The 144,179-nt window shown below is 46.6% G+C and overlaps 6 protein-coding genes and 1 pseudogene across 6 annotated transcripts; 4 read left to right on the forward strand and 3 right to left on the reverse strand.

The window, feature by feature from the left end:
* Positions 1-21,092: 21,092 nt before the first annotated feature.
* Positions 21,093-38,387, reverse strand: LOC146196459 (neuferricin-like). The gene is made up of 4 exons (XM_084598198.1): positions 37,960-38,387; positions 37,712-37,852; positions 36,197-36,383; positions 21,093-24,446 (listed from the first exon to the last, which is right to left on the reverse strand). Exons 1-4 carry the CDS (start codon positions 38,285-38,287, stop codon positions 24,227-24,229), a joined length of 876 nt encoding a protein of 291 aa, XP_084454324.1. The 5' UTR covers positions 38,288-38,387; the 3' UTR covers positions 21,093-24,226.
* A 9,908-nt stretch (positions 38,388-48,295) lies between these two features.
* On the forward strand, positions 48,296-50,548 carry LOC146196460 (neprilysin-1-like). Its single transcript, XM_084597019.1, has one exon. It carries the CDS (start codon positions 48,296-48,298, stop codon positions 50,546-50,548), a length of 2,253 nt encoding a protein of 750 aa, XP_084453145.1.
* Positions 50,549-58,371: 7,823 nt separating this feature from the next.
* LOC146196461 (uncharacterized) lies at positions 58,372-69,808 on the forward strand. The gene is made up of 6 exons (XM_084597020.1): positions 58,372-58,470; positions 59,427-59,536; positions 61,050-61,126; positions 62,160-62,231; positions 69,476-69,655; positions 69,768-69,808. Exons 1-6 carry the CDS (start codon positions 58,372-58,374, stop codon positions 69,806-69,808), a joined length of 579 nt encoding a protein of 192 aa, XP_084453146.1.
* A 3,395-nt stretch (positions 69,809-73,203) lies between these two features.
* Positions 73,204-97,244, reverse strand: LOC146196462 (switch-associated protein 70-like). The gene is made up of 10 exons (XM_084598199.1): positions 96,898-97,244; positions 94,671-94,837; positions 93,974-94,160; positions 89,660-89,863; positions 88,393-88,539; positions 86,476-86,587; positions 78,954-79,111; positions 75,562-75,707; positions 75,209-75,407; positions 73,204-74,843 (listed from the first exon to the last, which is right to left on the reverse strand). Exons 1-10 carry the CDS (start codon positions 97,030-97,032, stop codon positions 74,694-74,696), a joined length of 1,605 nt encoding a protein of 534 aa, XP_084454325.1. The 5' UTR covers positions 97,033-97,244; the 3' UTR covers positions 73,204-74,693.
* A 20,116-nt stretch (positions 97,245-117,360) lies between these two features.
* LOC146196463 (solute carrier family 22 member 7-like) lies at positions 117,361-123,925 on the reverse strand. Its single transcript, XM_084597021.1, has 2 exons — positions 123,602-123,925; positions 117,361-118,752 (listed from the first exon to the last, which is right to left on the reverse strand). The coding sequence occupies exons 1-2, from the start codon at positions 123,923-123,925 to the stop codon at positions 117,361-117,363; spliced, it is 1,716 nt and encodes a 571-aa protein (XP_084453147.1).
* Positions 123,926-135,579: 11,654 nt separating this feature from the next.
* On the forward strand, positions 135,580-136,518 carry LOC146196464 (protein D3-like). Its single transcript, XM_084596363.1, has one exon. The coding sequence runs from the start codon at positions 135,745-135,747 to the stop codon at positions 136,384-136,386; it is 642 nt and encodes a 213-aa protein (XP_084452489.1). The 5' UTR covers positions 135,580-135,744; the 3' UTR covers positions 136,387-136,518.
* Positions 136,519-139,448: 2,930 nt separating this feature from the next.
* Positions 139,449-140,274, forward strand: LOC146196465 (protein D2 pseudogene; annotated as a pseudogene).
* The last annotated feature ends 3,905 nt before the right edge of the window (positions 140,275-144,179 follow it).

Here is a 144,179-nt window from a genome sequence, read left to right on the forward strand (position 1 = left end):
GAAGAGAGGAGTCGCTGGAGAAAGATTTGATGTTGGGAAAGGTTGAGGGTCGCCGGAGAAGGGGTAGGCAACGAACGCGATGGTTAAATGGCATCCTCGAGGCACTGCAGATGAAGTTATGTGATGTTAGGAAGATAGTGAGAGACCGGAAAGCGTGGCGTGACACGGTCCATAGGGTCACGAGGAGTCGGACACGACTGAACGACTGAACTGAACTGATCTTGAAATGCAGAGACGTCGGAAGTATATTTTCAGTGGAGTAGAGTGTGGGGAGGGACTTTCTTCTTTATGTGTTTATATACTTGAAAAGCACTCCATTCGTGTCCTTTTTCGCATTTCTGCACAAAACGATACCAGTGAGCAAGTCGCGCTGAGCATGGTAGCCACGTCAGCCTGTTCCTATTGTTGAAATTGCTGTTCTGTGAAAGGCACATCGAGGTCCAGCACCTCTAATCTTTGCCTATTTTCATGTTTTGTAGGTGTCATAAAGGTAAAATTGCCTACTACGGCGTCGTGGTAGTGGCCGGTTTTATGGAAATGAGGTTAACAGGAAAAAGAAAGGATGATTAGGGAATGGTAGATGGCCATCGTGGTCCCTTTGATGCTTTTTTTTTCAGTTCGCTAGCACTACTGTGAACCTCCTTTGTCCCTGTTCTGTTGCACAAACTCTCTGCCCTGATTACACTGATGCTGACAAGTCGGTTCCGGCACGTCGGAAATCGCGCTATTCGCACGCTCACTTGTACACCAAGAATGAGCAGAACTGGCCGCCACCATACAACGGTGAAGAATTTCCGCATCACTGAATGAAGTAAAGTATTATATACCGCTGCAACTGAGACCCCGCCCACGCACATATGAGGGAACTGCCACTCGAAAGTGAACTGCCCAGCCTGTTAATTAGTGCATGCCAGAAGTTAATGTGAGGATTACCTTCCGTTGAATCCCGCTGTTCCGAAAACAGGAAAAAATGTTTTAGTACGTAGAGCCACTAGCCACAATCACGGATTTCGCCGATGTCTGTCCGAAGTCGCTGTCTCTCCTTATGCATGAACTTAAAGCGCGAAAGAGAAGGTGGCGACGCGCACGTCACATAGATTATCCAGAGGAAGTAGAGTGGCCTGAAAGTCGAATCAGCCATCGCCCCTCCGCGCTGTCACACTGGCAAGCCATCATGCCTAGTACACCTAAGCGTTCTTTTTCTTCCGTCATCCTATGGCAGTGGAACTGTCCAAGCCTTGAGAGTAAAAGAGCAGGCCAGCGGGAAATTCTTGCCACCCAACCTGTCCCACCTTCAGCCATTGCAGTACAGCTAGGCATTGGGTTCTGTAGCTTCTCACCCATCTCACCAATCCTCGTTTCCCTGCAATAGGCACTTCTTAGCTAAACATCTTAGAGACTTTCAACACGTTACCTCTGAGCAAAAAATCGCTCACAGAAATTATTCCGGGTGCCCACAACAGATCGACTCTCTTCGGCCTCAACATCAACAGTCCTACACGCCAAGCACGGGTAGATTTTGGGCCTCTCCTAGTGGAGGCTCTCCGTATCTCTCAACAATGTATTGTACTGGGAGACTTTAATGCCCATTGCCCCGCATTGGGTTACGACCGTATAAACCTAGGATCGCCGCCTATGGAAGGCGCTCCAGCGTTTCGAGCTTACCTTCCTCAAAGACATATCTGCCCCAACTCGCCTCAACAGTAGCGTTACTCGTGACATTCTTCTCGACCTTGCACTAGTCACACATATATCCGCGTGGCATGTGGACCAATTTGACTGAGACCCTGGATAGTAATCACTGTATTCTCAAAACGATAGTGCACCATGTCATCCCCCCAAATAGACTTTACAAGCAGTGACTCACGGAATGGACTGCCTTCCACAAGCACCGAAACTAACCTTCGGCGGAAGATGATGCCATAACGGACTACCCGGCCTGGCTTTAGCAAGTCCAAAAAGACTTATGAAAACGCACGCTGGATCTCAGGCTTACACCAGCTGATTCTCAAGTTGACGCCCACCTTATCCGCCTATGGAAAGCACGCCATGGCCTCATCAAGCACTGCAAACTGCAAAAGCATAACCGAAATCTCAGGTGCAGCATAGCCAAGGTCACTATTGAAACCGAGGCATATGCCGCACAATTGGTTTCCTCAAATTGGCGCACCTTCTGTAACCGCCTTCAGGGAACTCTGAGCACCTGCTGCACATGGAATAATCGTGCTCTCCTGAACCCCACTACTACTAAAGCACTCACCTCACGTGCACTCACGCGCCTGCAGGCCGCGTACCCGGGTTCCGATGTGGACCCTCTATGCGACATCCAAAAGCGTTATATTAGACCGACACATACTGAGAGCTACTCTTGCTATCACAGCTGCCCCAACTCGCACCTGGATGCCCCGTTTACAGTGGAGGAGGTGACTCAAGCCGTCTTTCGACTAACGGGGAACACTGCACCTGGCCATGATCAAGTGACCAAGAAAGCATAGCGAAACCTAGACTCCGGCACTCTGCTGGCACTCACCGACTACATGAATCAAGTGTGGCACACGGGAGAGCTTCCTTAAGAATGGAAGCATGCCGATATCCGTTTGATCCTAAAGACAGGCACTTGGAATATAGCCCTTCTGTTGACAAACTTCGACTGATTACACTAACGTAATGCATCGGCGAGTTGTTCGAGAGGGTGATCCTAAGTCGCCTCCGCCTTACCTGGAAGATGTGGCCGTCTTTCCTGACACCATGTTCGGGTTGCGCCCCCCCCCCCCCCCCCCCCCCCCATCGGCACAGGATCTCCTTCTACAACTTAAAGAACTTCTGCACACCCCTTTACACCACACTCCACAAGCGGTTCTTGGCCTCGACGTTAGGGGAGCCTTTTACAACGTCGGACACACATTCATCCTTAACAACTTGGCATCCACCAACTGTTGTCACAGAGTGTACGCCTACATTTCATTTTCGCTTTATTACCTTACGTTCGCAGCTTCTTACAAGACGAACGGCCACCATGGGTTTGGACACCTTGCGCTCCCCCAAATTTTATCTTGCAAATGCAGGTGCCCCTCGGTTTTATCTCCGACACTCTTCAATCTGGCCCTCTGCTTTCATCCATCCCAACCATCCTGCGCTTCCTGTATGGACAATATGGACAGTCTCGGGTGCCCTTCGCGACAAAGAGGGCGCCCTGCAAGCAACAATAGATGTCACCCAGCGTTACCAAATTGCCCAGGGAAATCTCCGGTGCTCAGCCAGCAAGTCTCATCTCTCGTTCTGTTACCTACTGCCACGGCCAAAGTGCTATCTTCTAGTATCTTTCTCTCTTTATTTTCAACGAGTAGCCTTGCTCTGCGTGCTGGGCCTCACCCTTCAGGAAAACGGCCGTGCCTCCAACACTGTGAAGCAGCTCCTGGAAACCTCCAATCAGGTCTTACGCATGGCTATACGAGTCACCTCCAGGAGATACGGGCTTACTGAACATGAGAACATCCGTTTGATAGAGGCCCTCATTCATAACCGCCTTACATATGCCCCTTATTATCTTTTATCTTAGACACAACGTGACCAACTGGACTGCATTCTCCGAAAAGCATATGAGCAAGCCCTCGGTCTACCACAGCACACACTCGCAACGATTTCTGGCTATGGGGATCCAAACATATTGCAAGAGCTGGCGGATGTGCACTTCACAAAGCAACGAAAACGCCTTGCCCTCACTCGAGCCGGATGCGCCCTCCTCACAAGCCTCCGCCTTCCCTTTCCGGAGGGTTCCCGAATGCTGGAGAGCCTCCCCCGAATATACCGCACCTAAATTCAGGTTTCTCCCCATTCCCCGAAACATACACCCTTCTCTCTAGGACAGCTCGTGCTCGCTACATCCAGAAAAAGCATGGATATTAAGATTCGGTCCGTTACTGTGACGCTGCTCCCTACCTGAATCGCACTGCAACTTCAGTGGCCGTTACTGACTAAACAGGCTAGGCTCTCTTGTATTTACTGCCTCTCCATCTACCTCCAACATCACTGATGCGCCCGACACTGAGGATGCCATCATTACGGGCCCTCAAGCGGCCATTCGCTGTTACCAACAGGTCGCGTCACTCATCGAACCCTCCGCATCCTCCACCGCCACATAAGCCCCAATACGCAAGTGAAACTGCTGTGGGCACTTGGACACAATTTGGTGACCGGCAATCAGCAGGCTTGTCAGCTGGCCTGCGAGTGCATCAACCGGGCAGCCTGCAGGTCGACGTCTCAATCGGTCCAGATCACATACCTCGACCCCTGCCATCACTCCCGACTTCCTTCTCCGTTATTGTGCCTGCTTTACGACTCGCCTCCCCCTAACCTCTTCGCGCTGCGGCTGTGGCGTGGCCCCAGCTACAAGCGGGCGTATATCCCTACCTGGCGAGCTTGCACCGCTTCTACCAATCTCAGTTCTACCCCATAAGTCCCCGCTGTGACGCCTACTGTCCCTGTACCACGTCACGCGGGCTTTTCTCGCCATCCCTTCCACCCATAACCGATCTTGACCCAGCTGCATGAGACGCAGCCCTCCTCTGGACACACCTTAGCTACGAGTAGTCGCTGGCGGTGTAGGGCCCGGCCGGCGGCGGCGCCGGCTGGAGCTCTGGGCAGAGAGCTCTCCCTTTGTACAAGAGCTGTAAATAAATGTTTTCTTATCCTGCAGCCAATAACAGAGAGGCCAAAGTTGAGGGCGTGTATTACTTCGGACTGCGCAGTAGGATGTCGCTCACGTGCCCTCAACTTTGTCCTCTCCCCTCGCGACATTCGCCACTCAGCCTTCACGAATAGCAGACGTGTACGAGCGGTGCTCCCTCAACGGTGCTCCCTCAATCTCCCGCCTACGTACGCAAGATGCCTGGGGCGATTACTGCGACGCACTTAAGCTTCGTGCTTTGGACTTTCCGCTCAGTGATCAAGGCTTCCGTATGGAAGCCGAAACGTCTTCGTATTATTAACAACAACCTTTGGTCAACGTTCCTTTCCTTGAGACATGAATCTGCTGCCCGACCCGAAGAGTTTTCATTAAACGTTACATTTCAAAAGTCTTCGTATTATTGACAACCTTTGGTCGGTGTTCCTTTTCCTAATATAAACTATAGGCTCCGTGCCACTTACCGCATCGTGATGCAGCTTGTGTTCACCTCCGCGCCATAAAGGGCGCTAGCCTTCAAGAGCACTTCTTTGCTCTTCGACAAAGTATAAATATACATACAAAAGTACAGCAGGAGTAAGCATGTGCTAGCGCACCTGCAACGCACTTGAATCACTGAAAATCAGCCGTAATTTTTTTGTTCTGGGCAGTACAGAATGAAGAACAAAAGTGGCATGCTCCTTTTCTATGCATGTGTTACTTAAGACAGGAATCCTATTTTCCTCGGGAGTGCAAAGACTTGGCTTGACTTGTTTGCATGAAACGATAACTTAACCGTGCGTGGTAATATTCCCGTAATAGATAGCGATCGGCAGCTAAAAAAAACTTCCAGCTCGATCCGTGACGTCTAATCAGATGAGTAATGCAAATTGCGCAAGAACTCGCTTAAGCCGCAATGAAAATCATAGAGTGGAAATGAGAATGAGGCAGAATATCCAACATGTCCCGCAACATGAAGCATTGTCATAACTACACGCTTACAACGCAGGCACTGACAGCGCGCACATATACTCTGCTAGTTCTTGTAATGATATCAAGAAGTTCTTCCTTTTCTTCTAAACGAGCCTTCCTGTAGTCCTTGAGCCAATGTTTTCAACCCAGCTAGCACAACCTTTCTTTTCCTCCTTCTCCGCGGTCCGTATTCCGAGTTTAAGTCGTTTTCTTCTGACCTCAAATCAAACACCAGAACCGGATGTCAGTTTTGTCTCCCGGTTACGACGTTTCCACCAATCAGGTGAAGTGAGGTAAGGGAGAAAACGACACTCCTGAAAACGACGCAAACACGGAATACGGACCTTGTTGTTTTATGCTGGAATAAGTGCTACAAAACTTAGCGATGCTTTTAACTCTTGTCGCCATCAACATCGCCTCTTCCTGGGTTCTTCCTCCACACAATTCTTATTGGGGCTGTTTTTCAAGATCATCGTCGTAAGCATGGTGATCGTCATTGTCAACATGGTGGAGAGGGTGGCCTTCTGAACGTCGACAACCCTCCATGACTGACCACCTCGCTCCCGCAGCGAACCATGAAGCGGCAGTACAGCATTCCTAATACTCTTCTTTCCTTTTTTTACTTTTCCATCACTTACTATAGTTGCGTCTGCTTTTTGTCCAATATGCGCTTCCTTTTTTGCGCTGCCAATGTTTCAATGAAACTGCATCTCTGAATGATATTTATTCCCTTGCCTCGAAGCAGTGCTGGGAAAGTGCGTAATATATTCGGAATAAAAATATGACCAAATTAGTGTATTTTTTGCGCGTTCATCCTTCCAGGTTCGACATGATGCATCACGAATGCAAAACGTATGATAGTAGTGAGGTGAAACACTTTCACTCGTGATTTCGTCTCACGGATGTCTGGTTCACTCCAACAACCAATGACGTGGCAACGCAGCCGCTGCATTATCAAGTCATGCTACGTATTGGGCGCCTCTTTAGATAGGATGTAGTGCACCGCGCAGTTCGATGACAACTGAAGTGCAGCTGCATGATGTGCAGTCAGTGGAACCATAAAGGGCCGACTTTTCTGATCTAAAGCGCTGCAGTTAGCTCTGAACTCACTCCATGGCGTATGCAACATCTTCCATTTCAATGTGCGATTTCTTACGCTACCTACTGTATATCAAGTACCATTTAAAGAAAACTTATATCATGTTTTGCTGTAGTCTACACTGCTGCAGCAAAGATAAAAATCTGAACAGGGCAAGCACGGAATCAAATCAGGCCGTATTCCATAAGCTTCCATTTGCCACTTCATTTGGTCGGACGTCAGCATGACGGCAGCGTCATACGAAAGCAGCAAGCAACCTCTCACAAAAAATATGGAGGACACTTAAGCCCTACCCTTAAGAGAGTGGTTCGATAGGCTTAAAGACTCCCGCCTGCGGCATCCCCAACGGTTTCTTGTTCGCCAGCAGTACCCAAAAAATGGCTATAAACATTTACTATAGCTATCAGGTACTAGTTACTAGACTATAACCACAACACTTCTTAAGAATTTAACACTAATTATATAACACTAATTGGGTACTAATAATATTAACTAGAAATCACCAAGTAGTCAGCACTAATTTGGTACTAATTAACACTTATTAGGTAGCACTAACTGGGTACTAATTAACACTAACTAGAAATCACTAAGTCAGCACTAATTTTGTACTAGTAACATTAATTAGTTACCACTGATTGGCTGGTAATTAATATAAATTAGCACTGACATGGCCTCATTAGCGCTAATTTGCACTCGTTGTGTACTAATTAACACTAATTAGTTAGCTCTAATTGTGTTGTAATAAACACTAATTACTTTGTTAGTACTAATTAGCATTAAAATTGTACAATCTCAATGTATAGTACATGTGTGGTTATTCTAGAGCTTCATAGACAAGCAGTGGAACGGCACCAGACCACCACCAGAGTCACCAGAGTAGACGCCTCCAGCGCCTCACCAAAACATGCGTTTCAAGAAAGCATTAGCACACTCAGAAACAGTTGCGGTCTACTTTAATCGCAATCCAGCACTCGCAAACAGTAAGCAATCACTCGCAATGCATAGCAGCGTGCCAAGCAAGGGCTTTCGCCTCTCAACACTTTAGCAGCCAAAGTGTCTCGTAATTTTTAAGCATCTCGCAATGCTCATTAGCATACAGTCTTCAGTTACCACATTGCCCAGCTACCGGTCGTAGACGACCACCGACAGAGATAATTATAAACATATATTGAACAAGGTTGGCCCTTTGGCCTAACCAAACCGTTGTACGTCTGTCGCGATTATTATTGAACGCGTCCCCAAATGAAAAGGGGGAGAGCTATCTCGAGTAGGTTAGAACAAGATCAGAACCAAATGAAACAAAACAAAACAAAACCGTTTTTACAACTTTACCGGTTTCTATGGAGGCGAAAGCAGGGCGCCCGTGCGCTGCGCCATGTCAGTGCTCGTTAGAGATCCCCAGGTGGGCGACATTTCCGGAACCCTCCACTACCGCGTCTCTCATAGACTGAGTCACTTTGGGAGGTTAAACCCTTTAAACTTCAACCTATATTAATTTTCAATCTAATCTAGATCAAAATTTATTGTTCTGCTCCTCCAGGGAAAAAGACCAATGGACCAAGGGAACTAGATAAAAGGGCTGCTAACTCTCGAACGCAAAAATCTGACTTGAAATGCGCTTGGACTTGACTGGAGGAAGTCGGCATGAATCGCCAAGCTGACTCGCCTGTGACAAGAAGAGAGCTTCGGGAGAATGAAGTGTGTTTGTTCCAGTCAATTGGTGCGGGATTTTTTTTTTTAAATGAAGCGGTACGCCAAAGATTACTTCAACATATAGGCAGCTTGGACCAAAGGCTATTTGCCGTCCAATAGTCGGATTATTAAGAGTGTCACAATCGAGTGGTGTCCTAGCTTTTCGCAATTAATGTTTGCGCTCCCATTCACAAAAACATGGCTTCCACCCTTTTTTAATGCGAAACCTTAACATGGTCAAACCCGACAGCAAAGCTTTCTTGAAGCCTCTTTTTTTTTTTTTCCAAGAAAAAAATATTGCTGATGGTTCAGCTTGATTAAACGTAGTCTGAAAGCGAACGCTTCATCACTAACGGTTACACTTTATTTAGAGAAGAAAAAGCCGGTCAAATGGAACAAGAAGGTTCGGAAGACGCCAAGAAGAAAAGGACGACGACGACGGTGAAAGCAGGAAAGAAGACTTTGCGCATGCGCAGTCATGATCTGCGCCCGGCACAGTGACCTTGGCTCTACATGGTGTAGTGAAGCTTTCGCTTAAAAAAAAAATAAAGCTGGAGCGGAGTAGATTCTAATTTAGGAACTTCTTGTAGGGGGTAAGAGCTATACCTCGTAGTTACCGACGCAGCCGATCACCCTGCGTGTATTACCGCCCTGCTTCACGCTGGGCAGGATAGGGGGTGGCTGCTCCCGGACCAACGGGGCTGGGACTGGTATAGGTCACCACCGCTTGCGGCGGGGCTAGCCTAAACCACCGGCTTTCTATCTGTTGTAAGCCGGCATTGCACCCGCTGCCGTTTCGGTGGGGGACGATGGCTGTTGCGAAGCGCGTCTTTCTGTTCCTATTCTTTTTCTTTCTTTGTTATATATTCTGTCCGCACGAGGCAGCGGAGGTGGCTCAGCTACAAAGCCAGTAGCAGGCCCGTGCATTTTCTTTTCCTTCAGTCGCAACAACTGCTTCACTTTGTGCATTGCATGTGCGTGGTCATCTTCCTCAACTTCCACCCGTACGTAATGATTCCAAGCACACAACGCTATCACATTGCCCTTCCATAGCGCACTAAGGGTGCGAGACAATCGCCATCATCATACTGTGCTGGGACAGACTTCGCCAATTTGGATTGGAAAACATTTATTGTCAGCAATGAGCGATTTATGGGCGCTACACTTAGATGGCCTCGAGTCCGTTGCTCTCGGTGACCTTTTGAGCCCACTCTGTAGCCCAAACTTGCGTTAACGGGTCTGAGCTGGCCAGTATAGCCTCCCACCGCTCTAAAGAAGGGACACCGCCAAAGTAGGGAATTGACTTGGCTAGGAGATTTTATGGTCCACCTGGTAAAAAAGGGAAGCCTCAGTACCAATCCAATCCAATCCAATCTTAATGGTCCAATCAGGGAGACTACATAAGGGGAGGAGGGGGGGGGGGGGGAGAAAATCGTGCGAATATATAATCCTACATAAGCAAGTAAATACAGAAACAAAAATTGAAAAAGCATAAATTGAGTACAAAACAGCTTGTGATAAAAACAATGCAAGAGAAAATAGGAAAAAGCAAACAGCCCTAAAGAAAAAAAAAACGATATATGTCGAAAAGAACTGCACCGAACATAAGCGGCGAAAAATTGAGGAAATACAGAAAAATAGATGGTGATGCAATACTTCGAACAAATCGGATCGCTGGGAGAGGAGCGCCAGGAAAAGTGGCTATTGCAGGTTCAAATGGGCAGTTAGTAGCTACCGATTTGACTAACAGACTTGGCCTACCTTCAAAACTAACTTTGCACAATTCGAAAATTGAGTTCACCCAGGCACAAAACCGACTTTGTCAACCCCTGATATTTGCGTGGCCCACCGCAATAATTAGGTCGGAAAATTCTTAAATGTGAATGGGCTGTCAAAACTTGGACGCTCAGTTCTCAAATACTACTTTGGTTGCCTGAGTCTCTTATCCTCTCACTTTTCCCAAATCCTTCCTGTCAAGACCATTCACGAGCCATACTTTCAAGAGTTATAAGGAGAAGAAGAAGAGAGTACTCTCCACACGAACGTCGTAGCAATGTTCGGCGCCCCCACGATATTGCATTGCCTTCAACGCCGTAGAAACCCGTATGACCGCCGCTTTGCAGCGGTTGTTTCAGCGTTGCTCTTCGTGGTCTGTCTGAGCACATACATCGCGTTCCAGCGTTCCAGAATGCGGGCAGCGGCACTGCAGAGTCTGGGTAAGCGCTATCGCGAACCATTCCACGGGCCTCCCACTCAACCGGCAGCGCCTAGGGAGCAACAGCGTCGGCCCCTAATATCAGCCAAAGTAACTACCATTCCGAATAGTGATCTCGCAAAGCGGTACCGCTGCGTCGAAAGCCAGACCGCTAAAAACCGCAGCACAGCCTATGGTCATCCGCGACGGCAACGTCGGCAATGCAACTACACAGCTGACAGCGGCATTCACTTCGTCGTGCTCGAGAACTTCGCAGAGTGCGACGGATGCCCGGAGTACGATGACAACAATGTGACGCTGGTGACCCACGCGTCCTCCAGGTTCCTGAAACACATTCCCGAACTCTGCGATCGCTGGCAGGGACCGCTGTCGGTCGCTGTGTTCACGCCTGGCATCGACTTCGACGACGCGCTGTCCACCATTGCCGCTTTGCGACAGTGCAGTCGCAACTCGTGCGTCCGAGAAGCAGTAACGTGGCACATCGTCCTCTACCAAGGTCTGTTATTCGTTTTGTAATTTTCACATTCTATCTAGGTTGTGGGTATGTTCTGCGGGAAACTTGATAGCGAACGGAATGTGTCGCTACACTGTATCCGAAACACAACATGCGAAAAGGACGCTGTTTCTCTCGAGAAGAAACTGCGTGATCTGGTAAGTCCCACATTTGCCTAATCCGTTATATTAAAAAAAAATAATTTATTCAGTTATTATATCTCCGCTCTGCATGTCTCATCAAGCTTATTCTTTACCTAACCCTCCCCCCCCCCTTTTTTCTGGCTTTCGCTTACATTTTGCCTTTGCCCCACTTCTCCTCTTTGTTGCTTCTAGGCTTCCCTCGTGATTTAATGCTTGCTCTATATGCATTCCGTACGAGTACTCATACGATCGTCGGGGCCGAGCAAAAAAAATGGTCGTCCGCCTCTGGTTGCGATAGCAAATGGGACACCTATGCTAAGCCTAACCTGCCATAGGTGATACGATGTTAAGCATCTACGTCTCGCCGTGTAAAAATATGCACTAAGTGTTATGGAGCTTGCACGAAGCGATGCATGCTGGGTAGTCCGCCATGTTGTCGTCGTCGACAACAGACTAGCACGTGTGAAGAAACAGATAAGTGTTTTTGTAGATTAATGTCAAACAAAAATGTAACCGTGGAGATAATACCTTAGTGATATGCGACTTGATGCCATTGTGTTGCTTAGTAACTGACGAGAATAATTGCAAAGCGCTACCAATAACCTATACCGGCGAAACAGAACGATGGCAATTACCATGCAGGAGACTAAATCACAACAACCTCGTAAGAGAAGAACTATTTACGATAGTTTGCGAGGCGCTGGGAGTCGTAAAGGAATACCTCTCTCTCTATATATATATATATATATATATACATATATGAATAAGAATGGGATGGAGCCAACGAGGTTATACCAATATTAATACGGTTTTAGTATGACCTCCTTGAGTGGAGCGTATCGGGGTCGTACTCTCATATCATGAATGGTAGTTTTCCGGTCTCCGCCAGGAGAGTTTCAATAGCTATGTTCTAGCGGTGCTCACCTAGAGGGCGCAAACGTGCAGGATAGAAAAAAGCAGGTTTGACTTGAGGACAACGTAGCGAGCTAAAGAACAGAAAATGGCACGTGTGCGTTAACAGACAGGAAGAGAGTAAATCTAAATCAGAGAACAATTAAACGCAAGTTAAGATCTTAGCCACAATCAAGAAGAAATAATCAGCAACTAGCTCTAGTTCTTCATACTTGTTGCGCCAATTTCGCGATGCAGACCACATGCCTTCGTCACTTGCGGTGGGCAGCCCGCACCCGTGGGACACGCTGGACCGCCAAAGTGACCACTTGTGCTCTTTAAAACCAGAGTTGCAATACCAACGTGGCACGAGCGTCAAGAGCGTGCAGTCCCTTCCGTATCCAGCAAACGTCCTCCGCAACGTGGCTCGAAGATTGGCGCCCACCCGGTACGTCTTGGTCCAGGACGCGCGGCTCTACCCGAGCGCCAACATCGTTCCACGATTTCTGAGCTACGTAGTCGAGCAGCGACGCCTGCTTTCTCTTGAGGATGGCCACGAGGTGTTCGTGCTGCCCGTCTTCGAAACAGCGCTGATGAAAGAACGATCCCCTGCCCAACAATGGGTTCCTCCGCGCACGATGAGGCAGCTGGAGGAGTCGCTCAGGTCGAAAACGGTGGTCCCCCCTCCGAACGACCCGTCGCATGGCGGCGCACTATGGTCCCTCTTCTTCTCAGTCGGAGATACCACCGGGCCGCGCAAAGAAGTATCTGACCATGAAGACACGCACGAGCGCATCGGCGTCTTCGAGACGCACGCGCGGAATCAGACACTGCAGTTCTGGGAGCCCGTGTTCCTGGGAACCAAGGACGACCCAGCGTACGACGAGCGGTTTTCCTGGGAAGCAGGAGGCGACAGAGTGTCCCAGGTAGGCACACAGAGGAAACGTACAACAATGGGTGAATACGACAGACGACTGATTCGGTTTCGCCAAGGCAGGCAAATTCCGTGCAATCTTTTCAGATGCTGTGCAACGGGCATTGCAGCGGTCGTCTTTTTTTCAGTGCAACAGGTTTCTCCATCTGCTAGTGCAAGGTGCCGACTTTTGCTTTCCTTTTGTCGCTAGCAGTGTACCGCGTTCCCTTGCACGTGGTCGTGCACAACAGGTCACAAATCCACATGCCGAGGGTCCACAGACCTCAGATAACACGAAGGTTTAGGTATAAACTCGACACTCTCAGCCGAGGTGTCTTGCGCAATAGAATCAATTCTTTTTTACCCAGATTTTATTTGCAAGACCGTTAAAGTTTCAACTCCATAAACGTAGGGAACGTCTCGTATACATGTGAGACACGTCCGTAGTTCGATATTCACGAGTTCTGAAGAGCGCTAAAGTTTCAATCCTCCTGATGTGTGTGCTCCGGGAGTGCTTGGCACAAAAATCTCGTCCTGCAGTGGTTGTCATAGCAACTGTTACGACAGCCGTTGTCCAGTGGGACGACGGCATACACAACAGATACCTTTGTGGCATATGTCTCCTTCACCATTTCCCCTTGTCGCTTGCTCGTACAGCATAATTGGCAACAAGGGTAGCATTATTGTATCTTAGTGCAAAGCACTCTCGAAACTTCGGAAACCTAAGTGCTATAAGCAGGCGTTTTGAAAATCGTTAAAGTTCCAGCTCCTGAAACGTAAGAAGCATCTCGTATACATACGAGAAGATTGCTAGGTTCGATTTTTAGCAGCCTGCCAGAACCATATGCTCGTAATTTTTGGAAGCCTGCAAGGCTTAAAACGGTCGACACTGCAATGCCGGTGAACAGTTCCCAATTGCGAAAGCAATACTACGACAGCTAAAGCGACATCTCGGGTGGCCGCAGCTACGCCGTGAATAGGCATAGCTACGGTCTTCTCATAAAAAAAAATCAGCCTGCCATGACATTTGAATTCACGTTACCCCTATGCCACGGACAGGAGCTGCCAACTCGGGTCGCTTCTTTCATATGGGAGGGGGATATCGAAACCAGCCTGCCAGAACCGCTTGCATTCTCGTTACCCCTACGACACACAGTCCCGTCCATACGGCTTGGTTGAAGCGTGACTTTATATGTGGGCTGGTAGCTTATGCTCTCGCGTTGTCCCCAATAATGTAGCACCTTACACTGATAGGGCGTGATAGGGGAATAATGTAGCAGGCAAAAGAAGCTTCCGCCGTTGCTTTCGCAATTCAGCAAGGGTTAACCAGAGCTAAACCACTGATTTTTTTTTTATTGCGAAATCAATACTACTCTAGGTTTCAAGCCTTCAGCGTAGTTGTGACGCTGTGACGTCCCATCCCACGTGGGCTGGCAGGAGCTGCTAACTTGGGTCTCTCGTTTCACATGGGACGGTTATGTCAATCAGCCTGCTAGGACCCTGGCAGTCACGTTACCCCTACAGGCCAATAAGGCAAGTTCATACAGCTCGGTTAAAGCGGGGCTTATATGTGGGCTGAGGAAGAAGAAAAAGAGAAGAACGTTCGGTTCCCCGCACCTAATGCTTTCGCTCAATATTTGGTTCAGCAGCGTCGAATCCTTGTAATTTTTTTCGACATGAGTGTGCTAACGCTCTCGCTTTAGAAAAACACCGGTCTCCAGCGGGATTCAAACAATCACCAGCGTAACCAGGACATCTACAATCGTCTATGGATACAGTAATGACAGCAAGGAGGAGGAGGAAAACTTTTATTGCGTGTATACCTTTCTTGCTAAGTGGAGCTCTCTGTCCACGGCTCCATGTGCCGCCGCTACCCTGCAGGCCCGACAAAGCAGCTGTCGCATTAGAGAGTTATAACTGAGAGGGTTTTCGCGTCCGCTTCGCTCAGCGAGCTAGCGGGAGCGCTACTGCGCATGCACGAAACGCTCAGACGGGAGCGCGCAAGCGGAACGTCTCGTTACCGCTCTCGTGCGAGCCAAACGGTGCCCGGAGCGGCGCGGCAAGCGGGCCTCGCTAAGCCTTGTGGTCTCTTGTCAACCTCACTCTAAGGTTACAGCCCCAATGCTATAGAATGTAGTGAAACTACAAAATATGACTTTATTTAGCAGCTCTACTATAAAAAATGAAGCCTTGATTGATACCTTTTTTTTTTTTTTTGCTATAACTTCACCTCTGACCGATAGGTGGCGCAAACAATACCTTAGTGTCCAATGTTACTAGTAACATTGTTAGTGTCCACCCGTTACAAAGGGTGCAGCCTCAAATCATCACCATCATCATCAGCTTAAGTAGGCGAACAACCGCTGGGCTAAAACCCTGTTTATGCGCTATGCTCCGCTGGGGTTCCGCGCGAAACTTTGAGCGGAGCGGAATGCAAGATTATAAGGGCTCTCAGTCTAGAGTCCCGTTTCCCACGCTATTTTCTCGGCCTGCTATTTTCTCAGTCGGGTTTGTCAGCTCTGTGCTGGCCAAGGCATATTTGTCAAGAGGACAGAGTGCAGCGATTTATAGATGGAACACCGCCAGGTGGTGTTGTGCAGGCCCAAACTCAATGATATAATGTAGCTCGGTGTTGCTGGCAGCTGGGGCATTTCTCCGTGTTTCCGGTGGGAAAGAGCAGGTGTTTGTGGTACAAGTTAGGACATGTGGGAGTCTGTAGCTGACGCCAAACCACAGCTTCGTCCTTCGCGATGTTGAGTGAGGTGGTGGCAGTGTTCTTTGTGTAAGGTAATAAAGCGTGATGCCGGTGTAAGAGTAGAGCCACGCAGATACTCCCTGTTTCTACTTCTTCCTCCGCTTCTTTCGATAACATCAGGAAGACTGCTGCTCGGGCGAGCATGTGCGCACTCTTGCTTTCAGGAATGGAGGCGTGATCAGGGGTCAATGCGATGCTGATGTTGGGGATTGTGTCGGGACATAATGGCGACTGCACGCGCGCAGCCTGCAAAGATAGTGCATTCTTCGCGAAGGCGCAGCACGCAGCTTTGGAATTTGGGATTATTGTGTGTCAGATGGCGTGTGGCGTTCGTCAAGTGTCATGTGGTGCATAAAAGCGAGTGCTCCGATATTCGCCGCGAGATCGACCTAGAGGTGGCGCCACCGTCACTCCGGTAGTGTGGATCGGCAGCCGGCGGCGCTCGCAGAAACGTACGCTGCGTAGGTCTGCTTCCGAGTTTACGGCGGGTTTGTTGGCGATGAAAACGTGTCTTCTGCAGTATTCCTGCAATGTTGCAGAAAAAGATCCAAGGATTTCGCCAATGCAGCAGAAGGAGAGCGGATTTTAGGAAAACAAAGCACGCAACCAGCAGACTTCCAGATTTACTTTGCACGTTTCTTGCGCTGTACCGCGCTCACGCGCCTAATGCTTGGGCCTGCCTAATGACAGCTTTGTTTTTCTTATCGACATCTATACAGTTTGCGCGTGTCTCATGCGAGTGAGACCGGCGAATTTAGTGTCAAGCCCACGCAGATACCTGCAATATACTTTAGATTGAATCAAGAAAGCCTGGTTCATTATATCGTACTTGACTCGAGGATTAAGCAGGTTAAATGTAGCACTGGCAGCGCACTGCATGGCGAGTTGCTTTATACTAAGTGCACATCAACTCTGGCCCAGACAACCACGCACAAGTATTCCCCAAAAATGAGATCACGCCGACACTATACAGGAAACCTCGCCGCACAGGAAAGCTGATTGTTCACGTGTACAGCGCTGAGTGGATTGAATTTGCCGAGATGCTTTTTGCGGCCACTGTCAAAGAACGTGATAGTGCATTACTGCATGCGCCACTAACTGTAAATGATTTCCTGAAACCGAGGAAAGTATAAGGGATTTCTGATGTCTGTGATGTTAATATATAACAATAAATTAGTAGTGCAATTATTTTATTTTGCAATGCGAATAAATTTCACCGTGTGAGAGAACTTTACACACTTGACAGAATTTACAATAATCAGCGATTAATTTTCAGTAACGTTAAAGTGCAAGCTACGAATTACTCGCTGGGAAGACATCGTTATACACTGCGCGTGGGCACTGTCATGTTCTGGGAAGAAATTTTACAGGCTGAAAATTTCTTTATCACTAATTATTTAGCAGTGACTAAATCTTATGCGAAGTAAAATATTAGGGTTGCTTCCAAAACAGATGCCGGATATAAAACTATTCCGAAAGAAATGGAGGTCATCTTATCATGCGACTATAAAGATGTATTTATTCCGGAACTAAACACTGATATTTAAGCCCGCATGAAGCTGTTTTACTCCCCTTGTCAGTAACGACGAGTTTGCTCGGAAGACAGCACTTGGATGAAAAGGGATTATAATGATTATAATAGGCTACCAGTAAAGTACATTAATCTAGGTGTATTATGTAATATTTAGGGTAACAATTAGGTGCAGGGAATATGTTTCTCAAACATTCGAGCATTTCTATAAAGCAAAATGTGCTCACTAAAACTTTTACGGATGCAAGCCTTCATCAACAAAAAAATAAAAAATAAAGAAAAATGCATATTGGCCCGGGTTTAACGCATGAAAGCGGCATCGGCTTATGACGGATGATTGCAGAGGCTGGTTTTGGTGTCGTTTTTTTTTTTTTCATTATTAACACCACATTTACCACGTGGGATTGTTTATTGTGCAGTCAAATCCCACAGCAAAGGAGCGCCTTTCGAAACGGTTGATTGAATCCCCTGTTCTCGAAACCAGCAGTCGAGCGCCCTTACCATTCAGAGACCGCGACAGAGGTTTAAAAGAAAAAAAAAGAAAAAAAAAAACTCACACAACTCTATCGTGAATACAGACTACAGACGGCATAGTAGGCATAGAGTGGTCTGTTCAAACTGCATTCTGCTATATGAAGCAGTCCGCGGTGACATATGTTTCAGTAGCTGCGGTATTCCAGACAGAAACAGGAATATGCGATTTCTGAGCGTTTGCATTAACTTTTATCGACGGCCGCGACCTGTTTTGCTTTGACACGGCGGTAACGACAGTACCACTTCGTTTGAGACATTGCATGTCAAAGGATCTCAAGCGCCGAAGACCGCGATGGATGATGTCCTTATCTAAGCATGACATGCTCGATACGGACAAGTATTTTTTTTTAATGAAGCGTGGGGTTATAGACTGCACATATTTATTTTGCAAGAGGCATATAGGTAAGCAAAAGCTCACAGGAACCGCGAAACAAACAAAAACACTCCTGTACACGCCGCACGCGCGCGTAAATCACTGCGGGCTGGCACGCGACGCGAAAACGCATCCACACTGAGTAGGTTTCGCCGCTGAGCCGCAAGGTGGCGACTCTGCTCGATCTCGAGGCCAATATGGCAGTCTCCTCTGCCGTCGTGCTCGAGCTCGTTACCCGAACGGAAGCGTCGACATACAGGACGTTTTTGTCACGGCTGTATTGGCGCAGAAGTGCCCAGACTTTGTCTATCCTACGGCTAGCGTGGAGCTCGGGGTGCACGTTTTTTCAGGCTGCATGGCGAAACTGTGATCTTAGCCGCCAGTTTGGGCGGAATGGCATTGCACTTCCAGCAAAAACAGTGTGGTTAGCTCAGAGTAGCCGGGGCAGAACGGCGCGGCCCACTCTCGTCTCGAAGGCGCGTAAGCTGGCTGGTCCTTTGGTCTTCCTTCTGCCGTGTTGTGTAGGGCGACCTGGAGCAGGCGGTCTGTAAAGGTGTACGGGGGCTCCCCCGACCGCGAAAGGATGTTCAGGCGATTGGGCTCCCTTAAATTACGCATTTGATAAAGTACGGGAAATGTTACACGGCTGATTAGCAGCGCTTGCACAATTCGTATGCTGTCACTTTCCTAGATCCCGTGCGTCTGTTGCAAATGCGGCAGATCAAGTGTACCACCTTCGCGAATAACTTCTGGAGCAGCTGTATATTCTCACAGAAGCCGGTAGAACTAAGTAGGCAGGTTTATTTACGTCAACGCACAAGCATCTGCAAAAGAAGGCACGGCTGGCTAACCGACTAGCGAGCGAGATCCACTAGCTCCACGAGCGGAGAAGACGAGCGCGTGCCAGTCCCCCGAGCTCGATCACATGGCGGCACCAGTAATAACATTTCGTCCCGATGCCGAGTGGCGAGGTCGAGCAGAACCGTAGGCGGTGTGAATGTCGCGTTCACATGAAGAAGGACAGTCACAGGAAGAAAAAAAAAAAAAAAACACGTGGCTTGACCAAGCGGGAGTGGAAGGGCTTCATCCTGGCTACGTGTACGACTTCTGATTGCGCTAGCCGTCGGGAGAAGCCAACAGTTCTTTGCGGAATCACTTCGTAGGTGACGTCGCTGAGTTTCCGCAGTACTTCGTACGAGCCGAAGTAGTGGCGCAGAAGCTTCTCGGAGCGACCCCGCTGGAGAACAGGAGTCCACACCCAAACTTGATCGTTGTAAATTACCTCCCTGTGACCAAGGTTATAACATTGAGCATCTTTAGCTTTGCTGTGTCCGGACTCTCAGTCTAGCCAGACGGCGAGCGGCCTTAGCATGCTGCACGAATTGGTCAGCGCCGGCAACCGATGGGTGGGCAACATCTGACAGTAGCATTGCGTCCAGCATGGCGGCGGCTTCTCGACCGTACACCAAACGAAACGGTGAGCAGGGTCGTTTCCTGGACTGCACTGTTGTATACGATAGAATCTGATCCGTTTTTATGGTATTCGTCGACGTACATAGAAAGCATATCGGTGATGATCTTATTGAGTCGCTCATTAAGGCCATTCGTCTGAGGATGGTAAGCTGTTCTGTGATGACAAGTGCCACTCAGCCGCATCACTTCCTGGGTTAGAGCTGAAGTAAATACCGTGCCCCTGCCAGTTAAAACGATCACAGGTGCACTGTGACGAAGGACTTTCGTACAAGAGCTTTCGTACAATAGCGGGTGAGATAATCAGTGGCGACTATAATGTACCGATTGCCCAATGACGCCGTAGGAAATCACCCGAGCAAGTCTATACCGACTTGGTGAAAAGGTACTCACGGAGGATCAATAGGCGGCAGCAGGCCGGCCGGCTTGACAGGCGGTGTCTTCCCACGTTGACAGTCCCGGCACGTCTTAACATTGCGCTGAACAATAGCAGCAAGCTTGGGCCAGTAGTACTTTTGCCATACCCGTTCCAAGGTCCGAGGAAAACCGAGATTCCCGACAGAAAGCTCATCGTGAGTGTGTCAGGGTGCAGTTTGGAACGGCATTGTGCGTGAGTGACCGTGCAAACGTACAAAAAAGCGCACAAGTAGTGCGCTGTCACTATAATAAATAGCATGTACAGCATGCTGTTTAGACAGCCTAGGAGGGGTGCCTGGAATGCGCTATTTCCTAATGCTGATTTTATGCTTATGTACTCTTGACGAGATCCTTTGCATATCGTCATCCACTGTCAGCTTCAAATAAGTCACGAGTAAGCCTTTCTCTATAAACAGGCATTCACATCTTACATGGAGGCTTATGAGAGGTTCTATACACTGGACCTGCTATTAACACCTTCACAGCCAGATTAATTTCTACGGGCTCTTCCTCAACACGAGCACACTGCTCCCATGGATTATGTGTCTTGCCCGCCATTCTGTCACAGCAGCAATGTACAAGCGTGCCTCTTAGAGTTAATTGTTTTATTCCTTCTCTCGCAGGGGTACCTTATGTGCCTCGAGGGCTACAAGTTCCACCTCGTGGACGGCGCCTTCCTCGTACGCATGCCCCAAGGAACGGGCGAGACTGTAGACGCCTCAGCAACAACCAATAGCGGCCCCCCAATGCAGAATGCAATGAACTTTGAGCGATTCAAGGTCTCGGTGGCATCCAAATACCACTTAAAAGTCAGACAGCGTTGCTGAAGGCTGCATTGCACAAGTCAAGACCGTGTGCAAGTTCAACCACAGACTTGCATAAAAAATCATCCATTTACACCAGAGTCCAGCAAAGAAATGAAATCAAGACATTTTATGCAAAGTAAGAACACAGATTAATTTTAATAAAAACATTACCAAAACATTACAGGTAGAGATCAAGAAACAAGTGCAGTGTTACTTTAGCCACAGGACCAGGTCAGACACAGCGTGGATGAGATTACTAAACTGCGAAATAAAATATTTTGTGTGCTACTCTCCTACAATGCCCCAGTTAAGACTTCTGTCAAGTAGCAGCTGACGAGCAGTATCTACATCTGTGTCTGCACTACGGATGGCATACAGCAGCAGAGAGAGAGCAGCCACCATGCAAATATCGCATTACAATTTTTCATTAGATTATTACAAGCTACAGCTATCTTTATCCAGTCAGGTAAATAACAGACATTTGCACGTAAAAAAGTACAAACACACACTCTGCGTACCGCCATCCATAACGACCATTTGAACATCACTTTAAGTTACAGGCCTTTCAATTCCACTTCACAACAATTATACAAGCCTGCAGGCTTCATGCCCAGTTGCAGTTACGGCAAACACCAACATGATAAAATACTCCACAAAGTCAAGATGCCAAAGAAAGCTGCATGAATTGTGCAGTATGCCCTTTCAATTGACCTACAAGCATTAAAACAACAGTAAAAAGAACATGTTCCTCACAATCCTTGCAAAAGTTTTGCAAACATGAGATCAGACAAATTTAGATTCATCGGCACAATAATGCTTCGGCAACAAAGGGAATACCGGGTAAAACTTCCAGCTTTCAATGACAGTTCTCATGTGAAATGAAAGACTGCAAACTTCACGGGAGGAATTCACTCTGTCACCTGTAGATATTCCAGCAATTAGGTGCCCACACAAAGTAACAATATTGTTCCTTAACATTGTATCCCGAAGACCCCAAGGACGCGGGATAGAATCCCGGCCACAGCGACTTTTTGGTGGAGGTGAAAAGCGTGGCGTCGTGTACTGCGGTGGTCGAAATTTCCAGAGCCCTACACTATGACGTCTTTCAAGCCCGAGTCGCTTTGGCCAAGCCAAGCATCCCAAAGACGCGGAAATTACAGCTTCTCAGTAGCCCTAACAAGACTAAGCCCAACCATTTTCGGGCGCTCTCCAACGAATTTGTTCTGCAAATTTGCCCAGTGAAATAGAGCCTATCCCAAAACTACACCAGGTCTTCACCATACAGTAAATTCACTGTTCAGTATCACTGTTAAACTTTCATTCATCACAAGGCACATAAACCATCCGCATAGCAAGCGTAATGGCTATCCAAGCACTCAAGGCAATAAATAATAAAGAAAAACTTGCATCTCAAAAAGCCCCATTTTATGCAGCACATCATCACATTTGTTCTATAAATTTTTAGCTGCAATAAAAGAAAAAGTGGCTCACAAAGTAAACACAGTAAATAAACATAAATGAAAGCAGTAATTTAGTGGCGCACTAGTTTTCAGGCATCTTTTGCTTCGTGAATTTTAATGTGGAAAAGCCCTGAAAAACTTAACAAAGTAGCGCATAATCTACAGCATACTCCAATATGCACCTAACAATCATAAACACTACAGGCAATTGCTTTAAACCAACTGCAATGAATAAAAAAATTGCTGCCACACTTCTAACAAACCTCTTCACAAGCACAACACTGTTGCACGTGTCACAGGCACGACAGGCTAAACATTAAGTTGCAGACTGCATTTTCACTTGATTTTCAATGTGTATAAGCATTCCTGCTAGCCTGGTGCTCAGCTTTAGATAAAATACATGAACAAAAGAAGAAAGAGGTTCTCCTACTCCTCCCTTCCTTCCACCTTGTGCTTATCTGATAAAAAATATGACTATCTTCTCACCTGGCTAAGCTAAATGCGACTTCGGCGCACTAGCTCGTTTTGCCTTTACTTAGCTTTGGTTGTCTTGATTTTACTTTGCTCAACTTTGTGTGGTTTTCACATGATGCCCGTTCCTCCCATATGTTGCTGCTGGCACAGAGCCACTGAGTCCACACTCTAGACCCACTCTGCTACACTTGATGCCCTGAAGGCCTCACCTAGACATGACGGCTTCTTCACAGGCGATGGCGAAAGAACACCATTAGCACCTAGGAACCGCTAGAAATGAATTTTGGCTTCTTCAACATCACCATGAGCACGACGCACAAGCCTTCTGACAAGCAGATTGCACTGAGGCCGGAACGGAGCTTCCTGCTTCTTCAACGCAGACATCAACATGCTGCACGAGCCTTGTGATCAACAGGCTTCATGGTTTTTCGCAAGTGGCACGTTTAGTGCTAGTGAAGTAAAGCACAACAGCCATGGCACTCTGTGGCTAACTTCTGATTGACTATTCAAAATGAAATCGTTATTACGAGTGCCGACTGCAGCGAGCACGTGCCCTGTTAAATGGATAAATGTGTTGGAAGTCGAAGGAATTTATTGCATTCTTCTGCCTTAACCTTAAATAAAAATTGACACACCCACCTTCACGCAACTTTCCTGAAATACAGACATTTTTAATAAGATTCGAGGTAGCTATGCACTATGGAATAATGTGATGAATTACTGACTTTTATACCCCCAAGCATGCAGTAAAAGCATGTTCCATAAAGGCTTAAGCTTTACACTGCACTAAAGCGGTCCACTACATTACACAATACTGCTCTTGCACAAACTGAACAAGATTCTGCCTCCCAAGGTTGTTAAAAAGCCTTCATGGCATTACCATAGCAATAAAGGTCCTGTGGCACTGAGCAATGCAACATAGAATGCACTGCACACAACTGAGGTGAAGCCACTCTGTTGAAGCACACTTTTCATCTCATTGACATTAGGAGTTACTATACACGATTCAGCCATTACATTAAAAGGACACATGAATTAACGACGCCAGACAAGGGCATTCAAACATGAAGCGCTGCCTTGTACTGCCTTTTGTCCTTGATGACTTAAGTAATTCAAGGACAAAAAAGTTATTCATCCCAAAAACTGGTCTTTCTTTTTCTACTCCACTGTAGGTAGAAGTAACACTGTATTACTGCAAACATGCATTTTGCTAACATGGCACCACCAGAGCAAGAAACAGAGAAACAATTGTGCGAAGTAAAAATCTAAAAGTCAATGTGAGGAGGTCCCCTGCCATTGTTGTCCCCTCCTGTTCGGAGCACACCTTAATTGGAGTCCGGCACTTTGCAGGTGTCGGAAGTGGGAGGGCAGCCCGGGTACTCCTTGAGGTGGGGGTCGTCCAAGTCGCCGCGGTTCCTGTGCGATTTACCTTCAGGGTGGTTCGAAGGTGGTCCTGTCGTGCGGACGCACACGCACCGAATAGAGCCAGTGTCACGCTCAAAGTACTGGCGCGGCACCCCAGCCCAGCTGCGTTCCACTCCACCACTGAAAATAAACAACAAAATTAATGCGCTTCAAAGGCAGAATGCAAAGTGCACATTCATAATAGCGTGCATTACTTAAAGGACAGTAGTTGACAACTACACTGCAAAGCAAAGCTGGCTTTCGCTGACTTCGCCATCCTGGCCTGCCTGGCCTGGAAAAGAACATCAAAGGTGGTTCCAACGCACCCTGGTAACTATAACCCCGGGGCAAGAGGTGAGCTAAGAACGTCTGGTTACTGCATGCTTTTTACGCAGATGACAGCATTTCTACACTTTCTTCCACATTCACTGCAGCTAGCAAGCCTAAAACAACTTGTTAAATTAATACCTCTGTCACACGAGCAAATTTAATATCATTAGGTTCGAATGACATCCTTCATCGAATGAGTTTGGAGAACTCATTCGCATTCGATCGCGAACCGAATGTGTACTCTTGACGCCAGATACGCAGCAGAAACAAGTAACGCAATAACATATTCTACGCACATTGAAATTTAAAAATTATATTTCTAAAGTTTTGTTTTAAAACCTGCTAATTTAGGTGTAAAATTATTAGCACTGCAGGCTCTCGCGGAACAGCATTACTCTCGGTCACAGCAGTGGTCCAGTCATGGCAGCAACTCACGATCATATTGGGCTCTGTGTTCCCTGGTAGCCACATCTCCCCGTATATTTATCTCGGAACTATTTAAAGTTTTGACTGGCGCCTCACAGTTTGGATGCCAATTGCATGCTCTACATGTCTCCGTGCGTCTCCGCACTGTGTACCCCCACTCCGCTGTGTTCAGCCATATTGTTTGTTTACATTTATCGGATTTGTGGGTGACTCAATACTTGGCTTGGATTTTTATGGCTAACGTGCTACAGCACAGCCAAAAGTAATGTTTTTCGCTTGAATTATCGTACAGAAATGTTTTGATCAGCATTAAAATGTTACACAGTGATTTCAAACGCCTTTTATGTGCACTGGTGTTCCTTAAGTGCAGCATTTTTTTATAGCTGATCGTAATTGCCACCATTTGCGAATGACATTATATTTTACCATGTAGCACCGAAAGAAACCGAACGACATTAAATTTGCTCGTGTGACAGAGGTATAAGAATGACAACTATGATACCCGTATATGTGCTCCGTTTCCAATAACTAAGTAAGCAGTGTCACCACACAAGAAAGACTACAGCAAAACCTTATTATTTCAGGCCCGAATTATCCGAATTCTGAACTACTGAAAAGCTGCTCCAAAACTGCCAGAAAACCATTCATGTGAATTTATAACGAAAATTGCTCACCAAAGCGAGATACCACACTTCCACCAAATGCCCTTTGCATACCACAGGAAAGAGAGGCATTTTTACAAGTTCTGTGTAATTTTTGACAGGAATATACTATGCAGGTTACATTAGCACAAAGCACACTATAATGAAGCTAAATATACACATTGCTCCTTCAGGTGACCACCGTAACCCATGAGGTTACTGCCCTTCAATCTTCCAACAACGTGTGCCCGCCCTGCAACTTGCGACGTTCATGTGGTTCGTCTCAAGCCATACCCCACCGCTACTACGTCCGCCTCTTAGCACCAGGACGGTGCATTCGTTCCCGGGGATTACGTCCCAGGTGGAAAATGATGAGGACAAAGTGGCGCTCTCGTGTGTGGAAGGTGAAGAGGAAGAAGTGCACCCAACGCTGGGCCCTTATTGCCTGTCTCTCACTGTATATATCTTTAATCCTTTTTTGTAAATATATTTCTCCCCGTTTTATTATTTGCAAATATGCATTTCAAGTCAAAATATTACACTGTAATGCAAAATTCTATCTCCCAAATTAGAACTATGATGAAAAATGAGATGATGAAAAATGATGATGATGAAAATGATGATGAACTATGATGAAAAATTGAGAGAAAAAAATATATTACTGAAATTTGGAAATAATATAAACATATTTACACAAACCTTTACTTGTCTTAGAGCATAAAGCATCTAGTAGCTTCAATGCTTTAACTGAAATATATCTTGCACAACAAAAATGTATTTGCTGCCTCATAAACTGGAGCTTTTAGAGGGGGTTACAAAAAGTACTTTTTCTCCAAATATTTTAGTTGAAGAATGCTGGAAAGTATACAAGCGTATCATTGAGCATAAACATTCTTCTGAATGATGCACACCTGAAGAATGAATGTGGAATTGTAATAAAAACAATATTATAAATTAAAAAAAAGTAGTGAGAACGACAGCGAAAGTTGGAAAGAAATGCAAATATCATAAAATATAAAATACTAGTTAATAAATACTTTTTGCACAAAATGTTGGAAATGTTGGAAGTTTCTAAAGGTTGCGCATAAAATGTTCTGCATTGATTACGTTTTCAGATACAAAATAAAAACTTCAATAACCAAGGCTAATTTGTCACAGTGTGAAACAGTTCTTCAATGTTAAGACACGTACAGACATCCAAAAGGCAAATAATAGCACTGAAATGCCTTGAGAACATTACTCTGAGAAGAGAGACACCAGTAGAGATGCAGTCATAGAAGCTAGATAACATTCTTGGAGATGAGTAAGGCATTCCATGACACTCTCTCACTTGAAACCTTTTTGATCGGTCACTGAATTTTTTCAAGGATGTTTGCATTAAGACAGTTATTCATGTGGACCGAACTTTTATTGCTACTTTCAAGGGACAGCACAACAATGTTCCATCACCCATCATCTGCCTGCTTCACCACAAGGGCCCTTTGTATCAATGCATGCGTAGCGCCCTGCAGGGAAAAGGGAAGAATTACAGTATCTGCAGGAATGGCGGGTAGGTGTAGGCATGCGGTAAGTTGGCGGACACCACCAAGTGTCAGCCTGCCTGTTACAGTGGTTCCTGGCGTATAAATAGTATACAAAGAGGCTTGTCAGCACTGAGGTAGTGGCATGGTGCAAGGTGAACGGCATGTATACGAAGGCCGTTAGAATGACCAGAGTAACAGGGTCTAACGACCGGTGAGCCGAGATTGGAACAACGAGGCGCACTGAAAAAGGCATTGAAAAAGGTGCATTGATCATTGTCGTGTCAGCCACAATAAGGCACTTGCAAAGGCGAAGGTCACTGATGGTTTAGATTTAGGGGAACCGGCAGGCCAAGGCAACAGCCACTTATCGCAATGCGTGGCACAAGAAGTACAGGAGAGATGTGTCAAAAAGACAACGCCAAATTAGAATTGACAAACGTGGCATTGAAGTGACCAGGTGCGGTGTCGACGCATAGGCGACACAGGCCGAAAGGAAAGGTTGCGTTCTCCTGTTGGTTTGTTTTCCCCCTCTCTCTGCAAGAGAGGGGCCTGTGTACAGGTTAAGGCTGCGGGGCAGAACCCGTAGTCTGGCAAGCCAATTGCGGTTGCTTGAGTCACTGCCGTTTGCATGATTTTACTTCTTTTTCATACTCTTCTCGCTTGCACAGATGTCTCGGGAGAGAATTATTAGTACTAGTGGAGTCAAAAGGGGTGTGGTAGGTTGGTTGGATTGTGGGATTTAACGTCCGAAAGCAACCCAGGCTATGAGAGACACCGTAGTGGAGGACTCCGGAAATTTCAACCACCTGGGGTTCTTTAACGTGCAGTTGTGCACTGACATCGCACAGCACACGGGCGCCTTGCTTTTCGCCTCCATCGAAAAGAAGCAAGTAACTAATCATGCTGATGCTTGCTGCAAGAGGCTACAATTCGAATGTGGGCTGGGCCCCGAGGCATGGAAACTGAGCCTGAAAACCTAGTTTAGTGTTCTGAGCACTACCAATTGAGAGCTAAGGCTTCATAAGTCATCTTCGGTTAGGCCGAAGTAGCCAGGTCCGCGTTTTGCCCAACATTGCTGTCGTTACCATAAATATTGTGTGTATAAACTTCAGTTAACCTCTTTGCTACCTCAAGTAGTGTTGCTATCCATATTTCATCGTCGCTCTTTACCTCACCGTCCAGGAAGAACCAAACCAGGCCTAATATTCACTGGCAGTCAGCATGTCTACAATTGTGCCCACAACAGAGGAGCTTGGGAAACAATGTAATATGACATGCGCTCCAAGCCTGTGGACAAATATCTCGATGACTGCTTGTCAACCAAGCCACACCTCAACATGGTACTACTCTAAAAGCCCATCCAAACTGAGCAATGCCAGCTCCCAAACTTCTGAATAAACAAGCTTCTGGTCAACACAGAAGTCAACAGGAAATCCAGTGGCAGTCCAAATGACCCGAATTTCCTTACTAACGTAGAGTGAATTAACATTTCACTGCATTTTGCTTGGGATGAACAGCAGATGTCACCTGCATGTTGTGCCCATGCTTCTTAAGCAGAGCAGCTGATCTAGAACATTGACCCACATGGTAAGTAAGATTACAGGACTGAAGAACACCACACAGTTCATTGGCAGAAATAACTAATTTTTTTCTGACACTCATTTGGCTACCTCCCCACGAACACAGACAGAGGGTTTGCAATACGAGCTGCACTACTACCCTCTCTTGGCTTTAAAGGGGCCGTGCCACGATCAACCAATATATTACAATTTTGTAGTCTGACAGATAATACTGGACCTTGTTATTCTATTTCCATAATTTGAGCGCCCTAGACGCATTCCTTATTTAAAAAAAAAGTGGCTGAGTCTGACACAGCGAAACTCCTCCCACCGAAAGCGATCGCCATGTTGAAATGCTTGGTTACGTCACAGAGCAACACCGACCACCGCATCATTTACTGCTGTGCCAGTGCCGATAAACTGCCAATACACTGTGCAGTGTTCGCGCTGGTTAACATGACTCCCACTAAGTGTACTCTGCATATTTCTGAAAACAGAACACAGACTGTAGTGAAGCATGATTAAGTTCTTGCCCAGGCATAGCACCTTCGGCGTGACCACCGTCATCATCCTATGGCAGCACTGCCCCCCCAGCCGTTAGCACAGCCGCGCCGACCGCACAGGCCGTCCGAGGCAGCGATACAGCGGATCCCTTGCTCCAGTGTCAGAAAAGCATGCTGAAATTTGTTTCTCTCGCAGTAATAATAATAGGATCACGAAAAAGGAATTTCAAAACTGAATGCTTTTCGTGAAATGTCAATCCATACCGTGGGAGTTTTTGCTCACAGAGGGTGCGGCGGCAGTGTTCTTTTACACTATAGCTAGCTCCACTGTGAAGGCGCCGCTGAAAGTAATCATTCCCTTTACTACGAAACAGTGGGGCTGAGAGTAAAGAAGTTTCATGGTCTGGTGGTCCATTTACTAAAACACCTCGCTGATCTATTACAAAGTGCCATCCGCTGTGGCTTTGATGCGAAGTAATTTAGGCCTAGTGAGGGAGAAGCTGACGGCCAGAGCGCCGTCGATTTTTGCGCTCGCGGGCGCCATTGCTGTAAGCTTGCGACATCTAGTGCTGTAAGCTTCATGAGCTTGTCTGCTTTTATGATGCGGCTAGGACCAGTCTTGGGCCTGACAACGAGCAGCGTAAATGATGCTGCTAAGATGGGACAAGTTATTGGGTGCCTCGATGTAGTGCGCCGCACCCTATACACTACACTGCTGCACTATCGGGTGGTACCCGAAGATTGTATAAAAGCGCCATCAAACGGCCCTATATACATTGCACATTTTATGAATTGCTTTTGAGACGTGTTTCAGTGTACGTGTACACTGTTCGAGCGGGTCACCTCGTGCACCTTTCGTACTTGGGCGCCGATGTACATCTGAATCCTGCCCATGGGTGCTGCTATTCCCTATGTTAAAAGCGCTAGCAGAGATAGACGAAACGCTCAGTTTGCAGTAACCTCGGTAAGCGGAATGACTGATGTTTGGCCTAAATTAGCGGCTTCGCGTAACCGCAGTTGATGCTGCTTGTTCACAAAATATGCAGCAACGCGGTGTCAGCCTATGTCGTCCCCGGCTGCGCCAGTTGCCAGATCAGCAAGCTGTACACAAAGAAACGAAAATACGAGTTTTAAAAATATCTGCAGCTCCGACGAAGCTAGACCTTTGAGGTTTAGTTCTTTGGCATATCAGGAATAAGATACAATAAATAGTTTATAATCCGAAATTAGCGTCAGGATCATTCCTGAGAATTAATGAACTTGCAGTCAACCTGAAACTTCTCTTGCAAGGCAAGTAGACAATGGATCTTCTTGAAACCATGAGGCAGTCACTATCATAACAACAGACATGATGGATGCCGCTAAGCTTTCCCAACTATGGCCATCATTTCCATACTGAAATCTTCCACATGCCTTGCAATAGAAGTTATGCACACATGTGAACAAAGATAGCTACCAAAATATTCTTCATATTTGGATAAAACACAACAGTTTAAAGGCAGACACAAGAAGCATACAAGCCAATAACCAAATTACTAATGAGCATGGTAGATTCCTGCTGAGACAAACCAGGCTAAGATGAATTAGTACTGGATAATATGAACAATGTGGAATGTGGAAACATTTGGCTGGTTTCCTAAAATATTTAGTTAAAAAAAAAAAAAAAGAAACAAGACGTCCCAGCACAAACCACTTCACGTGTCAGTTCTCCTGGATGAAATATTGCACCAGCAGCAAACCACGAGACCCTACACAAAAGGACTCTGAAGAAGTCTGCTACTCCCCGAGGAAAGAAAAGGAAAAGAAAAGCTTCTACAGAAGACACTGCACCCCCCCCCCCCCCCCCCCCGCAAGACAGCTTCAGCGCACCTTAGCACAATAGTGCAGGGCAGCTTTCTTGTAGGGAAGCTCTCTTGCAAGTGCAAGACCTGCATGCATGCAGTTCGGAGATTTCAAGTGTCCAGACCTTGGCATCGCAAATGCGTCACATGCCACAAGTCACCTCCTGCAAACTAAAAAGTGCATTGACGTGGAGTGCGTCAGATCACCGATTTATGACTTCAACAGATGGGCGCTGAATTCCAACTGCCAAGATACACTAGAACCCCGCTGTTGCGTTCCCGGGTGCTGCGTTTTCCCGGCTGCTACGTCCTTGTGGTCGAGTCCCAGCATGACTCTCATAGACTTCCATGTATTAGAAACCCTGCTGTTACGTCGTAGCTTGGGACACGTTCCCGCATGATACGTTGTGAACTCGCACCCCAAGCCAACCCGAAAAACAAGCAGCGACGGCCATGTTTACTTTTTCGGTGAATTGACTTGGCCTGGCTTGGCCTAGCGTTGCTGGCGTGTCTACAGAGGGCACTAGTGACGCTTGGGCAGGCTGCGTCATCATCATCAGCAGCAGTAGTTGCACTTTTTTTTTTTTTGCGTCTTGCTGTCTTTCATTACTCCATGCTCCATCCTTTGTGCAGTTGGTGTGTGTGCGACTGACTTCCCGATTGCCGAGCTTAGGACTCTTTCCGAGTGTATTTTCCGGCTGTGAATTCGTTCCGCGGTCGTGTGCACACGCGTCCAGCGCACTCAATCGCCCACCTGGCGCGTGCCAACCGTTCAGCACGTAAATACAGCAAGATGGCATCAAGAAAGCGCAAAGCGCTATCCTTGGAGGATAAACTGAATATTCTCCGCACTGTGGATGCAAACCCAACGCGGAAGCGGGTGTGCATCGCTAAGGAACTGGGACTTAGGCCATCCACCTTCAACTCTATTGTTTCGAAAAGAAACGAGATCGAAGCAAATGCCCGGTCCTTTGACATCAAAAGCAAGCAAGCCCGCGGTGCGGAGCACGTGCAGCTTGACGAGGCGGTGTACAAATGGTTCAAGCAAGCCAGAGCTGCAGGTGTTAACTTTGATGGCACCATTTTGCGCAAAAAAGCACTGGAGATAGCAGACAAGCTCAGGATCGTCGATTTCAGTGCGTCAAACGGCTGGATCGACCGATTTAAACGAAGGCACGGAATTTGCTACCGAACCGTGAATGGGGAGGCCGCAAGCGTGGACGTGGCTACTGTAGGCAGCTGGAAAGAGACCGTGGCGCGCATTATTGACGGCTACGAGCCTAGGGACATTTTCAATGCCGATGAAGCGGGCCTCTTTTTCAAAGTACAGCCCTCGAAGACGCTTAGCTTGAAAGGCGAGGCTTGCCACGGCGGAAAATGTAGCAAAGACCGTCTCACCGTTTTGTTGTGTTGCAACTCGGATGGCTCCGAGATGATGAAGCCGTGGGTCATCGGCAAATTTCGAAACCCACGTTGCCTAAAGAATATACGTTACCTGCCCTGCCACTACAAGAACAACAGCAAGGCTTGGATGACGTGCGCAATTTTTGACGAGTTCCTCGCGTACATGGTCTCGAATATGGGCTGTCAGGACAGAAAAGTCGTCCTTTTTTTTAGATAACTGCTCCGCGAATCCTCCCCCCCCAGAGGCCCAAATGTGCAAAAGCCACAAGGCAATCAAGAACTGAAGAGGAAACACAATGGCTGCAATCCGTCAAAATGTGCATGAAGTGATGTCTGTTATACTGCACTTGAAAATATGTGCAGATTGTGTATGCGCGGCCAGTCATAAATGTGGCTCTAAGGTAGCATGCTCTAAAAGCTGGCTGAATACCGTCACGAGGCTAATTTTCTCAGCATGCTAAGTAGCAAAATTATGCGAAATAATCTGTTCCGCACTGGAATAAAAAAAAAGGCCTGTCCACAGCAGACAGAAGACTCCTAACAATAGCAAAATTTCGTGGAAACAGGGGTGGAAGCGGGTTCGGGCATTCTGGAGCGGCTTCAAGATATATACGATGGCACTGAAGAGTAGCCTATCCATCCTACAGCTTTTTTACTTTACTGCCTCCTGCCAATAGTTCATCATTCTTTGCTTGAGCAATGCTGAGGCTCACTTTTAATATTTTGGCGATAGACCCCGTATGCCTTCCCAAACACTCTTGAGAAGCTTCCTACTGACTGACAGCTTTGGTGTACCAACCCACCGTGCTTCAAGTATGGTTTTGTTTGCCGTAAGCCTGGCAAGCTTGTCACTGATAGAGAGGCCCGATGGTGAAGTACCAGCTTGTTTTCACAGCAGAACCATTAGAATAACTCATGCAGTTTTTGCAGTCGAACAAGTTTCCTTCTTGACGGCTCGCAGTAGTTTACACTACCTGCTTCGCTTGCTGATCTCGCTTCTCTACACCGGCAATTCAAAAGGTTGAGAGGAGGTACTGCGTCACATGCACAGTGCATTTTTTTTTTCGCAATTATTTCTAATCGCCGGTGGCTCGTACTAAATTTACTTGCGAACAACTGTTTATTATGCCCCATGCTTCCTTCCCTTACAAAAACTTCATTCATATTAAGCCCAGCGCAAGACGCATTATACCTTTGCCACTGGCGCAATAATATTGTTCCCGTGTTCTGCTGACTTTCATGGCAGAACCTCAAAATAGCCAGTTTGGAGCAGTTTTGGAGCAATATTGCATTTTGGAGCAGGATGCAGCAGGTAAAGCAGTTTGGAGCAGAATGGAGCAATTGGAGCAGCACTTCCCCCCTGTGGGAAGAAAAGCTCCCAATTTAGATCTCAATCCCAGCAAAATCAGGAAAATAATAACAAAAATAAAGTGGGATGAGAAATAGCCTGTACCTGCTAAGCAATAACAGAAAAGCCAGCCATCGAACTTTAGTGCAGCCCGAATGCAAAGGCAGCATGAAACTATACACCACTTTTTAAACATGGCAGTGTAAAGCCATAGAAAGACCTACATCGGCACACTTATACGGTATTTACGTAAGGAGCCTACTTTTTTCAAGAAAAGTTGACGTCAATTTGTGGGAAGGGTTCATTAAACTGAGAAAAAAATTTTCACACAATTATGGGACAGTCAGTCATACGTCCAACTGCCCGTCCACCTGCCAACCTATAGTCAACTAAAGCATGCAGTCAGTCATAGTCATGTTGCGAGTTTTTGGCATTGGCCGCTTCAAAAGGTGTTTGCTGTTATCACAGCAAATCTGATGATTTTGTGATAGTGAATGTTGCTGGCCTACTTTGGTGAGACCAGCGAACACCAGCCCTGGAGAATGTGCATAGCTTTTACGCGAGATTGAAAAACACTCACAGCCCGATCACAAGTGCGTACAAGTGAATGTTAAGTGTCAGCTACGGTGTGAAAGGGGTTAGGCATTTTCACTCCCAAGCTCAGCAAATCGCTTAGGAGTCCGAAGGTCCTGCTTTCCCCATTGCATTCCAGTGTAAAAGATGTTTTCTAGAGCTCTGGTTTGAACTGCTACCCTCTTCTCTAATACTTAAGTGCTACCCGTCTTTCTAAGTGTACACTAGCGAAACCAGGTATTCAGTAACGCTAAGAAAACCAGCACTGCTGGCTATTATCGAGGGTGCACTGCGCCTTACCACTCTACCAAGTTCATCAAGCACCACTATTGCAGGAGCTCTCGTCGAAAAATAAACACACTGTAATGTTATTGGTGTGCAGAATCTTATCGTGCTGCTGAAGTCTGTGCTGCAAACAGTAATGATAGTGTAAAACTGAGGAATGTGGTGAAAGAAACTATCTTCTTACAAAAGAAAACAAATTCTTAATGGTAAAAGTCTACAGTGGGCTCATTAAGCAAGTAGGTCCACCATGCAAATAAACATGATACATCACCTCCATTGTCTTTGCTGCCTCTTTCTATCTTTACACAATTATATAAGACTAAAGATTCTAACAAAAGATGTGACAGTTTTAGTTAGCTGGCAATGGACTGTCGACCGCAGGAACACAAGCTGTTTCATGGAAAAAATTGTCACTGCACTGACAATTTAAGCAGAAACGAAAGCAAGCTTCGGTCATAAATATGTGCACACTCCATCCTTATGGTTGCCGACGAAGCAAACACCATTTTGAGCCCCAATATGTCATCTGTATGACATCTGAAGTTGTCCATTCTGAAGCATCAGTGAATGAGTGATGTTCATATGTTTTTGTCTCCTGGATTTTAAGCGTTTACTACGTGAACGAGAGAAAAATGTTAGCTATAAACCCATGCGACCTTTCCCAGCAGCATGCCATTTGTTATACAGTTCCTAGCGGTGGCAGTCCACTTCTGCCAACGGTGCACCACAGTTATTGCATGCCTGTACAATGATGGCATTTGCTAACCAGAGCAGGAGGAATGCACCCCCCTTCCCTCAAAATTCAGCTAATTTTACTACCCCACTTGTTCCCATGGTCTTTCCAGTTCTCTTGCCAGGAATGTCCCTTCAGGACCTCCCCTGCAACTCCCAGCACACTACAGCAAATTACCTTGTGCCCCTCCTGTAAAAAAATTCCTGGCTACATGCTTGAGAGACAGCGTTGCTGCACTGCACAGGTTACCTTCTCTTATGGTGAAATTCACACTGCTTCAAGGCATTCTTTCATTTTGGAGACAACCAGTACGGTCCAGTGGTACAAAGCAAGGCAAAACAGCCATTGCCACTCTTCTACTATAGCACGAAAGTTGGTGTACTGGTACTGAATGCACCTCCCCACTGATGAAGGTTACATCCCGAGGAAAACAACACAATTTCAGAACTGTCTTGCGAAGCGATCAGCTTCAATGTCATTATTGCTAAATAAGTAGTTGCCCGGAAGATGAAGTTTACCAAGCACTTGACATAAACAAGTTTGTTTTAGCTTCGAATAAGCCATTAACTGATATTTAGCATGTCTGCCTTTTCAGGCAAGCCTTGTATTTCCTTTGACATTGATACTGCAAAAATGTACTGACACGGTGAGGACAACACAACCCTAGCAAGGTCCAAGAGTGCATGCCTCAATCAGAAAGAAGCGCTCCCAAACAGGGGTCTCACCTGCTCTTGCTGCACCAGACGCTGCTTCCCTTTTGGGGAGTCCACTCAGAGTTGCAGGGAGGGAAGATCTTGCTCTTCTCATGGGCCAGGTACTCCTTCTCCTTTGCCCTCTCTATGGCTGCCCAGACTGTCCGCAACTCATCAGTTGGCTGGCCATCATTAGTGTAGTACCGACCTGCCAGCTTGCCTGTTGTGAGAAGAAAAAATGATGAACCCTCAGATTAAACAAAGGAAGACGGTTTAGAGCAGTTATTGAGAAATTCTAACCTGCCTCACTGGACCACACAGCCGAGGTCAAAATTACAATTCAAACCTCAAAAGCGTGTGACAGTGGGAAACTTCAGCTCTCCTTCCTGTTAAAGCAATGTTATGGAATGAACTCAGAACTTAATGGCTATTTGATAGGGAGCTTAAAAGCAATCACTCAATTTACAGCACACATTCAACTATATTAGGAATTCTAAATGTGAATCTAGATTCACACCTAACGAGATTTCAAGAATACATTCATAGTTTTAGATACACAAGCAGTTCTAATTTATTTATAAACCTCCTTCGACAGGGACAACAAAATAAAACTTAGTCTGGACGCAGTGATAGTGTCCACCTCGTCTAAATGTCTGCACAATGCTGACTCATCCTGATTAGCTCAATAAAAGGAAAGAAGCAAAGCTGGTGACGAAAAATCTTAATGGTAAAATTTTTAGGCCATTTATGTTGCCAATAGCATTGTGCTACTGATATATTAGAGAGCTATGCAAAACTATGTTAGCTTATTGGAGCTATTTTCAACCATTTAGCACATGCACCACAATATAATCAATACACCAGTTGCAATATCACCAGTGGTGAACTCATTTGATGCAAGAGTCTGTGCTAGACACTGCACATACTGAGGAAAAGCAGAGATCGATAAGTATACATAACTCAGTGAAGCGATTTAAAGCATCAGGTCCTGCAATAACCAGAGCTAAATAATATACACTGCAGAAGACAATATTCTCCCTGTGGCCTTCCTACTGTGGCTCAACTTAGAACAGAGGTTTCAAATGCAGCTCAGATTTAAAAGTGGATTTTTTTATTTATTGACTTCGACCAAATAGTACGTGTTAGTACGTGTGGGCGCCATTTCTAAATTAAAAACAGCTTTATGCAAAAATAAAGACAACCTGCGTAATTTGCGTCGACAAACATTGCCCACCTCCTCTGCGCTCCACAAATGGGCCGTAGGTTCAGGCCCATACACGTCACAATTTCCGAAATAGTTTCTATGACGAAAGCATTCCCACAAGAAACCAGGCGCTGCAAAGAATTAGGCCACGCCCCCTTTTTCGCCGTTCCTGTCCACGTTCCACCACCTAATAAGCATCAAAATGCACAACCAAGCGAAGCAAACTTTCGCACAGCTTCAATCCCTCTTTACCTGCCTAGAGTTTAAAGCTACGAGCAGTTTTTTTGTTTTGTTTTGTTTTTTGTTATGTATATAACACGAATGAAGCAGAGTTTTCACCATACCGACAAAGGTGTAGTCCTTTTCGTAAAAATCCACCCATTGCGAGAAAGACAGCAGGTTCTCGTCCGACAGTCCATTGAGATCGTCCGTTAGACCTTCTTCGGTGAATTCGCCCGTTATGTAGGCCCTCGATGCGTCTCGGCCTGAAAAAAAAAGCAACGCCGAAAACATCAGTCGTGACCCCGCACCAGGAAGTGCACGCATTGCCGAAAGAGTACGGCGCGGCTTCAGCACGCGGAAGTTCACTTACCAGCGAACTGTGAGTAGCCGCCTCCAGGCCTGTAATGCTCAGCGCCTTTGGAGACGTCGTAAACGCGTCCCAGCACGGCCAAATAAAGACCGAGGGATTCGCCGCTGCCGTCGTACCTTGCTAGCTCTTCAGCGGTGAACACACCCTTGGCGGTTACCTTTGATCGGCAAAAGAAACTGCCCACATACCTCGCCGACTTCAGCAGCTCGCTGTGTACCTTACGTATGGGACCGGGGTACTTTTCGCGCGGAATGGGCTCGAAATAAACGAAAGCGATTGCCAAAAGCGCCACAAGAAGCGCGGAGCCGAATATCAGTTTCGCCGCCATTTGCAACCGGCAGAAAGGCACAACGTTGCCGGCCGAGAAGCGCGTGCTGGCTAAACCTAAACTTCGCACTTAGCGTGGTGACGCACGGCCGGCTTGCGGCCGGTCTCGAGGGAGAGCGATGGAGAGCGCGAGACCGGTCGTGGGTGACGTGAACAGGCGCTGCAGAACGCGTTGTACCATGCCGGTTGTAGGAAAAGCCGTGCACGTGGGGCTTTCTCTATCGCAAAATAATGAGCAGATTGGACTCACAGTAAGACCGAGAGGACAAGAACAGATATTGCACACTGTCTCAAACTCATAGGCCAATCGAGTATATTTTTTCTTTATTATAAATGCCTCCTCCTCCTCCCCTGTTCGTACCCCCTTCCGCTTACCGGCCGCGGCAGGCGGCAGCCGTGAAGGCTTCCATTACAGCACGTCCCTCGTAACCTAGGCCGTTTCTGGACGTTAACCCACACACCAACCATAGTTTTTTCTATTAACGTTGAACATATGCTATATGTCAACTTTTATATCTGCCGAGCCAGCTCAGTATGAAACCTCATTACCACTGAGCCAGGAGGCTATGACTGAGCATAGTGTAGAGCAACGTGCGAGGCTGAGCCGAAAGGTGAAAACCCATCCATACGCCGCGCTGCACCCGTCTACTCACCCCTGAGACAGAAAGTTTACAAGATGTCTCGAGAGAATGTGCAAAATATCTCTAAACACCCTGATGAAGCTTGTAGCCTACAATAGATACGTAATACACAACTTTTTAAGCTACAAGACGTCTTACCGGACACAAAGAGAACTCAAAGATGGAGTAAGCTTTCAACATCATTCCAACATCAACTACTCTGCTGCATGGATGGCTGTATTAGGCGGATCGCGAAATAAATAAACTGTCTTATAGACATCTCAGCAGGCCTCCTGGACAGTTTGTAATTATAATATGTGATATGACAAGGTCTCTTAATATAATTGTAGAACGCTTTATTTTTTTAACGCTTTCATGGTTTGGATTGGTTTACAAGTTAACGTCCCAAAGCGACTCGGGCTATGAGAAACGCCGCAGCGGAAGGCTCCGGAAATTTCGACCCCCTGGAATTCTTTAACCCGCACCGGCATAGCACAGCACACGGATACCTTAGCTTTTCGTCTCCATCGAAAAGCTGCTGCCGCGACCGGGATGAAATCCCGCCCAGATGGATTCCGCAGCTCGCCAACTCATCCACCACGACAAACATTTTGATGCCGCTGGTAGCCATATTCTAGCTGGCTTAGCTAATTATAATACACCCACCTTTTTAAGCTGACTTGTTCGCCTCGCAGGTCATTTTGTATTGATGTCCAAAAGACATATTCTATACGTCTATGAATTAAGGACTTTTCACTGAGCACTAACCTGTCTACAGGACGACATGAGATATCTCGCAATTATAAACATGCCGTCTCAACTGACCAAGGTTTCTTCCGTGTGAACTAGACGTACGCTTAACACAGACCACCCCAAAGTCATTCATACAAGCACAAGAAACATAAAGGAAAATGAAGGAGCACGAACCACTGCACTCACCATAATCCACTGAAGAACCAATTCGCTCATCGTTTTATGATCATGCTCATGGGGAAAACTGCCAGGAAAGCTATATGTATCGCATTTCCGTGGGTGTTACCTTATTCTTGATGAATTGACGCTAGTCTGCATGGCTCAAATCCAACGTATACTGTTGAAAATCTTCTTACCATCACAAAACTAAACTAAAAACTGAAAGCTGTTTTATATGCATGCATTTCACATAAAATCATAGGGGCCTCGTAGGCGTCTGGGAAATATGTCTTAAATTCTAAAATAAAGTATCATATACGCGTTTTATGCAGTATTAAATATTTTAGATCTCTAGGCTTTTGTGGCTCCAAGATGTGTTTGTCAGCTCAGTAAGCGACCTGGCAGCGCTTTTATATTGGTGGGACACCTGCTTGTGATCTATGTTTTCTGCCGCAGATTGTTATGCAAACCTTTTGTAGATATCTAGTAGTCAGGTATGCAAGCACAAATTTGTAGAGATCTAGAATTTTTATTTGAGGTATATCTGCATGAAGCCTTGCAAGCCGTCTTGTAGTTTTAAAAAAACGGGTGCTTTAAATTAGCTAAAAGACGGCTATAAGATGTGCCAGTATATTTGAAATGCCTTGCATATCATTTTAGGATATTTTGTAAACATTCGGGAGGCATCTATAAGACGGCTTATTTATCATAACAAGACGCCTGCTCTAATTATAAGTGGAAGGAGCGTTTTGTGTTTATGCATCCCGCACATAAATCGGAATAGCATGTCTCGGTCAATGTGTTTATGCCTATGAAGCTGTGCATACGTGCATGTATGGGTCACTTGTAAATTGAGTTTTTTCTGCTGTCACGCTTCCGATGGTAACGCGATTTATAAGCTTTTCCCGTCAAGCGTAAATGTAGAACAGCAGCATGCATATACGGCTATGTAGCACGTGCTTAAACGTCTTGTAAGCACGTCCTCCAGAATTTTGAAGCAGGATGTCGTCAAGATAACTTGCTTAAAGGGCCGCTGTCCAGGAATTAAAGGACCTTTTAGGCGAAGGAGCCCAGTGTTTCGATCAGTTACCGGAGATAGTCTGTGCAAAATGCTACCTTGACACGCGCGCCGCAAAGCAACGAAAATACAAATCAAAGCTCTCTCATGCTCTCCTTCGGGGAGCCAGCTTCCCCGTTTCCTGCGCTGGCCCATCGAGCCGCAGTAATGACGTATATCCCGCGAACGACGTCCATTGGTCCGTCTCGCTGTCTGAGGGTGAAGTATGGCTGTCTACCCCTCGCTGCGCGCTTTTCCCTTGCCACGGCCCGACAGAATCCAGAGGCGCGCTCTCCCTCGCCCGTTTTCTTCTTCTTTTTTTTTTTTTTTTTTTCGCGCAGGCGGAGTGCCATGCCCCACCTCCCGCCAAACGCGGAGGAGGAAGGGGAATTTGTCTTGCGGAGGCTAGACGACCGGGTAGGAGAGTGAAAAATCTTTGCGAGGGAACGGAAGGAGAGAAACACGACAGAATCGGGTGATTGGGGTGGCTGTAACTGCGTTATTAGCTACTCTTTTCAAAAACATCTTGCGGCCTTGCGTTCTGGGGGCGAAGTATCACAGCCACCGGGGAAGAAAATATTTTCGACCGGAGGGTGGACAGTGGCCCTGTAAGGGATTATAGACACGTAAATGTTGGGTTCGTGTTTTATCCTGTGTAATGATGCCTAATTAAACATTAGCGTAAACGGATCACCACGTCATATATTCGCCACAACTGCTGAATAATTTATAATCGAATTTCTTTTCTCACCTGTTTCGGCTTCAACGGCCGAGCGATGGCTATGGCGTCAAAGTCAAATCTAGGTCACGTGAAGGATGAGAAATCAGCGATACAATTTTGTTTGTTGTTTGATTTCGCTACGATGATAAAGCCAGCCTACCTCAAAAACAGGAACCACTACAAGTGAAGAATCGGCGTTTATATCGCTGCTTTTCATGCCGCGCGTCAACTTGATTGTGACGTCACAGCCATCTCTCGGCTGCTGAAACTGAAACTGGGGAGAAAATTCACTTAGAAATTATTTAGTAGTCGTAGGCGAAAACTGCGTGCAGAACGACATACAGGATATATGTGTTACGCATCATTAACAAAAAAAAATGTCACCAAAATTTGGTGTCTATACTCCTTTAAACATTTCGAAACTTGCGTAGGTGAAGACGTAAATATCTCGTAAGAGCGTTTACAAACGTGTCGACTAAAGAAGTTTCGTAGACGACTATGAAAAAGCGTCCTGTAGACGCCTTTGTAGAAAAAGATATCTGTGATCATTATGGACATTTCAGGACATCTTCAAGATATTCGGAACTCAGTGCAACTTCTTCGTTTTCTGGTACATTTATTGACAGATGTGCATTACACAGTGTGAGATATGCCGCAGGCTAAGGAAGGGCACGTGGTCGTAATGGAAGGAATTTGAGTTTACCAACTTGGAGTCATCGTTGCCAAATTAAAATGCGCATTCACAAGGCGTTATTGTCAGCTGCTGATTGCAAACAATCACAATTAGTTCGAAAATAGCCGCTAAGCTTTACGAACTCATAAGCTTGGAAAAATTGACTGGAGATAAATTCCTGCGCCTTTGTAATTTTGGAAGGGAGACTCAATATCTTGTCGGTGCTGATTTGCTTCTTCAATTTTAAAGTAAAAGCTTTAATAGTTCTTTACACCGAAATTGATACGGAGCGGAGTTCAATGAATTAGAGAACTAAGTCCGCTACATGCAAGCTAATGTATATTTTCATCTAGCTTCAAGCTTCGGTTTATTTGAGGCACACAGAGATGTAAGAATTCATATCAATTTTGACCCTTGAGAGCATTTTAACGTATGTCTTAAAATCTGCTCAAGGTTGGTTTCGCAATACATTTCGGCCACCTGCCGCAGTCGAAAATGCAAGCAGCCACGACCGCTCTTTTCTGTTACATCTGCTTCAGAGACACATCATAATGCAGTCAGATATTAGTACAGTCACGTTACTGTCCTCCAGCTGAAAGCCGTCACATTGAAAGTCCAACGATAACGAAGAAGCTTGGTTGGAATATGTAAACCCGCTTTACATTTGCGACGCGTCGCCTATTTTAGCATTCGTTATAACTCGACGTCGTCTGCATGGTAATAATCTTCTCCGATACTCCTGATACCCGGATGCTATGTGCCTGGGATTGCTAGAAAACAAGCTCACTGAGGAGACCTCCTTCACTGTAAAGATATAGCACATGGAACTCCCCGCTACATACCTTCCGCAGTTCCCGGTTTGCCTCGAGACAGTTGCTTCTTTCTCTTTTTTTTTTTTCGCGATATCTCACGCCGACGAGCTCCGACAGACGAAGACGAGCTCAACAGGAACTCTTCTAAGCCTAATACGCCCTGACCAACTACATCTTGAGTGGCACGTACAGGGCGATATAAAGGGCGAACGGACTTGGACGAAAGGAAAGTATAAAGACGCGCGAGCACTTGCATATAAAGGACTCATGTACGTATGTTGAGTTTTTTTTTTTTTTTTTCGTCCCTGTCTCTTCACGCTTCAGCCTAACAATGAGCGCACTTCCCCCCAATTCAACAGCCTCTTGCATTTTGTTCTCCCTCTTATAAGCGTCTCTGAGGCTTATACAAGGGCGGCTGTGCCATGTTTCCTAGGCGCCGCCATATCTGGCCAAGTGATGACGTTTTCTGGCATCGTGATTCCGGCGGCTAGCGCGCTGTTACACATCTCGCAGTGTGTACTCGAGCAGCAGAAGGGCGACAGAACTGATTCACTCATTTCCTTAAATTACTCCTCCCTTTCGACTGCCGGATCGTTAGCCTGCTGCGCTTTTCCATTTTACAATTTAGTGTACAGTGCTCGTAGTAACGAACAGGCGCCATCTTCGAACTGTTTATTGCAGAAGTCATGCACGTGCATACCGTCAGGCTACGGCCACATTAAAAAAAAATGTCGTGGCTTATCACCGCGCTCTACCTTTACAAAGGAAATCATACTCAGTTCAGTTCAGTCGTTCAGTCGTGTCCGACTCTTCGTGACCCTATGGACGATGTCACGCCACGCTTTCCGGTCTCTCACTATCTTCCTAACATCACATAACTTCATCTGCAGTGCCTCGAGGATGCCATCTAACCATCGCGTTCGCTGCCTACCCCTTCTCCGGCGACCCTCAACCTTTCCCAACATCAAATCTTTCTCCAGCGACTCCTCTCTTCTCATCAGATGACCAAAGTAGCTGAGCTTTAACTTTAAAATTTGACCCTCCAATGAGCAGTCAGGGTTTATGGTCGACAATATCGACTGATTTGATCTTCTGGCAGTCCAAGGAACTCTCAAGAGTCTTCGCCAGCACCACAATTCAAACGCGTCAATTCTTCGGCGGCCAGCCTTTTTCACAGTCCAACTCTCGCATCCATACATCCCAACTGGAAAGACCATAGCACGAGTTATACGGATCTTGGTTGGCAGACTAATGTCTCTGCTCTTTACTAGGCGGTCAAGGCTAACCATTGCTCTCTTTCCCAGAAGCAGGCGTCTCCTAATTTCATGGCTGCAGTCTCCTTCCGAGGTAATCTTGGAGCCCGGGCAAGAAGAGAAAATCTGTCACAGCTTCCACTTCTTGTCCATTGATGCTCCAGGACTTGATAGGGCAAGACGCCATGATCTTTGTCTTTTTAATGTTCAGTTTAAGCCCAAACTTCTCACTCTCTTCTTGTACGCGCATCAGAAGTCTTTTGAGTTCCACTTCACTTTCTGCCATTAAAGTGGTATCATCCGCATATCTAAGCTTGTTGATGCATTTTCCAGCAATCTTCACTCCAGCTGAAGACTCGCCCAGACCGGCCTTCCTCATGATGCACTCTATATATAGGTTAAATAGGCAGGGCGACAGTATGCAGCCTTGCCTCACCCCTTTCTCAATCGGAAACCAATCAGTAAGACCATGCCCAGTTCTGACGGTGGCCTCTTGCCCTTCATACAGGTTCCTGAGGAGACAGATGAGGTGAATTGGAACTCCCATCTCATGGAGAGCTTGCCACAATCTGCTGTGATCTACGCAGTCAAACGCTTTCGCATAATCAATAAAGCAGAAGTAGATGGGTTTCTGGAACTCTCTTGCTTTTTCCATGATCCAGCGAAGGTTAGCAATTTGGTCTCTAGTTCCTCTGCCCTTGCGAAACCCAGCTTGCACGTCCGGAAGCTCCCGATCCACATGCTGCTGCAGCCTACCTTGGAGGATTTTCAACATCACCTTGCTAGCATGCGAAATAAGCGCGATCGTGCGGTAGTTGGAACAATCTTTGGCACTGCCTTTCTTTGGAATGGGGATGTAAACTGACCTCCTCCAATCCTGTGGCCACTGCAGGGTTGTCCAAATCTTCTGACATAATGTATGCAGAACGTTAACAGCGTCATGGTTGATGTTTTGAAGCAACTCAGCTGGAATGCCATCAATTCCGCTAGCTTTGCTCTTAGCAAGGCTGGCTAGGGCCCATTCAACTTCACTCTTCAGGATGCCCGGCTCGAGATCAGTAATCACAACCGTCTTATGTTGGGTTTGCACATTCGGGTCCTTCTTGTACAGTTCTTCTGTGTATTCCTGCCACCTCTTCTTTATCTCTGAAGCTTCAGTGAGGTCCTTGCCTTGTCTGTCCTTTATCACGCTTGCTTAGCAAGAAGCTTCCTTTGATATCTTTGATTGTCTTATACAGAGCTCTTGTGTTCCTTAATTGGCTGTTGTCCTCAACTGCTTGGCACTGTATGTTCAGGAAGGCATTCTTATCTCTCCTTGCTATTTTCTGAAAGTCCGCATTGAGAACCTTGTATCTTTCTCTTTCCCCCATAACTTTTGCCATCCTCCTTTCCTAAGCTATTTGCAAAGCCTCTTCAGATAACCAGCTTGCTTTCTTGCATTTCTTTTGCTTTGGAACTACCTTAGTAGCAACTTCTTGTATTATATCACGAACATCAGTCCACATCTCTTCGGGCTCTCTGTCTTCTAGATCTAATTCTTGAAATCGATTCCTCACTTCCACAGCATATTCTAATGGAATTTGATCCAGATCATACCTGAAAGGCCTTCTAGTTTTCTGCGTTTTCCTCAATCGAAGCTTAATTTTGGCAACAAGAAGCTGATGATCGGTGCCACAATCGGCCCCAGGCCTTGTTTTTACTGCTTGTATAGCGCTTCTTCATCTCTGCCGGCAAAGAATATAATCGATCTGATTCCTGTACAGACCGTCCGATGAAGTCCATGTGTACAGGCGCCTCTTGTGCTGTTGAAAATGAGTATTCGCTATGGTCAGGTTGTTTTCTTGACAAAACTCTACTAGCCTCTGCCCAGCTTCATTTGGCTCGCCAAGACCGAACTTGCCTATAATTCCGGATATTTCTTCACTCCCGACCTTAGCATTCCAGTCTCCTATGAGAAAAACGACGTCTGATGATGGGGTGAGGTCTAAAAGGCATTGTAGGTCCGCATAAAATCTCTCAACGTCAGCTTCTTCAGCTGCAGTGGTCGGTGCATAGACTTGGATAACTGTTATGTTGAAAGGATGACCTTGGATCCGAAGTGAAATCAATCGGTCGTTTTTGGGGTTGTACCCTAGCACTGCTTTGCCCATTCTTCTGTTTACTATGAGAGCGACCCCATTCCTTCTCTTGGATTCGCGCCCACAAAAAAAGACATAATGGTCGCCGGAGTTAAATTCTCCCATTCCGGTCCAATTGAGCTCGCTGATACCCAAGATATCAATGTTCAATCTGTCCATTTCTCGCTTGACGACATCCAGTTTACCTTGCGTCATAGATCTTACATTCCATGTTGCTATGTGATATATCTCCTTGCAACATCGGACTTTCCGGTCGCTTCCCGACACATCCACAACTGAGCGTCCTTTTGGCTTTAGCCCAGCCGCTTCATTCGTCCTGGAGCTACTAGGAATCGCCCTTTGTTCATCCCCAGTAACATGTGGGACGCCTTCCAACCTGGGGGGCTCATCTTCCGGCGCCATATCATTAATGGTATTGTGACTAGTCATAGGGTTTTCTTGGCAGGAAATACTGGAGTGGGTTGCCATTACCTTCTCCAGTGAATCATATTTTGTCAGAACTCTCTGCCGTGACCTGTCTATCTTGGGTGGCCCTACACAGCAGAGCTCACGACTTCATCGAGTTTCGCAAGCCCCTCCGCCACGACAAGGCAGAGCCACATACAAATTCACTGACGTATCTCTGACGCACAAGGCTGCCTTTTTCTTAATATGAGAGACTTCAAATAATAGCCTAGTTTGTTTGTTCTTGCTCCTGCCTAGAATCCTCGTCTCTTCTAGTCGAGGCTCGCACTTGCATGTGTTGACATGTCCGACCAAATTGGTATATTTATCTTTATTGCTATCTATTTTTTTTTTGCCATATTCCCCAAGGCGTTTGTTAATACAGCTACCCATTTGCCCTATATAGGAGCGTCCACAGGTCAGAGGTATCTCGTATACCACTCCTTCCACACAGGAGATGAAAGAACGCTGGTGTTTTATTGTGCACCCTGGGCGATCAGCACCACAAATCCGGGGTACAAGTTTACTCAACTTGTTAGGGGCTGAAAAAAACTAGTGGTACCCGGTGCCTGTTAGCCATCTTCTTCAGATTGTGTGACACTTTGTGTACATAGGGCATAACTTCAGGGTTTACCGCGGGGCCCCGCCCTTCAGGACTCGGCGGACTGGTGCAGCGTTTTATTTTTTGGAGGAGGGTTGTGGGGTGATGGCAGTCAACGTGCACGAAGGGGAAGCCAACAGCCAAAAGGCGACCAATCTGATTTTCTAAACTAGAATGCATTTGATGCGGACAGGACTTCGAAAACGAGGACTCAATGCGAAATGAGGCGATGGCGCGCTTAACAGTTTTACAGTGCGCCATATTAAAAGAACAACTTCTTGCTAGTTCGGGGTTGTTCCGCCTTAATTGGCTCCTGGCTCATGGCTCATATAGGAGTCCTATTTATAACCTCCTAGGGTGGCACCAACAATTCACTGTATTGTACCAGATGGAGGTGGCGCTTTCCGGATGTAGGGTGCCAGTGCAGAAATTCTTTTTAGTAAAGCAAATAATTGTAGTTATGCCAACGCGCCAACGGTAATTATGTGGCCGGCGCACTGCATCTGTAACCCGGGAGAAGAATAAAATATCATTCAGTCTAAAAGAGGCAGTGAACATAAAGTTCGACCTCTATGGCCCCTTTTCCCACCGACCGTTTATCTCTGAACACAGAAAACACACAACAAACCGCATTGCGTTTCGTGCAAATTGCAACAGTTTGGGAGAACAAAGAGGAGGAGTTTGGTCCGCTCGTGAGGCGACCTAGAAGAAGAAGCGCGTCTGCGACCCTCCGAAGGAAGCAGCCAGGCCTGGATCACAAGGTTCTAATCTTAACGATATGCTAGATACGCAAACGCTTATAGCACCTCGGCGATACGTGTGCGTCTGCAGTTACGCCGTTTTCGTAACTTTGCTAATCGTCCTCACCATCGTGGCCATGGGCCTGGTCAGCTATCTGGTTGTGCCTAAACGGCCCAAGCCTTCTTACATACTGTTCAACTTCACCGACGAAGAGCCCGAGAACGCGTCCACGCTACTGCTGCCTCCGAGCGCTGAAACCGACGATGCTGCGCCGCACCGAGACCCCTGCGCATCGCGGCCATGCGACCGCGAAGCCGAACGCATCCTGGACGCTGTCAACGCGTCCGCGGACCCGTGCGACGACTTCTACGCCTACGTCTGTTCGACGTGGATGGACAGGCACCCGCCAAGCAGCTCCCAGGACAGGACCTCCGTAGACTACGATATCTTGGACGCACACTCGCGTTTTCTGCTTAGTGTTCTGGGCTGGAAGAACAGCGAGCTGCCGGCGGCCAAGTTCTTGTTCGACACCTGCGTCGACCCGCCAGTTGGCCTCTTCGGGGACCTCATCACGATGTTATTCTACATGATAGGCCTGCAACAGTGGCCTTACTCGACGACTGACCGCGTTCTGGCTGCCGATGTATCCTCCAAAGTAGGTAGTCTTCACCGACTGTTGGGTGAAGACAGCTTGTTCCACTTGGCCGTCGTGCAGCACCCTGAAGCAGCGCATCCAATTATCTCTATCTCCGAACCCAAGCTGCTCGTCGGTCATGCCGACGGCCTCCCGCTCGCCTATTTCCTCTTTTTGTCCAAGGCCCACAGGGTACTCATGGAACACCTCCACAAACCCCTGTCTACGAACGTTGCCGCCGTCGAGATGGACCTGGCGAGACGAGGCGCGCCTAAAAGAGCTCCAGACTGCGGCGACCCGCTGAGCGAGTGCACCACGACACATCTCGACCACCTGCCACCTTCCCGCGTCCTGCACTGGTCTCTGCTCGCCCAGGAGGCGTTCGGCGAAAAAATGGTCGCTCTCAATCAGTTTGTCGAGACGCCCAACTTCGAGTACTTGGTCAGCTTTAGCGAGAAGGTGCAGCAGGCGCTGAGGAAGGCCGACTTTCTCAACTATCTGGCCTTTCGCATCTGCATGGCTTTATCCCCACTTGTCGACAACGCCACGCTTCGTCACCATCTGGCTTCTATCGCGTACGGCCGAAACCCTCGCTTTCCCGAACCCCTGCCGGCGGGACAGTACTGTCTCCGGCTCCTGGACCGCTTCGAGCCGGCGCTCGTAATGCTGCTTGCGTACGACCGCTCCGTAACCAAGCTGACCTGGAAGGTGCTGCAGTTTATCGTCATGGACCACCTTAATGCAACCCTCTTCGCGTTCCTCAGCGGCGATTTCAGCCAGCGGTTCTCGCGGGAGTTCGCAGAGCACGTCGCCAGTCGCCTTGCTATCGTCGACTGGGAACCGTTGATGCCACAGCGATTTTTCAACAGGACGTTTCGGGAGAAGTACTTCGCCGGCTTCACAAAGGAAGACTCGAGTAGCTCGCTGTCATCGTTTATCTTTTTCTGGCTTCAGCGAGCCATTAAGCGGAAAAGGGGTCCCGCTGAGACTGCCGACGATGAAGACCTTCGGACCGGTTGGGACCAAGGCTTTTTAAGGACATGGCCAACGCTCGGCTCCCCGTTCAGGCATCTCGAGATACCGCTTCCAGTTTTCGACCCGTTTATGTCCGGCGACACGAGAATGTACGCGTTTCACGTCGCGCGTGCCGGTTTCCGCATCTTCCGGGTTATACTGGGCTACGTGTATTCGCTATCCTACGGGTTCTACTACAACTCCAGCTCGTCCGATCCGGCTTCTGTGTTCGAAAACATGCGCGGATGCCTGCAGCAGAGTTACGCGGAGATGGTAGCTTCGGCCAGTGGATACGGGGCGAGCTCACGCGTCGACTGGGAGAAGACATCAGCTTCGGACATGCTGGATCTTATGGCTGCCAAGCTGGCTATTGAGGCATTTGACCAATGGACACAGAGGGAAGGCCTCAACTTCTACTTCACAAAGGCGCCACAGTTTGACCAGAGGCAGCTGTTCTTTATCTACTATGGCTACAATTTTTGCGAGAACGTCAATCAAGAGGCGACGCGGGGAGAAAGCGAAGAGCACAGCCCGGCTTCAAACCGCGTCAATGGTCCTCTTCGGCATATTAAGCAATTCGCGCACGCGTTTCGCTGTCCCGAGGGCTCCTTCATGAACCCTGGAAAAAAGTGTAATTTATGAGGGCATTGCTGATGATACAGAGAAAATTTACGGATGTCGTCTGCAGATGGAAGACGTGTGTATGTGATTGTTGCGATTTTACTCGTGAACGTGGCATTTTTTGTGACTCGACATGTGCTCTTTCGGTGGATGTACTACCGTGGCAGGCTCTTGCAATGCCTTTTCAGTTCGGTATAATGAGGCAACAGTGACATTCAGCCTTGGCACCTTGTTTCCGTGCTCCCTGCAAGGTCACCGGGCTGTTCAATGAGAGAATCCGGTTCGTATTTTTTGTCGCCGAGGACCCCTGACCACAGAGCAAGCTCTGCTATCGTTGACTCATTACGCATAGAAAGTATTAGTCGTCTGCAAAAGTCGAACTGCTAATTTTTATTTTACACTACAATCTAATAAAATATCGAGGAATTGACGTGCAATATGGTCTCTGTGACCCAGCATGCGTAAATATACAGTGCCCTCTATAGTACAAGTGCCGACTGCCGGCTTCGAATAGGTAGGAAATTGTTTGAAAAAGCAGCGACCATGCACTGTACACACTCGTGTACCCTATATGGGCGCATAGACTATCCACACGCAACGCACGGATGTGCGCAGCTTTTCAATGGACGTATTTCCGAGGCATTTAACGCAGCATGTACTTTACCAGGCACCGGCTGTGCACATCCAGTGAACCCGCCTGGCGCCACATGCTATACTCCGTGTGCGCACGAGGCATCTAGCAAACTGGTACAGTCAGAACTCTATTAAACGAAAATATGCCGATTCGCCATCATACATCCATAAGGTCCAATGCTTTGACTAACTCGAAATAACGAAATTAATTTCATGATCTGTCAAGATTTAACGAACTCTTTTCCGAAAAAGGAAGGTGAAAAAGTGATTTTTGCCCTGCTTTTAGAGAACGTCCGAAAAATGTATCGATTGCGAGCCAACGGTAACATTGCGGAGCGCCTTCGTGCCGCTTGCGCCACAATCTGCGCCGTGCAAACGATACTTGTAATTTTGAATTGAATTCCCCAAATGGCGGGTGAAGTGGTGGACGCCTAAAGTCCTTAATTCAGAGGCTTTATAAAATCCCGTTATTTGCTGCGGGAGTTTGTCACAACACACGAGGGGACGAAAGATGTGCTATAGACGCAATTAACTTAAGAGGAACCCACGCGGTCGATGCTTACAAAGCGCACTCAGCCACACATCTCCCACTTTTTTGCTTGGGGATAAATTTGTAGTCCTCTGGGGCTCTTCTTACTGAGGCTACGCTTTCTTTTTATTTCTTTTCATACGCGCTGCAGGGTGGTGTCGTCTGTTTCCGGGGGACATCACATTTTCAGCTCAATAGCACTTTGCCAGTAAGATGCCGCGGTGGCTTCCTGGATGCCGCTACACCACATAATCGAATGTACCAAATCAACTGAACGAGAAAGGCTTCACTCAGTTTAACAAGTTCCCGATTTAACGAAATAATTAATGGTTCCCGTCAATTTCTTTAAACCGAGTTTGAACTGTATATGTCTACAAGTACGTTTCCGCCATATATGCTTCTATGTGAAAAGCGAATACACTACACGACAATGTCATTCACAATCGGTACTTGATAACTAAAGGTAAGCTATAATAAAACCAATGGACTCACTCCCTTTCACCTCCTGAGCCCTAAATCAACCAAAAAGGCCCATAGCTACAACTGCGTGGCGTCGTCTCTACGCAAGCACAAAACCGGTGCGACGGCAGAGGAAACTTTCGGCCGTATGGGACTAGCACCATTCGCGCGAGTGCAGTCTCGTGCATGTCCTCTCGATGTTTTACATGGATCTCTGAATGGCCCTCTGAATATGCAGCAGCTACATAACCTCGTGCTTGTAAGTCGTAGTTGTAAAGCTCGCTGTCTATATACAATCTTGGGGAGACGACAATTCTAAGCTTGGAAAAAGGTGTAAACCGTGGTGAAAAGTAAATGGGTAGGTGCGAAAGTATACATGGCATCTGACGACGCGGACACTTGGCACACTATATATACGTGTCGACGGTGTGCTGAGTGGAGGCCGGCGGCGGAGCCTTGAAGAGAACACGCAACGCGGGCCAAAAGGCGTCTTTCAGAATGTGCGCACTTACACTATATATTCACCGAGAAAAAAAAAAAAAAAAACGTCGGAAACTCCCGTCAGCGTACCGGCGGAGCATGCTGAGGCAAAACAACAACACCGCCTGTCGAGAAAAAAGCAGGGCCGATGGCTCTGCTGAGAAATCTGCTTACATTCAAGCGCACTGCAACCATCGCTTACGCCATATGTGATTGCGCAAAGCATGTACCGCATATCTCGCCTTCAGATACAGGTGAGCCATTATAAGGCCAACAAATCTAGCAATTATCATTAGTGTAACCGTTAAGCGATATCTCGATACAATTCTTTATTAGCTTCTAACTACAACGACTGTAAATGCGATGTTGTTTATTGCTCTGTGCATATATTAGCAGAAGAAAAAAATAGGTAACGGCTGAATGAGAGGTGCTGTGCCTCAAAACTCTTTGATAAACCTCGCCGCATTTTCGCCGCATATATAGCTGGTAAAAAATTATGAAAAAGCTGTTCAATTTGTGCGTCTCGTGTTTGGGTTGCAGAAACCATCCTCAATGGTGTCGCTTTCCCTCTTCTCTATTTCCCTCCCATCCCTTCTGTGACAATGCAGTTGAGGTGTCCACCGAGAAGTGAGACAGTTAATGTTCGAGTGTTTGTACAAACAATTTTCGACAAGTGGTAACTTTGTTCACTTCTGAAAAGGGCACAACCCAAACCAAAGCACTCGCATGACTTTAGCAACCCTCTGATCGCCGCCTCATGAAGACGTTTTCAGGATGATACAGAGAAAGCTTTGATTCGGGTGACCTGCGGAGAAATAACTTTTGTTTATGACGTCTTTATTTCTGCATTTCACAAATCAAACCTTGAGAAAGAAATCAGGTACACGCTCCATGGAGGTCGGGGAGGGGAACCTCCCCGAGGTTAGGGGGGGGGGGGGGGGGGGGTACCCTGTTCCTAAATTTGGGGGGCCCCACGTCAGAGCTGCAAACAAACGGCCAAGTCCGACTTCTTTCCTGAAGTATTCTAGAAACGCACGCCAAAGCCGGAGTGAGCCCGTGGGTTCGATGCGAGATAGCAGATATCGACGTATTCCTGCCGGTTTGTTAGTGGTGTCCTCTTCCGGATCATGTCGAAAACAAAAACACCTCACGGAAGGAGTTCGGCCATGCCGGGCACTCGACTATTATTGCAGGTTTAGGAGATGTAGCCCCTCTGGTCACGAAAGCTGGGTAGTCTGGGCTCGGCGAAGTTATTCATACACCTCAACACAAAGCATTGCCATGGCGCTTACGCATAATATTCTCTGCGGGTGTTCTGGAAACGCCTTCAGTCAACGGGACTGGGACGAGAGCATATCAACGGAGAGAGCAAACTGGCGCAACAAACATTAATGAGCTACTTGTATTATGTCGTATACTGCTACTAAAATTGCGGCATCGTAAAGTGTTACAGACATAGAGTAACCACAGTGACTGAAAATGCCGAGACTGAACCACCGCGGCACGCAATGGTGTGGGGTTTTGCTTAGACACTGAGGAGTCCGTAGGTAAAGAAAACGAAGAGAAGGAGAGAGAGAAGGAATATAAGATAGGACTGTATCTGAAAAGTGCCGCAAAACTGATAGAATATTTTTTTGATATGTGGACAGAGTACGTATCTCTCCGCAAAAGAAAAGGTCGCATCCACTGCGTGAACATTTTGCACTAATCACCTGTTTCGCTTCCGGATGTAATTTTAATCGCGAAGATGGAAACGCGATCGTAATAGAAAGGAAGATAAGGTGCTGCAACGTCTACAGGGCTACTCTTGGAGGCCACCCATCCGTACTTTATCTAGAAAATAATTTTAACAAACAAACAAAAACTTCGAAATGCGTTTTCATAAAGCGCCATTCAGTAAAGGGGAGCTTGTAGGGCATCATGCAGCTCAAGTGCTCCTTTTAAAGGCTGCCCGAGAAAAGATTGCCGCTCGTCGTGACCTCGGAAGACATGGTGAAAGGACCATGGCAATGCGTCGCAGGCTGCGCGAGCGCGGTGACGGGTCGAGCGCCGCACTTGTATACGGGTGTCCATATCCTTAAGCCGTTTAACCTCCAAAAGTTCTTATCTTTTCTTCTCTACCTTCCTTCCCTCCACCTCGAACCTGGAGCTAATGCTCCGCTATTGTGAAGATGCGTCGCGGCTAAGCCTTGCGTCAGACCCGAGCGAAAGGGAGCATTTCCCGACGAGACGCGACCGTACTCTTCGTTTCAATTTCACGCTAGCCGGGACACTATACGGTCCGGTGCCTTGACGCACAATATGCGATTATATGAGAAGTGGGTGAGTATACTGACATCTATAATTCGGCTTCTTGAGTTATTGCAACATGGATGCTTTTTGTCCAGTGAGATGTGCATATCGAGAGGGAAGGCACGGGCGCCAGCCCTTTCATGGTAATCGTGGAAGAGTTGCGTGTGGGCGTTTCATCCGCGTTTTCGTAACTATAATGCAGTTGGATTCGAAATTCATTTTCTTTTGTGCCGAGACAATATGACTGTCATATTACGTAACAACATATATCGCTATGGAGATTAGTCATTTTCTGCTAAACTGACGGTAGCCCAGACAGCGTCGTTACAGACGATGCACGAGCGGTGTCCTGAACGGCTGCTTGTGCTGCAAATACCCAAGTGATGATGCTCTAAGGATCATGTTTCTTATTTACATCGCTTAGATGCTTTTCTCTCCTCGTTTTGTCAAGGTACAGGGCCCGTATTCCGAGTTTACGTCGTTATCGAACTGTCGCTATCTCACGTGACCTCGAATAATATGATTGGTGGAAACGTCGTAACATGTTTTTGCCACCTCTTCCGGTTCCGTAGTGGCAACACCCGATTCCGGCATTTCGACCAATCAGATGACTCGCGGTCACGTGAGGTAGCGACACTTCAATAACGACGTAAACTCGGAATACGGGCCCTGCATGGTTATGCACGAGTTCTCGCCCATCGTGAACTCGCTCCATAGGGGGTGCACAAAAATGTGCAGCATGGCGTACGCGCGCCGCTCGATCAAGAAGAGCTTTGTGAAATCTGTTCGAACCCGGATGATTCGTCTCTAACGGACGGACGCAAATGATTGCGTATGCAGGGTACCATACGCATCATGCTGGTTATTAACATTTTGTTTGTGGTCAGGAGCGGCATTGTGGCCACATATTTAGCTGTGGCCACGATATGACACCGTCACGTGCGTTGTCTTACGTGGTTTTGTTTCTGTTTTTTTTTTATCCTGTTTTATGACATTGGTCTTGACCTAAGACGGGCATCTGTTGCAATTGAGTCATGTCCTCACAGCCGTACGTGCCAGCATGAGTTGGCCGCTGAGCGATGTAAGAATCCTGAGTAGACTGAGGTCTCTAGGGTTCCGGTAAAAACATCTCCGAAAAAAAAAAGTACCTATTTGCGAAATAGGAAAAAATGCGTCTCCGAACGGGTGCAAACGTACCGATAGCTCCGGATTTCGTCTCGCCTGATACCCGTGGCTTATCAGAGGTGAATTTAGTGGCACTGACGTTCACTGATTTTACGTTAAATATTCTTTTATGGTTTTAGCTTGGAAATAATTTGTAATTTTTGTTCCCGCAGTTTATTATTCCCTTTTGCGGTCAGCTCTATAAGGCATAGACTGCGTTTCCCCATGGCAAGCTGAAAGTACGTATGTCTATACAGCGCTTTCACCTGTCGACCTGGAAGTGACCGAACATCGAACTGACGTGGGCAATTCATTAAAAAAAAAATGATGGCAGCAGTGAGAGAGTGACAGCGCCTTGCCTTCGCTTTGTTTGCGAAGGAAAGGGAGATCTCCATCGCCCCTGGAAGTGCAACTCAGAACGTTACACCGTCGCCTCAGCAAGAGTTGAGTCTCATCACCAGAAGGTGTGTGAGGTTGTTCTATAATGGGGACTTCTGAACTGCATGGGCGGTTCTCCAATAATACTACGTGCCGAGCCGCTTGTAACTTTTCCCGTGGGTAATATTACCTAGCTGTTAAGACCTTTCTTAATAGCTGCTTAATCAGCTGCGGAACTGGCACAGACGCATTCTATAAGAACTATAGCGATATGGCATGTTGTGGTGAGCTCTTTCACTAAATTTTCCCACTGCCCTCTGGCGTGCCTTCGAACATGGCAGGCGTTCAGAGGTCCTAGGACCAAAATGACGGTTATATATATTCCCAATGTCCAGGAAGAATGCAATAAGCTGCAATTTCCGGCAATGTGAATTGTGGTAAAATTCATTCTTAGGAATGATGTTTGCCTTGAGAACATTTTTTATTATCGGGTGCTTCCTCAGGGGCCTTCTCTTCTGGGGACGTTCTCTCTTTTTTTTTTTTTTTTTCGGGAAGGTCTTTACCTACATCCTAGGTCTCTCACATCACCCGTGATCACGATGTGCACAGCGACTCTGCGACATCAAACTTGTCGCCCACGTAACACGTAATATAGACGTTTGTGAGTCAACGTACACACCGTGCAATAAGGCACGTGCGTCTTGTCACTGACATTCACAGAGTGGCGCTTTTGGACTGAAGACCGGAATTCTGGAATTATTACCGCAGAACCAGTCAAACGACTCGTTATGGACTCTGATTTAAACTGATACTCGTAGAAACTACTTACAACGTTCTCTTGTACCCAGGCGCATGAATGGCATCTTCGCCGAAGATCGCGCCGACGTGCGTAGGTTGGTGAACTTGTCGCAATCAACGTGACTGCCGTCATATTCGTCACCTTCCGAGTGCAGTACGTCTAATGAACCTTCGAAATCAGCCATCATGGTCGTTCTATAGCAAGCGATGCAATGTTATGTACTGTGCGCACGTTGGCGTCTGCTAGGCTGCAGAGTCCTATAGCTTGCGTACTCATTTTGGCAGCTGCCGCACGCGAGTGTTGGAACTGGCACTGCACGCTCCCGTGACCACTTGGCACCGCTGCAGCACTTTTCAGAGCTGGTACGCAGCCAGTGCAAGCCAAATCGAAGAGACCTATGGGCGCTGCCCAGTGCTTCGTAGAACTATGGAAGGTTGTAGGTAAAAGTCGTTGGGCTGTGAATCGAAGACGCGCCGAATCTGTCCACCCTGCATACGTTGTGCGTCAAGAATAAGCACTTGCTAATGACCGTAAAAGGAAGCGTGCCAGACTAGGAGCAGAAACCGAAGATGACGGAGTGGCTCGTCTTGAGGGACAGCGGGCAAAACGTGTAAATGACGCAGTGGGATACCGATCTGGAACTGATTTTCCAGAAGTTTCCGCCTGGGTTTTACCTGGAAGTCTCGGACGTTCAAAATGTGGCGAATTACTTCACCGATCGTAAGACGGTCTTTGCCTTAATAGGCCCAAAAGGGTTGAGCAATAATGATTGAACAAGGGTTGGAATATAAAAGATAAACTAAAGCAAAACTGCGCGTAACCATGCTGAACCGATCTGTCCCTCCGTATAACCAGGTACAACCGAGTTGAATCTCAGTCAATTCGCTTAACGGCGACTGAAAGATGCAATCAACAATGTATGTCTAGCAAGGCCTAGCCACAGATAAACCGAGGCTTAACAAGGTGCACCACCAAAAGCTTTCGCTTGTATAATCAGGGCTAGATGAGCTAAGCCTCGGCCATTTTTTGCACATTCATGGTCACACTTTTTTGCCGCGAAATGCTAAGACAACATACAGCGTTTCACACTTGAGTTTTCAGGAACTGCTCATGCTGACCATCACATGGTCGCTGCTGGCATTATCGAGAGTTGCCGCTGACGGACGCTGCCCAATATTGCCAACTGCTGGTACAGAGGACTGGAATGCGGTGAGTGCGTATTGATCAATATGCGATCTGTAGAGGTATAAAAGGTGCAGTTATGGTGCTGCAGCATGTTTATATATAGGCCTAACGTTTATGCAACGGCTGATTTAAAACTGATTGATTTTCACGGGCTTGCCAAAGTTTTGAAATAGCCTTGTCTAAACTTGCGCTCAGAAAGTACACAGGCGGATCCTTGCGGATAGCATACAGCTAAATGCTCGGAAACTTGATGAGGCCTTAGTCTCATTATGTTAAGCTACTTAATTCCACCACCCTAACTACAACAGCTGTGCCCTCAGAGTGCAGGTATAGTAAGATATCTGGCACCTGAACAACTTTTTATTTTTTTATTCCTAACATTTTTGATATATTAGTCTAATAAACTGAGTTTGTTTAAATTCAGTGCGATGGCATTTTGAGGTTGGTCTCCACACACCCTTGGTTAGGTCATGGTGTGAGTCCAAGAATGAAAAAGAAAGTCGAAGAAAGAAAGAAAGAAAGAAAGAAAGAAAGAAAGAAAGAAAGAAAGAAAGAAAGAAAGAAAGAAAGAAAGAAAGAAAGAAAGAAAGAAAGAAAGAAAGAAAGAAAGAAAGAAATGCAATCATTGTGTTGTGCCTTAGTCCTTGCTTTGCAGAAAGGTAGTGACTTGCCACCTGGACTCAGCGAGCAAAAAAACTTGAAGCTAAGCATAGAACAGAGTATGCCAAAGCATGGTTAGTAGAACCACGGTTAGACTGAAGCCGACTAGCGTGCTTTCTTGTTCTGATGTTGTCAGCCAGAACGGAAATATTTCGCCATCTGTCTGACCAATCTACCGGATACAACGTCGCTGCGAAGAAACATGAAACCTAGCTTTCTGCATTTGAAATAGTATTGCAGACATGCTAAGAACTCACGAAATGTTTATTTCAATCCATTAGATTCTGAATTATTGAGTTCTAACCGTATGCATGCGCCAGATTTCAGACAAGTACTGGCTCGAAATCGCCACTCACCCGCCCATCCGACCGTGCGTCGTCAGGATCTACTACCCAGAACGAAGTACAATGATGTGGTACCGACTCCTAGGGTATGGCATGTATTTTAGTTATATACTCTTGATATTTAGATGCTCGAAAAAGGCCCCTAGTATTCTCTGAAGTGCAAATAATTGAGCTGCAGTTGTGATCTGTAAATATCTAGTGCAACTACCCCTGTAACATTGTAAGAATAAACTGGCAGATGTATTTGAACATGTAGTCTATGAAGGACATAGTCAGTTATGCGCACTGGACGACAAGGCAGTGGCGACGCCTAAAGGGATCTTAAAATATGGAAAATTGACAGCCTGTTTCGCCGTGGAGAGTAGAAGCAAAGCTTGAAATTCACTGGAAGAAACAGCGCATTCGAGTGTGGCTCATTTATGTATGTTGGCAGCAGCACTCGATTGCTCAGCGGCTTCTGCCATCAGCCATTTTTTATTGGCTTCATTTACCACTTCTCGTGTGAATACCTATAACGACCCGCGCGACCAGTTCCCCTGTAGATGCTAAATGGAGGTGATGCCAGCAAACGCCATCATGCGCATGCTACTACACACGGTATACAGAGAACGCTAGGACATCCGCCTCAACCGTCAGCTGCCGCGTCGACGCGATACTGCAGTAACGACCTCATATACTTCACTTAACGACCTGCAGTACGTACCTAACCTTTAGCGCGTGCTTTTGCCCTTTCTTCTCCGCTACACGGCCGCCGGCGCTGGCAGTAGACCATTTTACGACCTTCGGAGAAACTGGTTTTACTGGACTGTTAAGGGAGGGTGTCGTCAACTCTTTCCTCTGCTACGGAAGCAGCGAAGCCGCCCAGCGCCCAACATGGCAGCGCCCTTCGCCCTCCCATAACACATGTTTTTTGAAGTGCAACTCCGTTCATCCGTTTCGGCTTTTGCTCTGAACAGCTACCTTTCGCTGTTTGAAGCGCCTCAAATCTCGCCCGATCATCAGCCCTCTCAGCAGACAATCGCGGTGAATGTCGAGTGCTGCGTAGAACGAATGTGACGATAATGGCGACAACCCCCAACGCATAGCGCGGCGGTGACAACGGGTGTAGTTACAAGGGCTCTGCTTGCCACTAGCCGTTTTACTACATATTGTTCATCCTACATATCGGATCCTGTGTCAGAAACTGCCCATTGGTCACGCAGGCACGATCATACAACTTCGTTAAACCGGAGGTTTAACCTGTGTCTGCTGTCTCTCGCATCATATGGTTTCTTGAGCTTGTATGCTAATTAGCATATTCGGGATAATAAGGCACACATAAAACATTGCTAATTAAGCGAGCCGGAGCTTAAGTTTGCACCCCCCCCTCCCCCCCCCCCCCCCCCCCCCCCCCGTTTTTGACACCGAGGCTTGTTCAAAACAAGAGCGGATTTATCGGTTTTCGAATGACATTTAAATAGACGGAAAACTACATGTTCACCCTCTGGTACAAAGCCACGTCCGACCTCGTGTTCGGGTGCAGTTTCCGAAAGATGTTGGCCTAAATTAGCTAAGAATGGAAGCTAAATGCATTTAATGTTTGCATTAATGCCTTCCCAGGTATGGTGGAGCGGTAACGATGAAAAGGCAATACAACTTCTTCATCCAAGACAACGTGCAGTACCTGCAAAGAGACGGTAGGTGATACAATACATTTGCCCACGGCCGCTCGATGAAAGTGCGCTTACATCGAGCGGCCGTGCATTTGCCTATCAATAACATTAAAAGGCAAACTCTGTGCCGTAATCGTTCTTGCGTTTGAACACAAAAGCAGATGGGCGCCGGCAGATGCCCGTTTAAATTTTATATACATGAACTAAAAGTAAAGGAAGAAAATATGTCTTGTTTTGTTTTAGTAGTTTAACAAGTTGACAGGAAGGATAGTGTGCTAGCAGGTTTAGACGACTCTCGACCACAGTTAGGCCTGCACAGGTCTCTCTCCTTGGAGAAAACAACGATTCACACGCCTGTGCATGCCCTAACCGTAGCGAGGAACAATATTGAACAAATTATTGCGCCCAGAGCCATTGCTCTCCTTGGACTGCTAATTGAGGAAAAATTCCTTATGTTTTTATGGTGTCAGTGATGATTGTCTCCCTTCGTATGTATCTCATAACAATTAGGCGCCTCATTTCTCTTTCATTATTTATAGCATCATATGCAGTATACGTAACCATAACCCTCGTTACTTTTTCTAACGTGACAGCGTTAAAGCCCCAGTTTACCAGAAAATCCGGTATCACCGCCAGCATTGTGAGCGACGAACTACGAGTATAGTATACAACGAGCATGGAGCTGGCCGTCGGTAGCTGGCAGCTGACATGGCCACGTACTGAGTGAACGTAGGGTTGCCTTACTTTTGGCCGGAACTGCCGACTCAGACCTCTCCTTTCATGGGAGGGTGCTATCAGAATCAGCATGCCAGGACACTTGCATTCGCGTTACCGCTAGCACGTGCAGCAACGTACGGTTTGGTTAAAACGGTGCTTTATAAGCGGGGTGAGAAAGCGTATGCTATCGCGTCACGCACTTAAAGGTGGAGCTTAAGTTCCTCGCAGTTTTCGTTATCTGAAATGAATGCGCCGTTGTTTGTCTCATTCCGCCAAACTAACCTCGTGAATTTCGCTGTGACTTGTCAAGAGGGCGTGAAATCCCTTACTGTTTTCGCAGGAAAGTTCTTCCAGCAAATACTAGACACTGACAACCAGTCCTGGGCCCTGCTCCACGTATGCTCCCAAAACGGTGAGAAGGATGCGTGGCGCACTGGAAACATATGGTTCCTCTTAACTTATATGCATTCGCTGAGAGCAGTGCAATGTCTGACCTGCACATTCCTCAGCCACGCAAATCACTCGCCAGGAAGCAAGAATATTCCGATGAGCACGAACGTGAACCTTCAGGCGAACAAGCTGTAATTATTTTAAAATCGAGAGAGACCAGTGCAGCACTGGATGTGGGCTGAGTATTGAAGCTTACACAATAACTTTCTACAGAGCGCAGTCTATTTGACTGGATACAATTAGGAAGAGGCTTGAGATTTAAGAGTAGAGGAGGTAGCGCCTTCAGTGCCGTCTTTTCATTGCACAATTTTTTTGGCATTTAGTGACTGGCAAGACTTTGGCTCTAAAAAAATCTGTAGCGGTTCGACGCTGACGAACTTGAATATCAAGCGTTATACTCTGGGTTGCTTAACAAAATTACAAGACGTGTGAGCTGCATATGGTTGCGGAAGTTGTTTAATAAGATTTTTAAACACTTTGTAGTATATTTTAATCAAAATGAGCCGAGGTCATATTTTGGGGTGACCCGGTCCAAATTCGGTTGTCGCCACCGTGTTCATCAAAGTAGAATTAAGCTGGACATCGATTTTGGTCCAAATCGACCGAGTTCAAATTTTGGGAGTGGCCAGGCTAAATTTGAAGGTCACCATTGTATTCGTCATATTCAAATGAAGCTGAACATTGATTTTGTTCCCAATCGGCCGAGGTCAAATTTGGGAGTGAACCGGACCAAATTTGAAGGTACCCATCCTGTTCGCCACAGTCGATTTGGCTGAACATCGGTTTTGTTCCTATTCGGATGAGGTTCGAGTTTGGAGGTGGCCCGGGCCAAATTTGCGGACGGCCCTGGGTTAAATTCGGAGGTCACTTCATGTTCGCCATAGTCCAACAAGGCTGGACGCCGACATTGCACATATGGCAACGAGCCCAGGGAGAAACCCTTGCCACGCCGATATGCGTACAGGACTAATGACTGCATTCCTTCGTTAGAGGTCTAATCCCAGCGTAATATGACCTTCAGGAATAGTAGCAGTAGAGCTAACGCTCTGGAAGGAGACGATCAGGTCGCCACCGCGCTGTTCTCGTTGCAGCGGGCTGTATTTCGGTTGTAAATTCTGATCGATGGAAGAAGAAGGGAGCGAGTGCGCCGACCCGTCTATGCCGAGGAAGTATTCGCGGGCCTTGCGCCGAAAGCGGCAAGCTGAGTCTGACCATCCTACGGATATCGTGCCGGTTGCTCATGGGTTAAAGCGGAGACGAGATGCAGCTAGCTAACGCCAAGCAAGAGGTTGAAGCGGTTGAAGAACAGGAACTTTGGCGAGCTAAGTGACGGGAGGACAGAGCGGCGGGCTTTATTATTTGCCGCCATAAAGCCGAACCGCGAATAAACAATGCAACAAAGCTGCAAAATATGTTGTTGCCTTTTGAGCCTAACCAGCTTAGCAACACAGATTAACCAATCATTACATAATAATAATAATAACAATAATAATAATAATAATAATATTAATAATAATAATAATAATAATAATAATAATAATAATAATAATAATTAGACAGGAAATGAAAGGGGCAGTATTTGTCACACTTACCGTGGACACCTGAGTGCGCCCCCAAGGGAAGGGAGGAAAATGCGAGTGAAAGAAGAAAGAGAAAGTGGCGCCGTAGTGGACGTCTACGGAGTATTTTCCACCACCTGGTGATCACAGAGCTTGCCAGGTCAGCGCCGCTTGCGGCGGGGGCTGGCCTGCCACTGATTTTTATCTGCTGTAGGCCGTCATTGCACCCGCCACCACTTCGGTGGTGGACGACGGCCGTTGTTGCGGCGCGCGTCTTTTTCTCCCTCTTCTTTTTTCTTTCTTGTCTATTTTCTCTTCTGTCCGCACGAGACAGCGGAGGTGGCTCAGCTACAGAGCCAGTAGCAGGCCCGTGCATTTTCTTTTCTTCCTTCCTACAGCCACAACAACAACGCGGTGAAGGGTGGCAGTTCCTGGCCCTACGGGGCTGGGACGGTAGATCAACGCTGCTTGCGGCGCGGCTAGCAAGCCACCGAATTTTATCTATTGTAGGCCGTCATTGCATCCGCCACTGCTTCGGTGGTGGACGACGGCTGTTGTTGCGGCGCGCGTCTTTCTCTCCCTCTTCTTTTTCCTTTACTTTATTCTCTATTTTCTCTTCTGTCCGCACGAGGCAGCAGAGATGGCTCAGCTACAGAAGTTGTGGCCGTAGGAAGGAAAAGAAAATGCACGGGCCTGCTACTGGTTCTGTAGCCGAGCCGCCTCCGCTGCCTCGATTGACTGATTTATAGGAAGAGAAAGGCGCGGTAACTGTCTCACTTGTTTTTATGCGGACACCTCAACCACACCGTAAGGGAAGGGAGGAAGGTGGGAGTGAAAGTGGAAAGAAAGAGGAGCCGTAGTGGAGGCCTCCGGAGTAATTTCGACCACCTGGGGATTTTTAACGTACGCTGACATAGCACAGCACACGGACACCTCTTCGTTTCGCCTCCATCGAAACACAGCCGCCGAGGTCGGGTTCGAACCCGGGTACCCCGGCACAGTAGTCGGGCGTCTTACCACTGCACCACCCCAGCGTGCGGACAGAAGAGAGAAAGAAGAGAAGAAAGAAAAAGAAGAGGGAGAGAAAGCAATTTCGCTCTCCTTCTCCATGGTTTTATAACAACGGAAAATGTCAGCGCGCGTTAATTGGATTGCAAAACATTTATTCCGTCGCTCAAGCAGGTCTAAGGAGAGACGTACTAGATGGCCGCTAGTCCATGGCTGGACTAGCCATGGACTCGCTCGATGGCCCGTAGTTGGATCTCCGGGTCCGAGCTGACCAGCACCGCTTCCCACCGCTCGGAAGAAGGGAGCTGTATTAATTCCACCGCAGTTCCAGAGAATGCGGTCGTATGTCGCTCTTTCGCCACATATACTGCAGTTTGGGTTATACAGGCCTGGTTACACGAGGGCAAGCACCACCGGATTTAGGAGGGAGAGTGTTTATAGTCGGTGCCAGGTAACTTCCTGCGCCGTCGTTAAGGATTTGTGGGGAGGCGGATATGTCCACCTTTCCAGCCTGAAGTGATGGATAATATCATGGAAAGAAATTAACCCGTATCTCGTGAAATTCGGGTCGGAGGGCGCGCTCACTGCCCAGTCGACGAAACCTCGCGCTTGCGCGTGAGACGCCTCGTTCCCCGGATTAGACGAGTGGGCCGGGACCCAGATTAGTTCAATTTCTCTAATCGGGGCAGGGGTGCTTTGGAGGATGCGGAGGGAGGTAGACGTAAAGCGGCCCCTCGCGAAATTGCAAATGGCCGAATAGCGGAGGAGGTGGTTGCGATTGATGCGGCTGCCTACGGGGAACCGTTCCCATTCTCAGCGGACACTGCGAACGAATTGTCTCTGGGTACGGCGATATTCTGCCGCGTCCACGTACGCTGCATTGACGTGTCGGCCGTACTTGGCATGTAGGGCGCGAATCCACCGCCATGCGTCGACCTTCGTGGTGCGCGGAGTGCATATTCTTGGGTAAGGGTATTAATGAATAGAGCTGTCCTAATGTGTGCAGGTGACTGTGTTTTCGCGTCATTCTTTGGAAGTTGCTCGCTCATGTGTAGTCTGTGTAGGATGGCCCTTCCCGCGTTCGTGCGAGTGAGTCATCCGAGCTGGGAGACAAGGTGTGCTTCGCACAGCTCCGATAGCGTGTTGTGAACCCCAAGGGCCAGCAACCCTTCCGTAGACGTGTTGTGCGGGAGTCCAAGGGCAGCCTTAATTGTAGGCCTGTAGGATAGGCCCTCGACCTTCATTCCCTCCGCGATATGCGGTTGCAGGTACGTGAGGGATCAATCCTGCTTAGTACGGAAGACTGAACTAATCGACAGAGATCTTATTTCATTCCTTTTCGTTTGTTGGCGATCCGTCCGATGAGTCGTACAGTCTGATTGACCGTGGCCTTAAGTATATATGTTGATTGTTTCGGTGTTTTTGCGAATGTTCTGTATCTGCATGCCCAGTATGCGCATTTTGGACCTCCCTGACCGCGATTGGCCTCCCACACATACGTTCAGGGGGATCGGGTGGGACCTGGTTTGAATTTTTTCCGCGCAGCTTGGTCCTGTAAACCAGCAGTTCCGATTTCGCGTGCGAGCACTCAGGGCCCGCTCCCGACAGTTAAGTTTCGATTATGTCGGCTGCCTGCTGCAGCATATCCTCTATATGGCCGTCATTCCCCGTGGTTACCCACAGGGTGATGTCGTCCTCAAAGAAAGTGTGCTGCAGCCCCGGCAGTGCAGCGAGCTTGTGGGGAAGTGTATTGAGTGCAAGATTGAAGAAGAAAGGCGACAGCACGGAGCCTTGTGGTGTGCCTCGGCTTCCCAAAAGAATGGGATCCGATTTAAGGCTACCTAGAGTGAGCTCTGCTGTCCGCTTGGATAGCAATGATCGAACATAATTAAATATCCGCTCACTCGGGTCGAATTTAGAGATTCGCAAGGATTGCCTCGTGCGAGACGTTGTCTAAGGCTTTGCTCAGGTCCAGCCCGAGTACCGCATATTGAAGGAGGAGAGGCACCAGGACTTTTTTGAAAAAGTTTAATCCCCGACTGCCCCACGTCTATCAGTATGCCAACATGGCGCTCAATCTCTACCGCGCGCGCTGCTCACAAACCTAGTCTTCCTTCTCTTCGTTCTGCAACACACTCCGCGCCCTGAGGTAAGCAAAAGCTAGAACCTGGAATAGTGCCATACCTCAATGGCCTGTGATGACCATAAGGTGAAGTCGGTACTAACATCTCGCTCGTCGATGATGACTTGAGACAATCTACGAAAACCGGTTTCCAACTTCCGCAACAGGAGCACCAACAGTGTAAAACAGGGAGGGGCGTGGAAGCACATAAGAAAGAGTAACGACTGAAATTTTAAAATGACTAGAGTGGGTGGGCACTTCAGTCAACATTGCTTTTTATTCGATTCTACCAGTGCCGTTTTGCGCCCCCTTCAATTGTTAGCTTTATTTACGAGCGTTTGTTGATGTTTTTGTGTCTTATTTTTTCTGGCTTTCGGTGCAGCCGGCGGGCGTTAGGTTTTCGTTCTTTTGTGGTCGCTTTGTGGTGTGCAGAAGACCTGACTACTTTTTTGCACCTATCAGGCTTGGCAATCAATTGCCCGGAGCGCAAACTGCGTGCACAAAATGGAAAAAAAAAAAAAAAAAAACCTAGTTGAATACCAACCTAGTGCCTTTATAGGCGAACAAGTGAGCGCGGGCGGATGTATCGTACACTTTAGCCTACACTCGAGTCCAAGTTCTTCCGCACCTTCTGCTATACTCGCCGCCACAGACTGCGCTGATTCGTCGGGCTGAATTCATTGGTTCATGTAAGAGCCCACTGTATACTGCATCACCTGGGTAGTCTTGTAGTCTTTTCGCAACTTGTGGCACCCTTTATGATGATTATCTGCGGCTGGAATGATGACTTCCTCTGTCGACACCTGAACCACGCTGCAATGGAAGGGAGGAAGGTGGGAAAGTGGAGAGAAAGAGAAGCCGTAGTGGAGGGCTTCGGAGTAATTTCGACCACCTGGGGATCTTTAACGCGCACTGCCATTGCACAGCACACAGATGTCTCTCCGTTTCGCCTCCATCAAAACGCAACCGCCCGCAGAGCGTAAAAAGTGGCGCATAGCAACAGCAAAAGCAGAATGACCGTAAGAAGGCGAAGAGAGCAGCGAGAAAGGAACGGCTCTCTAAACGATGACGCCAGACTACCGAGGTAATAGACGGAGTATAGCCGCCGAAATTGGGCATATGGAAGAGTTGTCAATGAGAACCAAAAGCTAGAAGGGGATCTGAAGGCACGTCGTGTGACTGATTACTCCATTCGAGTTTCCGAAAATGCATCTGCGACCCGGACATTTGAAGCAGACTGTGAACAATCCATTTGGACACATGTGTAGTGTGTGCGAGAGACTGTGACATCAAATAGACTTGCCACCAGTGAGTAATCCAATGTATGAGACTTTACGTTTGGAGACTGCCAAATCGCTGCAAGCTACTTCACAGATTATCGGGCAGTCTTCGTCTCTCAAGAAAAATAAATAAAAGATGTGTATACCCAACGTCTCTCAGTGCTAAACATAAATGACCACAACAAGCTCAGCCAGGGAAACGTACGTCTCGCTACGTATATTTCGGCATAGCTGAGCTAAGCTACTGCAATTTTTTTCGTTCTTCTCTATTTTCTCCTTTGTCTGCACGAGGCAGCGGATGTGGCTCAGCTACAGAACCAGTATCAGGCCCATACAGTTTCGCTTCTTTCTTCCTAGAGTCGCAACAACATTGTATGACATCACATGCCATATGGACACACTTGTGCTTGGCCTCCATCGAAATGCGGCCGGGTCCAAACCAGAGTACTCCGGATCAGTGCGTGTTAACCAATGAGCCACCGTGGCTGATTACTCCGTTGACTTCTCTACGTTGAAGCACTCTAGAGCGCCACACGACACCACGTCATACCCTTCAGACAGAGCTTAACGTCAGGCATAGCAATATCGTCCTTGCGCTTTTTACATGTGCTGGCAGTCTATTGTATTAATGGCAAGTTAGCTCATGTTATAAGTATGCATACTGCCGTTAGGAAATCTCACAATGATCCGCGCAAGTTTAGACTAATAGTAATGTAAAGAAATTTCGAACAGTGAAAGTAGAGTGTGAAATAAATGCAATACCAAATACCGAGAAAAAATTCGTTCTTCTCCAGTGCTCGAACCTGTAACAGTCGCCTGTCCGTGACAGTTGCTTTGCCAAACAAGCTAATCAGAACAGTCAGCAGGTCTTGTAGAAGGGCGAAAATGAGTTAACTCAAACTGAATGGCATGATATCCTCCAAGGTAGAGCAGATTTGTATTAAAAGAGTAATTGCTTATTGGCATTCACCAAAGCACAGCCTTATGGTTACAAAGGAAAACTATACATCAAAATAATGGTGTATATAAAACTATGCCACTCAATTTTTTCCTTCCCAACTCGGAAGTTTGTGTGAATGTTGCATAGCCTCCCATTGCAGCCGGATGACTGGCTTAATGAATGCTAACGAGCATTTAGTCATTTCATTTTTTACACACATTATTTATAACAGGTCACAACAATATAGTAACCACATTGTCAAGAAACATGTCTTTGATCCTGGACGTGTCTATGCAGACGGCAAGTCCAAGATCCTGTTCACCACTCGTGAGCCGTGGACCATGATGCCCGGGGAGGTGCAGCAGCGGGTCACCCTGGCGCTTTACAATGCGGGGCTGCCCCGTATACCTCTCACGCTTACAGCCTGCGTTCCACACGAGCAGCCCAATGTTGCACTGGTGCGGTCGCACAACTATGGCAAGTAAAAACACTGACCCGTACCACGTGTTTCTTTGTGTGGCCCAGTCTCTGCACACTTAACGACCCCATATCCCTCAGTAATCCTCGGGGTGATGTTTATTCTCTGCAGACAAGCATGTGGAGGACCGCAAACGCAGCCAGAAAGCCTGATAAAGAACCCTACACGAAGGCATCAACTGCTTATAATGCTATTGCACTGCTAGCACAAAATGTGTTTAGGTGTCCCTGTGAATTTGTGTTCGTTCGATCCTCACATGATGTGCCGTGCTTAATGCCCCCACCCATGGCGTAAGTTCTGTCACTTTCAAAACTTTCTGGCATAAGCTCCGGCACCTCATTTCGGTCAACTATGGGTTATTAGTGGACTAGACTACATTCGTGCATCCCTATTTTCCACATAAGGCAAAGTGTCGCCACGACTAAATATTTGAAACATTCTATATACAGTTTAGCCAGAGTCAGTACACTAACACTGGTGTGTTGGGCACCCCTCGACCAAAAAAAGAGCCCCACATCTCTCAAACCAGACCTGTAGGACTACAGATTGTGGGAAACTCCTTCTCACTTTCCTTATTGTTCATTTATTGGATAATCATGCATATATTTCGTGAATAAAAAAACTTTTTTTTGAATCTCTGTGCCATCTTATCTCCAGGCCCCAGCTAGACAGTGCTGCATTGGATATACAAGTATATTTCATGCCTAGAAACAACAAGCCGCTTCTAAGCAAAATGTTTTATATTATGCAATGAGGTTCCTAGTCAGGTGGACATATTCGTTGAAGTGCACCTTTAAACATCGATCAGTCTGCCAGGCAGGATAGAACGAAACAAATTTAACTGCACCACTCCACTTCTGGCCAAATCTCACAATTCTCGCTGAGCAATGCAGCTTTCAGTTAGTCACAATGATGATAACCGCTGGGGTAGTGCAGTGGGATACACAGTAATGGAAAGGCAAAGTGTTAATCGAGGCAGAGCCCAGTTCCCCACCCTACAGATGGCGATGACACAAGTGAAAGGGGGAGACCTGAGCACAGTAGGGAATGTGTCCATAAGGGTCATTACACAATGTGAACACGAGAAGCAAAGAGTTACCTCAAGGCTGTCTGTATATGTCAATTGTTCAGCTACAACACATATGCCTGTGATGGTTTGGTTTATGGGGTTAAACATCCCAATGCGACTCAGGCTATGACAGATGCCGTAGTGGAGGTCTCCTGATATTTTGATCGTCTGGGGTTCTTTAAAGTGCACTGACATCGCACAGAACACGGGTGCCTTGCTTTTTGCCTCCATCAAAGTGCTGCCATGACCCGGATTCAATCCCACATGCTTGGGCACAGTAGTCGAGCATCCTAAACACTGCACCACTGCAGCGGAGCCAAGCTTGCGAGCTGCTACGCGAGAATACATGACTGCATTCCCCGAGTGACAGAATCATTTTAACAGTGGTGAAAACAAAAGCATTATTCTCCATACTCCTGAATGAGCATACTGGTGATGGTCATGCTAAGGTATTTATTGTGTGTGTGTGTGTCACAGAAATGTATGCCCCTTTCTTCATCATAGCCACTTCCTTGCGATGCACATCGGGAAGGACTTCATAAAATGCCGGAGTAGGAAAAGCAATTGCACTTTGCTTCCTCCATAAAAAAAAAGTAAATTAGTCTTGAATAGAAAGGTTTGGTTTGGTTTACCGAATTTAACATCACAAAGTGACTCAGGCAATGAGGGACGTCACAGTGGAAGTCCTCGGAAATTTCGACCACCTAAGACTTTTGACGTGTTCAGGCATCACACAGCACACAGGCGCATTAATTTTCGCCTCCATCTAAAAGTGGCCATCATGGCCAGGATCCGATCCCGCAATCTTGGGTACAGCAGTCAAGTGCCCTGTCCACTGCGCCACTGTGATGGGGCGGAATTGAAAAGGATGAACAAGGAAGTGAAAGATGATCGAGGTACCATACTAGAAGGCTACAAAATAATTTCAACTCCCTTGAGACCTTTTACCGTGCACTGAAGTCAAAGCACCCAGATGCTTCTTCCCCTCCCTGCCCTAGGAGAAGGTCGATTGCTACCTCTGCTTTCCTGACCTACTCACAACACACCCTTCCTCTCGGCCAGTAATGCTCACGTTTACAGTTGGCAAGGCTTGAGACAACCACCCATTCTCCACCTTCAACTGAAGTCCTTGTCGGTAAAGCAGAGATTTCACATCAGTTCTGGTACTCAAAGTCAATCAGCAACCCTGCTATTATAATGCCTCGAACCTTTGAAATCTTTATTTTTTGTTTTTGATGGCCACCGGCATGCGACCTTATGACTGTGATTGTAGCACATGGAACTATCTTGTGCTCTTTGTTCATGCTCGGTGTCGTAAAATGCGGCTTTAACATTTTCCTTTTAACCTAAGATGTGCAGAGATTACTCTTGAATGATTGCAGGCAAGCAGTACTGTTTCTTTATTATTTCAAGCATTTACAGTATCCCTTAGCTGGTTTACATAGATGTTTTTGCGCAGACTTTGGATTAGATACTGCTGAATGCAACGGGTATTCGTAGTTCGACGACCAGCGAGTAGGATTGGTGCTATTGCCACCGCCAAGTTGCTTAATTCTTTCGCGGGCGCAAGTCAGCCCAATAAAGAGTAGATTTCGGTGCTACTACGCCTGTCTGTTCTTTTGTGGCCATGGTATTGTCATCACTACAGGACAATATGGCTCCTAGTAGCCAAGATGTGGCTTTGGCACACAAGTAATTATTCATCATTGTTCGTTAATTACTATCTAATAACGGTCCATGAAAAAAGCGACGCATTTATATACATTACAAAATAATTTATTTCAACATGCAAGAGCGAAAAGCCAGCTCAGATCTCCACATCTTCAAGTTTGAACAATGAGCCAGGGTGATTAAACGAAATTGGCAAGATAGAAGCGTGAAGTCAGCCCTAGCATACAAGCAATTTTGAATGCAACTCGCTCACGTGAAAGCAACCTGTACACAATGAGGCCCTACGCAAAAAGTAGTGGAGAACTATCACAGCCATCATGCCAGTAAAAAGAATCAAGCATGACATCAAGGCACCACTTCAATCTTGAAACTCAAAAGACCAACTGCCTTGCTCTAAAAAAAAAATTATGAATGTTTGTCTCAATAACGCGACACAGTGTGTCGTGGAGAGTAAAAACCAAATGCACCTGCTAAAGTAAACTTCTCTTACTCAGCTTGGTAGACTAGGAACTAAAGCAAGCAGATTAGAAAAACAACAAAGTTAAGCAGAAATTTACAAGAGAGCCTGCCACAAATTTTTATCGCAAAATTCAACAAACAAACAAGTGACATACCGTAAATCAGTATCGAAACTCAATACTAGTTTTACTTGTACACTCACGAGACTTGACCCTGTAAAAAATGCTCAATGAAGCATGGAAGCTTTTCACAGCAGTCACCACTAAGGCACTTGTGGATTTTTGATGCCCCTCAAACCAAATTAGGCACTGAGGCATTGTCTACAGCAATACAGCATGAAAAAAATGATGAGTTTTACAAGAGGAGATTCACGCACATTCCAATGTTCCAAAAACTAATTTTTTTGATAACACGGAGTTTGAGGTTGCAGACAAAGTTTCGTATAAACAATGTTTGCACTCGTCAATGTTTGTTATCGAAGAAAAAGAAAGGCACAGAAAATAAGCTGTATGATTACACTTACCATAATAAACTACAAAAATGATATGGTAGCAACAAGCCCTGTTCGACACTGAATAAACGAACTCACGTACCAGAAACCGCCACAATCAACCTGAAAACCAAAGCCTTCACATCCAGACTTCAAATCAATTGGTTAAAACTAGGCACGATAAAAGCAATGCTGCCAAGCAACTTTGCAGTAAAGTATGCAAATACACACAAAAACATAAAAGAGCAGTGACAAGCAGCTGTGAACAATTTGATCGCGTTGTACGAAAAATGAGGGAAAAAAAATGTCACTGGTAGAAAAGAACAACACAAACTCTGATTCAAACTGATTTCTGCAACAAGACCTCACATGCTGAAATCCCCACAGCACAGTACAAAGCAAGACTGCACCGAAGTGCGCACCAGCGTGTTTTGCAACGGGAAAACTACCACAGAGCAAGGACTTGCCACAAGTGTAACTAGCGTTAACGAATTCTGCCGAGCATACTTTCGAACAATTTGTGCAGCTACAACAGGAAATGTCAACAATCTTCTTATCATAAGACATCGAGCATACTTTTCTCTAAACTACGAAACTTATATATAACATGCTGTGCGCTGCACAAACTGAGGCTGCCTTTTGAGCAAAGCCGTTGTTAGAGTTGCATAAGAAGTTACTGCAAACTGCACACGACTGTCAAGGACCAATTAAAAGAAAATAAACACTGCACTTAAGCAGCCCAACAAAGTTAATTGAGTCTCAACATTATTATTATCATTGTTTTTTTGGTGAGCATATTCAGCATACAAGCCTTTGTAAAGCAAGAGGAGTAGTCACACGGTGAGTATGAGTGATTTGCTCACAAATGGCGCTGCATTCCGCCTCGTGAAATAACCGTACGATAAAAGCGGTATAACAAAAACAAGAACAGCAATAAAAATCAACAATCTTCCCTGTGCTCCAAGCTGCCTTGTACTGTAGTAATGGAAGCAGCACCAAATGACAGCTATAGGGCCAAGAGCGCTCCAATCTCGGACTTACTGACTCTACGCTGCAACATTTGAGCATGGTGGGCAGGCGTATATATAGTATTACCATGACTAAGATACCATGTATCATCCACTCCTCTTTCCAAGTGTAAATATAAAAGCCTGGTAGAGAAGGTAAGCTGCAGGAACAGCCCATGATGGCACGACATCACTCGAGATAGCTCGAGATATAAATACAACTCAACTCTCTAATCATCATTCATAGTCTGAGCACGTCAAAAAGGGAGGCAGGAGAGCTAATAAAAAATAAGATAGGTGGTAAATCATCAGAGGGTCACCTCGTCAACAGTCCGGCCAGATTACAGCTTGTTGGTTGGCGTTGTGACAAAGTCCGTAAGGTCTACAGATACTGCCCGCTTTAGAGGTGCTTCCTTCCTCTTGCTTTTGCGAAGCCGGCGCTCCAATGTCTTGCTTGCGAACTCTGCCTCTGAAAGCTTCTTCTGTGTTTGCTGAAACACACACAAAAAAATCACAGATTCGTCAGCCCACTACTAACGTAATAAGCTACAACAGCGGCTGGCACGCCCGGCATAGAACAGGCACATGCTGCAAATCGGCGACGGTACAGTTGTAGCATACCTCAAGCTGCTGAACATATCTGCGATGAAGGGCAGTTGGCGGTTAGAGTAGTAAATGCCACTTTGGTCAATAAGATGTTGCCAAGCCAGACGCGTTATGTTGAAGTACAATAAGCGCACCTTTAGAGAATGTGTCAGAGGAAGCACGAACCAGGCACTTAAACAAGGGAGGCACTTACGAAAGCTAGAAATGCGGAGAAAGGGGAGAAAAAGAAAGAGTGAGAATAAAGCCCCACCTCAAGCTGAGAGTTGAGCAACACTTTCTCAGTCTTGAGCGAAGAAAGCTTCTGGGCGATGGAATTTATCTCGCGATCTTTCTGCCGGCGGAGCTGCTCCAGATGCTCCCTGCGCCGGCTCTCTTCTTCCAGCTGCTTCTGCTGCTCTGCTTTCTCCTGCTCCAGCTGCTCTCGCCTCTCCCACTCCTCAGCCAAGATCCTGAGGGCACACGATGAACAGCTCGGTTTCAACACTCATGACAAAACACTCCGAGCAAAGTACACTGCAACACGACAGAACAATGGCAATGAACAGTGATGAGAGAAAATTATGTGGGATAATGGAGAAAAGGAAAGCAGTTAATGTTGGTTACCTGGACTGAAGGGTGCGTACAATCTCCTCGTCCCTTTTGGCCTGTCGCTCTTCCTCAAGTCTGCGCTCTAGTTCCTGCTGTGCTGCTTCTAGCTCCTGCCGCTTCTGGTGTTCACTCTTGAGTTGCTCCTCAGCCTGCCGGCGGGCCTACAGATATCGAAACAGGTAGGCTTGCACATAGTACCTCATAAAAGATTCCCAAAAGCCTTGGTCGAATATTTAGGGGAATCCCCCAAGATGGAGTAGGATTCTTTATAAAGGAGTAATTACTTATCGACATCCACCAAAGTGCAGCCATAGGGCTACAAAGGAAAGCTATACAGCTTTCTAAGAAACTGTACAGCTTCCCCTGAGCTGGACAAACTTTTCTTTAACTGCAAAGTTTCTGAGAAAGTTGAATAGCTCTCCTTTGTAGCCCTATGGCTGCACTTGGGTGGATATCAATGAGTAATTACCAATTTATTAAGAACCTACTCCACCTTGGGGGATTCCCCTAAATATTCGACCAGCACCATTCCCACGGACTTCGACTGGGACTATGAAGAGGAGACCCAAATGAAGCATGATGTTGTGAGAGGAGTCTCCACTAGTGTGATGCCACTCATTGCAAATTTAACCATAGGGAAATAATTCTAATGCTATCAAAGTGCTCTATAAGGATGCTTAGGAAGCTCCTCGAATTTTTTAAAACTAGGACGTCACTCAGCAATTTTCTATCGCAGAAAATTAGTGGAATGTCAATCAAAGGTTTCAAATACTGGCAGGTCAGCAGGGTTCTACCTTTCTGTCCACAGAGGAATCAAAATCTAGCACCATGTTATCTCAGCTGAACAAAAACAATGGCATCCCTGTATCAGTCTGTCAGGAGTTCAAAGCCTGCCAGACCACCTGCCACCATGTGGTCATTGGGGCAAGCAAATGAGCTTCTCGCATCACAACTGTCTGAGCCCAAGCTATCACCTATGCTGCAGTAGGGATTTGCATGCTGGCACTAGCCCTTATAAGAAAGGGGTTTCCCAAGGCATCGAAAGGCAATAGCTATGCTTGCTTGGTTGGTTTGGTTTGTGAGGTTTAATGTCCCAAAGAGAGACGCCGTAGTGGAGAACTCCGGAAATTTCGACCACCTGGGGTTCTTTAACGTGCACTGACATTGCACAGCACATGGACGCCTTGCTTTTCGCCTCCATCGAAGAACGGCTGCCGAGGCCCGGGATTCGATCCTGCATCCTTGGGAACAGTAGTCTAGCACCGTAACCACTGCGCCACCCCAGCGGGGGTATTAGCTATGCTTGCACTCTTTCAGCAGTGAGCTGTTACAAGCGAGATTATAGTTATTATGTATTATGACTGCAAGAAAGCCTTTTCCCCCTCTCACAACCACCGAAAGGACTAGAAAACAGCAGCACCTTCAACCAAGATGTAATGCTGATGCGGTACATTCATGGAGCATAAAGTGGTGGCTGCAGGCACTTCCGGGAGCTATTAACGCTACTGCTAAAGAGGTGGTCATCACTTATCTATCTATATAAATATGCACTGAGTCACCATGCATAGATGAGATATATGATACTAGTGCCAATTGCTTCAGTCCAACTGTTGCAATGTTTCAGTTTCTTGACATTCCAGGAATATTTTAATGCATACTGGGTTTCAGAATTGTTCACAATGGTACCTCCGCATTTTGGTAGGGTATGCAGTTTCTAGGTATCCCGCTGCACTATGCCTTGATGGCTTTCGAATAGGCCACATCTGGACATACACTACTAATAATGGCCAAGGAAGTGGCAGTGATGCCGCCACACTTATTAGCAGACTGCAAATCACCCAACAATTCAAGGCATCACGACTAAACATGTGCGCTGCAGATTATAAAAACAAACATAAAGCTGATCCCACACGAGCAGCTAATCGAGCAAAGTGCACTTTTGCTAGCTGAGGTGTTCCAGCGCGGCCACACAATCAAGTCTCAGTGGACACCCAGCCATAGAGGTATAGCAGGAAATAAAAGCGTTAAGGCAGAAGATAAACTCACTCATGGTGATCAGGCTTCCATAAAACTCTTTCTTGAGAAGTGATGCTGCAGCCTTAGTGGTTCATTCAATGCAGACTGTCATAGAGTTACACTGGAACGATTTGAGCCACAAGCAGGACCGCATCTCATGGCTTGATGCAGGCTCAAGACTTCCCCTTACTATCTAAAGTTATGACATCAGGGAACACCACTTCATCAGTTATGGCTTGGTGTCACATGCACCAGAAGCTACCTCCACAAGATTGAAGTTGAAACCAGCCCAAGTTGCATGAACTACAATGTTCTAGAGACTAATGCGTTACTTGTGTTTGCCTTCACTACTACACTGATGCAATGATGGCCTTCGAAAATACTCTCAGGCAGTCGACAGTCGCTCTCCCTGCAAGAATACCACTAAACGCGCACAGGTGAAGCAAACTAATAACTGGTGTGCTTTTAGGTAAAACAGGTCTAGATTACCGCCTGTGACTTGCGTGCGCTATGCAGTGCGCGAGTACACAGTTTTTTAGGTAAAACAGGTCTAGATTACCGCCTGTGACTTGCGTGCACTATGCAGTGCGCGAGTACACAGTTTACAGTGCGTACCACCCGCGCACACGCATTTGTGTTGGAACATGTGTCTGTGTACTTTTAAGCTTTTTTTCTGGTACAGTATGTGGAGTGCATATTTCAGTGTTTGTGCTGGCATGTGAGAGTGCAAAAGCTCTCCTCTGCAACTGTGGCGGTGTGTGCATGTGTGTGTGTGTGTGCACAATGGCAAGTGGTGAGTATGTGAGACAAGTGCTGCATATTGCACGAGATAAACGTTGCCAAGTGCGTGTATGGTTTCCTCTATAACTCTGACCACATTTCCCTCTTCCCCAGTCTGCAGTAACAGGCCAAGGCCTGTTTACCGCCAACCGACCTCTTCACCTTCCCTTTCATTAAATTACTTTCTTTGTAATTCATGGAGGGCTCACCGAAGTCACTAAACGGACAAGCACTGTCATGAAAGAGTAGTGACATTGCGGTACAGACATAAGAAGTGGTTGGAAGAAGTGGAAGTTGACAAGTGGACATAAAGAGTTCGTTCGCATTTTTCTGTTTGTTGTCATGATGTGGGACAAACTGATTGCTGTTTATAGTGTTTTTGTTGGTGAGCTGGTACAAGGTGGAGCTTTGGATGCAGAATCCTGAATTCAGATGTTAGGCAGTCGGCCAAGCCAACGATGAAGGGTTGTTGCCAAACTCTGCTCTTTCGTGCATTTTTTGTGCGTAAATGTATAAACAAGTCTTCTCTCCATTATGTCCTTGAGCTCTTCCTACTTTCGTTGCAGCTGTGTAACAAGTTGCTGAATACTGTGTCACACAGCACTACTCACCTCTTTCTCTTTTTCGAGCTGAGCGAGGTGCTGGAGCCTCTGCCGCTCATCGTCCTGCTTCCTGGCCTGGTTCATCTGGCGCTCGTTGCGGCGCTTGGACGCCAGGTGCCGCTGATACGACCGGGCAGTGTACGAGTGCTGAGCTGCTGTCTGAATAGCTGCGTGAATTTGTCACTTATTGTAACTTGTAAGCTGTTATTATGCAGAGAACTACTGTGTGTCAGGACATGGCCCAATGCTATGAGCAGCTATAATTTTGCAGGAATGCATACAATATACACATTTGCACACCTCATTGTTTGTCAGATCTATGGTTTAATTTCTGAATACAAAAGTTTACTGCACCTCGATGGGCCTGAAAAAAGGAAAACCAAGTATGATGCTAACCAAGTTGTTGCTTACCTCGTTAGGGGGAAATGGTCATGGTTTGATATAGTATATGAAATGGGTTTCTATTGGAGTTCAGATTCTATACACATATACCCGTCACCTAAGCTCATGTAGAAATACGACCATTTTCATATAGGAAAATAATGAGAATAGGAAAGGCAGTACATCATTTATGTACCATATAATCAAAGTCAGGGTGAATTTTTCATCCCTTCGGTCTGCACCGAACTGGCCAATCCCACACCGTGGGTATGTGCCATTCCTTCAGAGGCAACAACAACTTGGCCAATTGCACTCAGCTGCTTCAGTGCTGTGAGGAGGAGGTGATGGCTATGCACTAATACAAGGCACATGAGTTCCTGTACCAGTTCTGTCCTTGATGGCCATCATGACATGCTCCCAAGAAAAGCACTAGCGAATTTGAACCCAATGCATGTTCAAGCATGTACAGTCGAACCCGGATATATCGAACTCGAAGGGGATGCGATATATCGATAATTCGATATACAAAAATCGGCTTGTGACGGCACTTACGATGCGAAAAAACGATATCGTATTTGTCGCGTAATCAACCCACTCGCATAATGAACCCACCCTCCACTTTTGCACCCAAAATTTTGAAAAGAAAAAACAAAAAAACGTTAAGGCCAGCTTACTCACATGAAAGCGATTGAGCGATCTCGGCGATGAGCGACAGCGATAGAGCGAAAAATTTCAAATTTGTTGGAACTGCGTCCCTTTCGCCGCTCGGGCTGCCGTGGCAGCTCAAAACAAGGTTTCTGTGTCGCCGCGGCAGAAATCGCGAGCGTTTTCACTTGCATGTTGATGACGCGCGTCCCTCGCTCCGTTTCGGTCGTCTTATCCACAGCTCATTTCTTGGCAGCGTGCCAAGATGCTGCGCAGCGATAACATCAGGACGCGTTTACCTTTTGATAGCTCCTGCGGTGGCGGGGAGCGAACTTGGCAGAGTGCCCGTGATGGCTTGATTGCACAAGCCTGGTTCGTTTTATCACGCCGCGCTTGAGGCGGGCGTCATGATCGCAACAGCTGACCGTGGGCTTTCGTTGATCCATACATGCAAGAATAAACGACTCCCGCCAAAAAAAAAAAAAAAAAAAAATGAAAACAAAAAAACTGCTGCTTCTTAACGTCCGCAGCCGCCATATCTTACGCTACGCCGCGCCTACAGCACAACGATAAGCAAGGATGACTCGCAAAAAAAAAAAAAAAAAAAAAAGAGTTGCCGCTTCTTAACGTTTGCAGGCGCCATAGCCGCAGCGAGCTGCCGCGTGCAGAGTGTTCGCAACACATGCTGGAGGAAGCGTCCGACGTCGTTCTGAAAATGGGGTGAGCTGGCTTGGCGCATGCGTAGCGCGTGCTGAAGGAGAGAGATAGCACGGCAAAAGAATGGGCACACCCACGCACATGCCTTGCAAACGTCATGTATTGGTGCGCTGGAAACGATAACTGCAGATGCGCACGCCTTCGGGGAATGGTCGCGGCGCGGCCCAGACCAGCCATCGCCGAACTGTTCCCTCTCATTCCTTCCGCGCGTGGCTTGAAAATGTCACGCGGCAAACGGCCAAGGGTGATTCGATCGTCTCTGGGGAAGGCACACTTTCCAGTGCGTGGTGCGGAGTTTAATATATCGAACGACTGGCGAAATAGAGTTCGATATATGACGTGGCTTTCCTATACTTTTACAGTGAAACCTCGTTAATACGTACCCGCTTACCAAGTAGTTGTGGTTAAAACGTAGTTGTGAAGATTCCCCGGCTGAGCCGCTATTGAATCCGATGTATTGGTTGGCTGCTTAATGCGTAGTGGCTCGTGAAGTGCCTACCTGTTAATACGCACATTTCGTTGCAGTTCGGCTGATGGCGTGCTGCGACGCAAAACGTTTTCACCTTTCCAAAAAGCGTTATGAACGTGCGGACTGCCGGTGATACTAGAAAGTATTCCAGAGAAAGCACGCGGTTATTTTGACCATGTTCCAACGAACGCTGTTCGCCGCGGTGATGTCCATGTCAATAGGCAGCCCGGGAATCGTTGGCAGCCCTATCGCAGTAACCATCACAGTCACCCCCAACCCGCCCCCGTGACTTCGCGCTACGCGTGCAGTTGCGACGTAGCCTATCCTATGGCCTATGTTCCTTTCTTTGCTTCGTGGATGTGGTGCGGAACAGTTGGCTGCATCGTCTGCATTGAGCTGTGGTGCTTTGCGAAGCGGTTGTTGCGTGTGTGTGTGTGTGTGTGAACGGGCAGCACTATGGCGAAGCCTACCCGCCCGAAGTATCGCGTGATCAGTGTGAAGGAAAAATTGGATATTATTCGTTGCATCGAAAATGGAACTGCGAAGACTGTAGTACCACGTGCGCGGGACCTGCCGTTGACTACAGTTTGCGGCATTTGGAATGCTTGGGAGAAGTTGAAAAGCAGCGGGGCTGCGTCGAATATGAAGAGATGCCGCCTTAGGGGATCTGCTTTTCCCGACGTGGAAGAAGCTTTGGTGTTGTGGCTCAAGAAAGCTAGAGCTCAAAACCTGCCTGTCACCGGGCCCCTTCTCGCAGAAAAAGCAGAAACGTTCGCAGCCCAGCTGAACCACGAAGATTTCTCTTGTAGTAATGGTTGGTTGGCAAGATTTAAAGCACGCTACAGTATAGAGTGGGTCAGAGAAATAACTCAAGTTACCGACATTCTAGTGGAAATTAAGAAGAAGAAATGGACATGGGCAGGACATGTAGTGCGAAGAGAGGATAACCGATGGTCGCTTAGGGTAACAAACTGGATTCCAAGGGAAGGAAAGCGTAGCAGGGGGAGGCAGAAAGTTAGGTGGGCGGATGAGATTAAGAAGTTCGCAGGGGTCAAGTGGATGCAGCTAGCACAGAACCGGGTTAAGTGGAGAAATATGGGAGAGGCCTTTGCCCTGCAGTGGGTATAATCAGGCTGATGATGATGATGATGATGACAGTATAGGTGCAAGGGTGGTTTGCGGAGAGGCAGCACACGCAGACAAAGATGGTGCTGAAGAATGGCAGAATGGGCAGCTGCGACATGAGTTGGCCAACTACGCCGCGGAAGATGTTTTCAACTTCGACGAGTCGGCGCTCTTCTACCGACTTCTGCCCAACAGAACGCTGACATTCAAGGGTGAGAACTGCACTGGTGGCAAGCATGCAAAAGAACGAATATCAGTTGCTTTTGCGGTCAACATGACAGGAAGCCAGAAGTTGCCACTCCTTGTGATTGGAAGGTACGCCACACCAGGGTGCTTCAAAGGTGCCCGACTGCCCTCAGGTGTTTACTACAGAAGCAACCAAAAGGCGTGGATGACCGGAAAGCTTTTTGAGGAATACGTCCGGCTGTTGGACCGGCGTTTCATGGCACAAAAAAGAAAAATTCTACTTGTGCTTGACAACGCATCCTTGCATCTTGATTTGGACAACTTGGGCACAATCAAGCTCCTTTTTTTGCCCCCGAACACCACTGTGCTTGCTCAACCTCTCGATCAAGGCATCATTCGTTCAGTGAAGCATCACTATAGGAAGAATCTCCTGCGTAGAATGCTTCTGGCAATGGAAAGCGGGAAGGTATACTTGATCGATCTGCTAGGTGCGGTGCACCTCCTAGCATTCTCGTGGCAGCAGGTTGATCCGCTGACAGTGCAGAATTGCTTCGCGAAGGCAAAATTCATTGAGCGCTCAAGCGATGCCGAGGTGAGCAACGGCGCCGATGACTGTGACACCCTACTAGCGGAAGTGTTGGAGCGACAGGGCGGTGCTGAGACTGTGGACTTTGAAATATTCCGTGACATCGAAGGCGAGGTTGCAACGTCTCCGGACTGGTCGGACAGCGAAATTGTTGCCGCTGTTGCCCCTCCCCAAAGCGATGAGGATATCGACAATGAGGACAGCGACGATGAGTTGGGAAGTGCCGATTCAGGCCCTACTGTGACGGAAGCTGCTCAGGCATTAACTGTTATGAGAGCGTTTGCCGAGAAGATGGGCCTAATGGACAAGCTTGCTCGCGGTCTCGCTGATTTTGAGACGGCTCTTGTCGCCGCGCGACCGCCACGACGGCAACTGAAAATGACCGACTTCTGGTTGGCAGGACGAGGATAAAGTGCATGTAGTACGTGTCTTCATGGGAAATTTACAGTGTCTGGTTTATTCTTCACTTTTGGAGGGTGAGTAATGGCAAAATTTGTTGTAATCGGTTAAGGTGTACTGCCGGATAGTACGTACTTTTGCTGTATATGGGATTTTCAAGGGGGATATTCCGTGAGTTCGATATAACCAAAATTTGATATATCCGGGTTCGATATAACCGGGTTCGACTGTATCAATGTCACAAGTGCTCAAGAAAATTGGAATCACAGAAAATTTATACTTCATGGGAAGTGTAGAACAGCTAATAACCGAAGGAAGGGCACTGCCAAACAATAAATTCTCTTAAATCATTCACATATCACAGAAAAATAGCCAGGATATTGGGCACTGTGATGCAATAACCCTGTTTGTAAGCAGTACTGGCTATATATTTTGCCTTGCCATTGATCACTTTCCCACAGAGTGCTACAATCCGATTTCGCCATCACATTTTTATTCTGGCGTCACATAGGTTTTGGGTTGATGCAAACTTCTGGAGGATGAAGATGAGTTGTGAGCAGAGGCTCATAGGTTGGGAGATTTATTTTTACGGTAGGGTGCTCTGGCATTCTATGCACAAAATCTGCTCAGAAGTTCCAAGCTAGTTTGGTGCTTTCCAGGCTTAAGGGGGGACACGGGTCTTTCGGACCAAAAAATCGCGAAAAGATCACTTTTTAGAAAATGTGATTTGTGAAATCAGTAGCTCTTTATCTACCTATCTGCTAAGTTTTTCATTTCTAGGTTCGGTATTTTAGTCACAATGCCAATTTATATAATCGATGTCGCCCAAATCTGGGCCGAAAACGACCCCCGAAACAACCATTTTCCGCGAGGCGTAGCTTCCATTTTGTGCGCTGCACCGTAGCCATCTTGGTCTCATTCGAAAGAGCCGCCTTTCGTCTTCAAATTGCCGCCTCTGCTGTTTACATTCGCCCATTGGTCGCATAAAATATAGCAAAAAAGAAAACGTGCCATTTGCAATCCCATTGGCTTTCGGGGTGCACGTGACGATAAGGCATCCCCGCATTGGTGGAGCTGGCTGACGGCGTCTGCTCGGCGCGCCCGAGCTGCAGGGAGACGGCGGAGACGTGACGCCAGCCACGCTTGGTTCCGAACCGCGAGGTGCGTTCATGGCAAGAATTTGTGAAAAAGGTGAAAAAAATAGTTGAATAATCATCTCAAGTGATGCCCTGCCCCGGCTGTGCGCGCTCAGGCTGACGAAAATCGTGCACCGAACGATCGTGTGTACGAGCCTGAAGTAGGCCTAGCGTGTTCCCCAGCACGGGGGACTGCTACTGCCAGCGGTCACACCCGCCGCGACAGTGATAACGCAGGCCGCAGATGAGCAGAAAGATAAGCTCAAAACAGGAAAAGCTTGAACTCGCGCCAACTCCAGCAACGAAGCGGTAGACGGATTGTGTTCGTAACGATGACGGTAGCGCGGCAGACAGTCCGCTTGGCGATGCGGAGTTCACGATCGTCAGATCTAAACAGTTTGCCGAGATTGGCGAAGCGTAAAACATACGGCGGCGATATTGGCATTTAAAAAAGTGAACGGGGATAAGGAATCGCCGTCAAACTTATTCTCCAATGCGTAAACTGCGGGACACGTCGTCTTCGTAGAGCTCGCCGCGCGTTTGCGCCGATCGGACCTCGTTCATAGTCCTTAGGGAATTCACTTGGTTCCAGTGCAATGCAGAGCACTGGGAAGCAGCAAACAGCTCCAAATTACATTTCTTTTCCGCAATAAACGTTCCTCACCGCGGTCTTGATGCGAGGACGTAGCAAAACGACGTACGAAAAAAAAAAAAAAAGTGACAACTGAATGTGCTGCAACTGCAAATCAAAATGAAAGAGGCGACACTTGGACATTGGAAAGCAAAGAGACTACATTCCTGGAGGTTTATAGCCATTTTAAATTGTAAACTTGTGCATTGCACCAGTGAATGTCTGAGAGCAGAGAGGAAGCGTGCTTCCTCTGCAGCTTTTCAGACTGCAGCAAAACGAAAGCAGAAGGGCAAACCCAATGCAGATTACTGTCCAGGAGCCTTCTAGGCCACAGTGGCCTGCATTTCTACAATTTTTGTTTGATTAAATTAGTGTTTGACATTGCAATTCGTTTTTTCCATTTTTCTCAAAATGAAAATTTTGCCTACCCTTCTATTTTGCGGGTGGCATTGTGGCTTTCCTACTCGTTAGATTGTAATGATTTTCTTTTACTGGCTCGTGAGTGTTAAAGGAACACAATAAAGCTATTATACAAGGTCTCAACTGCATAAAAAATTTTTAAACATAAGAAGATGTAGAAAGGGGGTGGTTGCACTTGTGAAGATGAAACTTATAACTTCCATAACTTTGGCTTGTAGTAAGGCAGGAGCACAAAACTTGTTTTATTGTGTTCCTTAGACATTCAGGAACAGATCCATGTGCATTTTAGCAATTTCCCTTCAGTAGATATTTTTACAAGCTTCCCGCAAGTCTGGAACAGCAAAGTTGCTGTAACTACTCAGCAAATTTATGTAGAAGAAAACTAACAACATATTTGAAACCAGAACAAGAATTTACACAAACGCTGCAAATTTCATACTGACAGGACAAATATTAAGAAAATTTTGCTCAAGACCCATGTCCCCCCTTAAGTGCCATTTATAAGTGAAAAACAGTATTTGCTGGTGCAGCTGCTGAACATGGCACTAAGCAAGACAGAGCAGTGAAAACTGGCTTGTCTCAGACATTACACTGTGCACAACTATGCAGAATTAATGTCCTGCTGCAAAATGTTGCATGCCCTTAGCATGCAACATTTTGAGACAATATTGTTTTCCAGTGGCTGGTGCTTGAATGTTTATTATGTTTTCAGTTTTATTACCAATTCCATTTAATCTATATAGCAGCATTCTACACGACTTACAGATTATGCACGCCAAATTTGATTAGAATGTGATTAACATGAGGCGTTCGCAATTCAGGAAGAGAACACCAACCTGACATCCACTGCAGCTTGGACTTGTAATCGGAGGCAGCCAACTCAACCACTTTCTCGTCTGTGGTGATCAAAAAGCGGTGTCCTTTCCGTGTGGAGGCATCACCCACTGGCTGTACAGGAAAGAACAATGAATGTACTTAGGGAAACATGTTAAATGCATGGCTAGCGTGCTTTCAACAAGGATGGCAAGAAATGCGGTGAAAGAAATGAAAAGACCGCAGTATGGGAAGAGGAGAATGAGTACTTTTCTGTAAAAAAAAAAGACCTTGAAACCAACTGGAATCTCAATTGGTACCAATTGGATCCACTCAATGGGTTTCAGTTAGAATTTTTTTTCCAAATGGGCAGTCCATTTGGACTCTCCAATGGGTTTCAGATCGAATTTCCAAATGGATAGTCCGGCTGGTTCCATTTGGAATCCTCATTCCAGTTGATTCCAATTGGATAAGCCAACTGGATCTAGCAGCTACTTGTGCAAAGTCTATAGAGTGCCATTAGTACATACAGTAGCCGACCGATTTTTCGGACTCCAATAATTCAGAGTTGGGAGATATTTTAGACTTTATTCAGGAACCGTGTACATTTTCATGACTGATATTTCGGACCCTATGGTGTCCAAAAGTTAGATTTTTTGGACCAAACTTGGCGCGAGCAATTCTGTGGAGAACATTTTTTGTTCGAAGGCTCGTTTTTTTCGGCATCACACAGACGTGAGCAGGCGTTGTTTTTACAAACAACCAATTTTGCACGGCCATGGGAGTTAGGCGAAGCAGTCATTCAGACACACTAGCTTGGCTCTTTGCTTGAAGTTGCCATTTGAGGCAGTGGCAATAAGCAAATGCTTGACCTTTTCATGGTGGCAGCTTACAAAGAGCGCGCACTCAGACTGAAATGAAACGTGAGCACCATCTGCCGCAGCCCGCTCCGACACCGCTCGCCGCCACCCGTGGGAAATAAAAGGGGGGGGGGGGGGGGGGGGGGGGGTCCGGTGCATTCATGATTCATGGGGGCTGGCGTTACGCTCGCTCCTGCGAGAAGCGTGTTGGGTGTATGTAATGATCTCGTGTTATATGTTACTGTGCAACTGTATATTATGTTTCTTGTGTGATATATGCTTGCCTATACTCCTTGATGCCTAATAAACATGCAAACTGTCAGTCAGTCTTCCTTGTGTCCCAATTTGTATGTCCCATTGGACCCATTGTATCCCACTTGACCCATTGCACGCAATTGGAGTGACCCATTGGCTGCACTGGGTTAAGTGTTCAAAAACACCATTGGTTCCATTTGGAAAATCAAATGGTTCCAGTCGGAAATTTCCAATTGGTTCCAATGGTCTTTTTTGACTGGGTTAGTAGCGTTTCATAAAGTAAAATACATAACTACTGAAAAATTGAAAATAGAAGCAAACAGGTAAAAGAGAGATCAGTGCAAATCGACGAGCAAATCCACAATATGTTATAGGAAGCGCATCCACCAAGAATCCTGTTACACAATTTAAGGAAAACTAAAAAAAATATGTCACAATGCATATGGGCATCTTCAAGGCGGCTTATCTTCGAAAAACAAAATGCACTTACAGACATGAAGCTAGGAATAGGAATACTTGGCAAAAAAAGAAAAAAAAAAAGGAAAAAAGGCTTGGAAAGAGATGGTTTGGTTTATAGGGTTCAACGTGCCAAAGCGCTTCAGGCTATGAGAGACGCACTTGCTTGAAAAAAGACCTAGCTTGGTTATACTGATCAAGGTCAGCATGACATAATTTTGCAACTAATTGTCTTTCATTTTCGTGTTTTTGCCCTTCATCAATGACACAAATGACGAAACACCCTCATACTAAGCTCACGACTGCACCTCCATCCACACTCAACTGGCCCACATGAATTATCAAAGGACAGGATGGCTCAAGCGGTACCTCTGTGCGCGTTCGTGATGTAATGCAGATCTCGCCACTCTTGCGACTCCCTTCCTTGGTGCCAAAGTAGGTGAAGCTGTGCGGCCGCAGAACAAAGTACATCTCCCACCAGAGGCCCAAGGTTGACATTTTCTTCTTCAGCAAGCCCTGCACATTTTACACGGACACAAAGAGTTAAAAATGCATGCCTGTATATTACTTGTAACATTAACATAATGACGTCATCTTCACAGCGGCGAATATCAAGACATGTGACTTGCGCAGCTCCATTCTTTGCGAACATGCCAGACACTTTTGTTATCTACAGCTCCAGAAATAATTAACTAGTGCTAATCTTTTCTTTTTACCCGTGACGTTACTGAGATTTATCGTTAGCACTTCAGTATTCCTTGAAATGGCTGCATTTGTAAGATTGGTGCTTCAGCCTAGCTAGCCACTCTTCATACTATTCCCGTGCCCCACGGTAACTAGTGCATACCATTTCATGTAACTTTTATACAATGCTCAACTAAAGCACCAAAATTCAGCAAAACTCTCCTGCCCTCTGCAGCAATAAAAGAGTTGTGGAATTGCTCAGTGTGTAATCACATTTTTCAGTTTCATAGGAAGAGAGTTGCGCCATCGTCCCTATTGGACCCCGCAGCAAGACAAAGTCCCCCATTGTATTTATCTCCGAACAACTCAATCCAAATCTGCACAATGTACCCATGCAGTTTCATTACTTGCTCATATTTACAACTAGTAGAGCAATAATATACCCTGTCAATGTTTCAGTAGCAGTTCTTAACTCCAAATTACAGGACTCTCCTGTATGATGCAAACAACGCATGCTGACCCCTATGATGCAAATGAGGTCTGCTGCTCCCAAGGTACTGTGGCAGTAATAAAATCGCATTTATCACTGCTCAGTCAGAACATGACCCCTAATCCCTTCCCAGATCAGTGAATGTTATAGTTGTGTCAGGCTTTGTTCCTACTTGTGACCAAGAGCCGAGAGGAGAATGCAGGCTGTTATAATGAATCACATAGTAGCACTACTAGTACAAAAAGGCTGGACTTATAGAGGCAGGCTGTATGTGATCAATTAACACAAACCAAAACAAAACTTCAGCATTTGCCCAAGTCAGGAGATGATGCATCCTCTATAATATGCTTGAACAAATTGTTAATGCAAAGATTCAAAACTAGATGCGTGTAATCAATGTATGGCGCTTGCTTACAATTAGCTCCTATGTTGAAAAACAAAATGACGCAAATGGCCAGTCACCTTTTTGATGACATCTCCGACATAGATGTCGTAGACCTCTGCTGAGGCTTCGACAAGACCACACTGTTCAGAGCCTGATGTGTAGCGTGTTTCGAGAAAGGCCAGGAAAGACTGGAAGTGGAACACAGGAAGCAGTGCCGCTAGCTGTCTGAAATCTTCCGAGTCCCACTCCTTCCCCAGGGCCTTCACAAAAGTGCTGGTCACCTGCATTGCAAAAAAAAAGCCTGAAGGTCACGCTTACTTGGCTTTCAGTTACAGCAGGTAATGACTTGGAGAGGCACAATGCTTGAGGCATCACTGCATAACTGAAAAAGGTCGGAATGATTCAGGTGCATACCCGTGAGAAAAAGTGGAGAGACCACGCAAACCGCTATGATTGCTTTTTTTTTTTTCTGCATAAAAATATGTGCCAGACAGACCTGCTTAGGCAAGATGGCAAGTATATACATAGGAGGGTACCTAATGCATACCTGAGAAATAACCGCTTCACGGTCACAAAAAGCTGGCGGGTAGTTTTTACAAAGTGTGTGGTATCTCCACTTTTGCTCATGGGTGTACATCATATCTGGATGGCCACTGGCTACCATCATTACAACATCTGCCAGAAAATAGAATTGACCAAGTGCACAAGGAAGGGATGCAGTGTGGCAACTAGACAGTTTGATTAGTTACGCAGTGTTATGTTTCGTAACGCTGGTCCGTTGCTTTACACACAGGTTGGGTGCAGACTGTGGGGCCCCACTACGTCATCAAGCTTTATCTGGTTTTGCTTGCAACGCCTTCTGTTGCCACAGTGGCAACGGAAGGCCACAGTGGTCACAAAATTTAATAAGAGTTGCCACAGTGGTTCTGTTAGAACCACTGTGGCAACTCTTGCTAAATTTTAAAAGGATGATGCATTTGTTTTCCACTATAACCTAGCTGAAATTTCACTGTTGCTGGCCGACTGCAAAAGAAGGAGCTTGTATCACGGTGAGCTAGTGATGTGTTAAAATAAAAAAAAAAAAAAAATTCTCAAACTATGTTTAATTTGTTTACTTTTTCGGCATAACTGACTCCAGGAAAGTGCCAAATTGTACAGAAAAAAATCTATTTGACAGTTTTTAACTGAGCATCGTACCACTTCAAAACAAGCTTGGTTTCCTTATTATGACTGCCATTTCAAAATTAGACTTTTTGCATTGAAAAGCCTAACAAGTGAACATGATAGGTACCATATATTGTTCCCTAAAACATTTCGATCTAGTAAGGGCTATTAAAAAATATTTTGGCTGAGCTTATAGAAAAAAACAAAATGTGCAGAATTGAGCAATGCAATCGTTTCAAACGACATTCTTTTCAAAATTCAAAACCCTGTTGCATAAACGGAACACTCTCTTTCGATGTAATGCTGTTGAGTGCCAACTGCTTGCAATTTTTCGTTTCATACTTTTTTTGCTATGGACCAGCATTGCGTGTTTAAGTAAGAGGGAAATAGGCGGAACAGAAAAGATAAGTTGCATAGGCAGCAGTAAAACAAAAGTCTTCTGAAGAATAAAAGATAGAAATCCGCCTTCTACAGTTAACCGCGGGACTTCCATCTTGCTTACCACTTCATGAGAAAACATTTTCTTTTCTACATTCTACTTGGCAGATCGTAACCTAACTTCGTAGACACTGTTAATTATTATTAGTTTATGAACCTTGTACAATTGAAACATAGAAATGAGCCTTTTAATCAAAATAAAGCGGGCCTTTATGTGTGGGCTGGTAGCCTACGCTATCATATTATACCCTTAAAGGCAGAGCTTAAATGTGCTCGACAATTGTTTCGTTCTTTCCAACCCAATAAACTGTGGACATTAAAAGGCATATTCCAGCACTTTTTTATCTCTTTATATGTTATAAAATTTTCATGGCAGGCTCCTCACAGTTTTCTGGTCCTCTGTATCAAGTTTCACTGAGGGCCGGCGTTTCATCCAAATGGGAATTAATTTAAATTTCCGATTTCGTGGCCCCAATTGAAGAACCATATGATGTTTTATAAAACAGTGCAAAACCAAGACAACAGACAAGGGAAGAAACACACCATAGGCACTTGTGGTGTGAGTTTCTTCTCTTGTCTGTTGTCTTGGTTTTGCGCTCTCTTTTACATCATGAATCAATACCGACTAGCCCAAATTTCCAACCATGTCAATCTAAGGAATTTCTACGGGCAACTTTGCATGCGTGAAACCACTGGGAGAAAAGCTGCCAATGTTAATTCTGCTTTTGATGCAGGACAACATTTTAAGCTTGCTTTTGGTTTTTGTTAGAAAAATAATGACCCAAGCTGTCACTGGAAGTCATCTGTTTAACCTAATAATGTGCATACTACAAATTTTGGGATAGTGTGGATGGTCAGTCCTGACATCATCGCTCGGTCAGAACCTAGTTTCAGTTTCTAGTTCTTGCTCTTTAAAACATCTCAACTGTGCATTTTAAGAGCTTGCTTCGGGCAGTGGTGCTGCCTGCAGTACTTGCAAATAAATAAAAATAAAACCTCATTCATGTTTGTGCTCTGTATGTTTTCCCGGCAGTAGTCAGTTAACAGGGGGCAGACTACAATTACAGCAATCACACTTCTAGCTATGTCCCTTAACTGCCGAGGCAACATTGTAAGTACAGCGTAATATAAGGCATGTCCACAAATGCAGAACTATCAAAACTATGTAAAAGCACATACCGAAGGTTGCCCTGAGCAAGCTCTGGGTTAAAATAAAAATTATGGGTTGACCCAAGCCCTGCTTGCTGCCAACTGTGGTCAATATAGAGCCAATAGGTGGAGAGCTTATCTGGTTGGAAGCTTACGTTAGACGTACACAAATTCTGCAGCGTAACCATAATCAAACTCAATTTTCAGCTTGTTTTATTTGCCTGACAAAATAGGCTGCACATGACTGTACATAGTGTGAAGACAGTTGTGAACTATGCAATGTGCCACTGAGTCCACAAGCTGTTGAAGTAGCACGAATGGCCAAAAGAAACTATGTAAAAGAAGCCAAAGGCTTAGGTAATGTGTTTAAGGGCGGACAGCAACGTTAGCAGATCACTACAACAGAACAAATGGGTCATTAGAATGTGTACACCAAAAGTAAGCTGCTCAATTGTTTTTAGTTTTCATAATTTTAACAAGAGTAAAGTTTTTAGTGCATAGCACTACTAGCTGCAATCACGGATTTTGTCGATGTCTGTCCGAAGCCGTTCACTCTCTCTTTTCGTTAACTTGAAGTGAAGAAAGAGAAGGTGGTGATGCGCGTATCGCGTGGCTCAGCATTGAGGAGGCGGAGCGGCCGTATAGCTGCAGCAGTAGCCGCTCTCTCTCTGTCCATCCGCCTCTCCGTGAACTTGAAGAGGAGGAAGGGAAAGTGGCGACGGCCGCATCACGCGACTTAACACTGAGGGGGCGAAGCGGCCACATAGATGCACCCAATGAGAGAGTAGGCAGTGAGAGAGGGGCGTGTCAGTTGCAGACGTGGCAGCCGTCACAGAGCAGCGTTTCACAAGCGTGTGTTACTCCGGAGTGAGCAGTCGTGTGCCGCTCGCGTGCCCTCAACTTCGGCATCTCTCTCCTCGCATCATTCCCTCCTCAATCTTCACGGACAGCAGACGTGCTCACGCGGTGCTGCCTGGACCTCGACTTCGAGATGCTCGCCGCGTCGTGAAGCTGCTTGTGCTTACCTCCGCGCCTGAGCTGGCACTCGCCTTCAAGCGCGTTTCCCTCTCTTTTTCTCCTCCTATGATCCCACCCCAGACTTTTCGGCCGCAGAGCAGTGCATTGTAAAGAGGTACATTGTGTCTGTTTTCGTTGATTTCTGAAGACGGTGTATGGAAAGCTGAGGACGTGGGCATTTGCTTCATGTCGCAATAGATGAAGCCGGGCCGTCAGGCACTGCGGCGCATGTTCATCATGCTTGACGTGCTGAAGTACAACAGTTAAGCGGTGCTACGCACCTATTTCGCATTTGATTAACTGCAAATTAGCCGTAATTGTTTTTTCTCTCTTCACTTCAAAAATAATGCATGTGGCCATATCTGCCAGTGTTCAGGGCCTAGCGAAGCAAATTTGACAGATGATGATGGCAGATGATGATTGATGAAGCTGTCATTTCCTTTGGATGTTAACTTATAACATGCATGCAAGCAGTCTCCATTTTACATTTGATTGTGGGCAAGAATTCGTTAACAAACAGAGAAATAAAAAGAGCTTTTCCATGGCCAAGGGTAGTTTTTAGAAAAAGTTTAGCTCTCACAGTGAGAAAAATACTATCCATTATGAAGTACCACTCAACTCACCTCTTCAACTTCTTCAGCAACCATGATAACCTCCGGCAAGTCCTTCGATGACATCCGCAGCTCTCCCAAAAAGCAGAACACCCGGAACAGCTGTGCCACACATTTCTCGGGGAATGCCACAAACTCCCGATCAAGGTATTTCTTTTTGCAGACTAGCCAACACACGTCTTCAATGTGGTCCCTATACCTGAAGAATGATTAAAAACCAAACAAAGAAAGGGTAAAACATCACAGTATGCAACTTACAATGAGGTCATCCTAAGAAAAACCAATTTTTCACTTTTCTCAAATTTACTGCCATCCAAGTTCAGTCTACAATCTTGTGCACCTTTTGGCAAAGAATAAAGAAATAGCACCTTCAAAAGCAATGTATACAGAAGTGCCATGCGTCAGAAAAAATTCTGTTCCAGAGTTAGAAATATTACTTAAGAAAAAAAAGCGGAACCAAGCCTGGAGTGGAAACAGCCATGTTGAAGGATGGAAGACCACTCCTTTAACAGCGACATTCAATGCTTATTTCCTATTAATAATAAACAAAAATAAAACTAGTATCTAGAAAACATTACAACTCATGACAGTGCGATGAACTCAATGGACAGGGATTCCTCGCGTTCCGTAGAGTTTAACAGTCAACAACAGGTGAAACAGATGTTGCTGGAAAAGCACTAGTCCTGTTAACGACACAAATGTGACTCACTTCCTGATGGTCTTGACGTCGAGGGTACTTGGCAGGCCGGAAAAGAGCTCCCTCAGCAGATATGTCATGTACTGCTCAAACTGAAGCTCCTGCGTGCTGCAGTATTCTTCCAGTGCTGCCTCAGCCCTCGTGTAACCAAGGACCGTTCCCAAACTTGACGTAAACACCTGGTTGAAGAAAAAAAAAAAGGATGGATCAATACCCCCAAAAAGTAATGGCGGTAGTTTATGACAGTTGGTGTTACAAAGCAATGTACGAACAGCTTAGAAGATTTCAGGCACCGCTCTGTTAAGCCGTTGGAAAGTGATGTCAATTTGGTTAAATTCAGAAGTGAAGACTAGCAGTGGCACTTTAGAAGCTGCAGCACTCGTTTTTGCAAGCAAACTCAGCTAAAACTGCACTATACTTAGCAGCAATGAATAGTCTATTTTATTGTGCTGAAGCAAGGATTCCAGGAATAGAAGTGGGAGGCATGGGGTGCGGCACTTGTTTTCCACATTTAACAGCTGCTGCTAGCAGCGCAAACCTGAGCCTTGCCCTTGAATTCAAAACAGACTTTAGCAGTCCCTATATTAAAACGCAGGAATACTGTCATAGTGCATCACAAACTAAACTAACAAATCTGCTCACATGTAAGAGCGATCCATGATTTTCTAGCACACACATCACTGCAGAAATGTGACAACTAGCACCTGCCAGCAAAAAGAGCTGGCAAATTATGCATCAGCACGATGTGCAAACAGTTCTGACAATCTGGCCTCTGCTTTGCAACAGCTTATAGCCATTGTTCCCAGTTGGTGACAAACAATGCATCAGTATACTTGACAGCATATGAATTCAGGATGATTGCTCTAGTACCGACTGCCACTGAGAGCTGTAAAAGCTTTGCTTGGCAAAGACAACTAGTGACGCAGTTTGTCTACACACCCCAACCCGTATTCACATAAAACAAAATTCATTAAAATGAATGCCAAAACAAATAGCAGTCCATCAACGCTGTACACTGAACAGTTGAACCTACGATGAATCACAAGTAGACACATTCTAAACGCTTGCTTAACTTCCCCTTCATGGCAACATCCTTTCTGTCAGACAGGCCAACAACAGTTCGAAAGTGATTGCACATATCCTCACTGCACTTCTTTTTTATTTCACTAGACAAAACAAAATGGTCGCACTTTCGCTGCCAAGATCTTGCATAATGCAATCAATCACCACAACTGGTGACACAACCTAAAGAAATAATTGCGTGAAATAATTTGCTTGGAAAATGGCACGTCAGCACTACTGCCAGGCTGCGTTAATTTGTACGAAAGTTCTTTACAGAGTGCTAAAAAGCAAGTGATAAAAAATGAGCCCTAACGGCATATTGTTTCGGGCCACAGCCCTACCAGACTTATGGACAGGTGCTGCGACGAGGCGCACGGACAATTAATTGTGCCAAACGCGGGTATTATTAGAGCGATACTCGCTCTCGACGTCGGCCATAAAAGTTTCTGAAGCATAACAGAATAACCCAGCAGGGTTCTTTCAACTCTGCAGAAAAAGAGAAAGAATATCAATACAATGTGATGTTCAACGAGGTTCTCAAACACAGGTGTCCGCGCCGTGCGGGGATCCTGCCCGCTATGATCAGACATACGAAGTGAAAGAAAAATGAGACGACACTGTGCTTTGACGGCGCGTCAACCAACGCATCGCGCCGGTTTAAACTGGGGCAAAGAAAGCGGCGAGAAAAACCTCGTAGGCTGTGACCTCCCACCCGTGATTTGTATCTCATACACGGACGGACCCGTTCTAATCTTTGCATCTTTTAATTCCCTCAATGTCGCCGACGCATAAGTGCACACTGGTTGCGCTTTTTAGCTAAAGCCGCCACATGCAAAACAACCGAGCAAGCGGCATCAGCAACCAGCCGGACACAGCGGTGACCCGTGACCGACGTCCGTCGTCGCTGGGGTATTCACTTTTTGATTGCTGTCAATGGAGCAAATCCGGAGCGACGATGTGCACGGAGGCGCCTAACGGTTCGGCCCGGATCACCAGGCAACGCGCGAAATCTCGACGCTCACTTACGGCCGCTGAGAAACGCCCGTACGACACGAAAAATATTTGCCTTCGCGCAAGCAAGATGACATAGAGCGCAGTGTGGGCGTCCTTTCTCGCCTTTGCAAACACACACCAAGCATGACACATTGCAGGTCGCGCACACGTTTTGGAGACCCACCTTGAGGCGCGACTTAGCCACCTTGCCCGTGTTGCCGTCGCCCAGCGTGTCGAAAGCATGCCATATCGCATTAGTCACGTCCGCTTCCAGCTGACCCATGCTGCCGTTGTTGTCACCAGCACTCGGCTTCGCCATAACCCGAAGGAAGAGGCATTCAGACACGGAGTGGGTGACAGGCGACAGACGAACGGCCACGATAGCCACAGGCCGGACGATTGTGGCGCCACCTGTTGAGTTACACTGACGTCTCGTGAGGCTGCAGCGGCTACAGTATGACCGGACGGGTCGAACTACAGGCAATGAATTAGGCGTACCTGAACTGTTTTGTTAATTCGCATTTGCTCACTGCTAGACTGCTACACTCTTGCAACAGAGCAAATGCCCTAACTGGCATCAGTGCTTGCGATGTGAAATCTGAGGTGCCGGCAACTCGCATTGCAACCACGAGAGGGCAGGCCGCGGAGAAGCGTAGCGCGTTATTCGAACTGCATTACCCAAAAGGGCAGTACGTACTGGGGCTAGTTGCCGTATAAAACATTTATTTATGAAAGTTTAGAGGTTGGGCGTGGAGTTGCTCGGGTTCTCAGTCCAGCACACCATTGTATGAAGCCGCTGCCTGAGCTCACGCAACCAAATCATTTGTGCCGTGAGTTCGGAGCTGCACTGGGCCGCTTCCCAATCCACCTATGTTAGGTTTTCTTTATGGGGTATGACTTGTTTTTTCTTCTTTTTTTTTTTGGCAAGCCCATTCAATATGGTGAAGGTCTGCATTCTAGGCACAAAGCATGCATTAAGTTGGGGGAAAATCTAAGCGAATTGCGTGTAGTCTCGCTAGGCTGTTGTAGAACAGTGTTTGTAAATGCCTGAGGTTACACGTACTCAGATTTATCAACTCCTTTAGCGGGTCCCGGAAATGTTTGCCTCGCTAAGCGGACATGTTGGGGTATCTCGCGGTGTGTAGTGAGGGGCTGGAGTGGTCACGTGAGGGGAGTAATGAGGGATCCCTGGAGATGAATGTTTAGGCTGCGGCGTGCACACTGGTTACATCTACACCTTCATGAACAGGTACACACATGACCTAATTGTGTGAGGTCTGATGTCTAGCTTGGGTAAATATTTTGCAGGTAGGGATATTACGCGCCTCGCATCTAGTTTTTCTAAGTGGCTTAGGCGTCGGTAACAATGCATGTGGATCCGGTACGTGTGTTGCTCATGAGGTCGCTGTCTCTTCCGTATGTGTGTGAGGTCTGAATTTCTAGGACTTGGCCCGCTACCGCGTATGAACTAGATGCCCTAGCATGGACCCGTTACAGCCATAAAGAAGACTATTTGTCCTTAGAGTAGTTCTTGTCTATCGTCTTAGCTCGTGCCTTACGTCATGCCTGATGGCATAGAAGTGCACGGGGTTTTTAGACAGACAGACAGACAGACAGACAGACAGACAGACAGACAGACAGACAGACAGACAGACAGACAGACAGACAGACAGACAGACAGACAGACAGACAGACAGACAGACAGACAGACAGACAGAGACAGACAGACAGACAGACAGACAGACAGACAGACAGACAGACAGACAGACAGACAGACAGACAGACAGACAGACAGACAGACAGACGGACGGACGGACGGACGGACGGACGGACGGACGGACGGACGGACGGACGGACGGACGGACGGACGGACGGATGGATGGATGGATGGATGGATGGATGGATGGATGGATGGATGGATGGATGGATGGATGGATGGATGGATGGATGGATGGATGGATGGATGGATGGAAAACTTTATTAAGGTACGATCAATTATCAGGAGAGCGGCCTTGCCCCCCCGTTCTTGTCAGACGGCTGAAATCCCTTTGGACCTGGCGACTGCAAAGTCTTGTCTGATAGTGTTTTTCTGCTCGTTTGAGGTCCTGGCTGCGTAGCGAAACCCCACATGACTTCTTACTGTCCACTAAAGGGGTAGATTGGGCGCATATGCCCACATCATATGGGCTAGGGGCAGCCGTTCTTTACAGGCCCTACATTTGTGGTCGTTTAAACCCGGCAGGAACCTACTCAGTGTGGCTGGGTTCGGAAAGGTGCCCACCGGCAACCGCCTCCATGGTGCTTCATCCTTCGTGCTAAACTTCCTGCGTGGTTCTGGATATTCCCAACTGCTAAATTTGTAGACCGCATGATACAACAAAACTAGCTAGCCATTCGTTTCCTGAAATGTCTCCATCCTCGTAAGGAGTCGCGAAAATCGGCCGGAAAGTCCGTCCTAGGACGAGCTTATGAGCTCCATCATTACCATGAAGAGTTTGGGGTGAAGGCGCCCAAAGCAAGATAATTGGATTCTGAATTTTACCGTTCGACAGTATGCGTGCTGCCGCTGGTGGTACTCTGACTAAGTAATTAAAAATTGCGATCGCTTCGTTAGAGTCGCTGATGACCACCTTTATGCCTCTTTGTGTGAGCCCGAAAGCGATGGAAGCGATCCTCCTCCGCCGTCGTGACCGTAGCTCTTCTGAGTGGGCAGCTACTTCTTAACCGGGCACCTTGCCTGTGCGAGTCGCCACCTTCGCTGTTCGTCTGATGCGACCCCCGCGACATCAGTATGAACGTCGTCCTGGTGCCTTGTGTATTTCCGATTTAACATTTCCTCCTTGACTTTCTTACGTACCTCATGAAAAGTGCACTTCTTATCCTGGGGGACTTCCATGTTAATCGTCAGGTTTGGGAGTATAAACTACGAACGCAAAGGGTAATAAGCGTTAGGATAGTATTCAAAATACAGACTAGCCCTCATTACGAATCCAGATCTACCAACGAGGTGAGGAAAAAGCAAAAGATGCGACACAACACCAGAGTTTATAATGCTCGCAGAGGATACCGAAGCCACTTGATTCAACACGCAGGGAAACGTAGGGAGTGATCACAGCCTCGTAGAAATTATTGTGGGAAGAGGACCGACCACATGGTGAAACGAACACTATGAAGTTCATAAACTGCGACAGGTTCCCGGAACGCCGAGACCCGGGGGTGAAATAGAGGACCCAAGCGCTTGGGGCCGCGAATTAATAAGGATGAGGCGGCTACCTATGAAATCGAGGACGAGCAAAACGCATGAGCAGCATACAACTAGACTGTCAGCTAACAAACATGTGGCACAAAAAAAAAATCTTGGAGGACCGACACGTAACTAGGAAATGGCGTAGAGGTCTGCAGAAGCAGTAAGGAAGAGGAGGAGAACTCAGTAAGGAGATCGAGCAATATGCGCTGGAGCTCACGCTCCAGAATTGGCGCAGCGTCTGCGATAACTTAAAGCACAGCACGGGGACTGCACGAAATTGGAAGTTGTTTTTACACATGACGCACAGACAGCAACAAAAAACAGTAACTTAAAAAGCGGTACATAGCTACTCGGGAACGAAGGACCAACTATAGGACAAAGTTCAGGCAAGGTATATTACCTCGACAGTTGCGACCCAGCTCCCAGAATACCTTGGATGGGCGAACAGAATCTAGATGCCTGGAAGTCAGGTCAAAGTTGATAGATTGAAAATGAAGTGGCAACTGGCCCAGATAGGGTCAGCGACAGAATGTTTCGAAATTTCTATTAGAGATTGATAACTAACCTAGCAGCATACATACGGGACTTTTGAGAAAAGGGCGCAAACCCGCGGAAATGGAAGTTAGCTAACGTTGTCTTTATATCCAAACCTAGGAAGAAGTCGAGGTTAGACAATTTACGGCCCATTTTTAAAACATGCGTGGGCAAGCTCATGGAGCACATGGTGCAAACTAGGCTTAACAGATTCCTTGAAGAGAACGTGCTACTTTTCACACGATGATATGATTTCAATCGGGACTCTATCATACTAGAGCTGAAACATTAGATAATAGAGGAAAAAAACAAAATACATGAGAAGCTGGTATAGGCCTCGATGTGGCAAAGGCCTCTGATAACGTCCGCCACGATGCTATCCTAGATAACATCAGTGCACTAGGGATATGAAGCCGTAACTACAAAAGCATAGCGCAGGGACAAAAGACGAGGACGACGACGAGACATGACAAGCGCCAACGTTTAACAGAGGGTTTATTGCAGAAAGGACCATATATAGGAAGTCGGACCTGCAATTATGTCAAAGATCTTCCACCCGAACAGAACAGCTGAAATTAGCATTGGCAATTGTAGACGATAAGGGGTTCGACTCGGAGCCCGTGGGAACCCACAGGGGTTGATGCTCGCATCCATCCCTTTTAACATAGCTAAGATTGGCTTACCAAGCAATGTGGAAGATGTAGATGGACTCCACAATAGTATCTATGCAGACGATATCACGCTCTGGAAGAACCACGGAAGAGACGGCTTTATAGAGAAAGCTTTATAGAAGCTTGTGGTGCATGGGATAGAATATTGGCAGGGCAAGAGACTTCAGTGTTCTGCTGAAATGTCAGAACTCCTTATGATGACGGCGATGACGGCACAAGCGCAGAAAAAGAAGAAAAAGCCGAGCATCACTATTAGGATAGGTGGACAGGCAAACGAGTGGACTGCATGCGCATACTGGCGCGACACGTGCAATCTACAAAATGTAACGCCAAAGTATCGGACAAAATATAGTAGAGCGCGCCGCACACATAGCAGGTTTATTCGACGCGTCGCCAAAAAGCAGGACGGCATAAAGGAGCCAAATTTGCTTAGGCTACTACAAGCCCGGTTTGAAATCTGCAAGGTCGTGTTTGCCCTACCGCATCTTAAGCTCACCGCGTCTCCGACCGTGTGTGCTTAGAGCTGATCACAAGAAAAAGTGTCACGGTAGCTCTGGGGCTACAGGAGTGGGCTTCGAATGAAAAGCTGATGACCTTAGGTGCATCAAATACCATAAACGTACTGATAAAAGCTGCGTTAACTGTACAGTTTTATCGCTTGACTATCATGAAGAGGGGTAGACATATCCTCAGACAGTTGGGACTTTCTCCCACGCAGACGAAAGAACATGAGAATTTCTGATGAGGCTGAAAAACATCACCCCTATGCCACGGAATATGCGCGGGGGTTTGTAATATCTGTTGTGTGGTGCTGTGAGCTGCTGTGAGGTGGACGTTGAGCACTTCAAGAAATTGCCGTCCAGTGGCGGCACCATAGAGGAGGAAAGTTTGTATTTAAAGGTGAGCCCCTTTGAGTCCATCAGTGGTGTTGTGGACGGGGCAGTGTTGCGGCTTCAAACCTCTTTCGCTGAACGCTGCATTGATCTTAGAAAGTATAACAGTCACTGAGCATCTCACCCTCACCTTGTCCATAGCGGCATCCTGAGATCCTTGATATATCACGCCAGTTGTAGACGACACGTGTGGCCATGCCCCGAAAGCGCATACCGACCACCGCCCCAGTCGTCGCCAAGCTATCGCTAAACGCAATATCGCAGCCCTGGGCTCACAAAGTTCGCAGTTGTATTAGACAAACGCATATCATCATCATCATCACCATCATCATCATCATCCCCACCACCATCCTGACTACACACCGACTGCAGGACAAAGACCTCTCATATCTATATATAGTGAACTGGAATATGCTCATATCCCTCCAATTAATCCTGTGTAATAACTGGATCCACCTGACCCTTGTGAACTTATCTTAACCTTATCCGCTGCATACAGGCATACCATTTAACGACCAAAATGCAGCCAGTGCTTTCTACTGTCTCAAATACATACGCGGTGCAGCGCTCGCCCTAAGCAACGTTCTTAGATATGGTTCTAAATCACGCGGGAAGCCAGCCAAGCAGAAGCTATGGCAGTGCTACACCTGCTTGAACAGCATTGACCGGCCATACACATCTTCAGATTATTCTAAGCTTAACAACCTCACACGAATAACTCAAGGCAGTCATCCGGAGGTTCAAGCACAGCAAAATGTAATACCTGTATGTCCGCTTGTATAGCCGCACTTAAAACGCAAAACAAAAACAAAAAATCTAGGGGGCACTTTTAAGCACTAATTTTAAGCAATTAATTAATTCTTGACCATCGAAAATGTGGTGTGACCTTAATCAATTAATGAAAAACATTTATTTGTATGTACTTGGTAAAACGCCCGACTACTGAGCCGGAGGAGCTACCGGGTTCGATCCCGACAGCCGGCGGTTGCGTTTCGATGGAGGCGAAACGAAGTGGCGTCCGTGTTATAATTGGTTCACAGGAAGAAAAAGGCGCAGTGTCTGTCACACTTGCTTCTGTGGACACTTGAACCACGCCATAAGGGAAGGTTGGTTGGTTTGTGGGGTTTAACGTCCCAAAGCAACTCAGGCTATGAGAGACGCCGTAGTGGAGGACTCCGGAAATTTCGACCACCTGGGGTTCTTTAACGTGCACTGACATCGCACAGCACACGGGCGCCTTGCTTTTCGCCTCCATCGAAAAGCTGCCGCCGAGGCCGGGATTCGATCCCGCGTCCTTGGGAACAGTAGTCGAGCGCCGTAACCACTGCGCCACCCCGGCGGGGTAACCATAAGGGAAGGGAGGAAGGTGGGAGTGAAATTGGAAAGAGGTACTGTACGGAAGGGACACCAACCGCCGTGCTATAAAGGCTTTCGCCTCATCGCACTTTAGTGCTTAAAAGTGCCCCCTAGATTTTTTTTTGTTTTTGTTTTGCGTTTTAAGTGCGGCTATACAAGCGGACATACAGGTATTACATTTTGCTGTGCTTGAACCTCCGGATGACTGCCTTGAGTTATTCGTCTTTTTCATTAATTAATTCTTGACCATCGAAAATGTGGTGTGACCTTGACCTGACCGCCCCGCCGGGGTGGTGCAGTGGTAATACGCCCGTCTACTGTGCCGGAGTTCCCGGGTTCAAACCCGACCTCAGCGGCTGCGTTTCGATGGAGGCGAAACGAAGTGGCGTCCGTGTGCTGTGCGATGTCAGCGCACGTTAAAGATCCCCCAGGTGGTCGAAATTACTCCGTAGCCCTCCACTACGGCTCCCCTTTCTCTCTTTTCACTTTCACTCCCACCTTCATCCCTTCCCTTACGGCGCGGTTCAGGTGTCCACATAGCAAGTGTGACAGATACTGCGCCTTTCCCTTCCTGTGAACCAATTATTATTATTATTATTGACCTGACCAAGTGTAGGTGTCCACCATTCCGTGGTGTCCCCCCAAATTAAGTATACCGCGCCTTCCTTACCCTAACCTAACTTAAAGAATTTTTTTTTTTTTCATAGAGGATTGAAAGGGATTACCGTGGCTACTCTCGCAGCTTTCGCTCGTGTCACTAGGTTCAAGCAATACTTAAACTCCCAAACTTTTTTTGTACTCTATAAAAATTTCAATAATACAAACAAATTATATCAGATCAGACGCTGATCTTCCTAAAAAGCTCAGTGAGATTTCCATCACCTAAAATAGCTAGATTTTAGTGGCGTAGCTTGTAAAGTTTGGGTTATCGGGTTTAACGCCCCTACGCGACTCAGATTATGAGGGACTGTACAGTGAACGGCTCAGGAGATTTCGACCACCATGGGGTTCTTTAAAAGACAGAACACTGATCAAATTATGTCATCATTTTGCGGTATTAACGAAAAGGCCTTAAAAGGTCTTGCCTGGTAGACTCCAATATCCCAGAAAAGGCGATTTATAACATTAATTTGAAATCACATAAGATAGGAAATCTACATCTTGCGAAGCCGGCCGCCGGCTGCGGCGCAACATACATGCTCTATCTTGCATAATATACTCACCTAAATGTTTCCGTCACCTAAGCATGGAAGGATGATGGTTTGGTTTGTTGGGTTTAAACGTCCCATAGCGACTAAGGCTATGAGAGACGCCGTAGTGGAGGACTCCGGAAATTTCGACCACCTGGGGTTCTTTAACGTGCACTGACATCGTACAGCACACGGACGCCACTCCGTTTCGCCTCATTCGAATCGCAGCCGCCGAGGCCGGGTTCGAAGCCGGATACTCCGCACAGTAGTCGGGCGTCTTACCACTGCACCACCCCGGCGGGGCCATGGATGGATGAATTGATGTATGTATGTATGTATGTATGTATGTATGTATGTATGTATGTATGTATGTATGTATGTATGTATGTATGTATGTATGTATGTATGTATGTATGTATGTATGTATGTATGTATGTATGTATGTATGTATGTATGTATGTATGTATGTATGTATGTATGTATGTATGTATGTATGTATGTATGTATGTATGTATGTATGTATGTATGTATGTATGTATGTATGTATGTATGTATGTATGTATGTATGTATGTATGTATGTATGTATGTATGTATGTATGTATGTATGTATGTTGTCGTGACGCTGGGACTAAGTTGACCCGGCCTTCACTTGGTAGCGTGCAGAGACTCCGGGTTCATGAAGGACTGAATCTTCGAAGTTGGTAAAATATATATAAGCAAGTTTAATGGCACTTTGAGAAAACTTATTTACATGATTATTTACATGAAAAAGAAGGGTACATCAGCAAAATGGCAAGCGTTAAGAGTTCATAGCGAGAAGCGACTGGATGAGCCGTTTACCCAGGGCTCAGAGCGTCTTTTCGTGCTCTGCAATGTCCTTAAAACCCCCTATGTCCAGCCCCCCTCTGAAGATGCTGACCAACCAGTTCCAGGGCACGCCCCTCAGATATCGGCATCAAATCGAACACATCACTGCACTGATGGTCTGAGGCACTGACTGGTCCGGCATTGATTCGTTGGGCGTGATCACTAGTTGGCGGGAAAAGCTTGGGAACGGCGAGGAGAGGAGGTAGATTTCTATTCTTCAGCAAAGAAACGATAGGCTGGTTCCGGCAAGTGGATTTCCTTCTCAGAAACCCAAGCACGTGCGCGCCACATACTGCTCCCAGCATTGTCCCTTTTCGACAATTGCAAATCTTTCCTGCATTCCCGGGAAATCATTTAATGGCCGTATGCGTCATGCTCCTTTCTTGTCCTGCACGTCAGCCGACGTGTCACTCTGTAGTCTCCTTTGGACAGTAGGCATTCCTCACTGGACGATAGGGCTTCTCCACGGGAAGGGTAACAATTGAACCAAAGCACTTCCGGCTATTTCCCGCAGGGGGACATTTCTTAGTATTTTTCTAGACGTTCCCTTGACAGGGCCAATTTGGCATTTGCAGGGTCTCCAGAAAGCAAAACAGGCTTACACAAAAGGATTCATGGAAATAGGCTCACTTAGAGCCATTGTACCAACAGCACATATCCACAGCACTTATCCATGCCCACAGGCGAACAATAGAGCGCGCAAGTGCGGATGATGCACGGTCGTAACAATGTATGTATGTATGTATGTATGTATGTATGTATGTATGTATGTATGTATGTATGTATGTATGTATGTATGTATGTATGTATGTATGTATGTATGTATGTATGTATGTATGTATGTATGTATGTATGTATGTATGTATGTATGTATGTATGTATGTATGTATGTATGTATGTATGTATTCTTGGAGCGTCCCATTTGAAACGGGATGTTGATAATCATAACTATGCTCAACCTTTCTTTTTATGCTCTATAACTTAGATAACCCTTCAAATAACGACTTTACTTTTATACACGCGTTATCTTTAAATATCGACGTTTAATTTCGATTTAGCTTCCATACATCCCCTCCCTGCTATCCACCAATCTTCCAAACGTCTCTTGCTAACTTTTACCGCCGATTCGATCACGCTTCCTTTGTTACCTCTAAACGTCAGAGCCTCGGCTAGGGTGACTATGTCCGCATCGACATTTCAATGGATACTGCCATGATACTCCAGTATAAGATGTTCAATTGTTTCTGGCCGTCTACCGTACATAGCACAAGTTTCATCTTGTTGATTAAACTTTCTTTTGTAGCTTCAGGTTCTTACACATCCTGATTTGGCTTCAAAGAGAAAGCCGCTGCTTCTTGATTTGCCAGAAGCTTTCCTCCTTAATTCGAGTTTTCCATTTTCTATATACAGGGTCGGCTTCTTTTCCATTGAATTATTCCAGTTTTCAGTCTGTGTGTTCTTTAATTGCAGTTTAATGTTCTTGATTTCTCCGTCCGGCCTTCCTAAATAATTACTGGTAAGTTTTATGGTCCATAAAAAAAAACTGAAGGGACCTCTTGCGGGGAAACCCCAATATTATTAGCGTAATGCCCTATGTGACCTCCTCTCTGGAAAATATCACCGATTTGTTAAGTGCACAGTGTTTGTTCTTTTTTTTTTCGGGAGTGCTCGTCGTGTCTCATTATATTTTGTGTCCTCTCCAGTGCGCCCTTTAACAAAATTCAACGCTGTTTTTAATTGTCCGTTACGTGCTCTTTGGCGTTTATAAGAGGGTTATCATACAGGCCCCGCCAACTCCATTGGATCACGTTCCACGTGGCACAGGACGCTCCACGTCCGCCACTGTGGTGGAGGGTGGCCCTGGCGAACACTCTCAAAGATAGGTTACAAGTAATGCAAATACTCAAGAAAGTGGAAGACTGAAACAGCCGTTGCCGTAGCTGAGTGACATTTTGCCAGACGCGAAGTTTCGAGTACGTGGGTCTAGATCCCATCGGCGGGATGTGATTGTATTCTGCTTTCTAACCAATACATTAAAGATTGATTATTACTTCACGTTCATCTACACCCAGAAAAAATCCCTATATGTTTTCCTTTGAGTGAGTGGTTGTCGACAGGAATGCTCGCGCTTCCTTTCATTTGTTTGCTGGTTAGCTGGATGACAAGCATCATTTGTTGTGCGCAGTGCTTCTCATCCAGATATTGAGCAAACAAATGAAAGCACATTGCCAATAGGAGACACGACATGGAATAGCATTATCCAGTACGGCATGGTACATGCCTTCGTAATTAGTCCTATCTCAAATACTGCTGAATTTATTTAAAAGTGTTAAAAAAAAGGATAGATGGAATTATTAGGCTTTATGCACCAAGCAAGCTCTAGTGTTGTCTATCCGTACATCCACTAATGCACAATAATACCCTTCAAGAAAGGAAGCAGTAAGAATGTCTCACACTGAATGCTTAGCCAAGATCACCACCGGCAGGGTCTTCCTAGACAAACTCCTTCTGAGCCTCGACAACAGATCAGACAAAGTCGACATGCTCGTAGAAATTAATAATACTTGTACCACCACTATCTATGAAATAATATAGCACCGGGACAAACGGGCAGAAGCGCTTGAGAAACATTTCCGCTCCTGCGGAAACGAGGACGTGGTCTATATGGATGTCGCAGAGTCTGATAATAACATGACGGCATTCGCGGTGGTCAATAAGATAAATTCTGAAAATAAGTGCATCTCTACTCTCGGGTAACCCAGAGATAGAAGAGAAGGCTGCCATAGCACCGGCTTGTGTATGCAAAAAAGCGAGGTATATATCATCAGTGACTCCAAAGTTGCTGTACTAAATTTCAGCAGTGGTCGGATATGGCCCTTGAAAAACAAAATTCAAAGGTATCATGTAACAGATCGAAAACATTTGTTAGTCTGGACACCAGCACGTGCATCTGCAACGAGATGATCCACAAGTTCGCCCCAGGCTTTTCCAGAAGGAAAAGCCTGGGGCGGACTCGGGGATCATTTCGTTGTTCGGGCCCAGAAGGGCGGGCCCGAACTAGGTGGTCTCCACTGAGACGGATCGAAGAATGGGATAAAGAAAAATTACACAGCACCATCGTTTGCAAATAGCTAGACTTCCTCCGGCAGATAGATTCTTAACCAGAAACCAAGCCATCAGCTGGCGCCGGTTACAAACTTACACATTTCCGAACCGGGCCCTCCGAAGTCTTAGGTAGTAATGGTAATTTTCAGAAAAATGTGCAAACTCTGAACTTCTGGCCCCATTTGACCACATACTATGGGGATGTCCTCATGCCCTTCGGAGTCGTTATATATATATATATATATATATATATATATATATATATATATATATATATATATATATATATATATATATATATATATATATATATATAGCGAAGAGGGTTCAAGTTCAAGTCACACAGGCCCCGCACCGTTAGATACGTTCGAAGAGGGGCTCGCTATATAACAGGGCGTTCCATGTCCGCCGCACTGGTGGGGAGTGGCGCTGGCGAACACTCTCAAGGATATATGTTGCACGTAAAATAAATACTTAAGCAAATAAGATTAACACAGCCTTAACCGTAGCTTAGTGGTAGAGCATCGGAAGCGAAATTCGGGGATCGTGGATCCGGTTCCAACCTGCGGCATGTGGTAATCTTTTCTTCTACTTTCTAACCACATACATTCACGATTAATTATTACCCCACATTCATCAACACGTAAAGAGAGGGGGTTCAACAACTGAAAGCTGCTGAAGTGAATGTCAAGCTTTAGCTCAAATTATAGGAGCGTGGGAATCATGGGACTACTCAGCATATTTGAATTGCGCTGGGACCACAGGCGGACTGATTGTCTGTAAATTTTTAGTAAAAGTGTGCGATGGTGGTCTTGCTTATAGAGGGTTTGAAGGCGTTGGCTGCTGGGGTTCAACCTGGTTTAACTTAGTTTACAGAGCGGAAGCTGGATTAATCACGGTCATTGTTTGCTGTGATTTAGCTCCTCCATGGCTGTCTGCGAACTTCAAGGGCACAACAACTGTGTTCATAGACGAGATGGTGAAGAGGGCATTTTGAAGGGGAGGTTCAGCCCTCAGGCAGGCGAGCCAGATAAGTAGCTGTAGTGGTGGAGAAAAATGATAGGCAGGGGATTAGAAGACTGTGGTTTGGTGTCAGGCGATGTTGTATATATGTGGAGATATGTATCGGTACGAAGAAAGTTTAGCAGGTGTGTGAAGAAGCAGCAGCAGTAGATGTGAGAAATAGAAGAAGCGACGGCCTCAGGCTCCGTGCGCTGCACTTACAAAAAAAAGGAACGAGCAGCGCCGGTTCCTCGAGCCGCACCCTGAGGTCAATTTATGGCGTCAGGGGACCTTCACGAATGCAGCAGTAGAGAGCTAAAACTGAAAAAAAAAAAAAAAATTATTTCCTTTGTCTCAGTGGTTGTTGTGTATAGACACCGCTACAGTGTTTTGAATTTCTTGAGTGACGCGGTGACAACGGGCCACTAAAGCTTTCGTCGGCGAAGAGTACAGGTGTGCAGGTGTGGAGCAAGCTGGCAATCCAAATGGCAATCACTCCTGTCCTATCGGACGCGAAGGTCACTTAACCATGAGGAAGGGCGCAGAATCTGTTATATATAGTGCACATATACCCCAGCTGCCATTTTCAATTCGGCAAAACATGAAATATTTCAAGAGGCAACAGCATGCAACATTCACCTACACATTCTTGCGCCGCAACAGCCTTGAGTCTGGCGGCTTTAATTTACGCTCTACACTAAAGATCTCATTTCTGTCTGACGGGTGAGATATGTATTATTGTTCGGTACGTCACTTTTGCCGATGTTCAATCGTGATCGCTGCCAATTGTTTCCAGCATCGGCCTTGTTACATTTGGGTCGCGAGCGCCGTGGTTGCGTACCGCTGCCAGCAGTTGTTACGTTTGGGGGTCGCGAGTGCCGGGGTAGCGTACCGCTGCGGCGCGCGGCCCCTCGGTAGCGTTGGCCTGGCGGCTCCGTGGACGGCGGACGGCATGAAAGGTGCCAGCAAAGACGAGGCGTCTTTTAACGAAACAACCTTTACTGTAACATCAGGAAGCAACGGGCAGTGAAGCTGACCCGGAGAGATTACAGACACTCTCACACAGCTGGTGTCTAGCGTCGTGCCAACGGCGCGTCAAAGTAGTCTCTCTCTCAGCGGAGTCGGCCGCTGCTTTTTATAGTTTTTCCAGTTCACAGGGAAAGGGTAAACCCTCACAGGAAAGGGAGAGCCAAACATGTTGGTTCACGACGAATGACTCAATCGCAGGTGTTCCGACCTCATCTCCTCCACCTCCTGCAGACAGGAGAGGGCGACGCACTTTCCCTCGATCTCCAGGCTTGGCCAGCTTGTGCACACACACGCACGCACACACATTTGGCGCGTGGCAGGAACACGCTGAGACTTGTCGGCGGGAGGAAACGTTGCGCGGGCGATGAACGGCGTCGAAATGGCCGATCCGCTCGCGGTTCTGCCTGTTGCTATGCGGTGGCCGCGTCAGCTGTCCCACTTCTCGGTGGAGAAACGTAACAGCCTACATAAAAACGATCGAATGGACTGATCGAAAAGATCTCGGTTAATTTTTTCTGGAACATTTTTAACAAACCCATTACGAAATAGATCACTTTAAATGGAATTTTTTTTTTCCATTGTGCCAGAAAAAATCTGGATGCTTAAAATCCAGTATTCTGTCGCTTTAACGTGGACTGGCATCGCACACGATACATTTCGCCCCCATCGTAAAACGGCAACCGAGTCCACTCATTGGACCCATGCAGTCAGCGTCCTAACCACTGCGCCAGCAAGGCTGGAGCGGCTTGTACGAAACATATTGTAGAGGTATCTGCTTCTGCATCCTTTCTTCTATACGCGCTGTAGTAATTAATATATAACCCATGATATGGAACAACCTTCTGCTGCTTCTCTATAAAATGGCTCTAGGGCCCAGTCAAGGTGCTATAAATGCAACTTTTAGCCCCGGAAACTGTGCAGTATTCAACAAAATAAACAATTGAATTGAACCTTACATTTTTTTTTTTCCATTAACCTCCAGCTTTCATTTATCGGCAGTGGCAGTGCATGACACTCTCTTTCCTGTCTGGCGGCCGGTCCTCAAAACAAGTTTTTGTAGCAAGAGCTACATTGGCAACAGTCTCGCCATTTCGCCGTGCCTGTCCATGAGAAGCAAAAATTAGCTGTGGTTTAGCTTGTGGTTAAGCCTAGAGTTACGCGAGAGAAATCTGCATGGCTACGCTTACGATCGGCTTGAAGGTAAAGACATGGCTTTTGCACATAGTAGTTTACTCTATGGTTTCGGCTTTATTTATGCGATAGGTGAATCACTTCACGTATGACCCCCCTTGCCTCTCGTTGCTGACCATTCTCATTCGGGTGTAGAAGACTTCTAGTGGTATGACATCGTCTCTACGTCGAACACCGGGGCACACCGCCATCACAACGTTCAAATGAATCTTATGTTGTTGTTGTTGTTGTTGTTGTCCAAATAACTTATGGCACATACCCACAGAGGGGGATCGGCCAAGAATTGGGTAGTAAATCATTTTTTTTTTTAAGTATGCTTGCATAAAAATATGATTTGAGGGGTAGAGGAAAGGACACAAAACGGGAAATTAGTGAAATATAAAATGAAAAGTGGTAACACTCACGGGAGATTGACACTACAATTATAGAACAAGTGATGGTAGAACAAGCTACTAACTACCGAGTTATATTTCTTCTTATTTTTCGGACAGGCACGGCGAAACGGCGAGGTTGTGGCCAATGTACCTCTCGCTACAAAAGAAGACAAAGAAAAAAAAAAGGAAGAAGGAAAAGAAGAGAAAGAGGAGAAGAAGAAGGTGATCATGAAAAAGAAGAAGACAGATAACTCGGTAGCTGGTAGAGGTGAACGACAACAGCGAGTTGCTGGTCTCTTCCTAGTCTCATGCACCCATTTAACTTTCTACTGGCCCCTGCTACACTTTCCTTCCCTTGGACTCCAGTCTGTCACCATCTGAGACCATCGGTTATCTTGCGCATTACTTGACCTACCTACGCCCATTTCTTCTCAATTTCTGCTAGAATGCCAATAACTCGCGTTTGTTCTCTGGCTTGTCTCTTAAAGTTATGCTATACTCGTTCGTAGCTCTTCGCGTGGCCCCCAGTTCAACTCTTTTTGCTAACCTCCATTATTCTGCCCCGGCGAGCGCCGGTAAGATACAGCTGTTATATACTTTCCTCTTGAGTGATTCTGGTAAGTTGCTATTCATGATCTCATAGTACTAGCCGAATGCACTTCATCTCCATCCGATTCTGCTAGTTATTTCCCTAGCATGATCCGGATCTGCAGTCACTACCTGCCATAAGTATACGTAGACCCTGACTATCTGTTCTTTCAGCATCGGGCTATCTATCGCCAACTGATATTCTTTTCCGAGCTGTTGAACTTATTGTAGTCTTCTGCATATTAGTTTTAGACCTACTATTCTGCTTTGAATGGCTATGTAATTAATAATCCTTTGCAAATCATGCCAATTCGTCACCTGAGCTACATCAGAATACAGTTTAATCAGCGAATCTAAGATTACTGAGGTATTCTTCATTAGCCATCGGCAAATAGACTCGGTGGCAAATCTGATCTCGACGGCCAGCCAAGTGTGTGTGTAGTTGATATCACTGTGATCGAGAGGCTTTTGTTTCATTGTCTAGCTCAAATAACAGTTTTTGTTCGATGCATTCACCGGCCGGATGTTCGCCGTGCCGTTACGACGCGATAATAAGGCTTGGAGAACTTCCCGTCCTGTCGCAGAGTGGGCTCTTTCCCAATATCTTTAGTGATCGGTGCACTAGCTTATAATTGCGCCACAGAAAACGTTTCGCACAAACAACGGTGCAGAAGCGCCTTGATGTGAGCTGGGTAATATATTCGCTTATTTTTTATCTACACAAACTGAGTTATGTTTGCCCATGATCTTCACTTTGGCCGTTATTGTTGTCAGTGGCAGACTTCCCGTATACAGAAATGTTGAACGTGAATCGCTGTGCATGCGTATGAGTAAGAACTGTTCTTGGCTCGAAGGCACATGGGCTCATCTTCTCTCACCAGCTAAAACCGTGTGTTGCATCCAGAATACGTAGGCGTAGGCTTCAAGATACGGCTTTATTATCGGTTCTTTCTGCTGGCAGCACGAAAGCAACCCCCCCTTTACACGCACGCACGCACGCACGCACGCACGCACGCACGCACGCACGCACGCACGCACGCACGCACGCACGCACGCACACACACACACACACACACACACACACACACACACACACACACACACACACACACACACACACACACACACACACACACACACACACACACACACACACACACACACACACACACGCACACACACACACACGCACACGCACACACGCGCACACACACACACGCACACACACACGCGCACGCGCACACACACACACACGCACACACACACACACACACGCACACACACACACGCACACACACACACACGCGCACACACACACACACACAAAAGTACAGCACATGGCAAGGTATATATACACACTGGTACATGCGCAGAAACAGAAATGACAGCGATGACACCTTATCACTCAGCGGGAAAACGGCCATGTCGCATTCCAAATACAGACGCAACACCCCCCCCCCCCTCTCTAGTTCAGAAACTGTAATAGCCACAACGCTGTTTCTCCTTCTCAGCAGAATTGGCTCATTATTGGATGCCAAGTGGTCTGGAGGGCTTGATCCAACCTGAAGCGCTGACTGCACCGAAGGCAGCGGCAGAGAGGTGACCTCGCATGCGTATGGTATGAACATTTCTCTGTTAGTCTTTCATCGTCAAGAACACAATGTCGCAAATGATATGCGTGCACTAAACGTACTTCGGTTCCAACAACAACCAAGTACGTAGTGGTGGGCTTTACACGCATGACTTTTCCAGGGCGCCAGTTTCCTGGGTGCCGGATTACCGCGCACGCAACGCACTAGCACCCGGCCACCAGTAAAAAAAGATCGCTGTTTCGCTCTACGCTCATCTGCAGCCTCTATCATTGAACTTGTCAATTTTGGTCTCAACAAGGAAAATCTGGTTAGAAATTTTCTTCTTAGGAATAAATTCAACCATGGTCTTTCCGGGGAAGGTGTTCAGTGTCCAAAAACGAAAAAAAGAAAGTCTATTCTTTACTACAAGGTTCTTGTAGTTCCATTTTCTCTGCCCTTTAGCAATTCTATATAGTCCGCTTCTTCCAATCCGTTCGACTGCGGGTGGTACGGAGCGGTGCATGTGTGCTTTATACCATTCGCTTTCAGGAAGCTTTCAAACTCTGTGGGATGAAATTGCTGCCCGTTATCAATTACGACTTCCGGAGGTAGACAATGTGCAGCAAACATCGATCTAACTCCTTCAACGGTCCTAACAGCCATTGTCGTTGGACACACCTTCACTTACAACCGCTTGCTATAAGCATCAACTGCTAAAATGATAATTTTTCCTTCCTTTTCGACGAAATTAAGATGAACCTTTTTTTAAGGGTGTTTGCACACTTTCTATGGAGCCAGAGCTGCTGGTTGGTTAGGCCGCAGATTCGGCACTTTGACAAATGCGGCAACTTTTCATCGTTTGCTCCAGCGCTACATCGATACTCTTTGGCATCCATCTGCTTCGACGCATCCGACCGCGCTTGTGTGTGAGCAATTATGAACAAGGAATTAGAGTGATCGGTTCAATGGACGCGGGGGAAATGGCAAATCGTACACATGCAAACCCCTTTTGAAAAATGCTGTATTGCACCAAACCGGATTTCACCGGACCACTACGGCCCGGCATAAGCCGCACAACGATGTGACCCGTTCTGTATAATGTTTAAACAGGTTTATGACGAACAGAGTGGGTCGGAGAAATAACTCAAGTTACCGACATTCTAGTAGAAATTAAGAAGAAGAAATGGACATGGGCAGGACATGTAGTGCGAAGAGAGGATAACCGATGGTCGCTGAGGGTAACAAACTGGATTCCAAGGGAAGGAAAACGTAGCAGGGGGCGGCAGAAAGTTAGGTGGGCGGATGAGATTAAGAAGTTCGCAGGGGTCAAGTGGATGCAGCTAGCACAGAACCGGGTTAAGTGGAGAAATATGGGAGAGGCCTTTGCCTTGCAGTGGGTATAATCAGGCTGATGATGATGATGATGATGATGACGAACAGGTATACAACGCACGAACCGGACAGACCGGTTCAGTATGGAGTTTATGCCGGAGATACCATGTCCAGTATGAATTTTAAACCGGATGGAGTAGTCCAGTATGGAGCTAATGCCGAGCAGGCCATTTCCGGTATGCAGGCCAAACGCAGATACCATGTACAGTACAGATCTCAACTCGAGTTAATGACATTCTAGTGGAAATCAAGAAGAACAAATGGGTATGGAGTGCGTAGAGAGGACAACCGATGGTCGCTTAGGGTAACAAATTGGATTTCAAGGGAAGGAAAGCGCAGCAGGGGGCGGCAGAAAGTTAGGTGGGCGGATGGGGTTAAGAAGTTCGCAGGGTTCAAGTGGGTGCAGCTAGCGTAGGAAACGAGTAAATTTGAGGGTGCATGAGTTGGGCGAGCTGGTCGTAATTCATTCAGGATGGAAAAAAGAGCGCAAAGCGGCGAAGGACAAAGGAACAGGAAGCACACAGACGAGTGCTGACTCTTATATTTCAGAACGCCACTTCATAGGACCCCCCAAAAAATGATATCTGGAGAATCGCAACAAAACCAAAACACAAAAAAATAATAAATTTTTAAAATAACATCTTTAAAATCTTTAAAAACATAATCACTTCAAGTGTTGTCAAGAAAAGCGATTTCTTTAGCAACTATCACTAACGATGGCTGACTAACGCATTCATCTCGTCTTTTGCGAATGTGATATGCTGCCATTAACATAAGACAACAAGGGTGTTAATGGTAAACTACACAGAAGAAAACGATTTCAATTAGTATATAAGCACCGATAGAAAAAGTTGAGCCACTAGATTTGTGCGTCATTGTGTTAGAAGAACGCATTGATGAAAAGGAGGAATTTTCATGAGGATTCACTTTATACGATAGTCAAAAACAGGGGGCTCAGAATACTTCGCTAAAGTCGCTCAAAATTGAAGGAAAGTTTGTGACAGTGGCTGCTTATGTGAAATGAAACCTAAACAGCAAAACACAAAACTATGCATTCCCGCTGAAATGCGCGCTCGAAGTGTCCATGGCGCTAACGCACTTATTATGCAGTTTTCGTTGTTCCCTAGAAAAAGTTTCACTGAGTTTAATGACCAAAAGCGCCGAGGACTAATCTATGCACTGAGCTAAACCGACACCGTTTCTTCCTTCATCCGTTAAATAAGAACACGCTTGCATAATTGTTGTTTCAGCGGCGTAGTTCAGTAGAGTGGTGGTTACTTATCGAGTCTATCGTGTACTTATCGAGCCTACGAGAAATAGCTCGCCCGGTTTCGATAGAGACATAGCTCATAAAATATATTCGGAAGAAATACGAAAACTATGAAGTGCAGAAAGAAAAATGTACTCGACCGATCTAGCACTCAGACAGTTCGAAACCATAAATCATAAATATTAAAAAATACTCCCAGATAAAAAAAAAAGAATGTCATAAATACTATTAGTTAAAAAGATGTCTATAAGCGGGGTTTGTTAAAGTGATGGAACAAAAGGTTGCCTATAAAAGAAGCACTCACGGCGTTTGCAAAACGCTAGAGGTATGCTAGCGTCAGCTGCAAGAAGAGGAATGGCACGATGACTATTTGGAGATAGCCTTGACGTCAGCAACGTTAAAAGAGACGACTGACGTCTCCTTGCGCACTTTAGGTGGCTTCTCTGCCGGGGTTTCTGCTGCTGGACGGCAGCTGGGTTCTTCAGGTGTCACTTGTGCCGGCGCATACCTGGAGAACGAAATTTTGCAGACGTCGGGCGTCAGCAGGAGGCAGCACCACGCGGTAAAGGCTAACCCAGCTAGAATCGAGTCCCAGGTCGAGCCGCTTGACTCCATCATGAACGAGGCGCTGAACGCACCGACGCGGCCGATGGCGTACGACACGCATATACCCATGCTGCGCACCTGCGTGGAGAACACTTCGGCCGTGTACGTGTGGCAAGAACAAATAACCAAGGTGGCCAGCGCCCGGCGCACCACGCCGATTACGTCCATTCCAGCCATTTGCGGGCGAACGATACCGCGCGCCACCGATAGCGCGCACACAAGACAGAGCAGCACGCAGAGCGTGTCCCGCTGTCCCCAGCGTCGCATGCTCCAGTAAGCGGCCCCGAGGAAGATTGTCTGCAGCGCTAGGAAAGACTGTTCCTCGGTAAGGCTTTCTGTTTTCTTGCGGCTGAAGTTTATGCCGTAGAAGACGAAGAAGGCGGTAAACCAGCATAGCATGATGGTCATCGAGTCGAAACGCAGAAAGGCCTTTCGCGCAAATGTGCTGGGTGACAATACGACCGTGCTTTCGCGTGTCTGATCTTCTTTCTTGAGCCGCTCGCATACCAGGCAGAACGCTCGTTGCGCCCTCTGCGCGGGTACGCCGTTGGCCGCGGCGGCCAACAGAACCACCTCTTCGGCAGCCCGCGTCTTCCACTTAGCGAGAAGCCAGATGGGCGACTCCTCGATCAGGTAATGTCCGGAAGCCAGCAGCGACGTCGGTACCATGAGCATCATGTACGTTGCCTTCCGGTTCAGCCTGTACATACTGATAAGCCTGAACACGATCGGAAGGAACGCAGGTCCGAATCCCGTGTAGACAACCGCGAAAAGAATCCGTCGCTTCGCGCCAGTCACCTCGTACAGCAGGATGAACACGATATTGGTGACGCTGCTGATGGCACCAGACACGATGAAGCGTGACGTCACGAATAGGCCGTACGAGGTGGCTGCAACGCAGCCGAGACCCGCCAGAAGGAGCGCGGCGACCGCGGCGTTCACGACGGGCTTCCGGCCCCAGCGGTCAGCCGCGATGCCAGACATGGGCACACCGAGCATAGCGCCGCACATGTAGACGGACAACGACAAGGGGACCATCCACGTGCGGCGACACACCAGGTCCCACTCGCTGATAATGTTGTCGCCTCGACTGACCGTGTCGTACTGCCAGGCGTCGCATGGGACCTCGTGTCGGTCAGAGTTCGCTATATCCTGCACGAAGTGGCGCAAACCAGACTGAGAAAATGTGAAGTTGCCGAGAAATATGTTTCGGAGAGAGCGTGAAAGTAGGCAAGGCGCCTACGAGTAAAGCAAACACTTTTCAACAGAGGCTATGGAACGCTTCTTAAATATAGTAGTTGAGATTGCAGTGATTTTTAAAAAAACTCGAACGCGCATTCAGCATTACTACCTTCATAAACTGTATTTAGCAATGGATAAGAACTGCTGCATAAATTTTTGAATTTCAGTTGGAGACAGCATGTTGCAGCGAATATTTCAACGAACCATTCCGTTTTCTTTTAGCGCGTAGCGCTACTAGCCGCAATCACGGATTTCGCCGATGTCTGTCCGAAGCCGAAAGAGAAGGTGGTGATGCGCGCGTAGGGCGGCTCAGCATTGAGGAGGCGGAGCGGCCACATAGCTGCAGCAAAACTCACTCTCTCTCTCTGCCCATTCGTATCACCGAGAACTTGAAGAGGAGGAAGGGAAAGTGGCGACGTCCGCATCACACTGAGGGGGCGGAGCGGCCGCATAGATGCACCCAGTGAGAGAGTAAGACAGTACGCGAGAGAGGAGCGTCTCAGTTGCAGACGTGGCGGCCGTCACTGGGCAGCGTTTCACATAGCGCGTGTTACTCCGAAGGGAGCAGTCGTGTGTCGCTCGCGCGTCCTCAACTTCGGCATCTCCCCCCTTGCATCAGTCACTCCTCAGCCTCCACGGACAGCAGACGTCCACGCGCGCGGTGCTCCCTATATAAACCTCGGCTCCGAGCCACTCGCCGCGTCGTGAAGCTTCTTGTGCTTACCTCCGCGCCTTAACTGGCGCTCGCCTTCAAGCACGTTTTCCTGTCTCTTTCTCTCCCCCTCTGATCCCATCCCAGACCTTTCGGCCGCATAGCAGTGCATTGTAAAGAGGTGCACTGTGCCTGTTTTCGTTCGTTTCTGAAGATGGAGTAAGGAAAGCTGAGGATTCGCGTCGCAATGGATGAAGCCGGGCCGTCAGGCACTGCGGCGCAGGTTCACCGTGCTTGACGTGCTGAAGTACAGCGGTTAAGCAGTGCTACGCACCTACTTCGCATTTGATTCACTATGCAAATCGGCCGTAATTTTCTTTTACCACTCTTCAGTCGCGCCTTAAGTACCGAAGATGACGAATGAGCTTTATCACCTGCACATCCTTACCGATAACATAACTTGAGTACCCGCGAATTGTATAGGAATGCAAACGAATGAATCGAAGAGAGTCTCGCTTCATGATACGTATCCCGTGCAGTACAGAGGGGCAAAAAAAAAAAAAGAAACGGGGGCTGCTACCCTCGACAACCGAATAGGCTATACTTGGCATCATCGAAGTAGACAAAATTGCACGAACCTAATTGTAATGCACCTTTCCTTTTACATGTAGTATTAATTGATCTCAGCGTCACAGATAGGTGGTCTTCAGTAACCGTGTTGTTACCACGTTACTTCTCTTCTCTCAAAATAAAACGTCTCGCGCCCCTTGTTCTCAGTTTTCTACGTCATCCATCTCGCGTCCCAGTTAACTCCAACCGCAACTCCTGGACACATTGTGTGCCATTTAAGCAGGGACCTCAGTCACAAAATGGTTCACCTGCTTCAGTAGGTCTACTGAATGGCCCGCGTTTCGTTTAGAGTAATCAAGGTACGACAACACAGTTATATGTGCAATAACTATGCATATGGGTGGTGTAGTGGTTACGGCACTCGACTACTGTTTCGAGGGATGCGGGATCGAATCCCGGCCTCGGCGGCCGCTTTCCATTGGAGGCAGAAAGCAAGGTGCCCGTGTACTGTGCGATGTCAGTGCACGTTAAAGAACCACAGATGGTCGAAATTTCCGGAGTCCTCCGCTCTGGCGTTTCTCATAGCCTGAGTCGCTTTGGGACGTTAAATACCACAAACCAAACCAAGAATATAAGAATTGTAAACTGTTGGGTATACGGACAATTATTCAGTCATGCCTTGCTGCGTGGCTCTCCCAAAGAACGCAGCTAAGATGCACGGAAGCTGTACTGAATTAGAAAGTAACCACGAGAACGTTATGCGAGCTACACGCCTGCAGCGAGGTAGCCAAGGGAGCTCACCCCTCTCACATTTACTTTCCGTTCGGTACAAGCACTGCAGAGCTGGAGATGGAAGTAGAAGGATTACCTATAGTGACTCGATGGTCCACTCAGCAAGGTAACCAAGGGTGCTCATCACTCTCACATTTCTCTGTCGTTCGGTACAAGCAACGCAGAGCTGGCGATGAAAGTTAGAATTCTGAGTTCACTGTGGTGACTCAGTGGTTATCACATTCGGCAAGGTCCCCAAAGGAGCTCACCACTCTCACATTTCTCTTTCGTTCGGTACAAGCACCGCAAAGTGATGAGGTTAGAAGGGTTCACTGTAGTGTCTCGATGGTCATTCCACTCAGCAAGGTAACCAAGGGTGCTCACCACTCTCACATTTCTCTTTCGTTCGGTACAAGCACCGCAGAGCTGGCGATGGGAGTTAGAAGGGTTCACTGTAGTGACTTGGTGGTTAGCACACTCGGCTGCTTAGCCCGAAGATGCAATCTTAAATCCCGATCGCGTGACTGCCTTTCGACGTAGGTGAAAAGCAAAAGACGCCCGCGTGCTTAAAACAAGCTGCCCGACATGTTGATACATCAAGCTTTCATACACACAGCGCGATGAAGGAACAAGGACCAAGGAAGGGCACACTCCACAAAACGCTGTATAATATGTCTCCTCTCTTTGTCTTTCTTTTAGCGTTGCGCTGTATTTTGGACGCCCATGTGCTATATGATGTTTTACTAAGTGCACGTGAGAAATGCCCATTGGTGAGGATTATTTCCGAGCCATCCACTAGGTGTCTTTTCCCCTCTTACTTCTTTCGCCTTACCTTCTTCCCTTCCCTCTGTGGGGTCTTCCACTGACATTTGTCAGATTACAGTTTCCTTCCGTCCTAATAAAAATTCCTTTCAAGATCGAATAAAAACTGCCGACGATTAAGTTACTTCCTAATGCGAAATTTGAGCGCAGCTCATCAGCTGTTTCACCTTTTCGATAGACTGAGGCAAAGATTTCGAGCAAGACACGTATGTACAATTACAGACAACTTTTTTTTAAATTTTTCACACGTATTCCTTCAAGAAACACTCCACGAACACTTCTTGGCTATCATGAAAGAAGCTTCGTGGTCGGAGAAATGAAAATTAAGTTATCGAGAGGCTCCGGGAGGCAGCGCGTGGGCCCATAGGAGCGTTGTGCGACGAGCAGATAGCAGCGACTGACTGAGGCCGCTGACGCTGCTAGCGAGTGAAGAGAATGTCACTCTGCGTTTCGGCTTGGGATGCACGCACCGTGATCCTCTGATAGCGTGCCGGCGTTTCGGCAACCGGAGAGCACCCTCGCCGCCACGCAGGAAGAGGGGAGGGGGGGGGGAGCACGCAGCAATCCAGTAACACGTGTGGTTGCCGCCACGGAGGAAGCGGGAGGGGTGTGGGGGAATGAGCGCGCGCTTCCCCAACTGCGGAGATGGTTACAGGGACAACGCCACCGATGCCGACGCCAATGACGACGCGAAACGCAGACACGGGCGCAAAAGAGCTGCGCTCTAAAATTTCAGAGGTCGATCTCCTTAAACCTTCGCAACTTTTGTCTAGGTCGCTTTATCGCCTTATGCAAAAAGAATGTTGCTGATTGAGCGATGTAGACAGGACAGATATGAGAAATATTTTAAATGGGGATTATAGTGTATAAATCTGCGTGCACAAAGTAATCGGGGTATATAGGTACAGCTCTGGTCGAAACGGAGACCACTTGGAAGAGGCCTCAGCCTCGCTGCTTTTAGTGGTAGTGAGTATTTTAACCCGATAGGTTTAAGAGTGTTGTTGGGCATGCTCTTAGGGGAAAGCGGCTCAAGTACCTCTCTTGAGGGCAACCGTTTCGAAGAAATGAAAGGTACAGTGAGAGATGAAGAATAGAAGAGAAAGAATAAAGGGAAATAAAAGTGTCATAGTGAGGCACTCCGGAATAATTTTGAGGCATGCGATGACAGCGCACATCGCACGCGTGACTTGGAGTTTTTTCTTTATCGAAGAACTGCCCCCCCCCTCCCCCTTTCCGACCGGGATCGAATCCGCATCTTCAGGTAAAGAAGAGGAAATCTCAAGAGGAAAATAAAGCGCTATAGCTCTCTTGCTTTCGGTGAAGATCGTGACTGCACTTGAAAGAGAACGATTAACAAGGCCGTGAGGGAAGAAAAATTGGCTGTGGTTTAGTTTCGGTTAAACCTATAGTGTGAAGCGATAGCTTCGGCTGAGGTGCGCGGCGCGTCTCTATGTATATATTCGAGATTAACGTCAGCGATCATGTGTCTCTACACGCAGCTGCTTTCGTGTTAAGCTACTTGCCACGTCAGTCGACCTTGGACCTTGAACTTTGGTGGGAACACAGCTATACACAAAGTGGATGTGGCTTAAGTTCCAACTTGACCTCGAAGCAGATTAAAGGTCACCGGAAGGATACAGTAACCTTAGCTTTATCTCGCATAATGAAGCTATCGTTTCAAAAAGAGAGCTCTATAGTGGAGGACTCAAATAATTCAAGACTGCATAAAGTTTATTTTGTGCTCATACGGCGCCATCATGCCATACTGCACATGCGGCACAATTATGCATGTCGTTGACACGGACGTCAAATGTTACTGTCCTCGCTAGTAGCACGTCTGTAAAACAGTGTTATTAAAATGTTGAAGGCGCAATTCATATCGTTTAGGCTTAACGATTCTAGCAGTGCACTTAAATCCAGTGGCTAACACATACTGGTGCTCACCGGGATCGGAGGGTCGTAGACGGTGCACTGGCTGAACGAGCCGTCGGCGAGCAGAGGTATGGCCGCGTTCTTCCAGTCACCTGCGGACAGGTCGGCCAATACGGCGGGAGGCTGGCACCAGTGGTCCACGGGACGGGCGACCAAGCGGTAAGACAGCGTGTGGCACAGCAGCATCAGTGAGGCGAACATTCCGAACAGTAGCACGTACCACTGGAAGACGCCGTGGCCGATCGCATCGTGCACATTCGCCACGTTGTCCATACGCTCATCACCGAGGTCTGTAGCGGAGGCTTCAGTTGCAGGCACCGCACTGGCAGGTTCCATGAGGCGACGACTGGTACGTTGCTGCGTTCTAAAGAAATAGGAGCGCGGCGGTTGTTCGGGATTGCTTCTTCAGCTGGCGCGCGCCGCTTCTCCGTGAATAAGCAAGCAAGCGTCAAGGGATATGCCTTAAATTACATAATTACATAATTTCAACAGGTAGATTCTTATGCTATAGGTACGATTTCAACTTTTCTTTTCCTTTTTATTTTTTCCAAATTCTAGTTAAAGATCCATATTTATCTGAATACTGCAGTCCTTGAACGTAATTATTTACAAACTACAATGCACCCTGGCCAATCCCCCGCCGTGGGTATGTGCCATTTTGTCTCAGGACATCATCATCAAGTGATGGCCTTTTTTTTGAGGTCTGTGTCAAGTCGCCACTTCACCATGAGCAGGAGGTTAACGTAAAGTGGCCCTGAAAATTAGTTTATCTGCGCTCAGTGGAAATAAGCTCTGGCGAACGGGGAATAACGCGTGGACATTTAGGGCGTATTATTATTAGTGCATATTATTCCGCCGAAGTTCATTATGAGCCGGAATCAACCATCATCGTAACAGTTATCATCAGCAACAGTTCCAGCGACGCTCCTTTGTTGTAAATGCTTCTTTGAAGGAAGCTGAGTGATACCCTCGCACTCTTTTTTCCCACGCTCTGTCCAAAGTACGGCTTGTTTCGCGTCTTCCTTGGGGACTGAAATAAGAAAGAACCCAATGCGAGAGGTTGTTCGGTTTTAAGGGTTTAACACATCAGAACTACGTCGGCTATGAGAAAGGCCATATGAACGGCTCCTGATTATTATCGACCACTTGGGGCTATTTTACGTAAACCGACTTACCCTGTGCCTGGCATTTCAGATGCATAACCTCTAAGCCACCAAGGCGAATGCAGGCTGGATGCTGTATTCATGTAGCAATAAAGTATATTCTGTAATAGTTCTCAGCGCTTTTGAAGACAGAAACAAAGCCACGCAAGCGTTACGTTGAGGCTAAGTAAGTGCTAACAGAGCCTAGGGATATGGCTAGGCAAGGGCAAGGTATGGCTGAATTCAAAGAGTGCCAAGAGAGGCTATTCTCAAGCTCACAAACTGATTGCATGACCATAAGCTCCACGTTTTCTAGAACGAAGCACCGAAAGCACGGGAACTTCGCCAAGTTCAAACTAACACTCCCCTTACCGATTAATGCTCTGCAACGATAGGTTGGTTGACACAGCTCGCTCCTCCAAATGCACAGAGATCAGAGCAGATACAAAATCCATTATGTATTCATGTAAGGCGGCCATTACATCTTCCACGTTCGCATACACTACCCTGCTTCCAGGATAAGTTGGCTTAAAATGAGATTGACAATTAACGAGCCGACTTTAGCCTTTAGCGGAGCAAGCGTTCGTTTTCACCGCACTTTATTGTTTGCACTCAATAAACTGTTTCCTCCTTCTCCACCTCCTCCAGAGCGTCAACAACGATCCATGCTTATGGTTCACTTTGAGTGGTGAAAGGGCAGGTGTACCGCAGGCACACCTGCAGAACATTGTTTGTACTCGTGGGGACAAGGCAATTCGGAGGGAGGCTTACCGCTTCCTTTTAAAAGGTGAGGTATACTTAAGCTCCTCTTTTAAGGGCACGATCCAACAGCTTTGATGGCTTTTGTCCGCAGCTGATAGCGGATCCTATTTCGCGTAGATGCTGTTTGATGCTCTCTTAATGACAAATAATTTAAATAGCAGTTGTTTCCTCACACATACTTAGCATGAATGATTCGAACGGCACTGCGGTGTCCCAAAGGCCACTCGAAATCGATACGAAACTCACTTCAGTCATGTTATAAGAACATGTTTTCGTTCCCTTGACGGTGCGGGCCTGTCGGTTGGTATGGGTTTCGAATATTTGATTGCTATATATTACTTTCCCATCTCAAAGCCCGCGCTGGCACCTCCTTTCAACTAGGCTGTGTCATGTATTCTCTGACGTCACATAACCTGACCTCCAATAAATGCCATACCATCTGCCCTGCCAAACTAGCACATGCAAGAGGCATGCTAATGATCTTTCGCTCATACAACCTACGGCTACCGCGCCGACTCCAAATTTTCTATAGAACAAAGCCTATAATGACTTCGCGTTATTATTCCTTAATAGTACTAGAATGATTACAGGGACGTTCTGACTTCTGTGAATGCTGATGTGCTTGGACAGGCCTCAGAAATGTGAAGCAGATGCTTATGTCATTAGCCGAGAGCTTTAGCTCAAGGCGAATCGCATTCATACTCAGCAAGAACCTTAACGGGAATATTATTAATATTAGGATTTCCTGTAATTGAATGAACAAATCAGTTTGCCATTTTAAATGTTACTTTATGCTTCATTGCTAAAAAAATAACAACCGTAAAACAAACGTAGCAAGTATTCACTATCTATTCCACCTCATGAAGTAAAAATATCGGAGCAGTCCAAAATAGTTGCACGCGTAGAGTGATCAAAGATATTCCCACAATTTTCGTCATTGACTCCTGGATTTTTTAAGAATAGTTACTCCGCAGCAATTTTACGCGATAAACATCCCCAATGTCCTGAATCTTCTGTTGTAGTTGCCCTGGGCAACACTGCCTTGGCGCTGCAGTTGGATACTACACTTTTCGGTTCGGAAGGGAAAATGTCACAGCTGTGAGTTACCGTTTATAAAAATAATATATCAAAAATTATTTCGCTGCTAAGCACATGGACAATCTCGAAACATTGCCAGCACAGGCTGCAAGCTGCCAATCATATATACTTCCTTTAGCCAGATGACCAGTCCGAAGAAATCTTTTAGACTCAAGTTTAGACCCAGATCTTTACCCCCTTCTTCCCTCTGGGATAGTGGCGGCACTCCCACCGTCTACCATATCTCCTGGCCTCCTGGGCTATACTTATATTGTTACGGGGGAAGGTATTCCGTCGCCATCTCATTTCCACCACTGTGCAGGCTCGGAAGTACGCAGGAGAGACTCCCACGTCTCTGGGGTGTTTGAGTTGTCTGTGTTGTAGCGTGTACAAGTCCACGCCATGTGTATGAGAGTGGCCGGAGTTGAGCAATGTTTACACATGGGGACTATCTGTTCCAGAAAGATCCTGCTGTGTAAGAGGGGGTGGGGGAAGCTGCCATTTTGTAGTCTGCGCCATTGGATGGCCTCGCGTCTTGTTAGATCGTGGTGTGCGGGAGGATATGTGCATCTTTGGAGTCGGTAGTGCTGGGTATGTCCGTGTAAGTGGTGAGTAGAGAAGCGCGTGAGATATTAGTGTCAGCGGAAGCAGGGTGGCTGATCATACTCTCGGCTCGGCAGCTGAGATCTCGATTGACAGTGTGCGCCTGGGCGTTTCCGCTGATCGGCTCGTGGGCTGGAGCCCAAAGAAGTAAGTGAGATGTGGAAGAGGGTGCTGTAGAACGTAGAATGTGTAAGGCCTGGCAAGAGATACGGCCAGCATCGTAGTTGAGGATAGACGGTTGAGAATCACTGATGACGACTTTGGTATTAGGATCGGCTAGCGCTAGCGCAATGACAGCCTCCTCAGCTGCAGTGACTGTTTCTGCATTGCGAATGCCGCAGACTGTGTACCAGCTACGGTGAGGGGCGAGAGCTACCGCCACCATCTCTGGCCTCGATGGATGGTAAGAGGCGTCCGTACCGCTGAAGCGTTTCTCGAATTGACGAGCCCGGTCGGCCTGTCTCTCGGCGTGGTGTTCCGAGTGCATTCGTTTGGGAATGGGAGGGATGCGGAGATTTAGGCGATATTCCGGTGTAAGTTCAGCATAACTTCGGGCCGCTCTCGGCGGGGAGATCCCAACTTGCTGCAGTACCGCTCGGCCAGCAAGTGTGAATGAGAGCCGCTCATACTGGGCGGTGAGGGTTGCTTCGATCAGTTCGCTCACGGTATTGGAGATTCCGAGAGCCATGAGCTTATGGGTAGATGTGGACATAGGAAGACCTAGGGCCGCCTTGTACGCTTTTCGAAGTGACGCCTATAGCCGTTCGCTCTCGGCACGAGTGAGACGTAAGTAGGGTCCAGAGTAGGGGATACGGGAGCAGATGAAAGCTTGAACGAGGAGCAGGAGGTTGGACTCTCGCATGCCATGATGCTTGTTGCAGATTCGCTTAAGGAGGCGTCCGATCTGTACCACCAACTGACAATCGTCCTCCACGGTCACCGTACTGCCCGATACTCGCATGTCATCGTAAATGGCTGGGAAATATTGCCTAGCTTATGCGGAAACCTAGCATGTCGGCAAATCACTGAATGCTCCTGGTCAACGTTGACCGGCTTGCCAATGTTGAGGTAATGCGAATAATGCCGTGCCATTGCTGAGCGTGTTATGATTTGGCCCCGATGTTCTTTTTAGTGCATTGTCAACTCCGTCCCACCGCGGTACCAGAGAACGCCAATGAATTTCCAATATCAGGCCGATGACACGTGCTGTCTGGATGCATACCTTGCTGTACGTTTTGTGCGTCAGCGACATTTTCCTCCTTTTGGTTGTGCTACGTCAGTAGTGCGAGAGAGAGGGAATAAATTTTATTGATAGTTGAGCCCCTATTCCAGATGTCTACAACGGGTATCGCATTGCACTTTGGAAACATACTAGACTAGCAACTGGTGAGTGGGGGTGCAGGGTTGAGGGTAGGGAGCAAGAAATTCATTGATGGAGGTAGGATGAAGGGATGGAATGTGTCGTGATGAGCGCATTTGCACGCTACAAAGCGTGTGAAACTGATAGCAATCGATGAGGAGGTGTGATGGCAACCTCAGTTTTCATGAAGCTTGTCTCCCAGCATGAGTCCTCCGTCATTACCTACGTATGATATCAAAATCTCTGAGTAATTACCGAGAGAATTTTGCACATTTTGACAACAAATGCAGGCTATAAAAACAAAACTGCATTCCATGGATTGTATCATGCACTTTCAAGAAATCTGCGCGTATATGTGTGCTTTTTCACATGACATTCAAGTGTTTAATGCAAGCCTTAGGAAAAATGCAGGAAGAAGAGGGCGACAATAGGAAAAACCAGTAAGTGTTGTGATGGCCGCACTTATCTTGGGCCTTTTAGAAGAGAGCAGCGCACTGTCGAATTTAGCTTGATGACCTAGACGTGCTCTTTTATCTACGGCTCTTGGAATAAGAAGGGCCAGTTTATGCGGCAGCTGCTGGTCGACATTGCAAAGTCACGGTGGGTTTCAATGCCTTGTCACAAAAGCGCAGGTGTGCATAGATTGACATATATATTTTTTGCGCGTAGAAAACCAGGTGGAAGAGAAATAAGACGAAAAATGCTCGAATAACTACTTCCACATATAGCACACATCGGGAGGGAAGGTTATAGAAAATCCGAATTGTCGAAGACGCATATAAGGAGCACAGTATATACACGTGCGTATTCTTATAACCTTCTACAGATGCGTTCATTGTGCATAGCTCTAAAAACTTCATCAGCGTTTTTTATTGGCACGTTCCACTTCCGATACATGCACTTCTTCCTGTTCGGAAACAACACGACGTGAAGAATGCACGTCAGAGATGGGCGCGCTCAAGGAAAAACGGCACGGATGGCAAAAGCTTCCTTTTCTGCCCATCCTTGTTTTGTGGAGCATCATGTAGCTTTCCGGCAACGTTGCAGTTTTTGCCTGATATTCTGCATTAGTCATATTTAAATCGAGCACAAGTACACGGCATTCCCCAATACAGTACCAATACGGCATGTACCTGCCACAATGATCGCAAGTGCACGACAAACGTGGACTTCAGTGAGTTTTTTAACTCTTCAAAAAGCGCGATTCGTAATCAGGAAGCCTTAAAATCCCACTAAACATTCGAAATATATAGACACTACTACACATAAATGTGGTTATTGCGCATCTCGATTGATACCGGGTAATCTTTTTTTTTTTTTCCAAAATACCCTTCCCAAAAGCGACTATACCAATCAAGCGCCGTAAAGTGTAGATGACCGAAGTCAGCAGGGTGCGCACGACCGCCGTGCTTAGCTGGGGGAATCCTCTATGAAGTAGAGACGTTTTTAGATTGAGTCTTTTAAATTACGATCGGCCTGTCAAAGATAAGATGTTACTGCGGGAAGTAATTTCCTTACCAGCGGTTTAAGAAGGCGAGTGGGCGTGAGAAAATATATTTCTGCCTAGTCGCCTAATTCTATATTCGCTAGCAACAATACCACAATAAGTTGGGCGTGAGGCAGTGCTTCAATAAACTAATTTTCGAGCACACACCTTTTGTATACTTATAACACTCGCAGTGAGTGCAATACAGAACAACGAATACGATGCGCATTGGCAGGACCAGCGGTTTGAAAAAATAACACAACCGAATAATATTTTTCCAGAGCGCGCCATACTTGAAGAGCGCTCCTGAACGATGGCGATGGTGGTAGTGGTTTATTAAAAATAACCCAAAAAGGAAGGGGAAAATGTTTTCGCCCACAGCAATTGCTGTCTAAATCCTTAAGCACCCGAGCCGCGGCCGGCGGGAAGAAAAGGGAGAGAATGGCAAGAGATACACAATAGTAAGAACGAACAGGGGAGCTTTGTGCATTACTTGACAAAATACAAAAGTTAACGAGCTCGCGTCGCTATATAGCAAATAATATAACAAAAATAGACTGTATATACATACTCCTGTGGACCTAGTATCCTGTTGCACATTGATAACTCGCCGAACGCACTGCACAAGCTTGCGGTGTAGGCCGCTCGGCAGCATACGTGCAAGGTAGCAGACACGGAGCGTTCATGTCGCACGTGCACAAGAAGAAGCGGGACTTCGAGCCCATCTTCTTTGTGAATGTACTACAGATGCTCACCATTGTTTTGTCACAGGTGTGCGCACTGCCACGCGACTGAATGATGCCATCAAAACCGCTTTTCGATTGGGACGCAACACTGCTCGAAAGCGATATATTATATAGTTCCTTTTCGCAGTGGTGTTGTGTACATACATATCTGAGCGATCATGCTGCTGGCATCTCTTCAGGAGCCGTCTCGTGACAGAGCCTGGCTTGTTGAATATAATCCGCTGCACTTATAACTGACGAACAGAACGTTCTCACAGGACTGCCAGTGATCGCATGCCATCCGGGTCCTTGAGCCCAAATTCGCTCATTATTGTAGTGCGATTCGTTCGGAAGGACAATACAACAAGCGGAGAGCCTGTTTGTTCATCAAAAAATACGCGAATTTACGAGGTATGCACGCAAAACGCTGCCTATACAGACAAGTACAATCAGTGCGTGTCAACTCATGATGCCTGACGCTTCGTTTTTTACATGTCTTGTCTTGTTAGGTCTTGCACAGGGGAAAACTACCCCTACAGAAGACGTAACCCACGTACCGCATCACGCCGCCACCACCTGATCGTTTAACCCGCCAGGCTGAACCACGCCCATTGCAAATGCACCCACTACTGGCTGGGAGATCGATGGCCTCTTCGATCTAGTATGCTCGTGCTGTTGATATTGAAGGACGCCTGATTGCATATAAGAATATCGCATTTGTGTTCTGGTGGGGACCTAAGAGTGGCTGAAGGGGGAGGGGGGGGGGGGGGGTGTATCTAAGACCTTATAAGAACTCCGAAAAAAAAAAATCTACTTATCAGTGCTGATGAGCAGAACCCAGAAAGTGCTCTAAGTTTTCTTTCGTCTTAAACTATATAATTCTGGATTGGCTTTTTCCAAAAGACAATTAAAGTTTGTTTTCAGCGTTGCTTTCTTTAAATGGATGACCAAGGGAGAGGGGGAGAGGACCATTCATATTCTATCGCAATTCTTCATAAATTTGAAAGCTTAACATTCGGGGAGTAATTTTTAACGAAGTTTTCGTTCTTTCAGTGACATACAATTAGGAATAGAACGAAATAGCCTCAAATTGTAAGTAAGCATTCTTGTTCTACAGAGTTTCGACGCGAGCGCGAACCTATAACACCCACTAGCCATACGTTTAAATCTGTTTCCCGTACCTTTCAGCCACATAATTATTGAATTCACAGCTGACAAAGCCCAAAGTTTGGGCCTGTGGTTAAGACGTTCATTGAAGCTCCGCAGAAAAAAAAAGAACAGAAAAGAAACTGCTACCGAAGCATCAGTTCCGAAGGTTCTCCAATATCTTCGGGAGAAGATTGAACTCTGTACACAAGCGATCGTCTTTTCTGCCGATACCAATCTTGCGCTGCCACTTTTTATTTCGTGCCGCTTTCACGGCCGTGATAGGACAGCACTTCATCATATTTCTTACTCAAGACAGCTCTCACAAAAACAATACGATTCTGCTTCTTCATTAAAAATTTATCGCCTCTTCTTTCTTCCCTTTGATTTTGTCTTTTTTTCAGCAAAACCAAGAAGCTCCTTGGCGTCTTCAGAGGCGTGTTCTCATAAATTTATATGGCTGTTACTCGCACTGATTTACAAGCGCACTGACACGTCAGAAGTTTGATAACAGCAACATGGCCCCTTTGAACACGCCAGGTGGCTCTTAGTGGCCTCGCATACATCCATACTTCACCTACGTCATGTTGTAAAATACTTCCCGGGCTGTCTTAGGCAGCAGGACGACATGAAACATGGCATGGTATTTATGTTCCATTTTGGGTGTACGGTAGAATGCCTTTTAAGTATACCTCACCTGAACATTCTGGGATGCTCAGATCTAAGCTAGAAACTAAATTAGATGTTCAATTTTAGATACTAAATTTCCGTACGTTGGAATGCTAGTTTATTTTTAGTGCCTCCTAATCGCTATCTATGAAACTCGCTAGGGGCCATCTGAGTAGTGTCGAGCACATTACTACAACAGCAACAACAAAAAGAAAAGCGGCATGCCACACTTTGTTAAGACAAAACAAATACATAAATAATATATTACGAACGCGGGTCGAACCAATCGCAGAGGAGCTATGCAGTAAGGTAAAGTTACTGCTGCTGCTGGGATGATGATGATGATGATGATGATGATGATGATTATGATGATAACTCGACTTTCTAAGGTGGCGTTGAGTCTTCCGTTCAACTTTTTTGCTTATACTGCTTACACAATCGAAAACAAAACAAAGGGCAATCCATGAGTTTGATTTTAAAACATAACATGATAACAGACTTCTTTTTTTTTTTTCATTCTTAGGAATGCATTCCCAACGACGCTGAAGACCATAAATATGTTTGTAGGCTCTAGGCTGATATATTTAATGTCATACCTTTCGGACCATCTCTTTGCTGGAAAGTCTCAAGTGATGATTCAAGCACTGTTAATTTTTTCGTGTTATGTTCACTGCAAACTGGCAGGCACGTGAAGCTATTTTATAGATCGCACGCCTTGGTAGTATACCAACGCAACCCGGTTTATTCAACATGACTGGTAGTCGCACGTTCTTACTACATATTCAATTGTATAAACCATATATCCTTTGGGGCAAGCAAACGCAGGGACAGTGATGGTATGCGTAACATGAATAGCAACGTAGCCAAAAGCCACTGACACAAAGGAAAGCATAGGGGACGTTTTTTTCTTTTTTTAATCGCTGTGAAGTGGTAATTAAACGTGAAGATACTTTAATAGAAAGTAGAAGAAAAGCAGCCAAACGCCGCCAGCGGCATCCGAGCCGACGACCTCCGAATACATCGGACGCGAAATTCAGAGGTCGTGGGTTCGAATCCTAATGGCGGCACGTGGTTGTTTTGCTTCGACTTTCTATTTAAGTATCTTCACGTTTAATTACCACTTCACAGCGATTAAAAAAAGAAAAAAACGTCCCCTATGCTTTCCTTTGTGTCAGTGGCTTTTGGCTACATTCTTATTCATGCATCCCAAGTGATAACTTCAATATCGAAACCTAAAGGACACTTCTGCGGCACTTTGGAGGACATTTATTCTTGCTAGACAAAAAGAAATAAAACGAGAAAAAAAATGTGTGGACCTCAACAAAACGGACATTTTAATTAGGAACCACAAACTGATTTCACTGAATGATTGGGTAAGAAAAGAAGTGGGGAACAAAGACACTGCACAAGTTCGGCAGCAAAAGGTCACTTTGCCAAGCATGGTTATTCCGATTTACGCCTGCAGCATTGTAGCACACACGCACACGCACACACACACGCACACACACACGCACGCGCGCACACACACGCACACGCCCGCACGCGCGCACACACACACACACACACACACACACACACACACACACACACACACACACACACACACACACACACACACACACACACACACACACACACACACACACACACACACACACACACACACACACACACACACACACACACACACACACACACACACACACACACACACACACACACACACACACACACACACACACACACACTCTTCTCTCTTTAATGATCGAAAATTCATCGATTCGCCGTTGGCTTTGATTCTGTCAGGTTGTATTCGGTAGGGGACATGGTTACATACTGATTGGTTGTCGAGTTGTGGGATGTGACGACACCATATAACATGTCCGAGCTTGTAGTCACTGCCAACTGAGGATTCTCCTTTGAGATGGGAAGGTTAGATCGGAATACAGTCTTCCAATGTCATAGGATCCTGAGTGACATTAGTCCACGCAGGCACCTTCTTACATCTTGGTTAAAGCGAGGCTTTATACTTACATCGAGTGGCGTTTCATATACGATAGTAGATTCCGACTATATTAATGACAGTGGTGAGTTAATCGAGGCACAAACTAAAAATTAGTAATTAGGCCAATCGCAAGGAGCATGAATGCGAGCGACGATTCTCCAAGGGATCCGGCAGATGTTAACCTTTAACCCTGTCACGTCACAGCTTTAAAGGCGGAGTTTAAGTGTACTTCCATTTCTTTTTTCAGTACATATATGCACAAAAAAACAGGACCGTTTCATTTTCAACCTTCTTGCACAAAAGGTAAAGTAGCATTGCCGTGTGGTGCTGATGCATTGTTAGGTTCGCAAATTAATGATTCGTATCAGACCCGTTGGAAAAGCTCTCGTTGAGCAGAATACTTGTTTCGGTCTCAGCGGACGATTATGTTTATACTCTTCGTCATAAGCTACGCACGGTTAGTATTCACAAGACAGATTTTTTTTTTTTTTTTTTTTACACTCGTGCCCTGCAGCGCCATCACTGACGTCCCAACATGAGAAAGCTAAAACACCTTGCCGTAGGCAGCTTTTGTTAAGTGCAGAAATCACTGCTTGTTAGATCGAGGAAATTACGCAGCGAAAATTTTTCTACTAGTTTGCTTTTTCGTCTAGGCAATGTGCATAACAGTTCCTTATTGAATACGCTCTTGTAGCTGCTCTTGGAATGACATTAAAGCCTATAAGGCTGTGCCTCAAAGGTATTCGGTTCGCATTTTATAACTCACACGTATGAAGAGGAAGCGTGTAACTCTAAAGATTTCCCCCGTAGGTAATGGGCACAATTTATAAGCGAGTTCTCTTTATAACGACATTCATGTAGCTTTGCGAAGAGGTCGCGCTGGCCACGACACTAACTGAGCTGCCGCTGTCGGTCGGCGCAGCTGTAGCTTGACAGGAGCGTGCGAGAAAAGAAAAAAAGAAAAGAACTGAGGGAACAAAAACGCAGATGGCTCACACACTGTGGACTCCGGCTGTGGCGGCAGCACCTGCCTCAGCCACTGCGGGGGGCGTGGCGAAGAGTGAGCAAAAACACTAAACAACGGCGGCTGCCGGCGCCGCAGTAGGAGCGTCCGCTGCTTCCGCGTGAGAGGTTTCTTCCGAGCAGCTCAGGTGGACGGCGTTTGCCGGAAGACACGAAGATGCGGTTTCTTCAGCCTTTAACTGTGCTTACTTTGGCTCTGTGGAGCGGAAGCCTGGCCGAGCAGGCTATCGCGTCGTGGGCTTCGATGAAGTCATCGTCCCAGTGGAGAAGGCGGGTAGAACCGGAGACGGACGACGTGTGGACCACTTCGGGACTTGTAAAGGACCTCTCGCTGCCTGACACGGTGCATGCCGACCTGGATGTGAGATACGGCAATACATGGGTGGTCATAAACGGAACTTTGACGCCAGAGCAGACTGCCAAGCCTCCCACCATGGTCAGACTGAGGGGCGCCATAAACTGCATACCTCCGTTCGCACTGGTGATGATCGACCCGGATGCACCCAGCCGCAGAGACCCCTCAGCACGCAGCTGGCTGCACTGGATGGTGGTAGATGCCAAAAGCACCAGGAGGCTGCACGAAGGCAGAACAGTGAAGCGGTATAAAGGTCCGACCCCTCCTAAGGGATCGGGACCACATCGATACGTGTTTCTGGCCTACTGTCAAGGCCGCAAGAACGTTCGGAGAAGCCAGATTGCGCCAAGGAGAAGGAACAATTTCAACCTGGCTAAATTCACCAGAAAATTGAAGGCGGGAAATCCGTTTGGAGGCACCTTCTTCTACGTCGAGAACGCATGATATGTATCAATGAGACTACGCGATGAATGGTTATATGAAGGTCTTGCTAGTGACGACAAACTATGACTTGATCAGACACTCCGCCTATATGTATGCTGAAAAATAAAGATTCATTATGTGTAAAAATTTTTACTCACCTCGTGAAATACATTAAAAGTTATTTTGGACGTCGCAAGTCCAATGCTGATGTCTGTGGTGTGCTGCGTGAATGAATCTTAATGCTGGAGCGAAAGCCTTCTAAAGTCCAGCTGCTTTGTACGTGGCGTGAATGATGGACACAGGAAGCGTAACGACAGCCGACGTAAATAGGAGGACCTACAAAAACATCTTGCGGTATCGAGCTCTCATCATGTTGCCATTAAATTCCGATTGCGTACCATCACTCGATAACGCTTTGAAGTTGAGGTCAGGGAAAGGCTTCTCTCTGACGCCACCTGATTTATAAACTGAGGATGCTAGAATTGAACTAGTACAGATGATGATGCAATAAACATACTAAGCATATCCCATTACTGTGCATTAGCATTGGGGCATATGGATCAGGTGAGTGGACGTTTTAAAGCTCGGCAGGACAAAGCATAATTGTCAAAACATCTAGATCATATATCACCTTAGGCGTTGACAAATTGAAACAGAACAACAACCTAACGTGCTAACATAATGCGGCGAACGTTTGTTTTATACAGTTTTCTATATTATTTGTCCGGCGCCCGACCTTTTCTCGCTTTTCTTGCTGTATTGTGGGCGCGATCAGACTGCTTAGAGCCATTGTTACCACGCGGAATAGTTTCTACGATCTTAGACATTGTTGCCGCTGCTTTAAGAATGTTATCTGAAAAGGTCACTGCTGTTTTTATCCCGAGCGCGGCCGTGGTGGACATTCGTAACCGCTGGCCTCTGAGCACACTTACTGCTATCGTCGCCGTCAACCTTTCGATTGACGGGCGCTACTTCACGCTATAAACAATACGAGTTCGCCATCGTCGGCTGCCTACGACACAGACTGAGGCCTCACTGCCTTTGGAAATATTACAAGTGCACAAACCGAATCCGTGCCCGTACCTTTACAGATTTTGTTTGCATATTTTGTTTTTTAAAAGAAAAGCATATAGCTTGCAATAATTATCACGAAACACAAATACGGGGAAAATGTGGGATGTATATTCATGCGGTACACTAATATGCTTCAGGCGTCGTCCTAGAAATTACCAAACCAACCAAAAATTTTCACGATGGTGTCTACATGAAACTACTATCATCGGAGAAGCACAGCAGCAATGAACAAGAAAGGTATGCTTTCGCAACGCGCGCGCTGTTTCGGGAGTAAGCTGTCAGTCTGCAGAGTATGTCATTACATTAAAGAGACTTGATATATGGTATATAAGCAAGCACGCATCTCTATCGCGAATACCGGCACATTGCAGCTTTAATTCAATTCAGGTGGCTGAAATCGTTCTGTTGACAATGCGATTTTCAACGAGAATGGTTGCGAAAATCCGCTTTAGCTGATGAAGGGACATGCTAGATGGAGCAGAAAGAGAACAGTTGTCACGGTTCGTCGGCATAATCTTCGTAACCGTCGACATCTATATATATTGTATGGTCTAGCTTTTGTTATATCTGTCGAACAGTTATACCTATATATGCATTTTGTTTCGTCTTCTGTTTCACATATTTGTTGCCAAGGATGCGCTGAAACAGTTGCCAAAAGCCTCAACATTAATAACTTCTACAGAGTTTGTTTTATTGTGTAGAGCCACTACAACAGGCAGCTGACTGACGCCTTAGTTTTGCCTAATACGATTGCCCAACTGCAATACATAGTATTCATTGCGAGCTTTCCAACTCCTATTATCAAAGAGCTGTCAACAGCTTGATGCCTTGAGTCATGATGCATTCACTGATCCAGCAGATTGCTAAAATTTATCGTTCGCATGAAGTGCACTTCAATGCAGCTCATCGCTATGTTGGATCACTCTATGTTGGATCACCTTGTCCTCCGCACGGAGCAATTCGTAATGCTAGTTCATGATTTGTGACCGCGCTATTTAAGAGAAGTATCCTTTCGTTCTGCTCGCGCACCACTTCTAAAATTTCATCAGTATTCGCCAAAGCTGACAGAAAGAGAATCAGGTTTATTTCCCGAATAAAGTCCTCGCGGCTTCGCAAAACTGAGTCGGAAGCTTGAAGCCTATATTCCGAAACATGTGGCTGATATGGGCAATGAGCCGCGGCCGAAGAACTGTAATATTACCAAAGCAGAATCACGTCGCGACAGCGTCGCGTCATTGCGGTTGTGTTGAATCAACATCTTTGCTTTCAGAACCTCATTATACCGTTAAAAGGAACGTCAGTACGTTAAAGAAACAACTAAAATGTTTTTTTGTTTTCAGTTTTAGGCCGCGAGAACAAGGCGGCTTCAGCATATCTTGTAATTTTATATTCCAGCACGTTGCTGTACGGATTATTTTGATGATCATCCTGACGTTGTCAGGTTTGTCGAGAAGGTAGTTTTATTTCTACCCACAAAGTTTCAGCGAATGTACGTGGTTGGCGCAACCGCAATTGCCGAATCTTTTCAATGCCCTTTGAGCATATCTCGGCACCATGAGAAATGACTCATCATACTCACGTAACGTTCACTCACAATCAAACCCACTCACTCACACTCATGTCCACTTACATTCAGAAACACTATCGAACTCGTATCTACCCGCTGACTTTAATCACTCACACGACAGTGCACGCGTGGTTACATCCTTTCTCGTACTAGCAATCATATCCACCGACATTCGCATTAGCATCCACTCGCTTGCCCTAGCGTTTACATCCACTCATACCAAATCACTCGTCATCACTAAACCCCACTGCCAATTAGGGAAATTAGTGCGCTCAAAGTTGAGCGACCTATGGCTTTTAGAGGCTTGTCAAAGGAAAGATAGAAGCTAAACTACCGCGATTTTGTGTCGCCGATAAGGCCACCTCTCCTGGCAGATACTGCCGCTGGAGCGTCGAGGGGAGCGGCAGTCGAATGAGATAAACATAAAAGGACAACGACAACCCAGTCAACGCAGCAGTCTATCGGTTGTATCCGTCAGGGAAAACTCCGCTCAGTCACTCTAGTGTTTGTCGCCGCGAGAAGACGCAAATATGAGGTTTACTCCGTTTTTGGTCTTGCTTCTTTTGGCCCTATGGAGCGGGAGTTACGCGGAGGCGTCTGTGGAATCGTCGCAGCCTGAGTCGGACGTATGGATAACCTCTGGAATCGTGAGCGACCTCTCGCTCCCCGACACGCTGCGTGGCGAGCTCGAAGTGAAGTACGGAGATCTGTCGGTGGTCAAGAACGGAACTCTGACGCCCGCACAGACAGCCGAGGCTCCGACGATGGTCAAGCTGAGGGGAGCCATCAACTGCATTCCGCCATTTGCGCTCGTCATGTTGGACCCAGACGTGCCGAGCCGGGAGAATCCCACAGAGCGCAGCAAGCTGCACTGGATGGTGCTGAACGTCAACAGCACGAGGAAGCTGCACGAAGGCGATGTAGCGGTGCCGTACAGAGGTCCCAACCCAACCAGCGGATCGGGACCACATCGGTATGTGTTTCTGGCCTACTGTCAAGGCGCCCAGCGTGTGTTGACCAGTGAGATTGCGCCGCAGCAAAGAAGCAACTTCGACCTAGCAGATTTTTTCAAGAAACTGAGAGCAGGAAATCCTTTTGGAGGCAACTTCTTTTATGCGGAGAACGCCTGAATGTAGCCTTCAGATCAACACCGGAAAGGGAGTGCTATAGATTGATCGGCGATGAGCCTCCTTCAGATGATGGCAAGGGCACCGTGTTAAGAGTCCCTGCCGATATGTATACTGACATAATAAAATATGTTTTGCAAATTTGCGTGTTTGTCACATGCGAAGTTTGAATTGTGATTTTCCCAGCTTCACCTCACATCTCAAGTGGCGGGGTTGTGACGCGCTGATTAGTACGGAGATGAACACAGTGGATTTAGCGTGGTACTCAAAGCCTAATAAAGAACGGGCTTATTTCTTTTTTTAGCTTTCAGAGAAAGCTGTGACAATGAAAAGCGTGAAGCGCGTGAAGTAAGTAAAGTGGTCTAATGTGAGCTCGTTACCTCACCCTCTACAGAGCATGTATTAAGCTGCGGCTGACGTAACGTACCGCGGAACTGAATAGTCCGCTGGTTGACTCCCTTTAAGCGATTGAGGTGTGGCTCGCCACATTGCGCAGAAGCATGGAATAGTCCACAGCCACGTAGTGTCAGCTGGGCGAAGTAGATAAGTAGAAGTAGATAAAAATCTGGACATCTCCAGCGGTTTCGAACACGGGCATATAAGAAACGACACAGCCGGTGGCGTTACAAGTAGTCACGCCGCGGATAACCCTTCGGGTGCACCTCTCGTCAATAATGTAGTACATAGAAATCATTGGCCACCAAGGTATTTTACTTCTTGATCACGAATATAGAAATAGCGCCGAACTTTGCTAGTGCTACAGAATAATGCAGTTAACTAAGGTAAATGAAGTCCGACTATGTTGAAGTTAGAGATAAATAACATATAATTCAATTCAATTTCTCTATTCCTGTTAGGTCAAAACTCTCCTCTAAGATTCTATATGTCCTGTGAACTGAAAACGCATGAGTATATGTAATTCGCAGCTATGGTGACATCGATGTGAACGACTTCACTGAAGAGCGTACCGCTTATGCATATACACATTAAAAAAAAAAAAAACGTACGTACACTGCAAATGGTTTGCAAGCATTATGTGCTTTAGAACTTCTCGCACGGACCAGGCTTAAGGTTTTCCGTGAATGCAGACTTAAAGGAACATTATGCAATGCGAGGATATATTCACACTCTGAAATTTTGTGAAAGCAGTTTGCATTTCTACCCGAGCTAGCTTATGGACTCCATCGTTTCACATGTCGTGAGATTGCGCCATAATTAATCAATATATCCGCTGCTTATCCCACGGCACACTTGCATATTTCTGGTATTTATTGCCAAAAACGCTCCCCGTTCGTTTTCTATGGCACTCTTAACAGCCGCCAACGTTGTACAAACTTTAAATAAAGGTTTTAAATAGGCATCGGAAGATTAGACGTTTGCCATCAATATGTTCATATCAATACATATATAGGCCATTAATATGCCTTACAATATTCCGCAGTTGCAACAATTTCAAATGTGATCTAAAAAAAAAAATGAGAGCTGAAGTTATATACGTGTGTACAGGCAGGAAGTGCTTACATATACAGTTATGGAGGTCTCTTTTTTCCTACGTTTGTGAAATATATACAGTGTACAGCAGGTCTCACAAAATACAAAACGGGCAGTGGGTTGACGCCAGCCAGTAATTTCCTTCTCTTGAAATTCCTGAAAATTCTGAAGGTACTCAAAAATTTGGAGGAAGCTGTATATACGCTTAATCGTGCTATGGTGTCTTTCCAGTTGTGATGTATGGATGCGAGAGTTGGACTGTGAAAAAGGCTGACCGCCGAAGAATTGACGCGTTTGAATTGTGGTGCTGGCGAATACTCTTGAGAGTTCCTTGGACTGCCAGAAGATCAAATCAGTCGATATTGTCGACCATAAACCCTGACTGCTCATTGGAGGGTCAAATTCTAAAGTTAAAGCTCAGCTACTTTGGTCATCGGATGAGAAGAGAGGAGTCGCTGGAGAAAGATTTGATGTTGGGAAAGGTTGAGGGTCGCCGGAGAAGGGGTAGGCAGCGAACGCGATGGTTAGATGGCATCCTCGAGGCACTGCAGATGAAGTTATGTGATGTTAGGAAGATAGTGAGAGACCGGAAAGCGTGGCGTGACATGGTCCATAGGGTCACGAAGAGTCGGACACGACTGTACGACAGAACTGAACTGAGCTGTATATACGCTTACAACGGGGTATTAACACTAGCCATAGAAATAAAAGCTAAAAATACACCTTGCATGGTGTACTGTGCCGAAAACATTTAGGCAGACCAAATGCGAAATTACGACTTTTGATCCATCTTTCACAAATGCTTTCAGGAAACTTGGCTCTTTTCAGAGTCTTTATTCGTGGCTCACATATGATTCAGAGCGCTTTGACGCTCTTGAGGATGAGAAGAGATTTCCTTTTTCCCCACATCCATGTTTATATATGTCAGAGAACTAAACGATTCGCTGCAAGACCCTGAAGTAAACAAGGTGATCTGGGAATGTTCACAAAGGCGGCATGTCAGTATATTTGCCAGGGACATCAGATAACTACAATCGAGCACCTTGGGACGCTGCTTTTTATAGTCGATGTTTTCTCAGAAGTCCTTACCGCAGACGCGGCTTGCAAAATGTTGGGTAAGAGGCCGGACGTACAGAGATTAGATAGCGTTCGAGCTCTTTTCCATTGCCATGCCAATCGCAAGACGTGCAAACCAAGCTGAGGGCCTATCGCTGTGGGCGTCATGCTTCGAGTGTCAGAGTGGATATGAGTAGGTAGGCCTATATCTGCGTTCCGAGGGAGAGGACTTTATCATTGTTGGGAGTTTCGCACAGTACAGAAAAGGGTCATTTTACATCACAAAGCATTAAATTCCTCCTGGGAAATGCCACATTCAACTGCCGGGATGAGGAATATTCTGCTTCCTTTGAGGGTTTATCGCGCCCGATAGCCCTGGTAAGTTAAAGCGTGCATACATGCACGCACGAAAGCGCGTGTGAGCAGGCACATCATTACCAAAAATTATGGTTTGGTTTGGTTTCTGGGGTTTAACGCCCCAAAGCGACTCAGGTTATGAGAGACGCCGTAGTGGAGGGCTCCGGAAATTTCTACCACCTGAGGTTCTTTAACGTGCACTGACATCGCGCAGCACATGGGAGCCTTGCTTTTCGCCCCATCGAAAAGCGACCGCTGAAGCTGGGATTCGATCCCACATCCTTGGGCACAGCAGTCGGCGGGGTCCTGAAATTACCCCGGCACCCTGACGAGGTCCGAAAATTATGTATAAGCTCATTTTGTCAACGGGAAGTTGTTTATGATCCAGCTTTTTTTTTTTTTTTGTTATATCGCAAGATGGTGGCACAACAATCAATATGTCCGGAGATCTTAATTCCCTCGGGAAGTTCGCACTTTTCTGCAATTTAAGGCCAAGGATGCTTCAACATGTTTTCTATTGCACTCCTGAATTCTCACTGCGTACGCAGTACGAACTTCAAAATCAACTTTCGGCTGCGGGTAGGGAGACTAGACCATTCCGATGAATATCTTTCTTTTAGTGCCTTACAGTATTCAGCACTTGCTTCAAAATTGAAGGGGGTGTCGAAAAAGACAGACAGACAACATGGATTGAACCTAGTGATGCGAGCGAAAACCGAGTTCAGCATGCTTATGCGAGGCTAGATGGTTTGTATTAGAAGGACGCTCAAGCTTCGCCTTGAAAGTAGCCGCGATAGTAACATCGCCTGTTAAATCCGCAATTTTTTTTTCATATTTTTCCTTAAATTGATTTGCAGAAAAGATAAGGCGCCGTACCAGGGGACGGCGCCTCCCTTTTCTACAACCTTCCTCTGTCGCACGGGTAAGAAGAAGGTTTGGTTTGTTGTTGTTGTGGCTGTAAGGATAAGGAAAAGAAAATGCACGGGCCTGATACTGGCTCTGTAGCTGAGCCACACCCGCTGCCTCGTGCGGACAGAAGAGAGAAAGTAGAGAAGAAAGAAAAAGAAGAACGAGAGAAAGACGCGCGCCGCAATAGCCATCGTCCACCACCTAAGCGGTGGCGGGTGGAATGACGGCCTACA

Source organism: Amblyomma maculatum, chromosome 3 (genome assembly GCF_055883805.1).
Source record: "Amblyomma maculatum isolate TAMU_Amacu chromosome 3, ASM5588380v1, whole genome shotgun sequence".
NCBI lineage: Eukaryota > Metazoa > Arthropoda > Arachnida > Ixodida > Ixodidae > Amblyomma > Amblyomma maculatum.

Excerpts from the sequence above, each read along its gene's own strand:
- LOC146196459 (XM_084598198.1), bottom strand. The coding sequence starts at position 38,287 with ATGGCGGCGAAACTGATATTCGGCTCCGCGCTTCTTGTGGCGCTTTTG. Across the intron at positions 37,853-37,959 it reads CGGCTACTCACAGTTCGCTG|GCCGAGACGCATCGAGGGCC; the intron begins GTAAGTGAACTT and ends TTTTTTTTTCAG. Across the intron at positions 24,447-36,196 it reads GTCTGGTGCAGCAAGAGCAG|TGGTGGAGTGGAACGCAGCT; the intron begins GTGAGACCCCTG and ends GTTTATTTTCAG.
- LOC146196460 (XM_084597019.1), top strand. The coding sequence starts at position 48,296 with ATGCTAGATACGCAAACGCTTATAGCACCTCGGCGATACGTGTGCGTC.
- LOC146196461 (XM_084597020.1), top strand. The coding sequence starts at position 58,372 with ATGCTGACCATCACATGGTCGCTGCTGGCATTATCGAGAGTTGCCGCT. Across the intron at positions 58,471-59,426 it reads GTACAGAGGACTGGAATGCG|ATTTCAGACAAGTACTGGCT; the intron begins GTGAGTGCGTAT and ends TGCATGCGCCAG. Across the intron at positions 62,232-69,475 it reads CCACGTATGCTCCCAAAACG|ACGGCAAGTCCAAGATCCTG; the intron begins GTGAGAAGGATG and ends GTGTCTATGCAG.
- LOC146196462 (XM_084598199.1), bottom strand. The coding sequence starts at position 97,032 with ATGGCGAAGCCGAGTGCTGGTGACAACAACGGCAGCATGGGTCAGCTG. Across the intron at positions 94,161-94,670 it reads GACGTCAAGACCATCAGGAA|GTATAGGGACCACATTGAAG; the intron begins GTGAGTCACATT and ends ATCATTCTTCAG. Across the intron at positions 75,408-75,561 it reads GTACGCACCCTTCAGTCCAG|GATCTTGGCTGAGGAGTGGG; the intron begins GTAACCAACATT and ends GTGTGCCCTCAG.
- LOC146196463 (XM_084597021.1), bottom strand. The coding sequence starts at position 123,925 with ATGGAACCTGCCAGTGCGGTGCCTGCAACTGAAGCCTCCGCTACAGAC. Across the intron at positions 118,753-123,601 it reads TCTACGACCCTCCGATCCCG|GATATAGCGAACTCTGACCG; the intron begins GTGAGCACCAGT and ends CACTTCGTGCAG.
- LOC146196464 (XM_084596363.1), top strand. The coding sequence starts at position 135,745 with ATGCGGTTTCTTCAGCCTTTAACTGTGCTTACTTTGGCTCTGTGGAGC.